The sequence below is a fragment of the Mobula birostris genome, chromosome 12 (genome assembly GCF_030028105.1).
Source record: "Mobula birostris isolate sMobBir1 chromosome 12, sMobBir1.hap1, whole genome shotgun sequence".
Lineage (NCBI taxonomy): Eukaryota > Metazoa > Chordata > Chondrichthyes > Myliobatiformes > Myliobatidae > Mobula > Mobula birostris.
This window is the reverse complement of record NC_092381.1, coordinates 50,537,433-50,681,611: the sequence shown is the minus strand read 5'-3', so window position 1 is coordinate 50,681,611 and position 144,179 is coordinate 50,537,433. Positions and strand designations below refer to the sequence as shown.

The window sequence follows — 144,179 nt, the reverse complement described above, 5'->3', positions numbered from 1 at the left end:
TGCACATTGTCAAAAGCCCACCATGTGACATAGATGCAAAATCCAATAGACCACCATGAAAATGAATGTTTGAGCAGCAAATGATGTGGGAAATGAACCCAGAACCCAAAAAAGTATCGCAAAGCGAACACATTCTCTTTGAATCTGTGTTGGTTGTACCCAGGCAGAGATTTAAATCTGGAACATTTTCAGTCTCTTAAGCATATAAATCAGGATAAAATTTATGAATATGTGAGTACGTCCATTACAATTTAATAACTTGATCAGGTTTTCAATTTATTTAATTAATAGTGATGCCCACTTCCGTATCCAACCCTTAACTAACACAGAGATCAGATAAGCAATGTGTGCGTCATCTTTCCCAAAAACATATAAATGAAGACGTGTATTTGTTCACAAAGGGAATGTAATCCTTTTTTGGGCTAAAGTGGCTACTTACCACAGTCAGCACGAGATCGGTGCCGCTCAGCTCTGCAAAGGAGTGCCTTCTGCACAAATGTTTAGGTTATAAATGAATAGGGAAACTGATAATTAAACTGCAGTTAATGGATGTTGCAGACTTTTGAATTTGGAGTTTGTTTTTTGATGCGTAGATAGCCTCATGCAAGTAATATAAATTTGCAGATATTTCCATAGAAGGTTTTGCTGTTAGAATGTACATAAATGTAACAAGTGGGTATGTTGAGCCGATGTAATTCAACAACCAGTCACCCTGGTACAAATATAAATTAAAGACATATATAGACCAATTAAAATAAAACAAGAAGTACTATTTTACATATTGTATTTCACAAATTTAGGATATCTTAAAATATATTGTAGTCAATGTAGTCGTTAGGTGTAGGAGCCATTGTGATGTTGAAAGTACAGTAGTCAGTTTGCTTCATAATAAACTCGTGTGAATAGTAATCCTTTAATGATAGATGATTTTAAGATATTCTGTTTTAGTGACTTTGATTAAAGGATAAGAATTGATTAGAACTCATTCACATTCATATCTAATTCAGAGACAGTTGTTACCCACAAAGCCTCTACTGTTGTCTCATGCTCATAGAGCTGCAATGACTTGGTTCAACTCTTTTACCCTTTCACACTTTTTAAAGCCACTCTCTCCACCAGACACCCACCACCAAAACTACGTATGTAATCTCTTGGCAGAGGAGAAAAATGTGGCCATAAACCCCGTTTCAAGAATCATAGAATCATTTGTCATAGAAACAAGGCCTTCAATACATCAAGTCCATGATAACCACCAAATACACATTATCTGAATTATTATCTGAATGGTGGCCGATTAGGAAAAGGGGAGGTGCAACAAGACCTGGGTGTCATTATACACCAGTCATTGAAAGTGGGCATGCAGGTACAGCAGGCAGTGAAAAAGGCGAATGGTATGCTGGCATTTATAGCGAGAGGATTCGAGTACAGGAGCAGGGAGGTATTACTGCAGTTGTACAAGGCCTTGGTGAGACCACACCTGGAGTATTGTGTGCAGTTTTGGTCCCCTAATCTGAGGAAAGACATCCTTGCCATAGAGGGAGTACAAAGGAGGTTCACCAGATTGATTCCTGGGATGGCAGGACTTTCATATGAAGAAAGACTGGATGAACTGGGCTTGTACTCGTTGGAATTTAGAAGATTGAGGGGGGATCTGATTGAAACATATAAGATCCTAAAGGGATTGGACAGGCTAGATGCAGGAAGATTGTTCCCAATGTTGGGGAAGTCCAGAATGAGGGGCCACAGTTTGAGGATAGAGGGGAAGCCTTTTAGGACCGAGATTAGGAAAAACTTCTTCACACAGAGAGTGGTGAATCTGTGGAATTCTCTGCCACAGGAAACAGTTGAGGCCAGTTCATTGGCTATATTTAAGAGGGAGTTAGATATGGCCCTTGTGGCTACGGGGGTCAGGGGGTATGGAGGGAAGGCTGGGGCGGGGTTCTGAGTTGGATGATCAGCCATGATCATTATAAATGGCGGTGCAGGCTCGAAGGGCCGAATGGCCTACTCCTGCACCTATTTTCTATGTTTCTATGTTTCTATGTTTATACTAATTCCATTTTCTGGCACTTTGCCAAGAGCCTTCTGCGCCTTTTTTGCTTACACCTGTTGTAAGAATCTATGAATTCTCCACGCCATTAGCCAGTGTGTTTCCAACTCCAACCATTTTCTGAGAGAAGAACATTATTTAGATTCTTCTTCTTCCCCTCTGCCATCCGATTCCTAAATGGACATTGAAGCTTTGGACACCACCTCACTTTTTTTAATATACAGTATTTCTGTTTTTGCACATTTTAAAATCTATTCAATATACATAACTGGTTTACTTGTTTGTTTATTATTGTTTTATTTTATTTATTATTTTTTTTCTCTTTCTGCTAGATTATGTATTGCATTGAACTGCTACTGTTAAGTTAACAAATTTCACGTCACATGCCGGTGGTAATAAACCTGATTCTGATTCTGATTCTAATAGCTGGGAAGGCAAACTTTTCTGAGAACATATGTCCAAAGAGGTGATCATTTTCTAAAAGATTCTCTCACATGCCATGAGAATTTCCAGCTGAGATTATCAGTGATTAATAAATTAGTGACAGTAATTATGGACTTTCATGAAAAGAGGCTGAATCCTGTTCCTTATTTACATGTATACATTGTTTTATTATTAAAAATATAACCGAGACAAATTGAATTAAATGAAGTATTTTAGAAATCCTGTTAAAATGATTAATATTATTTTTAAAAGGAAGTAGAAAAATAACATCATTTATAAATAGTATTGTTAATGCTTACTATCCAAACACTGATGTGTTCTCCAGTTCTGTGATGACTTCAAAATATAACATCCAATATCTTGTGCTTTCATAAACATCTAGTTGGTATCAAGCTGGCGTTCTTGGTTTGTAAAATACTATTCTTTGCTTCTTTTGGCAGGAAAAATAATCATTCTGTATTTTTTTATTACGATTGGGGTTTAAAGAATCGAGGGGCATCACTGCATTGTGCATGCCAACTAATTTTTTTCCATGCCATCTTGGGCACACATGCCATAGATTTTGTCACTATGTTCGGATATGGCCCAAGTGCAGAGTGAGGGACACTGAAGTGGGTCGATAGTTAACAGACTTTAATGCCAACGGAGTTAGAGGGAAAAGAAAACAAAAAACGCTAGGCCAAGCAGGGCCATTAACTAAAACTCTCAAATGAAAAAACGAAGCCAACATTACAGCTGAAAGGAATAACTAAATATAAAACGAATACTGCTAGTCTTCAGAGTCAGTTGACTCAACCGTCAAATTTCTCAGGCAAGGCTGAATGCAAGCAGGCAGTGAAACGTTGCTGTGCTTTGCTCAAGTCTCAACAAGCACTAAGGTGAAAAGAATGGAGTTAAATACCATCACAATGAAATAATAATTAGCTGACATGTGCATATTCACGAGCGCAATTGCCAAATCCGTGTTTGTGACAGATTCACCACACCTGCCTAATATAACATTTTAACATAATAAAATGCCTAGATAACCTGGTTTAGAAAAATGCTGGGCTCCTGATGACAGTGTATTCATGCTGTTTGTGACATAAATTTTTGTTTTATTTGATACTGCAAAGGGTATTAAATCAAAAAAGTCACATATTGAGGAAGAGATTAACACACAACGGAGCTAAAGGAACAAGATGGGTCAGGCAGCATCTAGGAGAGATGGACAGTTGACATTTCAGGTTGAGATTCTTCATCAGGACTGGAAAGAAAGAGGGGAGACAGCCATAATAAAAAAAAGTAGGGAGGGGGTGGAGCAAGAGTTGGCAGGTGATAAGTGGATCCAGATGAGGGAGGAGATAAGGGGGTGAGGGGGATGGACTATAGGAATGATCTGTGGACCATGAAATAAAGGGAAGGAGATGCAGAGGGGAACTGGAGGGAACAATGTGTGTGTGAGGGACAGATCAATAGGGTAGGGGAGTGGAAAAAGACGGAGTGATGGGGCCAGTGGAATAAGGACAAGAAAAGAGGGACAAAATTAGTGAAATTGATGTTCATGGTGAAAAGGCAGAAGTTTATTAAGGTATTAAGGCAGAATATAAGGTGCTGTTGTAGTACCTGTGAAAAAGGGAGGTGGTGAATGAAACATACACGTTATGCTGTTCATGCATCAGTAACTCTATGGTGAATGAGGAACACAGGATGTACATCTCCCCCCCCACCCCCCCCAACCAAGCATTCTGGCAATCAATTGCATGCTGAAGTTTGAATGCAAGACTTTACAAGTCAATGGCAGACTCAATGCTCACTACTACAAAAGTATACCTTGCACACAGATTCACAAAACTTTCAATTAAATACATTTGCACATTTTTTAAAGTAATGTCCCTTTTTCTCTCAACGTGAAATGATATTCACCTTAGATAAATTATTTGAACTCTTTTTAAAAAATATTTGAACAATTATTTATAACCAAATTGAACAGATTTCAGCTTTGTCACTCAAAGGTAGATGCCGTCCCGCCATTTCCTCCCAGTGTTAGATTTGCAATCACTACTTCTTTTATTTCATTCTCAAGGCTGTCACCCTGTAGTAATTTGGACAGAGAAGTTGTTCACAGACACTTATTTCCCGATACTTAGCTATGAACCACAGTCATTCAATACTAGAAATTGCTTGACAATGAGAGCAGATCACAATCACAATTGCACTTAAACAGACCATGGCTGCCACGTCCTGGTTTCTAACAGGAATCTGTGATTACTAGGGCATTTCTGGGCTCCAATGAGGAAAGGTTTATATGATTTTCTCTCTGAAGTTCTCTATGATAGTAACAGCCTTTGAGCACCTGGAGCATACCTGCCAATTAGCATAAGGTACAGTAAGTATAACAGCAGTCCACAAGCACTTCCTCGTAGCAGCAGTCCACGAGCACTTCCTTATGCCAAATTGTTGGTTGCTTTATAGTGCAACATTCACTTTTTCAGGGCATAAACAGTCCTCTCAATCAACAGTCCCTATACTACTTTCCTTATACAAAACATTCCTTTGGTTTCTGCTATGCACATGGTAGTTGATGTGGGAGTGGGGGTACAGGTAGCCATAGAGTCATTGACATTACGCAATTATAAGGGAAGGCCTGATTCTGATGCAGTCTACAGTCTGTATGGTGTAACATATGGGGGTTCCAAACCTATCGTAAGTAAAGTGTTTTGGTGGTCATCATTCTCTCTGAGGAAACTTTGAGTTCCCTTGTCTTTGCTCCATCTGGTTGTCTGGCTTATCATTCACTGGAGTAAATACAGGAACTGGAATCGGTTGACGTACTGGAAAATCATGTGGGTCTCTTGGTTTGGATGAACGTATAGAGACTGGCAGTGATTCACAATCGGTTAAGTCATCTCGATTACATGGTACGGATACAGGGACTGGTACTGGCTCACATGCAGGTAAGCTCAACAACTGCTCCTTCTTAGACATTTGTCACTGAAGTATTGTGAATCCTCAGCCCTCATTTGCTACTCAGCAAGTTGTGTAGGCTCTACTTCAAAACTCTTGCATTTCTTGCTACTGTGAGGTTGGCTTTGTAGTAATATTCACCCTCACTGTCACTGGTTGGTTCACTCACTTCCCATGCTTTAAGTGGGCAAGCCCCGGTGCCCTGTTTTGGCAGACACCCTTGTTTTGTTGCTGTATCTATTTGTGGTTCAACATCCAAAGGCAGGTGTCCACGTGGCCTGAGAAGATTGCGCTGGATCTTCCCTTTCCTTGTTCAGGTATCACTTCATAGATTGGCACATCCTCCCCAACTTCTCATACAATATAGATGCAGTCCTCGCAATAGTTTCAAAGCTTTCCTGGGCCTCTGTGAGGAGTCAGATTCTTTACTAGGACATGATTCCCAGGTTGTAGCTCTGTAAATCTCACTTTGCTGTCATAATTTCTCTTATTTCTCTCTGAGACCTTTTGCATGTACTCCTTGGCAATCAGATGGGCTTCTTGCATGCCTCTTTTCCATCTTTCCAGGTATTCACTGTGGGTTGCAGAACTTTTCAACCTTGTAGAGTTGTAAGCATAGACTATTTTATTCAATGACTCATTCCAATTTTTTTTGGTCTTTCTGTTAGTGTTTTCAGCATTTGCAGAAGGGTCTGGTTGAATTTCTCAACTCGTCCATTTCCCTGGGGGTGGTACAGTGTAGTTCTTGTCCAGTTCCCTGGGGATGGTACGGTGTAGTACTTGGTCCTGCCAATCCACTATGTTTTCTCAGTTACGTGAAGAGTTATTTTCAAATTCGTCCCCTCGGTCATGGTGTATTTGTGATGGGAACCCAAAACTTCAGGCCAAAGTCATTGAAAAAACGGTCAGCGACAGTTTTTCCTGACCTTGAGGTTGTGGCATATGCCTGTGCAAACCATGTAAAATGGTTAATAATCACCAGAATGTACTGGTATCTACCCTTACACTTGTCTAGGTGAAGAAAGTCAACTGACACAAGTTCAAATGGTTGTGATGCTCTTGAGCGGTGCCCTTGTTTCCCGACACGGATTTTTTTGCATGAGATAGGTACAGACTCTTAGCATATGGTGCTCAATGTCTCTCTGCATGTGAGGCCAGAAAAATCATGTAGCTCTTTCAGGACTGCACATTTGAACTTCTCAGGTAGCACCAGCTGTGTTCATTGGGTAGTTTTGCAATGAAGGATACTATCCTCATCCAATGCTAATTTATCCCACTCTCACAAAAAGCACCTGACTTGCTTGTTTAATGTCGGTATTTGTGGAAAAATAGGTTTCGAACCTGAGCTTACGAAGTCGATTAGTATTTTGGTGTCACCATTGCCTTCCTGGATCTCTCTCCTGCACAGCGATGGAACTGATGTGTTCACCAAATCGACATTTACTGCGTCTAACTGTACAGATACTGCCATGGACCAGGGTATGTCTGCACTTTGCTACATTTAACTGGCCTGGATAGTTGACTCTTACTGAATTAGATGAGGTTTCTTCCACTCATAGTCATTTCCATGGCTACTGGCACTTCAGACAAAGAGTTAGCATCAACATCTTCTTTTCCTGGTCGACAACAGATAGTGAAGCAGAAATTGGCCTGTCTGTAACCCATCTATATCCAGTTGCATTCAACTTTGCTGAAGACAGAACATACCTGAGGAGGTTGTTGTCACTGTAAACTGTGAATGTTGTGGTGTAGTACAGGTAATTCCTAGACTTTTCAGTAATTTCCCACTTCAAGTCAAGGAATTCCAATTTCCTGCTGTGTAGGTGGTAGTTTTCTTCTACATTTGGCAATGTTCATGAACCATAGGCTATTACTCCCAATTTGTCATCTTGCTTTCGATACAGGACTGCTCCCAAACCCTGATTGGAGGCATCAATGTGGAGAATGAATGGTTGCGCAAAATCTGAGGATCCCAGCATAGGTGGCTGTATTAGGCAGTTAATCAGCTTCTCCAAAGTTTTTCAATACGTCTCTGTCCAACTGATCAGTTTGCAAAAGGACACACACTTTCTCTGCTTATTTGTCTTTCTGATGCTACCCTGTCAGTACCTCCAGTTGAACAAGCAACACACATCAAAGTTGCTGGTGAACGCAGCAGACCAGGCAGCATCTCTAGGAAGAGGTACAGTCGACGTTTCAGGCCGAGACCCTTCGTCAGGACTAACTGAAGGGTGAGTGAATAAGAGATTTGAAAGTTGGAGGAGGAGGGGGAGATCCAAAATGATAGGAGAAGACAGGAGGGGGAGGGATGGAGCCAAGAGCTGAACAGGTGATTGGCAAAGGGAATAGGAGAGGATCATGGGACAGGAAGTCCGGGAAGAAAGACAAAGGGAAGGGGGGGGAAAACCCAGAGGATGGGCAAGGGGTATAGTCAGAGAGACAGAGGGAGAAAAAGTAGAGTGAGAGAAAGAATGTGTGTATAAAAATAAATAACGGATGGGGTATGAGGGGGAGGTGGGGCATTAGTGGAAGTCAGAGAAGTCGATGTTCATGCCATCAGGTTGGAAGCTACCCAGACGGAATATAAGGTGTTGTTCCTCCAACCTGAGTGTGGCTTCATCTTTACAGTAGAGGAGGCCGTGGATAGACATGTCAGAATGGGAATGGGATGTGGAATTAAAATGTGTGGCCACTGGGAGATCCTGCTTTCTCTGGCGGACAGAGCGTAGGTGTTCAGCAAAGCGGTCTCCCAGTCTGCGTCGGGTCTCACCAATATATAGAAGGCCACATCCGGAGCACCGGACACAGTATATCACCCCAGCCGACTCACAGGTGAAGTGTCGCCTCACCTGGAAGGACTGTCTGGGGCCCTGAATGGTGGTAAGAGAGGAAGTGTAAGGGCATGTGTAGCACTTGTTCCGCTTACAAGGATATATTACGCCAGATTACAACAGCACCTCCCTTATCGGTGGGTTTAATAATAAGGTTAGGATAAGTGCGGAGGGAGTGGAGAGCAGAGTGTTCCGAAGGAGTGAGGTTGGAATGGGAACAAGGTGCGGTGAAGTCGAGACGGTTGATGTCCCATCGGCAGTTAGCGATAAAGAAATCCAGAGCAGGCAGAAGACCAGAGCGGGGTGTCCATGAAGAAGAGGAGGGTTGAAGACGGGAGAAGGGGTCATCGGTGGGGGTGGAAGAGTCCTTGCCGAAGAAGTAGGCTCAGATTAAACGTGCCTCCAGTTGAACTCTGTCTTTTTGTGTGTTTTCCCCCAGCTGTCAGTCCATAGTTTTGTATTGCCATGTTCTCCTGTCCCTGCTCCTGCTATTCTCCGGCCCCTGTATTACTGAGTATTCTGTCTCTCATTATTACCTGTTTTGCTGCCACCTGTGTCTCATTGTGCTCCACCTATCATCTGCCTCTCTGTTTATTGCTCAGTGTATTTCAGTCCTGTGTTTTCACCTTTTTGTTGCAAGATTGTGCCAGTGAATTTTTCTGAGTCTTTCTAGCATTTATATCTGTATTTTATCTGTTGAAATATTGACTCTGCCTGTTTCTGGTTTTTGGATTTTTCTGGTTTTTGGATTTCTCTGGATGTTTTGATCTCTGCCTGAACTTTAATGCTGACTTTGTTTGCACCTCAGGATTTGTTACTCAATTAATATCACTGTGTGCACAGTACTGGGTCTGCGATTGGATCCCTGCTCCAGCATCTTGACGGTATAATCTGGTCAGAATGGACCCAGCCGACCCTGGTTGTCTGTGAGCTGCCCTAGAACAACAGGGAGTGATGCTGGGGAAACACCAGAACCAACTGGGCTCCATATTCAGGGCAATAGAGTTGCTTTCTGCCAATATAGCTGATCTTGTGGCCCAGACTCAGTCACTCCTGCTGTCCCAGAGTGCCCATCAACATTCAGTGACTGCATCTTCTGTCCTGCCCTCCATGTCCTCCTGTGCTCCTTCTGTCCAAGAGCCTCGTCTGCCTCCTCCAGAAAAGTTCTCGGGTGAGTCCGATACCCGCCGCTCTTTCCCAGTGCACTCTCATTTTTGAATTACAACCAACAACATTTCCAACTGATCGAGCCAAGCAGCCTACACCGTTACCAAACTGTCTGGTTGGGTGAGAAAATGGGGAACAGCCAACTGGGAGGCAGTCTCCCTTTTCTACAGTTTACATTTGTTTTCTGAAGAGGTGAGAAAAGTGTTTGATCACTCCAAACATGGGAGAGAGGCTGCCCGTGAAATGCTGCACATGCATCAGGGGTGCAGATCTGTGTCAGATTATGCCATAGAGTTCCGGACACTAGCCACCTCCAGCGGCTGGAACTCAGAGGCACAGTACAACACCTTCCTGAACGGCCTCTCCAAAGACATCAAAGATGAGCTGGTCGCCCAGGACCTTCCTACCACCTTTGAAGCCCTGGTGGATTTGGCCATCTGCATTGATGTTTGCCTTCAGCAGTGCTGCAGAGGGAGAGGTTCCAGAGGGTCCCTGGGGGCACTGGATGAGTTCCAAGCTCCTCATCAGTCTACATTGCCCTGCTGTTTGCCTCCATCTACAATTCCTGTTCCAGAGTGAGCCTGTGGCTTTGCATGTTGATCGTACCTGCCTGATGCCAACTGAAAGACAAAGGAAAATCAGCACCCACTCCTGTCTGCACTGTGGTCAACCAGGCCATTTCATCTCCACCTGCCCAGAAAAAAAACTAGTGCTCACCAGTAGGATGAGGAGTACTGGTGAGCGTGATCCTTGTCCTGCCCTCCTCAACATCACTCACTTTCATACCTGCTTCTTTGGAGTGGGGCATCCAACACCGAGCAGTCTCTGTCTTGGTCGATTCTGGTGCGGAGGGGTGTTGTAATGATTGCGGCTTGGCTGCCCAGTGGGAACTATCCACGTCTGCTCTCCAGTCACTATTAATGGCCAATGCCTTGAACAGTCAGAGACTGGCTAACATCACCCATGCCACGGCCCCAGTGAGTCTCAGTTTATCCATCCACCATCATGAACAATTAATCCTTTATTTTATTGACTCTCCCTTATCTCCCATTATCTTGGGCCATCCCTGGTTAGTCAGACACAGCAGCCACATTGACTGGCTTAGTCACAAGATTGTCGGCTGGAGCCCATTCTGTCACTCCCACTGCCTCCGCCATGCTCAGGCCCCCTTGTCTCCAAGCCCAGATCCCCCTGAGGAATTTCTGAACCTTAGTGCCAAATACATGAATACGTGGACCTCAAGGCTGTGTTCAGCAAGTCCCGGGCCACTTCCCTGCTGCCTTATTCTCCATTTGATTGCGCCATTGACCTCTTGCTTGCCACATCCCCCCCCCCCCCCCCAAGGGGCCGCCTGTATTCCCTGTCCATACCTGAAACAGAAGCCATGAATAAGTACATTCGAGAGTCTCTGGCTGCAGGTATCATCCGGCTGTCTTCCTCCCCTGCTGGTGCCGTGTTTTTTTTTCCTCCTTGAAAAAAAGAATAGCTCCTTGCGTCTATGCATTGATTAGCTGGGACCGAATGAAGAACCGTTACCCTTTTCTGCTCATGACCTTGGCATTTGAATTGCTACAAGGAGCCTCAGTTTTCACCAAGCTTGATCTCGGTAATGCCTACCATCTTGTCCACATCTACGAAGGGAATGAGTGAAAGATGGCCTTCAACACCACCTCAGGCCATTACGAGTATCTGGTCATACCATTTGGTCTCACCAATGCCCCCGCCATCTTCCAAGCCCTGGTAAATGACATTCTCAGGGACATGCTGAACCAATTTGTTTTTGTGTATCTCGACGACATTTTGATTTTTTTTTTCTAAGTCCCTTGCTGAATACACAGGTCACACTTGCAGAGTTCTCCAGCATCTTCTGGAGAACCAGCTTTTTGTAAAGGCTGAGAAATGTAAGTTTCATTGCAAAAGTCTCCTTCCTGAAGTATGTAATTTCAGGCAGTTCCATTCAGATGGACCAACAGAAGGTCAAGGTGGTGGTCAAATGGCCCCAGCCCATGACTCATTGGGAGGTGCAACACCTCTTGGGCTTAATTAACTTCTATCACCGCTTCATCAGAAATTACAGTACACTGCCTGCATCACTCACTGCTCTTACCTCATCAACTGTCAGGTTCTCCTGGTCCCCTGCTGCTGGAAAAGCATTCTCTGACCTGAAGGAACATTTCACCTCTGCCTCCATCCTGATTCAACATGACACTGACCGGCAGTTCATTGTGGAAGTGGATGCATCTGACATTGGTGTAGGAGCTGTTCTGTCTCTCTCTCAGCGCAGGGCCAAGGTTGAGAAGGTACACCCCTGTGCTTTCTTCTCTCACCGCCTCACTCCCACAGAGTGGAATTATGATATCGGAAACCAGAAGCAGCTGGCTGAGAAGCTAGCTCTGGAGGAGCAGAGGCATTGGCTGGAGGGAGACAAGGTGCCTTTCTTAGTCTGGACTGATCACAAGAATCTGGAAAATATCTGTATGGCTAAGTGTCTCAACTCCTGTCAAGCTCGTTGGTCCCTGTTTTTCTCAAGATTCAACTTAACTCTGTCCTTCTGCCCCGGTTTCAAGAATGGAAAACCTGATGCCCTCTCCTGAAGATTTCCTTCCTCTGAGACCCCTGAGGTACCCAATGTCATCCTCCCTGCTCACTGTCTCGTGGATGCAGTGCAATGGGATATTGAAGCCATGGTGCAAGCTGCTCAACAGAGCGAGGCAGCCCTTAGTCAATGCCCCACTAACCGTGTTTATGTTCCCGGTTCTGTCCACTCACAGGTATTGCAGTGGGGTCATGCTTCCTGTTTATCCTGTCACCCTGGATCCAAGCGTACTCAGGCCTTCATAAGTTGGTGGTTCTGGCAGCCCTCCATGGGAGATGACATCCGCAACATTGTTTCAGCCTGCTTGGTCTGTGCTCAAGGTAAGAATGCTAACCGGTCACCCGCTGGTCTGTTACAACCTCTGTCTATCCCCAAGAAGCCCTGGTCCCACATTGCCCTGAATTTTGTCACCGGTCTTCCCCCATCAGATGGTGATACCACCATTCTCACAGTAGTTGATCGTTTCTCCAAGTCTGTACACTTCATTCCTTTACCTAAACTCCCCTCAGCCAAAGAAACAGCCAAATTACTAGTACTGCATGTTTTTAAGTTACATTGTTTACCTGTAGATATTGTGTCAGACAGGGGCTCTCAATTCACACCCAACTTCTGGAGAGCATTCTATAATCTTCTGGGTGCCTCTGTCTGGATTCCACCCACAGACCAATGGCTGGACTGAACGGGCCAACCAACGGCTGGAGACTGTACTGCGGTGTCTATTCTCCCAGAAACCCTCTACTGGAGTCAGCGGATACCCTGGGCCGAGTACGCCATAAACTCTAATCTGTTCTCATCCACCAGTCTGTCCCCTTTCGAGTACTGCCTTGGCTACCAACCTCCACTGTTTCCTGCCCAGGAGGAGGATGTTGGCATTCCATCTGCCGAGGCATTCAACCGCTGTTGTCAGCGCATGTGGAGGTGCACTTGCTCTGCCCTTCTCCGTGCCTCTGCTAGGATCAAGGATCAAGCGTCAAGCTGACCGCCATTGCTCCAAGGCCTCACGTTACTGCCAAGGTCTGTGTGTGGCTTTCAACCTGACACCTGCCCCTCAAGGTGGATTACCACAAGCTCGCCCGTCACTTCATTGGCCCCTTTCCCATTGCTAAAGTCATCAGCCCTGCTGCTGTCCATTTCAAGCTCCCCTCCACTCTCTGCTGCATTCATCCCACCTTCTATGTGTCCCGCATCAACCCTTTCATTAGCCATCCCCTGTGTCCTGTCCCCAAATCCTCCCCTCCCCCACGACTCAATGGGTCAGAGGCCTTCACAGTGCCTTGACTGCTGGATGTTCATCGCCGGGGCCATGGCCTCCAGTACTTTGTGGACTGGGAGGCTTACAGTCCTGAGGAGAGGTGCTGGGTCTCTGCCCATAACATCCTGGACCCCTCTCTCATCAGGGACTTTCATCGCCAGTACCCAACTCTACCTGCCGTGACGCCAGGAGGTGTCCGTAGGTTGGGGGAGGGGGTACTATCAGTACCTCCAGCTGAACTGTCTTTTTGTGTGTTTTCCCCTAACAGTCAGTGGTTTTGTATTGCCACATGTTCCTGTCCCTGTTCCTGCTCTACTCCGGCCCCTGTATTACGGAGTACTCTGTCTCTCATCTTTTTCTCATTATTACTTGTATTTCTGCCACCGGTGTCTCATTGTGCTCCACCCATCACCTGCCCCCCTGTTTATTGCTCAGTGTATTTCAGTACTGTGTTTTCTTTCACCTGTTTGTTGCCAGATTGTGCCAGTAAGTTTTCCTGAGCCTTTCCAGCATTTGTGTCTGTACTCTATCCGTCTGAATATCAACTCTGCCTGTTTCCTGAATCTGGTTTTTTGGATTTCTCCGGATGTTTTGATCTCTGCCTGAACTTTGACACCAACTTTCTTTGCACCTCAGGACTTGTTACTCAATTAATATCACTGTGTGCACAGTACTGGGTCTGTGATTGGATCCCTGCTCCAGCGTCCTGGCTCTACCCCTACTGAGCTGATTTTGGTCACTGCCATCTCAGCCTTGTAACAGGCCCTAGAGGGGGGTCGCAATTTGAGAGAAATCTTTAATGTACTGCCAATAGTAGCTTAATAGACCCAGAATTTTTCTCAGTTCTCCCACTGTGCCTGGTCTCTTCTCTTTCGTAGGCTCCCTCTGAGGCCAATTCTCCCCAGGTAGCGAATCTCTGCCTTCATAAAAAAAACAAACTCACACTTACTGGGTTTAACTCCATGTGCTCGCATTCGCTGTAGCATTCTTCTCACTGCATCAACGTGCTCATTGAAGGTCCTTGATGGTATACTTTCCCCTGGTCAAGTAACAAGAACCAAGCATTACCCCCTAAGCTGTCCATAATGTCTTGCACTCATGAAATGGGCTGGCAGTGAGGAATAGTTTTCTTATTCGGGTCCCTATTCTCAAAACAGAGACAAAGGCTTCCATCTTTCTCCCTTACACATACGATTGAAGGGGTGTAAGGCAGGTTAGATTTATCAATCCACCTGTGGACAATTAAGTCACGCAAAAAATCCTTCATTTTGCTGTAGAGGGAATTTGGAACTGAAATGTAAGATTGGGCAATCATTCCATCATCTCTGAGAGATGCTCAGCTGCAAACCTCTGATACATCCAAAATCATTGTCTGATTTTGAAAAGAAGTGGTATTCTTCTTGTAGCATCTGCCTCGCGATCTGTTGCTGTTATATATGCAGCTGGCTCACATCGACTGAGGGATCCCATAAATTAGAGTTGAGCTCACCATTATCATCCTCTATTTGGTGTCCAGTACCTGGGTTGATAACGGCATCTTTGCGTGCAGTCACAGGGAGCACAGACTTAACTGGTTACAACGTCCGGAGCACTGTTTCTCAGCAAGAATGATGTCACGGCCTGCTCTGCTGCACACATCATCAACAATGCATGGATGTGCACCCCTCTGGAGTGTTACGAGCATTTCACATAGTTCAAGGCCTTCTGCCCACTGTGGGTTTATTTCTGGTTCAAGGAGCATTATTTTGTCTTCTCTCACAAATGGAGACTGTACATAGCATTGAACTTGTTGTGTGTTCTGGTATGCAAATTACAGGAGCTGGGGGAATAGGGGAAAACTTTGTTGCTGTGGGGCTGGGTTTGAACAAGGCAGAGTTAATTCAATTAGCTATTTTTGCTTTTTCCACCACTGTTTTTGTTCAGTGCTTGGCTCTCTCTGGAGCTCAGACCTGACAATGTTTTGCCCCATGGACTGCTCAGGCCTCTTTGTATCCCACTCTGGTTGTAGCCGGTAACTCTGTGCTAGGTCCTGCGGCTGAGAAGGGTTGCTCCCACCTCTTTTTTTTTTTAGTTGAAACTGAAAAGCACTGTTGACACTGTCCAGCTCTTGGCTCCATCCCTCCCCCTCCTGTCTTCTCCTATCATTTCGGATCTCCCGCTCCCCCTCCCACTTTCAAATCTCTTACTAGCCCTTCTTTCAGTTAGTCCTGACAAAGGGTCTCGAACCGAAACGTCGACTGTACCTCTTCCTAGAGACGCTGTCTGGCCGGCTGCATTCACCAGCAACTTTGATGTGTGTTGGTTGACACACAAGTATAGGCTGTTGAAGTTGCTCCTCGACCTGTGCAATGCCTTCACTAAGTCTTTAACTGTGACACCAGGTCTATGTGAGTCCTTTCCCTCTGACATTGATGTTCCTCTGACTGTGCAGAGTTAACAGTGGCAGTGTGGGCTGACCTAGCTGGCTTCTGTTTATTCTTTTCCTCCGTTTCATTTGCACATGCAATGTTTAGCTTCTCTAATAGTTCCTCACCTCAGGTTTTGGGGAATAAAAGGTATGGCTGGAGGTAACTTTGAATGCAATCAGTGTAAACTGTTGAGTACAATATGTGAAAGCATACTCTGCGCTAAGGCTGGATCATATTTCTGACCAGGCTCCCCTTCCTGTGAGGCAAACTGTACTTTCTGCTTCAGATCAAGAATGCATATTAGGAAACTTTGTGGCGTCTTTGTACTGTGTTGGGCTTCTGCTGTCAGTGTCCGGTGCTCCTGATGTGGCCTTCTATATATTGGCGAGACCCGACGCAGGCTGGGAGATCGTTTTGCTGAACACCTACGCTCTGTGCCCCAGAGAAAGCAGGATCTCCCAGTGGCCACACATTTTAATTTCACGTCCCATTCCCATTTTGATATGTCTATCCACAGCCTCCTCTACTGTAAAGATGAAGCCACACTCAGGTTGGAGGAACAAAACCTGATATTCCGTCTGAGTAACCAACCTAATGGCATGAACATTGACTTCTCTAACTTCTGTTAATGCCCCACCTCCCCCTCATACCCCATCCATTATTGCCCATCCTCTGGGTTTTCCCTCTCCCCCTTTCTTTCTCCCTAGGCCTCCCATTCCATGATTCTCTCCTATCCCTTTTGCCAATCAACTGTCCGGCTCTTGATTCCATTCCTCCCCCCTCCTGTCTTCTCCTATTATTTCAGATCTCCCCCTCCCCCTCCCACTTTCAAATTTCTTACTAGCTCTTCTTTCAGTTAGTCCTGACGAAGGGTCTCGGTCAAAACGTTGATTGTGCCTCTCCCTATAGATGCTGCGCCTGCTGCGTTCACCAGCAACTTTTATGTGTTGCTTGAAATTCCAGCATCTGCAGATTTCCTCATGTAGCTGCTTGTACTGTTCAGTTGCCCCTTTTTCCTGATAATGTGAGCAAAGGATCTGTCTAAGGGTAGGTAATTTCAACTCTGACTTGCCCTCAAGATAACTGAGCAACTGGAGCCCAGGCAGAATCGCTCTGATCACTGCGTTGATGATCTCCTCCTCCAGATAGCCTCTATTTAGCGCGCTTCCTATCTGGGGAACAAGGCTAGAAAATGACGACAACTTGTCTTTCTGACCAGGCTCACCAAAATCTTTCCACCATGCTGGTGGGACAATTTCCCTCTGAACTAACCACTGCGGATCGCTCGAGTTCTTCCTGCTAGGAGCTGACCTTTTTATTGAACTGCGGGTTACTGTAATTTCCCTGTTTTCTTCCTCTGTTTCATCAGCCATAGCAGTTGTTGTAGCCACCAACTCATTAACTTGTCTCTAGCCAGCAGAAATTCAGACATGCCACTGTCCTCCAGATATCTCAGCTCCTCTCTTCCCAGATGGTCACTTATGAGGAACACGAGAGGCAAACAGGTTTTCTTAGTGATGTCCTCGCCTGGGAGTTGAAGGAAGCTATTGAGCTTACCAACTTGTCTTTAGGTAATTCACATACTTTATCACTAATTTCTTCTTGGCGATTCCTAAGCACACCCACTTTCTTTCCCCCTTGGCGGTGGTGCGAGTTATTGTGGTGGCTGTAAGACTACATCCTGCTGACTGGATTCTGCAGCCTCTAGCATTCACTGTGCCGCAAGTGCATATACTACTTCATCAGATCTCAGCCTCACCTACCTCCAACTGCCTCACTCTTCAGCTGTTCTGAGTCTCGGTGATTAAGAAGAGGCTGAGAGCGGCTTAGATGAACTCATCTGGTAAGGAGGTGGTCTACCTGCACACCTATCTCAGTGGTGCCTCCAACATTTTGTAGTACCACTGAAAAGGGGAGGTGGCGAATGAAACATACCTGCTGCACTGTTCATGTATCAATAACTCTGTGCTGAAGGAGAAATACAGTATGTACTTCAACTACCCTCCCCAAAACAGCCCCCTCCCCACCCCTGGCATTCTAGCAGGCGTAAACAATCAATCGCATGCTGAAGATTGAATGCAAGACTTTACGAGTCAATGTCAGATTCAGTGCTCACTGCTATAAAAGAATACCTTGCACACAGATTCTCAGAATTTTCAACTCAATACATTTCATTTGCATGTTTTAAAGTAATATCTCTTTTTTAATCTGAACATGAAATGATCTTCACATGAAATCAGTCACTTTAACTCTTAATAAATTATTTGAACGATTATTTATAACTGAATTGAACAGATTTCCATCTTGCCACGTTATTCCTCTAAGGGGGGAAAAGTGATCTAGAGATTTCTGATATATATTCAAAGTTTATTGATAGCATGATTCTTTATGACAAATTGGTAAGAAAACTGCAAAATCATTTACAAACTGGAGATGCATACCCTGGTTTATTTGGAAAAGATGAATATTTTGGGTGTAATAAACTCAACAATTATAAGATTGAATTTAATTCCTGACTGTTATTCAGAACATGTAATAAAATATTATGCAATTGGTGCTCTGAGACAGGATCACACTTCAACTTTCTCCATATGTTGAATGAGACTCATGACTGAAACTATACACGACCCCTTAAGTACACTCAAACACTTTAGATTTGTGGCTGGAAAACAAGTTTTGTACATCTATAATTATATATGCCTAACACTCTCAGCTGCTGATAAGAATTCTGTTGTGAACCAAGCTGTAGCAGCAAGATACTGTCTGACTATGACCAGAACTGCAGTATTGCTAGCCAAGGTTGCTAAGCTAATAAGCCAATATTGACAGCAGCATGTATTTACTAATTTATGCTTCAATGTTTCAAATCAAAAACGTTAAAAGGCAATGCAAACAAGTATGTTATTACACTTATAATCCTCGGCCTTGGATTCATGATATAGTGGCAAAACTGTGCCACTGCAGCTGGAAAAAAATTATTGTAGCCAACTAAAATAAAGCCCGAGTTAAAACTAGTAGTAATGTTAAATGCAAGATTAATGGACTGTTATAAATATCCATTTGATTCATTCACTAATATCTTTGGAGAAGGAAATCATTCTGTTTGCCCTTGTGTCTCTCAATCATTTCTCATATGAGCTAATAAGCTACTGGGTTGTACCAAATAGCTATGAACAATCTAATATGAGATGGCCTATAAATCTTGCCATTTATATCAGGACCCAGGGTTATGAATGAATCAAAAACTTTAAAAAGATCAGAAAATCATGCGATGAAGCTGAGTTTCTGGTTTCAAGTCCCACCCCAGTGATAATCACAAAAAGAAGATTCTGCAGTCAGAGCTACTGTTGTCTTATGGTCTTTATTACTGGAGTTGTCTGGGGTGCCGCTCTCAGATCCTTTCCCATTAATGTGAGGTGGAAGGAAGAAATCAGATATCCTGATTTATATTTATTCCTAAATTAATATTGCTAAAACATAAGAGAGTAACACATTATTATTGCGCTACTGTTCCTGAGAGCTTGCTGTTCACAAGTTTGCCGTCATGTTTTATACTTTAAAAGAGTGATCACATATCAAAAGTTCTTATTTACAAAGGGTATATTTTCACTTCAAAAATCACCAGATCTTTTTATAATCTTTTGTCAAGATCAGTGGAAAACACCAGTTTGCAGACTGCCAAATTGTCAACGATTACTTACATTTAAAATGTGCTCATTTATGGAATGTTTCAGTACTGACATTTTTAAATCTTATTAAATTAACTAGAATGTTTAAACTAGAATGGTTGGGGGGTGGGAATCAAATTAAAGAGGCTAGGTGTGAGGAGGTTAGTTCACTACAGGGGGATGGGAACCAGTGCAGAGAGGCAGAGGGGTGTAAAGTGAGGGTAGAAACAAAAAGTAAAAGTGGCAGGCCGACAAATCCAGGGCAAGCATTAAAAAGGGCCACTTTTCAGCATAATTGTATAAGGGCTAAGAGAGTTGTAAAAGAGCGCCTGAAGGCTTTGTGTGTCAATGCAAGGAGCATTCGTAATAAGGTGGATGAATTGAAAGTGCAGATTGTTATTAATGATTATGATATAGTTGGGATCACAGAGACATGGCTCCAGGGTGACCAGGGATGGGAGCTCAACGTTCAGGGATATTCAATATTCAGGAGGGATAGACATGAAGGAAGGGGAGGTGGGGTGGTGTTGCTGGTTAAAGAAGAGATTAACGCAATAGAAAGGAAGGACATAAACCGGGAAGATGTGGAATCGATATGGGTAGAGCTGCGTAACACTAAGGGGCAGAAGGCGCTGGTGGGAGTTGTGTACAGGCCACCTAACAGTAGTAGTGAGGTCGGAGATGGTATTAAACAGGAAATTAGAAATGTGTGCAATAAAGGAACAGCAGTTATAATGGGTGACTTCAATCTACATGTAGATTGGGTGAACCAAATTCGTAAAGGTGCTGAGGAAGAGGATTTCTTGGAATGTATGCGGGATGGTTTTTTGAACCAACATGTCGAGGAACCGACTAGAGAGCAGGCTATTCTAGACTGGGTTTTGAGCAATGAGGAAGGGTTAATTAGCAATCTTGTCGTGAGAGGCCCCTTGGGTAAGAGTGACCATAATATGGTGGAATTCTTCATTAAGATGGAGAGTGACATAGTTAATTCAGAAACAAAGGTTCTGAACTTAAAGAGGGGTAACTTTGAAGGTATGAGACGTGAATTAGCTAAGATAGACTGGCAAATGACACTTAAAGGATTGACGGTGGATATGCAATGGCAAGCATTTAAAGGTTGCATGGATGAACTGCAACAAATGTTCATCCCAGTTTGGCAAAAGAATAAATCAAGGAAGGTAGTGCACCCGTGGCTGACAAGAGAAATTAGGGATAGTATCAATTCCAAAGAAGCAGCATACAAATTAGCCAGAGAAAGTGGCTCACCTGAGGACTGGGAGAAATTCAGAGTTCAGCAGAGGAGGACAAAGGGCTTAATTAGGAAGGGGAAAAAAGATTATGAGAGGAAACTGGCAGGCAATATAAAAACGGACTGTAAAAGCTTTTATAGATATGTAAAAAGGAAAAGACTGGTAAAGACAAATGTAGGTCCCCTGCAGGCAGAAACAGGTGAATTGATTATGGGGAGCAAGGACATGGCAGACCAATTGAATAATTACTTTGGTTCTGTCTTCACTAAGGAGGACATAAATAATCTTCCAGAAATAGTAGGTGACAGAGGGTCCAGTGAGATGGAGGAACTGAGCGAAATACATGTTAGTAGGGAAGTGGTGTTAGGTAAATTGAAGGGATTGAGGGCAGATAAATCCCCAGGGCCAGATGGTCTGCATCCCAGGGTGCTTAAGGAAGTAGCCCAAGAAATAGTGGATGCATTAGTGATAATTTTTCAAAACTCGTTAGATTCTGGACTAGTTCCTGAGGATTGGAGGGTGGCTAATGTAACTCCACTTTTTAAAAAAGGAGGGAGAGAGAAACCGGGGAATTATAGACTGGTTAGCCTAACGTCGGTGGTGGGGAAACTGCTGGAGTCAGTTATCAAGGATGTGATAACAGCACATTTGGAAAGTGGTGAAATGATCGGACAAAGTCAGCATGGATTTGTAAAAGGAAAATCATGTCTGACGAATCTCATAGAATTTTTTGAGGATGTAACTAGTAGAGTGGATAGGGGAGAACCAGTGGATGTGGTATATTTGGATTTTCAGAAGGCTTTTGACAAGGTCCCACACAGGAGATTAGTGTGCAAACTTAAAGCACACGGTATTGGGGGTAAGGTATTGGTGTGGGTGGAGAGTTGGTTAGCAGACAGGAAGCCAAGAGTGGGAATAAACGGGACCTTTTCAGAATGGCAGGCGGTGACTAGTGGGGTACCGCAAGGCTCAGTGCTGGGACCCCAGTTATTTACAATATATATTAATGACTTGGATGAGGGAATTAAATGCAGCATCTCCAAGTTTGCAGATGACACGAAGCTGGGTGGCAGTGTTAGCTGTGAGGGGGATGCTAAGAGGATGCAGGGTGACTTGGATAGGTTGGGTGAGTGGGCAAATTCATGGCAGATGCAATTTAATGTGGATAAATGTGAAGTTATCCACTTTGGTGGCAAAGATAGGAAAACAGATTATTATCTGAATGGTGGCCGATTAGGAAAAGGGGAGGTGCAACGTGACCTGGGTGTCATTATACACCAGTCATTGAAAGTGGGCATGCAGGTACAGCAGGCGGTGAAAAAGGCGAATGGTATGCTGGTATTTATAGCGAGAGGATTTGAGTACAGGAGCAGGGAGGTACTACTGCAGTTGTACAAGGCCTTGGTGAGACCGCACCTGGAGTATTGTGTGCAGTTTTGGTCCCCTAATCTGAGGAAAGACATCCTTGCCATAGAGGGAGTACAGAGAAGGTTCACCAGATTGATTCCTGGGATGGCAGGACTTTCATATGAAGAAAGAATGGATGAACTGGGCTTGTACTCATTGGAATTTAGAAGATTGAGGGGGGATCTGATTGAAATGTGTAAGATCCTAAAGGGATTGGACAGGCTAGATGCAGGAAGATTGTTCCCAATGTTGGGGAAGTCCAGAACGAGGGGTCACAGTTTGAGGATAGAGGGGAAGCCTTTTAGGACTGAGATTAGGAAAAACTTCTTCATACAGAGAGTGGTGAATCTGTGGAATTCTCTGCCACAGGAAACAGTTGAGGCCAGTTCATTGGCTATATTTAAGAGGGAGTTAGATATGGCCCTTGTGGCTACGGGGGTCAGGGGGTATGGAGGGAAGGCTGGGGCGGTGTTCTGAGTTGGATGATCAGCCATGATCATAATAAATGGCGGTGCAGGCTCGAAGGGCCGAATGGCCTACTCCTGCACCTATTTTCTATGTTTCTATGTAATCTCAAGACAAAAAGCTTTAGAAAAGTGGCTTTGAGATCTGCCATATGCTGCAGTCATGACTGCTGTCAAAGTCCTGTAAAACAGTCCAGAGGCTAAGAAGTTGCGGCCACAGTCATTTTTGTGCAAGTTGAGATGATTCCTATCAGGAAAAGTACGCTGACATTGAAATGTCATCAGAAAATCAGTGTGAACCCATGGGCTAGCCTGCACCAAGTTTGCCTTACATTTTATTCCAGAGTAGGTCTCATGAGTTGTCATTACTTGCAGCATCCTGGTAATCGTATGGACTCAGTCCTTACCCGTAGCTATGGAGAAAAGTCAGAATGGAGAAGGGGAGAGGAAGAAGGTGTGTTGAGAGACACTTTTTGGTGTGGAGTCCAAAAGTGACCGTTAACATTGTGCTTAAAATGAGTTAATGCTGCAAGAGAGAAGCTGGGGCCTACACCCAGACAATATTCGTTTGGACTGCTATAAGTAATATTTATACCATACAGGTGCCAGACATCAACCACTTCTATAAAGGTAAAGTTTAACACATTCCCTTGTCAGTCAATGGAATAATCTTGGCAATATCCACACTATGATTATAATGTTGGCCAGAAATATAGCTGGACCTTCACTCAACCCAGCAGCTCACACTGCTGGCCTGATTATTTGGACAGCTAATTGAGAGTCCCATGAGGAATGGCAAGTCAGCATGTGTCAATACATTTGGGGTACTTAGATCTGTACTTTGTAGTAGAGATCCAAGCACCCCAACATGTTGGAAATTTGACCATGCCCTTCAGGATTGGACTTCAGTCTATGGGCGTTCTTTGAGGTGCCCTGAGTTGAGCAACCAGATACAAAGAGTAGCTAGCCCTGCAGCCGTATGCTGCCCACTGGTGCTGGTGTAACCAATCTATAGACACACACATTTCAGTATGGCTGACCTTCAATAAAAAGGTAAGGTAAAATGTAACAGAGGTGGTTGCCAGTCTGGTTTGAACCAGGGTTGTATGGTAAAATTCCGTGTTTTTAACCCTTAGGACTACCAGGAGTGACTTAGACCAGGTGGACTCAAGTGCACAGGAGACCAGGCACGAGAGTAAAGTTGAACAAAGATTCTTTACTGAGGATTGGTTAGTAGAGAACATAGACTAGGACTCGAGAATCAATGCACACATGGTAGGTACACTCAAAACCGAGCAAAGGCAAGCAAAACAGGGGGAATTTAAATTGAGAAACAAAATGCGGCGTGAGTGCACTAGAACAAGATGCCCGTGATCAAGTAATAATTAGGGGAGGAAGAGTGTCAGAGAGTGGAGGACTCGGGTATTCTCTGGTGAACAGACAGGATACGTCCACCCACCCCCACCCACGGATAGCCCCTGTTGGTCCCAGGCGATCCAGGTGGCGCCGGTGGAAATCCCTGATCAGATCCAGAACCTTGGACGGTCTGACGTAGTGTGATGCCAATTTCAGAGACTCAATCTGATAGCCAGGTAATTTGGATGGAATGAAGGTTCCATCCACCGTTGATGGTTAGCAGACCTCTGTTGTTGCAGAGATGCCTTCAGCAGGGCTGCCTGAGCATTCTTCCACTACTGCTGGCAACGACAGACCAGCTCTCCAGTCATCAGGACTCCACCTCGGGAAGCAGAGGGGTTGAATAATCAAGCTGACACTCAATAGGAGATATACCCTTAGAAGAGTAGTGCCAAGTATCATGAGCAAACTCTACACAGAGCAGATGATCACTCGAAGTGGATGGGTTGCCCAAAACAAGCCACCTCAGGGTCTTCGCCAGGTCCTGGTTCGTCATCTTCGTCTGCTCGCTGGGGTGAAATCCCAGTAAGAGTCTGACCGTAGTTCCAATGAGCCAACAAAAGGCCTTCCAGAACCAGGGGGAAGGGTAAACTGAGGGAGAGCATTGGTCAGAAACAATGTCCTGGGGAAAACTATGAAATCTAAACATGTGTTGCAGCATAAGGTTGGCTGTTTCCTGAGCGGAGGGAAGCTTGCATAGGGGCACAAAGTGTCAGGCATTAGAGAACTGGTCCACGACCACCAGAATCACAGTGTTACCTTGTGGTGCTCGCAGACCAGTAATGAAATCTACAGAGATATGGAACCAGGGACAGAAAGGAATGGGGATTGCGTGCAGCAGCCCCTGGGTGTGTGTTCTGTGCACAAATATGACAGGCTGCCATGTATGATTTAACATCCTCATCCATGCCCGATCACCAGAACTGCCTCTGGATGAACTCTGCTGTCCAAGCAGTCCCTAGATGTCCTGTGATACATTGCAAAACTGTAACACAGCTGAATGGACAGAGTTAGGAATAAAAGGTGACCTAGTGGGCTGATTCCTGGGTCTTCCTGCTGCTGTTATGCTCTCCTGATGATGGTCTTGACCTTCCACTGGACTTATACCACCTGCCAGGACCATGAGAGGATTGGTCCTAGGATAGGTGACCAGGTCTGGTTGTTCAGACTGCCTGGAGAGGGGGTGCAGCTTCTCATTCTTCAAAGCTGGATGGTAGGTGCTAATAAAATCAAAATGGTTTTAAAAAAAAGTGAAACCATTGAGCCTGGCACAAATTTAACCACTTCATCTCTTGAATGTAGGGCAGGTTCTTGTGGTCGGTGCAGAGCACAAATGGATGTTTGGCACCCTCTAGCCAATATCTCCAGTTCTCCAGGGTTAATTTGACCACCAACAGCTCTCTGCTCCCTTTGTCATAACTCCTCTTTGCAGGAGAGAACCACCAGAAGAAGAAAGCACAGAGATGGAGTTTCTGGTCAGACAGGGGGACTGTGAGAAAACCGCCCCAACCCCACCATCCTCAGCATCCACTGAATGGCAGCTCTGGGTCACGGAGAGCAAGCATAGGAGCTGTTGTGAAATGATACTTGAATTCTTGTAAAGCTACCTTGGGTTCTGGGCCCCAGTAAAATGGGTTAGAGGCTCCTATAGTCAGAGCAATAAAGGGAGCTTTGATGGAATTGAAGTTGTGGATGAATCTCCAATAAAAAATTGCAACCACCAGAAACATCTGCAGCTGCTTGATCGTGGTGGGTTGTGACCAATCACTGACAGCCTGAGCCTTGCTAGGATCTGTCTGCAGATTCCTTTTAGAGACAGTAAATCTGAGGAAGGAGACTGTGGAGACATGGAACTCATTCTTCTCCAGATGAAAGAATAGTTGGTTCCAGAGTAAACATTGAAGGAGTGGTCAAACATGTTGGATGTGTTTATCATCCTGGTACACAAAGGCAAAGTGATTTAGCAAGGAGAACCTGAAAGACCACTAGGATATTGACTAAACTGAACTTTACAAGATATTCATAGTGTGCAGTGGGGATGTTAAAAGTGATTTTCTATTCATGACCCTCCTAAATGTAGACTGGGTTGCATGCATTTTGGAGGTCCAGTTTAGTAAAGACGGCTGACCCTTGCAGCAACGTGAACGCCATGGTCATCAGTGACAAGGAGTACCGGTTCTTCACTGTGATCTTATTGAGTCCTTGATAATCTATACATGTTTGGAGTCCACCATCCTTTTTCACCTTGAAGTGGAAGCCCACACTAGCAGGGCATGTGAAGAAGCAGACGAAAGCAGATGCGCAGGCATCACAGCTCATCACAGAATCTCACCCTTTTTGGAGCTGACAGGGACTAGCCTTGCGTGAGGTGGACAGGTTCCAGACAGAGTTCAATTGCGTGTTCATAGGTTCAACACTGACTGGAGATGCTCACACTCTGCCATGTTTTGGCTGACTCTTGCTGTAACTGAGGTGATGGCCAGGCTGCATTGAACCAGAGTTGGTATAGTGAAGTTCAATATCTTTAGCCGTGGACTACTGGGAGAGATGAAGACAATGTGGACCCAAATGCAGAAGAGACCAGAGAGAAGGACGGTGTTGAATGAAGAACTTTTACTTGAGGATTGGTTAGAAGCGAACACAGCTAGGACTCGAGAATCACTACACACAGGGTAGGTAAACTCAAGGCTGAGTAAAGACAAACAAATAGAGGGAAATTAACCCTTACATACTGTTTGGGTAAAATTTGACCCCTTTTGAAATTTGACAGCAGTAAAAACACCATAAATGCCATTTTTTGCCAAAATTTGATGACTTTTCGTAAAGTGACCAAAAATGTGCAAAAATGAAAATATTTAAAAATTTTATACTTTCATACAGGTGCTACAAATTTTTGTACATTGAGGCTGTTCTGGGTCAAATTTGACCTGTATCTATTGAAATAGATTTTAGATCTCTGAAACATTAATTAAGGATTAATGTACATTTATTAATGTCAGACAGGCTATTTATACATTCTAATTAGATCTGTGGTTCAAAATTTGGTATGGACACTTGTTACGAGGCGATTCTTGGGCTGGGTCAAAATTGACCCTGACCATACTGTGAAGGTATGGAATATGAACAGGTTGCCTGGGTTAAGTAAACAAACAAAATAAGGGGCAGGTGCACTAAAGAAAGACACAGGTGAACATAATCAACTAATAGTCTGAGGAGGAGGAGCATCAGTGGCTGGAGGACTCTCACACCCCCTGGTGATCAGACTGAAGCATGACAGCAATTTGTCAGGAGATCATCAAGACTATTAGGATTTCCATTGCCTTTGGTTTCGTTACCACTTTAAATAGGACATTAAATTACTAGGAGTTGCAAGGTATGTTCTAGAATGGGAGGCAAACATGAGGTGTGGTTTCACCCAGAGATTCACTACCCTATTACTGTGTTACAACAGCAAATGAGAAGATAGACATTCTGTGCCTCGTTACTCAACTCCTTACACCCAAATATTTAACTAACTCTTAAGTGCCTGAGTCAAGCTGCTGCTTGAATCCAAGTCACACACCATCTAGATTTCCCTGTCTGTCTCCACTGACACAAAGAATACAACTGGTGGTAAATGGGACTTGCTATTGTTTTCACTGAACTTTGATCACTACTATGAGATCATTAAACCTTTTGCAGCCATGCCCTTAATATGTTACTTACTAAGTTTCGACCTTGTCTGTGTTCTCCTCCACTATTGCTTGATTATGAACTTGGATGTCTTAGGGCATATATCATAGAACAGTATTGCACAATACAGTCCCTTTGGCACATGAGTCTCTTAAAATCTAATGTACAGGCCTCTAGCACCATCTCCAGCAGTGCGCTACAGGCTCCTGCCACTTCATGTATACAAAAAACTACCTCTTACACCTACCGGAAATCTTGCTCCACTCACCTTAAATAGATTTCCTCTAGTATTGCTTATTAATGCCTTGGGGAAAAAAAAACATTTGTTGCCCACTCTATCTATGCACCTCTAATCTTCCAATGAGGAAAGTGCTAGCTTGCTCAATCTTTAATCAAAAGGCACGTTCTCTGATCCAGGCAGCATCCTCGTAAATCTCATCTGCACCCTCTCAAAAGCTTTCACATCCTTCATATAATGAGGCAACTAGAACTGAACACAGTATTTCAAGAATTGTATATCCTCCTATTGAAGAGAACTTATCTCCTTCAATTCATCTTTAGGATGAAGGCCTCCACGACAGTGCTGGAAATTCATGACTACCATCCCCAACCATGAAACATTGTTTCCAAAACCGGTTGGAAAGTTTCCACCTCCCTATACTGAGTGCAGGCCCACTTTAATCAATGCTAGATGTTAAGGAATTAAATGAGACCACATCAGGTGACTTTTTCCTCCTTCTTCGAAGAAGAGTGTTCTTTCTACGAAAAGAATTCAACAAGGGTTATCTGGGCCTATTTTTACAATGGCTGGCATAGAGAGCGATTGGGTCAATTATGGGAGTATTGAAGGAAATGGGGGTATTTCATAGAGACTTAATCTGATATGGGTATCTATTCTGGACTGAGAATGGGAAGGAGGCAGGAAGAGGGCTGGGAAAGGGGAAAGGAAGAGGGGAAAGGGGAAAGAGCGGGAAGCACCAGGGAATGAAATGATCTTGCCTGGTGTCTCAGGGTTAGGCGTGTCTGCAGCTGCAGTACATTCGCGCCCCCCTCCCCCACTCCTGGCTCTCCTTCTCTGCCAGCTGTCCCACACCTCTACCGCAGCGCTTCGCCCTCACCATTCTCAACATCTTTGCTCCCGCCAGGTTACAAACTCGATCTCCTCTCCACGTTGACAAATAATGCAGTACCGTGCAGAAGTATTGGGTACCCTAGCTATACATGTGTGCCTAAGACTTTGGCAAGTGGGTAGGCATTATTTCTTCATGCTAAGGGAATGAAGAGATATGAGGGGGCAGATGAATTAATATACCGATGGAAATGTTCTGTCATGTCCATATTAAACAAAGGTTCAAATGCACAATTTATACTCCTATTTTCAATGTTTCCATATTACTCCCTCTACATGTTACCCCATATTGGTGTGAAACACGTTGTGACAAGTAGCCAGATTTGGAATTCAACACTGCTCTGTGATTGGTCAAATATAAATTACAAGCGGTCGTCAGCAACCAGGTCTTGCTTTATCTCACTGAACTAATGAAGTATACCATAAGAAAACTGGTTTGAGATTTTGTGTTTGTATTTATTAGGGATAGCAAGGTAATTTTGACTTTGTCTAAAGTTGTATTCTGCTCGTTGCTTGTAGAAGATTTTGGGGCAGGGTAAGTTAGTGATGTTTGGTTAGCGACACCCTACCAACAATGAATAAGCTAACGGAGAGGGGAGAATGCGTTCCGTTCTCCGTCGTTGAAGATGATAGTTGACTTTCCATTTCTACAACAGACAGCAGGTGGCGCTTTTGACACTTGTTTATTAATACGGACAGGTTCGCTATAAATGGACCCACACGGAGTTTTAGAAAATTACGATCAGTGCCTTCAATATGGGGATGAGATTGCAGTAGTTAGCCGTGTTGTATTGCAGCCACAGAACGTGATCTACAGCGCCAAGGGGAAGCAGGCAGCAGAAAGTAACCAAGATTTCCAAACCACAGGGAGCCCCTGCTGGATGTTAACGGTGAAAAGAAATAACAGTGTCGTTTGAACCGTTCCAACTAAACTTGGTGAAATAGATCCAGGTAAAAATGTTTGATTTCTTAATAAAGCTGATGCAAATCAAATCTATTTTTAGCAGAAAACTACATTCATTTTTTTTCTAAAAGTAGTCAAGGTTGATGCGAGAGCCACTGTTCACACTTCTAAAATGACCTTTGCTCCTTTGATGTGATCGAACACTGGGACACCGTGAAAATCTGCACAGAATCACACCCAGATTCCTCGTTACCTATTTCAATAAAAACACCAGGATTAGTGTCGCTTCTGGTGTGGTTTAAAGGCCATTGGATTTAATAAATGGATCTAAGTTTAAAAGAGTAAGAGGATTTTTAAATGTTTATATAGTTTTCCCCAAAATTAAGTATTTTAAGAGCCGTGTTTTACTGCTCACCATGTAAGTGACTAGCTGAGGTGTCCGCTTCCATTCTTGCAAGTATTGAATGCTGGTCAAAGTATAATTAATTAGACCCAAATTTAATATTTTGTGGTACAGTATTAATCCTTTTTTTTTCGTTTTTCACGAGATTTCATTTTCTTTAGGGAACCTGTGCTCGGGCCTCTGCTGAGTTTAAGTCAGATTGTACATAGTCCTCTGTGCTTATAGAGCACACATTGGACAGGAGATGACCATTTAGGAAGTGCAAACCGTTGGGCATTTGAACACCGTGTGGCATTTGAAACCGACAGCTGTTTGACCATGCTGGCTACCGTCCTACTAGAAAACTCTTGGAGTAAAAGTCAGCCCGCACCTGTTGTGAAGTAGCAGAGCTTCGAGGCGACAATTGAAGTACTTAGCTGCCCTTTAATGCTCACCCCCTCCCCCCCTTTCACATTCGCACAACTGGCTATTTTCTTCTTCTCAAGTCCAACACCCCTATTGGGACATAGACCGCCGACAGCAGCTCACCAGAATCCTCAGTCCCGGGCAGATAGAAGGCGTTTTACCATGCGTCTTTTAGGCAAAGGTCCAGTCCCAGGGATGAGCTGTTTCGGCCTTTTTGTTGGCGTTTCTATGGATCTCTGTTTTTACCAGATGGGGGTTGATAGCCCCATACCCGACCTTCCTCCTTTCGACAGGCTTGGGACTGTCGATGGCGGAGTTAATTATTCTTGTAACGAGCATCTTAAACAGTGCAGTTCTACGATCTTCTTTCAGGGTAATCGGTTGTTAAATTAATTAGTTATTTTAACCAAATATTCAAAACTGCAAAAAATCCTAAATATAATAAACAGATCAAAAATATCCATCCAGTGGGAAATTATTAACCAGAGTCCTTACAGCTAAAACACAAGTAATGATTTTTCTTTAATGTAGTCAGTCTGTACAACTGAAGTTCATAACTGATTTGCTACTTGAAAAGGGAATCGTCTAAATGCGGAACATCTTGCTTTAATCGTGAAATATTTTCGGGTAACATATATTTGAAAGATGCATGCTGCTTTGTTAAACAACTTCGACACTTAGCAAGCATCACCTCGTAGCTGCTTACCTTCCTATAATAATCCAGGCACCTATCGGATAAATTATAACTGCATATAATATCTAATAAAGTTTGGAACGAACCGCATTATTGATTAATGGGAGAAGGGAAAATTATCAGGTTCAGTGTTCTTGATGGTAAAGGAAACATTGTCCTTGATGCATAATATGCTCTTGAAATTTGGCCAGCGAAAAGAAGCGTTTAGGTGATATTGCAAAATTCAGAATTGAGACTTGGATGTAGGAAGGATACAACAGACGCACAGCAACAGTTATATGTGCATCTCTGTTGATGTAGTATTAAATACACACTTCAAGTGACCTTTCGAAAATAGTCGATGTTTGAAATTGGGTGCGGGATTTTTCCTTGCAGTTTTGGAATGGGGATCATGAAAAAGAATAAGTTATATTTCTATATCCGGTCATTTGCTCTGCGTTTAAATCTGTATGCAACTATCATTCACAAGATCAAATCTGTGTTTGCGCGAATACAAACGATCTCGAGATGAAAAGTGGTGTATGGTTTACTCATGTCTTTCTCTCTTTCTCTGCCTCCCGCCCCTCTAAAAAAATGAAGTCGGTTTATGTTATGAGCACTTTAAGAATGGATATGGTGAAAAGCTCAAAGTGACCAGAGATGGTCAATTTCCTTTAGTACGCTTGAACTTCTTGCTTCGTGTTATTTCGCTATTACGCTGCTTCTATTTTCTTGCGTTCTTGTATTCTGCTGCCTCGAGAATCGAGAAGTTTGAAGAACTTTTAGTCGTGGAATCCTGAAGAGGTACAATTTGGAAGCAAATCCTCGGCGCACTGTGGGCGTGCGCGTCGACCCATTTCCACCTTCTGTCCGCTGCCAACTCGAGCTATCGCAGCGTTTGCTCCGATAGGTGGATTATTCTTTATTTGTTAACACACTGGCACTACACACCTTCATCAGTTAAAAAGCGAATAATTGATGAAAAAAATTGTAGAGGCTAGTTGAATACTCGTTACCGGAGCTACTTTAGACAAAACAAAGTTTCATATATTCTCTAGCGAATGAAAGGTATGTTACCGAATTGTCGGCTTTGGTTGAGAAAAAAAAAGGCAATCTTCGCTTCTTAAAATTACTACCACTCCGGTGGGTCGAGAAGAGCTTTTAAACTTAAAAAAAACATGGATGTTTCAACAAAATTGCCTGTTGAGTCTCGACCACCCGGCCAGTTTGTGCATACGGTGTCATAACGTGCAGAACAGAGAGGAAATGATGATGGAACAAGTGCTGCGTACGGGCGTTCTGGAAAACGCTACCTTAACACAACCATACTTAAAGAAATACAGAAAATTACAGATCTTAAATTACAAACTTAAGTGACAATCAAAATCACAGATTCATACTGAACCGTTGGCTGCTTTGGGTAGTATTAGGTAGGAAGGCTGAATGTCCCTCTGTATTTCACTGGTGACCCCTGTCAGGCCACCCTTTAAGAAGAGCCCGCGGCTGATCTCCGAGAGGGAACCCAACTCACCCCTTACGTCACGGACACGTGACGCCCCCTGTCGGATAAATGTCTATTGACAGCAGATTGAGGAGCAGAAGAGGCTTCCGCTGCCTGGCTCAGCTTTGCCAACTTTTCCTTTTTATAAAAAAACAAACTTTGCTCCTAGCGTCGAGCGTCGAGCGGCCGGGCAGCCGTCTACAAACTATGTGCACTTGTCTGAGTTTGGGAGCCGCGAGATTACAGTAAAAAAGGGGCAATATCTGCAAAGTTGTCGATGAGGAAACAAGAGAATAAGGATCCATTGGAAAGGAGTGCGGGTTCTCTGACTTCTTTTCCCCTTGGCCATTCTGAGCCACTCCACTAGGGGGTCTGAGAGACTGGAGAGTTGCTACCGACACAAGGATTGAAGACACTGGGCCGATCACTTCAACAATGACTCTAGGTGCCGACATGTCTGATCATTCACTGCTCTCCGAGGATACAGATATTGATGTGGTCGGTGATATGAACGGCAAAGAAGGGAAATATGGTCATTTTCTTTCTGACAACGATTCAGACGATATCTTAAGCAGGAACGTTTCCGAGAATATTGAGTCCCCGGACTTGTCCGGCGTGTCTGACCCAGGTACGACCAGGGCAAGTGAGAAATCATGCAAAAGTACTTTGGTCAAACCTCCCTACTCTTACATCGCTCTGATCACTATGGCCATTCTGCAGAGTCCAAAGAAGAGACTAACATTGAGTGAGATCTGCGAGTTTATCAGTAATCGTTTCCCTTACTACAGGGAAAAGTTCCCTGCCTGGCAGAACTCCATCCGGCACAATTTGTCTCTCAACGACTGCTTTGTGAAAATACCCCGGGAGCCCGGGAATCCTGGCAAGGGCAACTACTGGACTCTCGACCCCGATTCTGCAGACATGTTTGACAACGGGAGCTTCCTTCGGAGGAGGAAACGGTTCAAAAGGCAGCAGCCGTCCGAAATCTTGAGAGATCACGGCAGCTTCATGCCAAGTTTTGGATATGGACCTTATGGCTGCGGTTATGGCATCCAGCTGCAAAATTTCCACCACCCTCATCACCATGCCTCCCCGAGTACGTTCCCATTCCAGCCTCCGCACTGTACGGTGCCATCACCAGCGTCAATGTTCCCAGCTGCAGCTATCCCCTCGCTTTTACACAGCAACGACTTAACCAGGAAATCCTTCTACCCGCAGCTGAGTCCCACTCTACCCAACCTACAAGGATTGAAAGCAGACCCGAGTCAGTCCAGGCCTTCCTTCTCTATAGACAATATCATAGGGGCTGCTCCGTCAAATACCCCCGGGTCTCCCTACTCAGCTCCGCCTGGAAGCCAAGCACAGGTCCTGGCAATGTTAACTCCAGCACTCACGCAGTCCCAGAACCCTCTAAACTTAACGCACGATAATGTTCTACAGACTGGACAGACCTTTTCAAGTAAACTCACAAATCTTAACACCTGTCACTATTAAAATTTCTCGTCCCGTGTAAGGTAGGAATTATACCTTTTGAATATTTGGAACCACAAAAGTATGCTTCTGCTCTTGAAGAAAAGACAAGATATATTTATCGTATGTATATATGTAAAGATACCTGGGGAATATTGAATTCTTAATGTCATTCTTTCTCGTGCTGTCTGTACCGAATGTTACCTTTTCCAATAATTTGATCCACTATACTGTTTAAGCACTGTTAAAGGACGGTTAGGGACCCTCAGGATTATTAAAAAAATGATTTTGATGTAAAATACGCGATTTAGAAGGAAAATGGTGAAGAGAATTAATAAACGGATCTTCTAAAATTTCTGTTGCCTTCAGTCCCTAACTGTCTAGTTTTATGGGTTTTCGGTAATTATTTGTATAAAGATAGAGGAAAGATGTACAACTTTCCCACCTCCTGCCTGCTGTCTCATTGGTTGTACATCGATCTATTTTACGAGGAAAGTCTGTGAACAATACAGTGCTCTATGTTTAAAATGTCCATCAGGTCGTTTGGTGTAAATTAATAAATGGTTTTAACTCTGAAAAATATGCCTTCCCATGTATTTGTACATAATATTTGCTCATAAAACTTAAATCAGAGTTTTAAGTAACTATTTGGGGCCTAAGATTTATAACAATTTCACAGGATTAAAGTTTGGCAATAATACAACGCCCTGTTATTTTATATTATATATATATATATATATATATATATATATATATATTACATTCTAGTAATACCTCACTCTATCTAAATTAACATATTCTGTTTAACTCGAATAGTTCATAATTATTTATTATGTAAATTACATTGTTGTATTCAATGGTCCAGTAAAAACTCAGGCCTCAATTTTGTTCGACGAAGAGATGAGTGAGCATGATATCAAGGACAGAATCGTAATATTTCAAATATACCTAAAATATATGGACAATGCAATTGTTTATAGCTTCATTTGTTCCCTATTTTAAAAAAATACTATACTCCAATTTAGAAGTGAAACCAAAAGAAGGGTGCCCATTAAAAAGGCAGTGTTAAGAGTTGGTTATTTTATTTTTCTTCTTGTATGATTATTTTATCAGGTGAGCTGAATACGCTTCAAAAGAGATTTGTGCAGTTTCTTTTATTTTAAAGTAGCTTAGCAATAAGGAGTCAGAGGAAAGTTTCATACAATTTGCAAAACATTTTACTCACTCCACACATAAAGACTAACTGGAATTTTCAATTCACCTGTGCATATGGCTATTATGTTCTTAGAAGCTGGAAATAGTTTTGAAGTCTTACTGGTACTTGTTAATCCAATGTATTGTCTGGAACAGCTTCTTCCCAGCTCCTCATAAATAGTCTTGCTGGTGGCTCTCGCTTTGGATATAATTTTCTCGACACCACTAATTTGCAGAAGCGTTGTATCTGCTGTAATCCACACAAAGGCCGTCTAGTTTGTTTATGTTGCTGATAATGCCTCGTCCTGAATAAATGACTCCCAGCGAGCGGTCTCAGGCCCAACTCACGCATTCGCTTTTGAAAAGCGATCTTCTCTCAGACAGTTGGTTGTCTTTTATCTTTGTGTTTCTTTGCCTGTACAAAGGTTGTTTAAGACTCGAAGATCCGCTCCACGGGATAAAACAGACGGGCAATCTATCTATTTTAAAGGTTTGCCAACTACCATGTTTTACTTAGCATAGTAAAGCTCTTTCATTTGCTGTGATTGTGTTCAAGTTGCAATTTTACCACATAGGGCTTTTTCTGACACGCTCATTAGCCGAAGGTACCCCTTTTTGAAGCATGTGATAACGATAAAAATGTGGTTCAGTTCTCAAGATGTCAATGGAACTGTCTTTAATTGTTGACATTAGCCTGTACATTGAGGTCGCATAATTTGGACTAATTGGCAAAGGAATGAAGACAGTCTTCAAGGCTCAACCACGGGATAAAAGGAACACGTCTAATGAAAGTGGGCTATCCATCTGTTGGGCCTGTCTAGGATGAAATTCCAAATCAAAATCAAACCTGTATGATTTTTTTTAGTTTTCCTACTGCCACGGCTATTGTTTGTATTGAGCTAAAATGGGATGAAATACATAGCAAATAAATAAAGCTTGAATTTTGTTCCGTAAAGTTTCCCTTTTAAGCGAAGCGTCGACTGGAAGTGTTCTGGTAGTTAAGTTTTCTTCATCAAAAATTGATCGATTGTAGTTTTTTTTTAGAGTGAAACTGACCTGGCGTGACATTTTGCAGAAAATACTGTAAAAACGATATCTTAATGAGGCATGGAAAAATTATCACCAGCAACTTTGATGTGTGTTGCATGGAAAAAATTATGTTTATTTTCAGATTTACGGCATCTACACTATGTTGGTTTTATAATAGGAGTTCAAGGGATAGCTGGTTTGTGTCATTCGGAGTTGGCCACTTAAGATGTACATCGACCATTATGAAACTCCGTGGCTCTTCACAGGTAAAGTGTCGCAGCCTAGTTTCTTTTGTTGCTATGTGAATATTGCCTACAAGTAATCTACTTCAAGAGCCGTCCTTACTGATTTGCATAACAACTGAAATAGGACATTTGCGGTTTGACCAGCAAGAAGCCTCACGCTCGAAATGGGGGCTTTTATCTTCAACGTAAATCTTTTAAAGGGCAAGTTAATATAGGATTATTTGCAACAACTGCAATAAACCCGTCCAGAACTAGTACCTGTTTGTAATAGGCTGCATAAATCTCCAAGTTATTGTTGAATGGGTCATAGCTGACGTTGAACGTCGGACAATTCAACCGAAGTAATTGTAGTTAAATGTACCGTTTGTCGTCTGCTTAATAGAGTTAGGAGTTTCCTACCCTTGCTATTCCATTTCGATCACTTTGCAATTTATTTAATTCACGGGATTCTTTAAGTATATGCAGCAGTGATTAGTCCCATCTCTTTTAGTTAAGAACTACCAGTTTTATACTGATGCGTAAAACAGTAGAAGCATGTTCAAACTGATTATTGTGATAATTCTGGTTGGCATTTTGTGAGCCCCGCTGCCCACGTTGGGTCAATGAGCAGGGAACAGACCTATTAACCTACGTTTTAGTGACACCTATAACGGATACGTGCCAGCTTCTTCATTACAGCGTTAAGTTTCGAACATAGCTGAGAGTAATGATTAGATTTAAAGAAGAGTATAAAACGCGTGTAATTTATATTTAGATAAAACGCAATATACTTTAGGTAGCAAATTGTAGAATTGTCATTTATGTCCTTTCCAATATCAGATAAATATTTTCAGGGCTTTTAGTAAATGTCTTTGAAGACATATTTTTAGAATCAATGATCAATACTGTATCACTTTCGCGAATCGTTATACGATTGTATTCAAAACCAAAAATAAAACCTGTCCCACGTTCAAAGTGATCTGAAATTGTTAAATAACTTGCAGCGTGAAAGGGATATCATATGTACCATCAGGATTAGCTAACACCAACCAACTCTTAAATGGTTTGTATGAACTAACATTAAGATAGTGTTACAATGTGTAATGCTATATCATCTCTATCTCCAGGTCTTAGCACCCAGCGATTTAGAATATAAGGGAGAAATGTGGATGTTTGGTGTCCACATATCCAGGAACAGCTTTAAAGTTGCATTCTGAAAATGCTTTTTGTTTTCTAAAATATACAGTCTGTTTTAACAGAATACGAATTTCGTTTTTCATTTCAAGAATATAGTCAATACACTTGCATGAAATGGGATGGGTTGGTGTGTGTGTGGAGGTGGGGGCGGGAGTCAGTGGGAATCCTGCAAGAGCCGCTGCTTGCCAAAGAATAATTTGGATCTTGTTCATCTGTAAACTGGCCAAAATTATTAATGAAGACAAATCATGTTAATTAATAGGAAAGAGAACACGGATAAATGAACGGAATGAAATCCACAGTTACATTACTTCGTTAGAAAACATTTGGTAAACAAATCCCACACGGGGAATGTTGTGCTGCGTTTAGATGACAGTGTGCTATCCATAACCCGATAGGATATCAACACAAGTACTTCTATACCAAGTGTTAGGTTTCCTCCTAACGAGACTTTTTTTTAAATTCTGGGATTATTCGCTTTGTCTACGTGAATTTGAAAGAGATTTCAAATGTCATGGGTTCGGTTCCTGCTCAGATAGCGAAGAGTGATCCAAGTACTCCGATTGTTGTGGGGTTGGAGCTTGTGATGCGTAAACGCCTTACATGGTGGGTTATACGCCATTGGATTCTCTCTATGATTGTCAGCAAATGTGTGGGTTGGTAAAAATGAACAGAGAAAATATTTCTAGGAGAAAGTTACTCTTATGAAAAAGGAGCAGAGGGTCAGTCAGATAGGAAATGTTCAATCGTTTATATGTTGTTTGTTCTTTTATTTGAGAGTCATAAATATTGCAGTCTGAATGTTCATTAGTACGGCCTGCTTCATTTTTCAGAAATTTTCTTTGGATGAATATTTCATTTGTGATACCATGACAGAGATAATTGTCATGTTGTCTCTGACGATTCTTTCCATGTATAACCTGTAATGGGAATATGAAACAGATGTCAGCATGTGAGTTATTAAACTTTCATGCAAATAAAATGAGTTTATCTTTTTTTTCATAAAACCGAGACGCCACATTCTCAAAACAAATTATTAAATTCCTTATGTTTACAAATCAGATTAGTGACTTTCTATTAAGATTACTCTTAATAACAACTAAGTATTTATTTCAGCAACGGATTGTTCATCTCACAAATATGCTAATATTCAATGGGTTCACAATTCCAATTCACGTAATTGCATTCAACCTCCTAATATTTTAATTTTTTTGAAATAAACTGGTAGTGTGACAAATCATTTAAAGCAGATTTCAACTTGGCGTTGTTTTTAATATGTTTTCAACTTGCTCAGACAAATTGTCAGATATCTTCCTGAGTTTTCTAACCATTTCGAATGAGCATTGCTTAGAAATGTGTTAAAGGTTCACACAACAGGGCTATTCTCGTAACATACTTTCTTCCGGCACATTTATTCTATTACCAACTGATTAAACAGATTTATTTGTGTTTTTAAATGCATTCAATGATTACCCCAACAGTTGTTGTCATTTTAGGTTTGAGTTGGACAAAACCGATGCTTTAGTTTATAAAGCATGCATGAGGTGTGCGGCCTATAGTTTCAAAAACCTTGCACGCGATTGAAGTTTTGTATATCATTTTTTGTAGAAGATCATTAATTTCGAAATGACAAATGAATGATTTGGTCTTGTTGAAGATGTGTCAAATAACATCAGAAGGTCGCAGAGTATTGATACCTATATTTTCTCCTTATTCACCTGGATTACAAAATTTGAGCAGGAGAATGCAATCCAATTATCTTTAAATGATACCAAAAAGGGCAACGTTTGATAATCGCATTAAATAAAAAACAAAACGGGAAAATAATTTTTTGTTTGCCTTAGCTCAAGAGCCAATGGCCTCGATTGGTTTAATAATCGGAATGAAAACCAGTTCGATAGAAGACAAGTTGTACACCAAATTATTTATTATCTGTGATGGTGTTTGACGAAAAATATAATTAAATATACTTTTCCTAAAATGTAAAGAATATTACAAGATAATTGACCATATATTGTTGAAGATAAATAAGTTCTAAGTTTCTAACTTGTGTTCAGCTCCGGGTCTATTTTGAAATGGAAGCATACAGGACGGAAGTAGGCCATTCGACCTATAGTGTCTGCGCTGATCAGCAAGATCATTAATCCGCTTTTATTTTTCTCACATTCCCATGAATTTCCTCCAGATTCTACAACACACACTAAGCGAAACTTGTAATAGCCATCCCTCGGGTCTTTTTTTTTGCCGGAGCACCCAGGGGAAACCCACGCAGTCACGGGGAGAAAGTGCAAACTTCACACACAGAGCAGCGTAGGTCAGTCAAGATTGAATGCAGGTCGCTGGAGCAGGCAGCAGCTTACCAGATGCGACATTTATGCCTCCCTGTTTTTGGGATACAGTATTTAGAACCCTGCTGATCATTCTGAGATCTGAGATTGACTTAACCTTTCAACCCACAAAGAGATTCTTCCGACTGTAATTCCTACCAGTCCTTTGGGCGAAACCTTCATCCTGGTTTTGTTTGGTTCAATATAACGACTTCACCTGCAAAGTAAGCACAGGCCCATTACTACCAGAATTGTACGGACCCACGTTCCTTTCCTCTTCTTCGGAAAGGCAACGGCACTTTCCGTGTGTTTTCCCATGTGCTCAACGAGGAAAGAGCAGCTTATCGTATTTTAGAAAAAAAGTGTGTTTAAAACAAAAGAAAATGCATGATATAAGTTGAATTTCATCAAACATGGTAAGAATAAAAACAATGTTCTTACATTTTCTGCCAAATGGACCTAATAAGTTTAGCGGACTCTTTTTGTAAATATGAACAGACTGTTTATACAGCAACATAACACTTGAATGTATAGTTTTAGTAAAAACAACTTCTGCGGGGGGGGGAGGGGGGCGGGGAGATCCTGCCATCGAAATCCTAGGACTGCTGAGGTGCAGCTGCTGCACAGAAAAGAGATGCTTGCTGATTATATTAAGAAAATTATTTCCAAAAGAAAGACGATTCCAATTTTTTTTTAGGTTTCATTTTAACCCTTCGCATAAATTAATTTCGCCCACTTGCATTGTATCATCGAACGGGCTTTATTCTTGAATTTCTCATCTTCTGGATTTAAGTCTGGAATAAGTTCAAGGAGCTATTAATGTTTTGATTAAAAATACTCATGATAACGGAGATTGAGATTTTACGCAAGCCTCATATCCCGGGTTGTTGTCACGCAAACACAACATAATATGTTTAAACTCGAATATTCAAACTTACAGTGTACAACTGCAATTACACATACAGTAAGCTTACATAGGTTCACATAGACAAACCGGCAGCTCTTACACGTCTCATTTTTAAGGACCTTTTATTTTGAATATAGTAATTGTTTATTTAACAGTGTACTTCAACCCCATCACCAACTTAACTTTTATATATACTTTAATAAACATTAAATGACACATTATCCGAAAGTGATTCTCTACTCCATTTGCAGTGTTAAGGAGAAATGTTTTCTTACTGACTTTTATTTATATCTCTGATCATCCTTTACTAGCTACCAAAAGGCGCTATTAAAATCTCATCATTTCCATCTGACCAACCAGGATCACACATGGCGAAATTATGTTTTTTTTCCAGAAACTTTTCAACGCCTAGTAAATATAGCCTCATTTCAGATGTCCTATACAATTTTCAGAGGTACCGCACGATAACAGGTCCTTCCGGCCTAACGAGCCTTATGTCGAATCCGTTATTATTAATTGCATGGAAAATGTCTTTTTAGCAGCATATGGTACCCTTTTCGGAAAAGTGATCCAGAGAATCGGGAAATAGGTGAGCTGTGCTTTTATCTTGTACTTCTTTTCGTCTCCTTTTCTGTGGATCCAAAGTTTAGACATAGTCGCAGTGAAATAATAGCTCGACTTCTGGAGCCAGGTTGTCCGCCGCTAATGTTACCTCTGCCTTTCTTTCCTTACTGATCTGTATTTACTGTTCTATATTATTTTCCCACACCCCCACGCCTCCCCGTGAATTTTATGTGCTTCTTGTAACGCCCAATCATGGATAGTTAATGCATATGATAATTAATCGCTAATATATCCGACCATTGGAAATATATGCGCGTTAATTTCTTCTGCTGAAGAGTCTCGCGTGGAATATTCCCCTTTCCATCCTTGTCTTTTCCCTGACAGATGTTGAGTTACCTGCTACACAGTTCGTGCAATTCAGCTCTCAATTCTCATTTCACTCTTCTACGCATTTTTAATAAAATTAAATCCCAAAGATCCCTCCCTATACTAATACAAACACGTCAGAAGATGCTGAGGCAATTAAATACATTCTTCGGTGCTGCTGGAGTTATGGACTTTTTGTTTACTTAAATAGTCTTCTATGTATTCTTATCCTGATAGTTGTAAAGCGCCCGAAAATGGAAACTCGTGCAGTACTACACTTCTGCTACACTGACAAATATGTCAACTCTTGGATGTGATGACAAACCTTCGGTTTACCCACGTGGAAGTAAGAAAAGCACTACTTGGGAGCCGGGCAAGGAAATCATTCGTAACACTCAATCAACGTCGCTAAAAGGATTATCTAGTTATTCCGACAAAGCTGTTGGCGGAAGCTTGTTGCGTGTAACTTGACTGTCGCAAACCAAATGGTTCACTAGGATTTCACGTCAAAGATATTTTATTGGCCATTTGGTCGTACATCACTCCCGAATGTCTCGAAGTCACCAAATGGTGGTATTCTAATACACTGTTTTGCTTACATCCACCAGGATAATGGGACCAAAAGACTTCCAAACATACGCATCGAGTCAGAGTACAAATTTTCTCAAACCCGTGCTTTTGTAAAGATTGTGCAACGGAAGGCGATCAAACTACATAGTAACATGCACAACGTGTAACTCAAAATCCGCCCTTTTTATCCAAAAGTCTAAATCAATTGTTGGAATTCATAAGGCGAATATAGTCCTTGTTTTTTTTATTACGGTTATTAGACGTCAAGAACTAGTTGATAAAAGTATACGCCAATTTCTAGGGCATCAATAAATATTTCAGCTAATATTGAGTTCCCCAGCAACACTGAGATGACAAATAAGCTGTCGATAGTTTGAAACCTTACCCACTTTCCCCAAAGGACGCCGTGTCTTATTGAAGTTTCTAGCGAATCATATTTTTCATTTAAAATGAAAAATGCTGGAAGTGTTCAGCAATTCAGCCCGTTACCGCCGAGAAGAGAGATATTTGCGGTCAGAATTGAAAGGATAACCCAGTTTCTTTATCCACAAATGCTGTCTGATTTGCTGAATATTCCCAGGATTTTCTTTTTTGCGTTATCCAAGTTTTCCAGCATTTTCCTTTCTAGTTGCTGTATTTATTGAAAATAAATCTTTGTTTAGGCAACGCAATCTTATTTAATCGTCCTGAGTTAAAGTGGAAGAATGGTATGCAATGCGCATTGTGAGTGTTCATAAAGACCACGTGTCCATGGAACTCTTTCGAACACCTACCGGGGTATATACCAGCGTAAAAAACGTAGCTCTATTCTTATCTGTGCGTTTGCTCATATTTGTATTTATGTGGCAAACGTCAATATATGTGCCTACAAGGCTGTGGACAAAAATGCTTCAGATCTGTGATATAGCGATGGAATAACTTCCACTGTTCAGGCAGCATAACCCATGGCATTCTGTTAGAAAGAGTATATCACGAACTGAGTATTTTAACTTTGCCTTCGCCAATAGCCGTCGGGCGGCCGAATGTTTCCAGCGCTTTTTTTAAACCCAAAATTTCGATCTAACTTCTAAAATATCCGTTCCCCCGCGCCTTTTACAAATTTGTGAATTTGCGCATTTCCGTAGGTATAATTGAAGATATCGTGTGCCTGTTAATATGTGTAAATGTCTCTGGAGTGGACGGTTGGTTTTCTATCCTCTACTTGTTTATAACAGTTTTCAAGCTTTCTCATGAACGATTGTATAAAAGAGCTGTCTTTTGTGATTCTGAAGGCAAGTCTCCGTGTCGTTGGTATATTTCTACATTTCCAGCTATCAGCTTCTCACCGTTGCGAAATTAAAAAAAAGATCCCAATCGGGATCTGTGTCAGGAGGTCAGACAGTTGTGTTTTAGTATCAGTTCCAGTAACCGGAGGAATGGATTAGGCTATACGAGCTCTAATCCATTCTTGGAAACGGCTGACTGTGTGTGGTTCATGCTTGAAAAAAGTCAGCAAACGTGCAGTGTAAGGGCATAGATATTAACTAAATGACTGAAAGGGTTTAACATGTGACCTTCGCAATTACGGTAATTCAACCTGATCGCAGCTGCGGCCGTCTCTTTGAGTAACTGTAGTGATCTTACGACAAAATCTTTCTCAAATAAATTAGATACGTTTCACTTATTAAAGCGGCCCTATCGGGCTTTACCAATCTGTTCGACAGTTTTAAGTCAGCTAGACCATTAACTGAAACGAACCGACTAACCAATCAGCTTTGCAATAAACTTCGGATACAGTGTTACAATTTTAGTTTCATTGAAAACAAGACTATATCGATTTTTTTATTATTATTCTTCGCGTTTTGCCTTTTGTCTCTTGTCTGATTCGCCGATGTTTGAAAGAAAATAAGTCTTGGTGATAAAAAACGAAGTGTGCTCTTAAATGACAATCTAAGTCCAGGACTTCCCTTCATCAAACTGACATTGCGGCTGTTAGTTTCCAAGACGATCAGTAAAGTAGATCCTTTGCAGAGGCAGAGTCGAACGGATTTCGCTTTCCAGCGACCACACCATATTGTTTAAGTTTCTGTAAGAGGAGAAGCGATTTAACTCCGAATACTTTTCTGAAGCCCCATACTTCCTTCTGCATTAATTTCATCTGAACATATTATCCGTCAGCTGTCAGGTTTCTAAACTATCATGCGTTCGAACAAAATAAAACAATTATTTTTGGAATTTAGTGGTCACTAATCAGAAATTCACAAAACCATTTGAGAAGACTATATGGCCAATGCATTGATATTACCCGTACGCAAATAAGATAGATAATATGATGTATACACGTATTCTTAATACAATACGGGAAATAGCAACATATATAGTAGTTGGTTTTCTCGCCTGAACTACATCTTAACAGCAAGCGGGTGCAGCAAATCAAACATCGCGGAACACATTCCAGACAGCAAGAAATAACACGTGGCCTAGTTGTGATATATTGCGGAAATGATGCTACATTCAAAATTGTGCTGATCAGTTGTCGCTTTGTCAAAAACATCGGACACCGCAACAGAAATGATTCGAGGTATTTTTTGGTTAACTATCAGCACTCGATGCATCTTCCCTTTCCCAGTTAATAGTCTTTGGTTCTCAGTTCACGAGATTATCTTTTAAAAGCAAGACAAAATGAAACAAACCTTACCTTAAAGTAACGAGCGAAACTTATTTTTAATCATCGCACGGCGCGGCGTGTAACGTTGCCACTACTTACATTACGAAATTGCATCACCACTTCAAAATGACCCGTGTCTACTTCTTCACCAATATTAATGATTCTATCGGAGAATAGACCGGAGTGGTTACTTTTAATAGCGTCAATATCACTTAAATGAAATGCTTGCCCAGGTTACAAAAGTTGATAGTACCTAATACTCAAATCCCCGAATAGACACCTTCGTGCGTCCTCATTAGGCCGAGGTTCAACATCTGACAAACGCCAAATGTCACCTCGTGTTTTTCGTTGAGGAGTGTAGTTGCCATCCCGCTCCGTGAACCTAAAACCCTTAATGAGTTTTTTTTTCTCTCCACAGGCCCGGGCTGTAATTCACAACACGTTTCAGGCAAATGAACACCGTTCGAGCTTGTTGCAGACCCGACCCCGTATTTTGATTTATTGCCACCCCCATTCACTTCTAAAGGGGCCAGCACATAGACATACTTTCGCCGTATTTAAAATATAACATTCACTGAGTGGGTAGCTGGGAAGGGCAGAGGGACTGCGGTTATATAATTAAACTTTTTCTGTTGCACAGACCCCGACGTGGAGCAGATAGGGGTGAAGTGGGGAGCAGAACCAGAAAGGGTTAAATTCAGAAAATTCAGAAATTCAGAAACATTGAGTTGCACTGCCAAAGAAAACTATTTAAGCTGCGCAGGGGAAAAAACGACGTGGTTTTACAGAAATAAACGCAATCCAATGACTGAGGTCAATAGTGCAAACTTTTTAAGACTAATGTTTATTTAGAAGAGTGATTGGTGTCTGCCTCGCTTTACTTGTGCCCCTGTGCCTGGATTCTAATAACTTTTCCAGATGCGCGCACAACAGCCAATGCAATAGCACGGCCTGCCAAAGCTAGCGTAAACTCCTATCAACATCTATCACTAACCAGTTGTAGCACTCAAAAACGCATGTATCATTCTGCTCGTTACTCCCTTCCCTGAGAAATAGTGGTTGAGATTAATTCCCTTGTGAAGAAAACAACTGAGTGATTTCTTAAAAAGAAAACATCCGCATTTTATTTTTCCTGTGATATTTTATTGCCTGAAAATTATAAGGTATTAATCAACGCTTTTGCAAGAATATAAAAAAAACCAAATAAGAACTGAACCGTTGAATTCCCCCAATCCGGGCAATACGGAGGCTCGATGAATTCTTTCGAGCCAGAAAAAACAAAGAGAACAATTTCTAACCAAATGCCTTCGAATGTTATTGAATATAAAGCCAGGGGAGCATAAATCGCCATTACCGCCAGTAAAAAAAAAAGTCGCTCCTTATTAAGTGAAATGGAATCCCGGTGCTTCGACAGGCGAAAAGTTCAAAGTAAACTAATAACTCATATCATTCAAATACTCTATGAAGCATCTCCGACTAGTAAGCATATACACTCTGTGATTTTTTATTCCATTTCTTGATGCTATGTTGTTGAATACTTTTGCCTTTTCTCCCAGATGCCAACCGGCTGTGCCTGTTTTTAACCTGCCCATATTGAGGTTTACAGTCTTACCTCTCTACATTAACTGTGCTTTCAATCCACAACGGCTGCCCGGCCTGGGGTGATTCAATGATTCATTTCTCTCCTGTCATTCTGCGCCAGCGGTGCGAGTACATTTTCGTTCCATGTTTTGTTTCTTTATAATTCCTGGTGGAGACATTTATTTTTGTTTGTACAACTGGAAAAACCATCGGAATCTTTCTTTTCTTTAAAAAAATGGCCACGGGGTCGGGGGTGTCCAGTTCTCTTTAACTCAACTACGATTTACAATCTTACTTTAAAAAAAACAAACCGCTCATTACCTTTCTGCGGTTTCATTCTTTAGTGGTCCGAGAATGAGAACTCGCTGAAAATATGAACGTTAGGCCGATGTTTGTGGGGTCTCCCAAAGGGTAGAGGGCAATCTTTCGGGTCCACGCTCTATTGGCGACCTTCCTCCTGCATTGGCGAACGCTTGGCCTATGCTACAGTTTGATGTTAAGATAAAAATCCCTTTTCAGTACTAGACTGGGGGGGGGGGGGGGGGAAATAAGCGTGTAGCTATGAGTCAAATGCTTTTCATTCAATTAAACGTTTGCTGGAGGTAATTCTTCCTAACAAAAATATTACATCATGGCTTTGGGTTGTTTTCCTTTCATGGGAAATAACATTGCAACATTCTCCTAAATAAGTAAGATCAAAATGTTCATGAAGCATTCGTTTTGACAAAATTATATTCACAACACATTCGCGTTGGCTTTAATTTATCCAAAAAATTCAAGGGTTAAATTTTAAATGAGAATGTAAACAGCCATCGCCAGTCTGAACTTTTGGAAAACAAAATTTACAGAGCTGGTAGTGGCCTGAGGACCTGGTGTAGAATTAAAGCTCCAGCAAAAGAAACACTTCCCGCTGCCATTTTAAAAGGAATCAGCTGCTGTGTAATCCAAACACCAAAGCTTTTCAGGCAAAAACCTATGTAAATAAAAGTAAATGGTGCTTGAATTTTAGTTCAGGATGGTAATGGTGGAGTGTTACCAGGTCTTCTCGAATTACAATGGTGGCCTGCAAACCATGATCATCACCAATGCACCCCACCACCATGGGGTTCCCAACCATTCTTATGTGATATTCCTCCTCATGCCTTACGGCACATCGGCCAACACCCTTGCCACTTTTTTTGGCATTTTATCTGTTTTTACAAGGCTATGCTGCTAGATCGATGCTCAACCAAGCACGGATGGAAAGTGTGCAAGGAGCTGGCAGGATTTGAACCCAGGACCGCTCGCCTTGAAGTGTGGCACTGATGCCACTACACCACTGGCTGGCCAACCATTCTTATGCCATGGACCAAGCTTGGGGTTCGTGACCTCCAGGTTGGGAACCCCTGACATTGTAAACAGGCAAGGCTGAGTTATTGTCCCTGGACTAATTTTTCCATGCCACAATATTTCAACTAATCTCCAATAAACTTCCTGCTGGGGTGGAGCTAATTGACAAGACAAATGAGAAACTATTCCAATATATATAGCTCCGCTCAGATTCAAGGTGTCTGCAACCTCAGGACATGAGTTGTTCTGTGCTGATGAAGCTTCATTAAGTATGTGCTCAAACGTGGGGCTACAGTCACATGAACTCATTCACTGATACTTATGGGAATACCAAACTTGCAAAACAAAGATCTTCTCTCAGCCTCTCCCCACTATGTAACTCTGACTCCATACCTTCAGTGCACTAGCACAGCCTTTGGCTGTCTGGCAAAAAGCAGTTTCTGAGAACAATAACTCAAATTTGGTACTAAGATCATAATCTACCTGATGACATTGATACCGCTCGTACGCTTCAGAGAAAGGCCTACCTGGAACAGATGCCTCAAAGTCCCAGAAAGATGTCACATTTCGAACCCTCCTTTCATCCCAAACCCTCCTTTCAAAATTGTAACCTTGCTACCGATTCCTGGAAATTCCTGGCCCATGACATAAATGGTGAATGCGTACTCAGCATGGCAATGGGGCCGGCAGTCTCATTGTCAGAAGTACACAGATGCTCGGCAGAAAGGATCCATACTTTCAAAGCTACCCAGCCTCCATTCCATCAGGCTGCTTCTGCCCCACCTGTGGATAGCTCATCTTACTCCTCAGAATCCACTGTAAGCAGTAAAAAACAATGTCATTATCAGCTCTGAAAACAAAAAAAAAACTTTAGAAAAAGAAGGAGACAAAAACTGAACAGGAGAACTGCAGAAATTCAGGATAGGTAAGATCCTTTTAACTTTTTTGTCACTCCACTCAGGCTCTCCTTGAGGCCATTAGGTGTCTGAATCCAATGAACTTCATCAGGATGTTAATTTGCTATCACTAGCTTTTTGCTTCCAGATTGGCTGATGTGTTGGAATACCCTGTAGGATGGTCTCCAAACAATTAAAAAGCAACACTGTCGTAGTGCTGACTTTGGTGGGATGAAAAATCGATGAAATTTGAAAGATAGCTAATCAAATACCCTCCAAATTTTCTCTCTATATTAAGTGAATGGGAAAGTTGGGTGAGAAGCAAATGGATAATGAATTCATATAATCACCCATACTTCAAAAAGGTTGGAATTTCTACCAACCAGGAATTTCTATTAAACGGGAATCAGGCCACAATATCCTGTCTATTGCAAAGAATCCTATAGTGTGCATAGGACCTAGCTGGTGCTTTTTATAGAATGTAACTCTCTCCCACTTGCACAGAAGAAGATTTGACATTAACATTATTAAATAGTTAATGGCCCACCATTCCACACACATATATTAGGTACATTCTGCTCAAAGTAAAATGAAACATTGAAACAAAATGTTCACATTTTGATATTGTCTTTACACTAATTAATGAAAAAGAACAGTAATTGTCACCTAAGGCAATTGAAAATAGGAATTAAGTCACTACTTCAGGCTTCTGAAAAAAAAATTGTCCTGATTTGATACTTAATATTACTTTTTAGAATGTGTTTATTATAGCTGAGGTGGCCTGAACTTCTTGTAGGTATAGACATAATCTACAAATAAAATAAGGGGCAACCTATCCTGCTTAAGCTCTGTTTAATTTTAAACAGTGTCCCAAACTAATCAATAGAAACCCAGGAATTAAAGTCGAAAATCTATTTCTTTGTTGCTAGATCATATTCCACGTGCAAGTAATGACAGCGAAATGTTGTTCTTCTACAAGTCTATGTTTGAACTTAGAATAAAATGAAACTCTAAAGATCTGCTTATCCCGCAATGATTGGCAAGGTGTATTGTATGGCACTTGATGAGAAGGCTTAAGCTTTCTTTTGTCCAAGAACATTTAAAGAGTATAATGTGAGAGAATCCAGGCTGCACAATTCGTATTTAGTTTGCTCCAACGATGATACAACCTCTTGAAATTCGGCAGATTTAAGGACCTATAGGAACCATTCAAGTGCACGTTCTTTTATTTTGTAGTTAATAACAGGGTGAAGTAATTGAAAACCTGAATTGGGACAACACATGCTAGACAGAGCTGCTGTGCATTATTAGCCTAATAGCACATGAGTCTCCACATTATATTTGAAATGTGTGAAATCTGCAGGATTTCAGATTGGAGAAGAGTATAATTATACACCAAAGACCAATCAGTCAAATAAAACATTCAATCTAGTAAATATAAAACACTCTCCTTTGTGCCTTTGAAGTACTTAAAAAATTACAGAGGCAAAATCCCAGGTTAGAAAGGTTATTGAAACTGGAATACATGGTGATAAAATACAAAAATCAATCACTAACCCTAAAATATTGTTGATGCTTCAATCAAAAGCAATTTTCCTAATACTAGAGTCCAATTTGATTATTAGTATAGGTACTGTGCAAAAATAATGACTAATATGTGGACCTAAAACTTTTCTGTTAATTTTCTCCTCACTTTCACTTTGACTCATTGCTGATAATCTAACAATTGTTCTCCAGCTTTTGACTGATATCATTCATGTTCAGTTATTACTTGCATGTTTTGACAGACAGAAAGTTCTCCCATGTTAAGGAAGGGCTAGAAGTAGAGAAGATTGGGAGTGGTGGGATGCTGTTGTAGTTAACGTCTGTCACCTTTTCTTTCACCTTTTCTACATTAGCCAATATTTTCATGGGGATCATAGGTTATCAAAAATTCAGGGCAAAACAGTGTCCAACAGACAGTCACCAAATACAATTATATTATCCAACTACAAGCCAAGCTAAGATCAGCCTTTTCAATATTGACTGCAATTTAAAACCAGTCTATATGACTGTATACTGTAACTAGGGTAACACGTATAAAATGCTGGCGGGAACTCAGCAGGTCAGGTAGCCTCTACGGAAATGAAAAAGCAGTTGATGTCTCGGGCTGAGACCCTTCATCAGGACTGGAAAGGAAAGGGGAAGAAGCTGGAATAAGAAGGTTGGGGGAGGGAAGGGGAGATGAAATAAGAAGCTGGGAGGTGATAAATAGAAAAAGCAAAGGGCTGGAGATGAAGGAAAATGATAGGAGAGGAGAGTGGATCATGGGAGAAAGGGAAGCTGCAGGGACAACAAGGGGGAGGTGATAGGCAGCTGAGGAGAAGAGGTAAGAGGCCAGAGTGGGGAAATGAAGAATAGGGAAGGGAGAAGGGAAAAAAATTACCATATGTTGGAGAAATTGATATTCATGCCTTCAGGTTGGTGGCTTCGTGGATGAAATATGAGGTGCTGCCTCTCCAGACTGAGAGTGGTCTCATCATGACAGAGGAGGATGTCATGAGCTGACAAGCCGGAATAAGAATGGGGATTGGAATTAAAATAGTTTGCCATTGGGAAATTCTGCTTTTTGTAGATACTGCTGAGGTGCTCGACAAAGTGGTCCTCCATTCTACGTTGGATCTCATCAGTGTAAAGCAGGCCACAAACTGAGCCCTGGATACAGTAGTAGACCCTAACATCTCAGCAATACCTGTCTGTCCACCTATCTTTGTACTGTCTGCAAACTTGGCCACAAACCCATCAACTCTGCCATCCAAATCAGTGACATAGAATGTGAAAAGAGGTGGTCCTAACACCAGTCACGGTGGAACACCACTAGTCACTGGAAGCTAAACATAAAGTCCCCCTTCATTCGCACACTTTGCCTCCTACCAATCAGCCAATTTTCTATCCATCCTTGTATCATTCCTGTAATACTATGAGCTCTTGTTATGCAGCCTCGTGTGTGGTACCTTGTCAAAAAGGCCTTCTGAAAAACCAACTAAACAACATCCATCAACTCTCCTTTGTCTATCTTGCCTGTTATTTCCTCAAAGAATTCCTACAGATTCGTCAGGCAAGATTTTTCCTGATTTTTCCCATGCTGACTTGGGCCTATTTTATTATGTGCCTCCAAGTACTCTGAAATCTCATCCTTAATAATGGACTCCAACATCTTCCCAACCACCGAGGTCAGGCTAACTGGCCTATAATTTTCTTTCTTCTGTCTCCCTTCCTTCTTCAAAAGTGGAGTGACATATGCAATTTTCCAGTCCTCTGGAGAAATTCCAGAATCTAGCGGTTCTTGAAAGATCATTACTAATTCCTCCACAATCTCTTCAGCTACCTCTTTCAGAATCATGGGGTGCAGTCTATCTGGTCCAGGTGATTTCAAAATTCAAAGTAAATTTATTATAAAATTACATACATGTCGCCATATACAACCCTGAGATTCATTTTCTTGCGGTCATACTCAATAAGTCCACAATAGAGTAATAACTATAATAGAATCATTGAAAAAGCACACCAGCTGGGCATTCAGCCAGTGTACCAAAGACAACAAACTGTGCAAGTACAAAAATAAACAAAGAATAATACTAAACAAATAAGCAATACATTTTGAGAACATGAGATGAAGAGCCATTGAAAGTGAGTCCATGGTTTTCGGGAACATTTCAGTGATGGTGCAAGTGAGGTTGAGTGAGGTTATTCCATTTGGTCCAAGAGGCTGATGGTTGAGGGGTAATAACTGTTCCTGAACCTGGTACTGTGAATCCTGTGGCTCATGAAAGCACACACTCAGCGATTCAGGAACAGCTTCTTACCCTCTGCCATACCATTCCTAATTAGACATTGGACTCATAACACTACCACATGTTTTCTTTTGTATATGATTCCCGTTTTGCACCATTTCTACTCTAACTATTTAATATACATATATATACTTACTGCAAATGAATTACTTACTTATTTTTTTCTTTCTTCATTATCATGTATTGCATTGATTTGCTGCTGCTAAGTTAACAAAATTCACAACATATGCTGATGAAAATAAACCTGATTCTGTTTCTGAACCTTCTTCTTGAAGGCAGCACCAAGAAGAGAGCATGGCCTGGGTGCTGGGGGTCCCTGATGATGGATGCTGCTTTCCTGCAACAACAATTTATGTAGATATGCTCAGTGATGGGGAGGGCTTTACCTGTGATGGACTGGGCTGTATCCTTGACTTTTTGTAGGGTTTTCTATTCAAGGACATTTGAGTTTCCATACCAGGCTGTCAATATACTCTCCACAACGCATCTATAGAGGTTTGTCAAAGTTTTAGATATCTTCACAAAAATTCCAAGGAAGTAGAAGTGCTGCCATGGTTTCTTCATAATTGTACTTTTGTGCTGGGCCCAGCAGAGGTCCTCTGAAATGATAACACCAAGGACTTTAAAGTTGCTGAACCTGTCCGTTTTTGATCCTCTGATGAGGACTGGCTCATGGACTGGTTTCCTTCCCATGAAGTCAATAATCAGCTCCTTATATGCTGATTCATCACTACATTTGATTCTGTCCGCAACAGTGTTGTCATCATGCAACTTGAATATGGCATTGGAGCTGTGCTTAGCCACACAGTTGTAAGTATAAAGTGAGTAGAACAGGGTCTAAGCACGCAGCCTGTGGTGCACCGGTGCTGATGGAGATTGTGGAGGAGATATTGTTGCCAATCCAAACTGACTGGGTCTTAAAGTGAGGAAATCAAGGACCCAATTGCCGAAGGAAGCAATGAGGTCTTGAAGCTTACTGATTAGTTTCGAGGGGATGATGGGATTGAATGCTGAGCTATAGTCGATAAAGAGCACCCTGATGTATGCAGCTTTGCTGTCCAGATGTTCCAGGGTTGAATGAAGAGCCAATGAGATGGCATCTGCTGTTGATCTGATGCGCTGGAAAGCAAATTGGAGAGAATCCAGTTTGCTTCTACATACCTTCAGACGTTTTATCTTCCCAAGCACATCTGCCTATCACCTCCCTTTCTCCCATGATGCACTCTCCTCTCCTGTCAGATTCTTTCTTCTCCAGACCTTGCTTCAACCCCCACCCCCACCCATCTGGCTTCCCCTATCACCTTCTAGCTTGTCCTCCTCCTCTTCCCCCACCTTCTTGTCCTGGCATATGTCCCCCTTCTTTTCCAGTTCTGATGAAGGGTCTTGCCCAGAAACGTCATCTGTTCATTTATTTCCATAGATTTTGTTGCTCTGAGTTTCTACCATCTGTGGCATGTCTTGTATTTGATTGTATGACCAGCCTATATCATTTGTAAATTGCCATTTAGTGAAATGTCTGTAGCAAATTGTTGAATTTGTCTGGAATTTGTTCATTCTGTGCCTCTGAATGAAAAGCAAAACCCACTGCTTTGAATAATAAAAAATTGTAAAATTCTATTAGGTTGATATTGAAAACTTCCTTTTAATGTCCTTCTCTAACTGCATTGTACTCAAAGGAACATAATATTGCTTTCAAGATGATATTATCTTTTACAAATTAGTGATAATAATAATACAGAATTCTTTTGCAGAGCGAGGAAGCAATTGCCCTATATTTTAATGAAAGTTTCAGTGGATCATTAACTGTTTCTCTCTTCACAAATGCTGCCTGAGTGCTGAGTATTTCTGTCATCAGATTTCAAATTTCAAACATCAGAAATACTTTGTAATTACAAGATTAGCAGCTACAGGGTGCATAGAATATTTGGCTAAATGGAGTAACACTATATCACAGGAGGAGCTTGGTATGGAGAGATGTGGAGCATTCTGCTGTCTCAGCAACACATTTTAATCTGGGGCAGAGATTAATTTAAAGAGTCGCTTATTGAAAAATGTTATAAGACTCAAATGCGTATGCAAAGTCATCTGAGGCACTTATGGAGCATTTGAGTTTTATTCTATTTGTTTTTTTGCCAGAAAGGATTCATCCAATACTTCCTTCTTTGAAATGACTTAACTACTTGCAAGGTCTCATAGATCTTGCTTATAGACTCCAGAAGTATAATAGGAAATCCAGAGTGTAAAGCAGCAATAACGAAATCACAGTATTACTGCTTTCTAAGTAACCAATACTGACTTAACAAAATATGCTAATTGACTTTGACTTATCTTCTCTCTAACAGTTTTGAACGTGAAACAGAAACAGAAACTGCTGGAAACACTCAGTAGTGCAGGCATCATCCGTGGGAGCAGATGTTTCAGGCTTTGATGAAAGGGTCTGGATCTCAGACATTAATTCTCTTTCTCTTTCCAAAGGTGCAACCTGACTTGTTGAGTGTTTCCAACATTTTCTGTTTCCAATTCAGGTTTCCAGCATCTTTGGCTTTGTTGATCTTCAGCTTTTGAGCAGGCTGTGCGCCTTGATTACGAACATTACTTATTTTAAAAAAAACTGTGAATTTTTTCTTTTGTTTGACTAATCACTGAACACTTGCTCTATTTTCATTAAGAACTTCAAAATCAATAACTTCACATGAATGAAGTATTCCCTGATTTCACCCCTTGATAAAATGACTATAAAATTAAGTTTGTGGGTGCTTGAAAGGATTCATCAGCAAGACGAAATTTGTCTTCCCTACCCTCTACACTGCGGAATCATTCCAACTTACAGTCTTCCAAGGGCAGTATATCTTTTATGTTTCATGCTCAAAACTAAATGTTAAAAAACTAGATAAAGTTTAACAAAGACCTTTAAACAACTAAAACATCAGTTCTCCAGTTTTAAATTTTGTAGCTGTGTACAAGTTTTTGACAATTTGTGTTAATAGAAAGTTATGTTCTCATTTTCTTAATCTTATTTATTTCTCTTACATCCAAAGTGATGAACATCACAGACTTCCATGTTGAAATTCATCTGCTACATTTTGGGACACATATTTGGTCTGTATCTGTCCCTGAACAATTTTCTGTTTCCATCCAAACAACTAATCATATTTCTAACTTAGTAATGTAGAGACTTAGAACATGACAGTACAGAAACAGGCCCTTCAGCCCATCTAGTCTGCTAAACTATTAAGCTGTCTAGTCTCATTGACCCCAGATCATAACCCTCCATTACCCCTCCCATCCATGTACCTATCCAAATTTCTCTTGTGTTGAAATTGAACCAACATCTACCACTTGCGCTGAAAATTTATTCTACACTCTTACCACTGAGTTATGAGTCATGTTTCCCTTAAACTTTTCATTTTTCACCCTAAATCCAATTGTAGCCTCACCTAACCTCAGTGGAAAAAACCTGTTTGCATTTACTCCATCTAAACCTCTCATAATTTTGTATGCGCACGATCTATAAAATCTTACCTCGATCTTCCACATTCTAGAGAATAAAGTCCTAACCTGTGTAACCTTGCCATATAACTTAGGTCCTTAAGTCCCAGCAATATCCTTGTAAATTTTCTCTGTACTCTTTCTATCTTACTTGCATCTTTTCTGTGGGTGGGTAACCAAAACTGCATACAATGCTCCAAATTAGGCCTCAGCAACAATTTCAACATAACATCTCCTGTACTCAATACATTGATCTATGAAGCTCAATATGCCAAAAGCATTCTTTATGATCACAACCCTATCATCTTTACTGATAACTTCCTCAAAAACACTGTAAGTTTGGTTAGATATGATTTAAGATTTCCTCCATCTCTTTCAGCTCCATGCATAGATGACCACTCTTATCCTCCAATTTTGTCCCTTGTTATCTTTTTGTACTTAATATATCTGTACTCTGAACTGGCAACTGAAGCTGCCCAGAATGGCTGGAAGACCAGGGTTTTCCCTGTAGAAGTGGGATGCAGGGGATTCATTGCTACATCTACGACCAGTCTATTGAAGAAGATAGGGGTGAGGGGTCACTCCCTCCAACAAGCAATCAAGTCCTTGTCAAATGCAGCAGAAGAAAGCAGCAGTTGGATTTGGATTAAAAGGAAAGACAACAACTGGGCTGCAAGATGAAGACAGGAGGGTATGGAACTGAGGGGGGTGTATCTGGGACACCAGGTAGCACCGTTGAGCCCTCTGGAGACGTCGTGGGCTTATCAACGAAATGTCAAAGAAGGAGGGTGCCCACCTGATGACCCCGATGATGTACTGACCCTCCCTCCTTGTCACCACTCCAAACCCACTGCCAACATTGAGAGTGCCAACTTACCATAGGGATTGAAACATCAAGTCCTAGTAGCTCTACTGCAGAAGCCCTTAGGATTCTCATTCACCATGTCTGCTAGGGAAATCTCAAGTCTTCTTTTAAACCTCCTGATTTCCTTCGTAACTGTTCTCTTGCAATTCTTACACTCCTCAAGTACTTCATTTGTTCCTGCCTGCCTGTACTTGCAATGCACCTTCTTTTTCCTAACTAGGGCCTCAAAATCTCTTGAAAGCCAAGGTTCCCTAAACCTGTTATACTTGCCTTTTATTCTGACAGGAACATACAAACTCTGTACTCTCAAAATTTCACTTTTGAAGGCTTCCCACTTACCAAGTACACCCTGCCACAATCCACACTTACCAGATCTTTTTTGATACCATCAAAATTGGCCTTTCTCCAGTTTAGAATCTTAACTCTAGGACCAGTCCTATCCTTTTTCCATAATTACCTTGAAACTAATGGCATTATGATCACTAGATGCAAAGTTCATCACACAATCTTCTGTCACCTACCCTGTCTCATTTCAAAATAAGAGATCTAGTTCACACTCTCTCTAGTTGGAAATTCTATATACTGATTAAGGAAACTTCCATGAACATACTTGACAGACTTTTTCCTATCCAGCCCTTTTACAGTATGGGGGTGCCAGTCAACATGTGGAAAGTTAAAATCACCCACTGTGACAATCTTACTTTCTTGCAACAGTCTGGGATCACTCTGCAATTTGCTCCTCTAAATCCCATGGACTGTTATATTATAGACTGTACGGGGGGAGGGTGGGGGGATTTAAACTAGAGTTGCAGGGGAATGGGAACCAAGGCTTCAGAACAGAGAGTGGAGTGGCTGTGGAGAAAGCCTACATACAAATTCAGAAATTGAAAGGTTGAGTAAGGTGGGACTAATCCTGCTAGGATATTAGACCTCATCCAGCTCAGGTGCAAACTATCACTTCTGTACAGATCCCACCTTTCCTAGAAGAGAGCATAAAGATCCCAAATTCTTAAGCCCTCCCTCCTGCTGCATCTCCTTAGCTATGTGTTAAACCATATAATCTTCCTATTTCTGGCCTCATTAACACATGGCATGGGTAGCAATCCTGAGTTTATAACCCTGGAAGTCCTTTTCTTTAACTTAGCACCTAACTCCATGAATTCACTTTGCAGAACCTCATCACGCTTCCTACCTATATCATTGGTACCGACGTGGACCACAACTTCTGGCCGCTCATCTTTCCTCTTAAGGTTGCTATGGACTCGATCCAAGATATTCTTGACATTGTCACCTGGGAGGCAACACACCATCTGAGAATCCCATTCTCATCCAGAGAACCTCTTCCCTGTTCCCCTAACCATTGAATCCTCTGTCACTACAGCTCGCCTCTTCTCCCCCTTCCTTTCAGAGCCACAGAGCCAGACTCAGTGCCAGAGACCTAAATGCTGTGGCTCTCCTCTGCTAGGTCATTCCTCCCAATAGTATTCAAAGTCTTATACAAAGCCACATGGATACTCTACACTGGCTGCCTATGCCCTTTCCCCCTCCTGGTGGCCACTCAGTTACCTATGCACTGCACCTTGGGTGTAGCTACATCCCTGTATGTCCTGCCTATCAGCTCTTTAGCCTTTCAAATGATCTGGAGTCCATCCAATTCCAGCTTCAACTGCTTAACGTAGTCCATTAGAAGCTGCAGCTGAATGCACTTCTTGCAAGAGTATCCATCAAGGATACTGGAGTTTTCTTTGCCTTCCCACATCCTGCAAGAGGAGCATTTCACTACTCTGCCTGGCAACCCCTCTGCTTTAAATGTGCAATAAGAAAGAGAGAATAAATAACAAACATGAAATCCACCTACAGTCTACACCTCATCTCACCAAAGCCTCAACTCCCCACTCACATAATGACCACTTCACTTAAATCTAACTTCTTTTTGTTGGATCTTGCCAAGTGCCTAATTATGCGCAACCTAGGTCTCTTCAGGAACTGTGGCTGTGGCGTGCAAAATGTGCCTTCTGCCGCTGCTTGCTTCTTTTAAGCTCTTTCTTCCTCACAATGCAATATGGATATTCAATTCTCTATTATTTTTATTTGTCAATAATATATACATATGAAACATTAAGGATTCAGTACTGTTTTCTGAAGGTCTCCACATTATATCTCAGCATTTAGAGAACATAAGTATAGTCCCTATTCTTATTGTTTTTAAATCTTTTTATTTCCCTTTCCTCCTCTAGCCCTATAACAGACCAAATAATAGTCCTCCACTTCTGCTCTCTTGAGTACACAAATATGTAAGGTGCAAACTCAGCTGCCAACAACTTACTGCCTTCCTCTAAATTCATATGCTCTGGATGTGGCCTTTGAAACTAAATTGCCACCCTTTTAACATTGCTGGGTCAAAGTCCTACAATGCCCTGCCCAAGTACATTGAACCTCTGCTGTTCAAAAAGGTGGCTCACCCAACAGGCTGTCTTCTTGATCATCTGCAGTTCTTCTGGTGAAAAGGGGGAGGGGAAACCGTAGTTCTGGAAGTCCATGTGTTTACTCTCCTGTTCTTCCTGGTGGTAAAAGTTACAGCTCTGGGAGGGGTTGATGGAGCTTCTTGTTGTGTAACTACAGTAAAATTTTTAGATGATGCACATTTCATGCAAGGTGAGCCAATGGAGGATTGATTGACTACTTTGGGTGGTGGTGGGGTTGCCAATTCAGTTGACCTGCTTTGTCATGGATGATAAGATGGTTCTTGGATATTGCTGGAGTCACGCTCATTCAAGCAGTTGGAAAACATTCCATTACACTCCAGTTCTGTGCCTTAAATATGACAGAAATACTTTAGAATGTCAGAAAATGAGTGATATGTAATAGGGTACCACATAATTTATGCAGCCCCAAAATATATGTGTTGATGTAGTTGACTTCATGGTCAATGTATCCCTCAAGTTGGTGAGGGAACTTGTAATAGTAATGGCATGGAATTGTCAAATGTGCATAGTTAGATTTTCTCTTATTGGAGGTAGACTTTGCTTAATGTTACCTTGCTACATATCAGCTATTGCCTATTTGCTATCAAGATCTTTGTCATAAATGCAAGGATTGCTTTTTTTTACAAGCAGCTGTGAATTAAGTTGAACATTCTGGAACCATTATTGTATAACTACCTTATGACCATAGGACGGACGGAAGGTCATTGATGTACTAGCTGAAGATGACTGGGCCAAGCATGTTGCCCTAAGGAACTCCTGCAATGATGTCGTGTGACTGGATAATTAACCTCCAATGAAAATAAGCATTTTCCTTTATGAAAGATATGTTCCAGCAATTAGAGAGTTTTCTTCAATGCCAATTGATGAGATTAATCAAGGTTCCTGTAACTATATAAATGAATTTATTGTTCTCCTGGTATCTCCCATCTTTCAACTAATTAGTAATCCACCGCACAAAGTTACGGGCAATTCCATTCTTCTTAATTCTAATATTCCTTTGCAAAAACCTGATAAAAGCCTCTTAGACATATTTTTCCCCACTGTGAGAAGTGGGATTTTTCTGCACCATTTCGAGTGCTTCAATGTCTATCTTGCATTTCAAATGCATAACTTCAGTTATGTTAATTGACATGGCAATGTCAGATCAATAACTTTAATGTGGTTTATATAAAAGGAAGTCATGGCATATAAAACTTCAGTCAGACCACACTTGGAGTATTGTGTGTAGTTCTGGTTGTCCCATAATAGGAAAGTTATGGAGATTGCTGAGAGAGTGCAGATGAGGTTTACCAGGATGCTGTCTAGACTAGAGGGTGTGAGCTATAATAAAGGATAATATGTATACTGGGCACCACAGTAGCTGAGCAGTTAGCGCGACGCTATTACAGCTTGGGGCATCAGAGTTCGGAGTTCAATTCTGATGTCCTCTGCACCTCCTCCCCACGGAATGCATGGTTTTTTTCCCAGTACACCGGTTCCTCCCACAAACCAATGGCGTACCGGTTAGTAGGTTAAATTGTCCTGTGATTAGGCTAAGATTAAGTCGGGGGTTGCTGGTTGGCAAGGCTCGAAAGTCTGGAAAGGTCTATTCCATGCTGCATCCCGAAATAAAAAACAAATCAAAATAAATACATGTTCTCCCTAGAGTGTCAGCGGCTAAGGTGAAACCTGATATCGGCTTTTAAAATTATAAGTGGTAGTGAGTCAGAATCTTTTCCCCAGGGTAGAACTGTCAAACACCAGAGGACATAATTTTGCTCTGGGTCCCCCCAACCCCCTCCCAGTCTGTCAAAAGGTTTGTTTAATTTTAAGTTGGTGGGTGGGGTTTAAAGGTGTCGTGAAGGGCAATTTGCTTACACAGAGAGTGGCAGGTTACAAGGGCTAATAGTAGAATCCCACAGTTTGCTAGAGTTTAGGAGGCTTTTAGATAGACACATGAATATGGATGATCTACAGGAGTATGATAAGTATTATAAATTGGCTTCAGTATTGTCACAATAGTATGAATCAAAAAGCCTGTCCAGTGCTGTACTGTTCTATGTTCTATGCTCGAAATGTCTTTCTGAGTTTAAATCAAAATTTCTTTCAGTTGTTTGTTTTTCATCTTTCGTCCAATGACAAATAAAGCATCAAATGTTTAGCCATTTATAGAGGTCAAGTGTGTAAAATTATTGGATACTGATCATTATGACTCAAAATGGTTGTAATATTAATAAATAGGATTTTAAAGCTATTCATATTGGAGCAATAGAGCTACACAGTATCAAAATCATTTAGCCCATCACATCCATGCTGACTTCCTTGTCCATCTGCACTATTTCCGTTTGCCCACTGTCTCCTAAACCTCTTGACTGTATCTGAGTCCACCATCTCCTTTGGCAGTGAGTTCCAGAAATCAACCACTCTCTTATGAAAAAGGTTCCCCTCAAATTCCCTTTAAAATTCTTTCCTCTCATTTCAAACCTATGCCTTCTTTTTTTGCCAATCCTACCATGGGAAAAATTCTGATCACCCATCTTATTTATGCACCTTATAGTTTTATGTATCTCTATCAAGTCACTCTCTCAGTCTTTTTCTAACTGGTGAAAACCTGCTTAGCCTACCCCATCTCTCCCCATGACTGAAGTGCTCTAATCAAAGCAGCTTCCTAGTGAGTCTCCTCTGCACACTCTCTATTACAACCCGTCTTTCAATAAGTAGTGATCAAAACTCAAAGGTTTCAAAGGTACATTTAATGTCAGAGAAATGCATACAATATACATCTTGAAATACTTTTTCTTTGCAGATGTCCACGAAAATAGAGGAGTGCCCCCAAAGAATCAATGACAGTTAAATGTTAGAAACCCAAAGCCCCCCTCAGCTCCCCGCTCCCATGCATAAGCAGCAACAAAGCAACAATCCCCCCTCCCCCACAAACAAAATAAAAGCATCAGCACCTACCACAGAATGCTCAAGCGTGCAGCAAAGCATCAGCAAAGACTTGCAGTACCCCAAAGACTACTCGTTCACCCGGCATTCAACATACCACAGGCTCTCTCTCCCTAATAAGGGAAAAAGAGGTGTCTCCATTTCACAGCAAAAGGGGAGACATAGCAAACAACTCGCTGATTTATGGTGTTAAAAGTCTGTTGCGTCACTTTTTCCGGGCTCTGTGCCCAAAGAAATCGGGTCTCTAGGCACACAGCCAGCAGCTAGCTCGCTGCTTTCGATCTTCCATCTCCCACGACACATTGAATTCCTGCAGAGGCACCGACCTTCAGTCCACCTTTCTCCAGAGCCATGAGATCCCGGAATTCTGAAGGTGAGTTAATCTTCTAGGCCGCATCCTTGGTATATCACAAAACGACCAGTCATGAAACCCCGAGAGCAGGTCCCATTCCCACAAAGAACAAAAGTCAGGGTGTAACTCCAGGTCAGGGTCTTCACAAGAACCCTGAATGACAAAAATAGAGATATTAAAGATAGAAATAGAGCTGTTTCCGAAGATGCAAGCAGAGGAGTCGCCGTTAGGCACCATTGTCTCTCCTAAGCTCCTCCAGTACTCCAATACTGCACACAATACTCCAAATACAGGTTAATTATGTTTTTTTAATGTTGCAACATAATATGCTAACTTCTATATTATGTGCCACAAAATATTAACACAACCATGCCCTAGGCCTTTCCTTATTACTCGATTACTTGTGCTACCATTTTCTGTGAACTGTGGGCTTTGAAACTCCAGTGTTCTTCTGATCAACATTTCTTAGCATCCTATCAATTACTGCACATTCCCTTGCTTATTGGACTTCTAAAAATACATCACCTTGCACTTATCAGGATTATATTTCATCTTCCAGTTCTGTGCCCAAGTTTCCATCTGATCTATAATGGTTGTAACCTTAGACAACCTTCTTTACTGTCTACAACACCAACATTTATGACATCCACATATGTTATTGTTAAATTTACATCACTTGCCTTATATTTCGGCATTCTATTCAGCAGGCATGGTTGTAATTTCCTTCAGTAAATGAACACAAATATTGCAGTTACCAACAAATTCCCAGAATCATTTCAACCCTGTTAATCTTTTGATCTAACTTGGCAGTTAAATTACTGGTTGAGGAATTAATTCCTCCTTTCCAAGGGGATAAGTTTTTAACTTGCCATTTGGTATAACCTGATGCCATGGGTCATTTGCCTATTCTAGAAAAGCCTACTATTGACTTCATTTCTTTTGAAGTCAGTAGAAATGAAGACTAGAAGATTAAGAGATTAATGTAGAACAGTTAACCTGATAAAAAGTGGCCAACTTTATGTACCATTCAACACAGGAACCCTACGGCATCATAAAGGCAACACTCATGTTTGTTCAAAGCAGTACCATTCATGTTTTCATTGACTATACAAATTTACAAAGCATGCAATATATTTATGCATTGAGGCATAAGTATGCTCTATATGATTTGTTCTCTGAGAGTGGGGAGAACACTTACATAGTGTAAATGGCATACAAAATTTGAACTTTGGAAACAGAAGCTCTGTAACCTAAGTAACCATATGATTCCTGACCTTTGAGTCTTGAGTGATGAGGATTAGAACATTGGGATAAGTTTTTTAAAATTTTTAGTTAGAGATGCAACAAGGACTAGGCCCTTACACCCCAATGAGCTGCACTGCCCAGAAGCCCACCTATTTAACCCTAGCCTAAGCAGAGGTCAATTTATAATGACCAATTAACCTAGTAACCGGGGCGTCTTTGGTATGGGAACTGTATTTCCCTCAATCGCAGGACTCTGCAGAGAGTGGTGCAGACAGCCCAACACATTTATAGATGTGAACTTCCCACTATTCAGGGCACTTACAAAGACAGGTATGTAAAAAGTGCCCGAAGGATCATTGGAGACCCAAGTCACCCCAACCACAAACTGTTCCAGCTGCTACCATCCGGGAGAAGGTACCGCAGCATAAAAGCCAGGACGAACAGGCTTTGGGACAGCTTCTTCCATCAGGCCATCAGACTGATTAATTCATGCTGATACAATTGTATTCCTATGTTATATTGACTGTATTGTTGCACATACTATTTATTATAAATTACTATAAATTGCACATTGCACATTTAGACGAAGAAATAAATTAAAGGTTTTTACTCCTCATGAATATGAAGGATGCAAGTGATAAAGTCAATTCAGTTCAATTCAATTCATGGGAGGAAACCAGAGCACCTGGAGGAAACCCATGTGTTTTATGGGTAAAAACATGCAAGGTCCTTCCAGACGGCGCCAGAATTGAATTCCGAGCTCCGGAACAGCCGGAGGTGTAATAGTGTCATGCTAATTGTGATGCTATCATGGATGAATGAAATTACATGAATTTTATCGGTATTAGCAAAATTTCACCAGTAGTTTCTGTTAAGAAATAACACAATCTTGTTATTGGAGCTGCATCCAGGTTACGTGTGAGAAAGATTGCAGAATTTGGGAGAAGATGGCAAAAGATGATGGTTAGTAATAATTTTAGTACCATTTGACTGCAGAAGCCTCCTCAGAAACAGACCACACAAGAACGCATCCACTAAAATGAATAATACTCCAACACTGACATAGTTCATTGACAATTGAGAAGCTGGGTGGTTTGATTTTTTTCAGAAAACATGAATAGTGTAATTAAAAAAATCATTACCTGCTGTGTTTTTCCAGTGTTTCCTTTTGCACATAAGGTTAGTTCTTTTCCCTGGATACAGTTCTTCACTGATGTTATGGCTTTGTACAGCCCGTGCTCAGAAAAATCTGGCTATTGCCATCTGTACAAATATCTAATTAACACAGCAGTTGATATACAGTATGTCGAAACAGATAGAAGTTATTGTATACACCACATCTTTATATAAAAGCACTTGGATTTACCTCCCATCCTGAATTGAAAATATATTCCAGTCCCTGCATTATTTCTGGGCCCACATTTCCTGGAACTCTCTACCCAAATGCAACATGACAATGCCTTCACTAGAAAGACTATAATGGCTCAAGAAAGGCAAGCACAGATAAGCAATAAATGGTGGGTTGGATTGATGTCCACATTCCATAAATTAATATATAAAAAAACGCCTTTCATAAGCTAGAGCAGCCCGTAGAGGATTATACCCAATGTACTTTTGAAATGCTGGTAATGTAATGTCAAAATGAAAGTAAAATTTATTATCAAAGTATGTATATATATATCTATATACTACATTGAGATCCTTTCTCTTGCAGTCATTTACAGAAAGATAAAGAAATACAATAACCATATAACCATATGACAATTACAGCACGGAAACAGGCCATCTCAACCCTTTTAGTCCATGCTGAACTCTTACTCTCATCTAGTTCCACCGACCTGCACTCAGCCCATAACTCTCCATTCCTTCCTGTCCATATAGTTGTCCAATTTAACTTTAAATGACAACATCAAACCTGCCTCAACCACTTCTGCTGGAAGCTCGTTCCACACAGCCACCATTCTCTGAGTGAAGAAGTTCACCCTCATGTTACCCCTAAACTTTTGCCCTTTAACTCTCAACTCATGTCCTCTTGTTTGAATCTCCCCCACTCTCAATGGAAAAAGCCTATCCACATCAATTCTATCAATCCCCCTTATAATTTCAAACACCTCTATCAAGTTCCCCCTCAACCTTCTATGCTCCAAAGAATAAAGACCTAACTTGTTCAACCTTTCTCTGTAACTTAGGAGATGAAACCCAGGCAACATTTTAGTAAACCTCCTCTGTACTCTCTCAATTTTATTGACATCCTTCCCATAATTTGGTGACCAGAACTGTACACAATACTCCAAATTTGGCCTTACCAATGCCTTAGACAATTTCAACATTACATCCCAACTCCTATACTCAATGTTCTGATTAATAAAGGCCAGTAGGCCGAAAGCTTTCTTCACCACCCTATCCACATGAGATTCCACCTTCAGGGAACTATGCACCATTATTCCTAGATCCCTCTGTTCTACAGCATTCTTCAATGCCCTACCATTTACCATGTATGTCCTATTTTGATTAGTCCTGCCAAAATGTAGCACCTCACATTTTTCAGCATTAAACTCCATCTGCCATCTTTCAGCCCACTCTTCTAACTGGCTTAAATCTCTCTGCAAGTTTTGAAAACCTACTTCATTATCCACAACGCCACCTATCTTAGTGTCATCTGCATATTTACTAATCCAATTTACCACCCCATCATTCAGATCATTAATATATATGACAAACAACATTGGACCCAGTACAGATCCCTGAGGCACACCACTACACACCGTCCTCCAATCTGACACACAATTATCCACCACTACTCTCTGGTGTCTCCCATCTAGCCACTGCTGAATCCATTTTACTACTTCGGTATTAATGCCTAACGATTGAACCTTCCTAACTAAGCTTCCGTGTGGAACCTTGTCAAAGGCTTTACTGAAGTCCATATAGACAACATCCACAGGTTTACCTTCGTCAACTTTTTTAGTAACCTCATCAAAAAATTCAATAAGATTTGTCAAACATGACCTTCCACGCACAAATCCATGTTGACTGTTCTTAATCAGACCCTGTCTATCCAGATAATTATATATACCATATGATTTATGAAAATCTATAATTAAACAACCAATTTGCAAGAGCAGAAAAATAATGCAAATAAAAAATATACTGATAACATGAGTTTCAGAGTCCTTGAAAGTGAGTCTATAGGTTGTAGAATCAATTCAAAACTATGATGAGCAAAGTTATCCACACCTGTTTCTGGTGCTAGTGGTGTTTGAATTGAATTGAATTTGACTTTATTACTTACATCCTTCACATACATGAGGAGTAAAATTCTTTACATCTCTGTCTAAATGTACAATGTGCAATTTATAGTAATTTATAATAAGTAGTATGTACAACAGGACAGACAATATAACATAGAAATACAATAGTGTCAGAATGAGATAAGTAGTCTGATGGCCTGGTGGAAGAAGCTGTCCCGGAGCCTGTTGGTCCTGGCTTTCATGCTGCGGTACTGTTTCCCAGATGGCAGCAGCTGGAACAGTTTGTGGTTGGGATGACTCAGGTCCCCAATGTTCCTTTGGCCCCTTTTTACACACCTGTCTTCGTAAATGTCCTGAATAGTGGAAAGTTCACATCTACAGATGTGCTGGGCCGTCCGCACCACTCTCTGCAGAGTCCTGCGGTTGAGGGAAGTACAGTCCCCATACCAGGCAGTAATACTGCCAGTCAGGATGTTCTCAATTGTGCCCATGTAGAAAGCTCTTAGGATTTTGGGGCCCATGCCAAACTTCTTCAACTGTCTGGGGTGAAAGAGGCACTGTTGTGCTTTTCTCACCACCTAGCCGGTTTGTACAGACCATGTGAGATCCTCGGTGATGTATATGCTGAGGAACTTACAGCTGTTCACCCCCTCAACTTCAGATCCATTGATGCCAATAGGGGTTAGCCTGTCTCCATTCCTCCTGCAGTCCACAACCAGCTCCTTTGTTTTTGCGACATTGGGGGAGAGGTTTTCTTAACACCACTGAGTCAGGGTGATGACTTCTTCCTGCAGGCTGCCTGAGGACCGAGGGCTTCTGTACCCCTTGCCTGATGGTAGTAGTAAGGAGAGAGCATGGCCTGGATGGTGGGGATCCTTGATAGTGGATGCTGCTTTGTTGTGGCAGTGCTCCAGGTAGATGTGCTCAATGCTTTGCCTGTGATGGACAGGGCTGTATCCTTCATGTAAGGTAAGAAACATGGCAGCGAATTCATAGTTTAACAATAAAACATTAAACAACAAACGATAATGGCTAACTGACATTGTCTGATGGTATAAGTTGAAGTTTAAGTATTAACTGTGATACAAATTTGCCACTTTTTTTTGAATCAGACTCAGGTTTATTATCACCGGCAGTTGATGTGAAATTTGTTAACTTGGCAGCAACAGTTCAAAGCAATACATAATCTAGCAGAGAGAAGAAATAATAAAAACAAATAAACAAGTAAATCAATTACAGTATACGTATATTGAATCAATTAAAAAAATGTGCAAAAACAGAAATACTGTATATTAAAAAAGTGAGGTAGTGTCCAAAAATTCAATGTCCATTTAGGAATCAGGTGGCAGAGGGGAAGAATCTGTTCTTGAATTGCTGAGTGTGTGCCTTCAGGCTTATGTACCTCCTGATGGTAACAGTGAGAAAAAGGCATGCCCTGGGTGCTGGAGGTCCTTCATAATGGACGCTGCCTTTCTGTGAGAATTTCTGTGGGTTATTGTTGGCAATACCCAAGCAGGCAGGTGCAGAGTCAAATTTATCACTAATTTGACAGATGGTACCTCTGACTGTACAACACATTTTCAGAAAAGCACTAGAACATTGGACTAAATTTAATAGAAATCCTCCCACCATATTTTGCCATGTAGTGATTTACAATGAGCCTGAACCTAACTAAATTGATGTAGAAATGAAAGTTAAAGAAAAAAACATTGATGTTAATTAACTACCGTAACTTCAATTATGAAAAAGTAAAATTACCATGGTGACCATGGAGTTATTCTTTATCCAGTAACAGGATGTGTGCGTCCTCAGAAAGACCTGCATCTTTTCTCAATCATTAAACAGCCTTTAGGCTATTTTTGAGGTCAGTTAACAGCCAACCACATTGATGAGTTTGGAGTTACTGACAGTTCAGACAGGGTAAGGATAACATATTTCTTTGCTTGATAGACATTTGTGAACCAGATGGGTTCTTATAACAATACCACAGTTTCATTGTCACTATCACCGATACTAGCTTTCTACGCCTGATTTTGCTTAATTACTTAAATTTAAGTTTGGTGATACCATAATGAGATTCAATCTCATGTTGAATAATGCAGGTTTCAGGAGACCAGTCAATAATATACCTGAGATGATACCGTACTGTATAATACCAGAAATAAGAAGTAAGCTATCATTAATATCACATCCTGGAGTTTGTCAGTCCTAAAGTTGGTCCTGAGGGAGTTGTTGAAACACAGTGACAATTGGCTCTCATTTAAAGAACATATGCAGGAACTGTAACAGTTATACATTTCTGTCTGATGTTAACATGAAAAGAAGTGGTCAATAAAATAAATGAAGGAAACTGTTAGACCTATAGAGGAGTTAGATGAAATGTCAAACTTAAGGACTGTCAGTGTTTCAGATTTCAACAAAAAAGAACAAGCTATTGATGAAATCTAAAATACTGATTCTGGTAGGACTAGCCAGACAATACTTCCCTTGACTCCATTATGATAGGTCACAGTTGTCAGTGAGAGAGAGAGAGAGAGAGGGAGGGAGAGGGAGAGGGGGAGGGGGGGAGAGGGAGAAGTTTCTGACAGAAATTGCAGATTTTAAGTTTCAACTTTGCATTCAGAAATTTAAGATAATCAAAATTTCTCACATTTCTATTTCTACTTTCAGCATCTACTGTACATACCTTTGGTAATTTCAGTTAATTATTTGGCATTCACAATTGTACATTCCGTAACCCGTTACACATCCTTGTGCTTTCAGTCCTTTTGTTATTTTATATATTCTGGCTTTCACCCTTTTACAAATTTCTCCATTTGTTCCATTCTCCCACCTTATCCTTTCTCTGCAGCTTAGAACTTGTTTTATTTCTAGTTCTTATTAAATGATCAGAAATACTAATTCCATTTCCCTTTCCACAGGTAATACCTGGCCTGCATGACCTCATATTTCCAGTCTACAATTATTTTGCCCTGGTATTAATAACCAATATTTGGATCACCTGAGTGTGAATAGGGCAACAATGGAAGCAGTCATTCTGAATCTACCCAATGAGCAAGAAGTGGACACAGATAGTCCTTGATTTGGTATGTTCATTGGGAACTACAGCACTGTAGTTATGCCATTAACTGGTATAGTTACCAAATCTCAGTCAAGTGCTGTGGTCCATTTATTTTGAAAATGTTGTTAAGTGGAAAGTTATTGAAAATCCCTGAAGGTTTTTGCTTGGTTGAAAACTATTGCTATAATTATTCAGCAAATGAAAAACAACTTTGAAGTGTCATCTGGATGCTGCCTGATTTACAGTTATGTTTTTCTGGGAACACGTTTAGTGTTTATTCTGACCACAGTTAGTCTGCTTGCATTTGAATTGTGTTAGAAACAACCAGGTCATGTTACCTAAAAGAAAATTATGACAGGTTTTAGCAGACAAGTATAACAGTATGTTGCAATCACAAGAAATGAGTAAAAATGAGAGCACTATAATGACAAACATAAAACATTATCACTGAAGGGTTAGCCTGATATTGGCTTCTTTTATCTCAATCTGAGTATGTTGTGGATTATAACCTACCTCGCTCAATTATGGGACTTTTCCAGGATTTTCCTTACTAAAAATGGAAAATTTTGGTAAAGTGATTTATTATTGTCACGGCCTCCTCTACTGTAAAGATGAAACCCCACTCAGGTTGGAGGAACAACACCTTATATTCCGTCTGGGTAGCCTCTAACCTGATGGCATGAACATTGACTTCTCTAACTTCCGCTAATGCCCCACCTCCCCCTCGTACCCCATCCATTATTTATTTATATACACACATTCTTTTTCTCTCTCTCCTTTTTCTCCCTCTGTCCCTCTCACTATACCCCTTGCCCATCTTCTGGGTTCCCCCCCTCTCCCTTTTCTTTCTCCCTGGGCCTCCTGTCCCATGATCCTCTCATACCCCTTTTGCCAATCACCTGTCCAGCTCTTGGCTCCATCCCTCCCCCTCCTGTCTTCTCCTATAATTTTGGATACCCCCTCTCCTTCCCACTTTCAAATCTCTTACTAACTCTTCCTTCAGATAATCCTGACGAAGGGTCTCAGCCTGAAACGTTGACTGTACCTCTTCCTAGAGATGCTTCCTGGCCTGCTGCGTTCACCAGCAACTTTGATGTGTGTTGCTATTATTGTCACACGTTCTGAGGTACAGTGAGAAAATGGTCCTGTATACCATCCATATAGATCAATTCATTACAAATGTGTGCTGAGGTAGTGCAGAATAAAGTGTTACAGTACAAAGTGCAGCACAGGTAGACAGTATAATGCAAGGTCACAGTGATGTTAAGTCCATCTTATCATGCTAGGGAAACATTCAAAAGTGTTATAATAGCAGGATAGAAGGTGCCATTGAGGCTGGTGGTACAGGCTTTCAGGCTTTTGTATCTGCTGCCCATTGGGAGAGGGGGAAGAGAGAATATATGGGGAGGGTGAGATCTTTGATTATGCTTAGTGCTTTACTGAGGCAGTGAGAAGTGCACACAGAGTCCATACTGGGGAGGGTGATTCCTGTGATGTGCAGAGCTTTGTCCACACCATTCCTGCAAGCATGGACAGAGCAATTGCCATACCAAGTCATGATGCATCTGGTTCATGATGCAACTGGGGCTCCACAGGGGACTGTCTTGTCTCTCTTTCTCTTCACCATTTACACATCGGACTTCAACTACTGCAGAGTCTTGTCATCTTCAGAAGTTTTCGGATGACTCTGCCATAGTTGGATGCATCAGCAAGGGAGATGAGGCTGAGTACAGGGCTACGGTAGAAAACTTCGTCACATGGTGTGAGCAGAATTATCTGCAGCTTAATGTGAAAAAGACTAAGGAGCTGGTGGTAGACCTGAGGAGAGCTAAGGTACCGGTGACCCCTGTTCCCATCCAGGGGGTCAGTGTGGACATGGTGGATGATTACAAATACCTGGGGGTATGAACTGACAATAAACTGGACTGGTCAAAGAACACTGAAGCTGTCTACAAGAAGAGATAGAGCCGTCTCTATTTCCTGAGGAGACTGAGGTCCTTTAACATCTGCCGGACGATGCTGAGGATGTTCTATGAGTCTGTGGTGGCCACTGCTATCATATTTGCTGTTGCGTGCTGGGGCAGCAGGCTGAGGGTAGCAGACATCAACAGAATCAACAAACTCATTCGTAAGGCCAGTGATGTTGTGGGGATGGAACTGGACTCTCTCACAGTGATGTCTGAAAAGAGGATGCTGTCTAAATTGCATGCCATCTTGGTCAATGTGTCCCATCCACTACATAATGTACTGGGTGGGCACAGGAGTACATTCAGTCGGAGACTCATTCCACCGAGGTGCAGCACAGAGCGTCATAGGAAGTCATTCCTGCCTGTGGCCATCAAACTTTACAACTCCTCCCTTGGAGGGCCAGACACCCTGAGCCAATAGGCTGGTCCTGGACTTATTTCATAATTTACTGGCATAATTTACATATTACTATTTAACTATTTATGGTTCTATTACTATTTATTATTTGTGGTGCAACTGTAACAAAAAACAATTTTCCCCGGTATCAATAAAGTATGACTATGACTATGACTATGAATATGTTACCATGCTGTCTATGGTGCATCAATAAAAATTGGTGAGGATTAAAGGGTGCATGCCAAACTGTTATACAGTCTCCTGAGGAAGTAGAAGCACTAAAGGGCTTTCTTGGCCAGGGTGTCAATGTGATTGGACCAGAACAGGCTATTGGTGTTGTTCTCTCCTATGATCTTGAAAAGCTCAGGCCTCTTTACATCAGCACTGTTGATGTAAGTAGGAGCATGTGCATCACCCCCATTCTTGCAGTCAATGACCAGCCCTTTTGCTGACATTGAGGGAAATGTTGACTCGACAAAATGCCACTCGGGACTCTATCTCCTTCCTTTACTCTTGACTCACCAGTATTTGTGATACGGCTCACTATGATGGTGTCACCTGCAAATTGATTTATGGAACCTTGTGAGCGAGTGTTGAGAAAAGTCTTGGCAGAGATGTTATTGCATATCCTTACTGCTTGCAGTTTGTTGGTCATGAAATCAAGAACCCAGTTGCAAAGGGACAGGATGTTTCTCAGGTTTAGGAGTTTGGAGATGAATTTACTTGGAATTATTTTAGTGGAGGCAGAGCTGTAGTCAGTAAGCAATAGTTTAACATAGGCTGCTTTACTTCAGAGATGAGTGTAGGGCTAGTGGCCTCTACTGTAGTCCTGTTTTGGCAGTAGATGAATTGTGCTGGGTCAAGGTTATATTGTACGCAGGAATTAATGTGTGCCATGATCTGCCTCTTGAAGTATTTCATGATGGCAATTGTCAGAGCCAACAGGCTGTAAGTAATAAGGCACGCTACCTTGTTTATCTTAGGTACTGGGGTAATAGTAGTCTTCTTAAAGCAAGTGGGAACCTTAGATTGAAGCAGAGAGAGGTTAAAAATGTCTGCAAATACCCTCATCAGCTGATCTGTGGAGAATCTAAGGACAGGGCCAAGGACAACATAAATACTATAACCAGTCCTGCCCTGAGCCAGTGTTCTGACATAGAAACAAAATCCACTCAATTCATTTTATGGACTGGTCTAGAATATTTATTAAATTGGCTGGGATTTGAGAATTTAAAAGATAGTAACAAAGTTGTTTAGCCAAGGCTTTTTTTAAAAGTGCTGTAGTTCTTATCTTAAAGGGAGTGTCTCTGAAGCTTTTAGAGAGAACATTAGGCCAACAGTGTTATGTGGATAGTGGGGAAAAATACAGTTACATGCAAGGATGTTATTTTCATCATAGTTCATGCATCATGCATCAGCCTTTCTTATGTGTTGTTTTCTTATTTTCAGATAGAGAAGCAAAAGCAACTACTGAAAAGTTCAGAAGCAAATTACAGCAGAAGCTAAAAATCTGACAGAAAGAAAATGCTGAAGAACATAAGAAAACGATAAAATAGAAGCAGATGAAGGCCATTTGGCCCCTTGTGCTGCCTCTCGTAAGGTCATGTACCTCGGCATCATTTTCCTGCAGCTGTCCTTTGATTCCCTTAGTATCCTAAGATCTATCAACCACTATCTTGAATACACCCAGCAAGTTGGTTTCCACAGCCCCTTGGGTGGTGAATTCCAAAGATGCCTTGGGCAAACAATTTTCTGCATCTCTGAAGTTAAAGGTTGGCCACTAATATTGTGAATGTGAAGGGCACTCAATCGATTAGGCAGTGTCTGATAAAGAGAAGCAAAATCAACGTTGCTCAGGACTGTAAAATCAAAATTGCTGGCATTTTGTGATTGAAAAAATCCAACAGTTAACAACAGTTAAAGTTTAGTCGAAGTTTTATGCTGCCATTCTCTAAATTGAAAGACATAATGACAAGTAATAAAGCAGAAAGAAGAATTTACTCTGCTCAACCTTTGGACATACTTTGAAGTTACCTCATATTTTGAACTATGAAGCAAATATTGTCTGTGGCAAGAAATTGAAATGTTCATACTGTAGTGAAGTACAAAGAAAGCATAATTTTGAACTAATGTATGGCTTGGTTTAATTCTTATACATGGAATGACAAGCTACTTTTATGAATGTAGTGTTTTAATTCAACATTTGCAATTCATTGATATCTGAACTAAGTGCTTGATTGAAGAAGGGAAAATTATGAAAATCAAATATACCATCTCAGTGGGATTAGCTTGAGTAAATTTGTTCTTCCTAAGTTATTGTTCATTCAGGTGATGATTTTATCTTGCTGTCATTTGAAAAAATCGAGCAAAGTGACAAAAACAATAATAAACATGCCAATGTTAAAGGAAAAGAAAGCATTTTTTAAAATTTCTGATCAATGGCATAGCCTATGATGATATCCTCCAAAAATTATTGAAACTATAGAAGAGTAATCTGTCAAATTCCAAATTCACAATCACATATTTTTCACTTACTTTAAATTCTATGTTCTATTCATTCTGTTTACTCACGTCATATACCAACAATGTCTTGTGCATTGTGTTAATTCATCCCATTTCTTTATTGTTCATTGATCTAACAATGCTAACAAAGTACCCATCTGAAACTGCTCTGAGAAATTACCAGTAGGACTTCTTCTACTGCCTGTACTTATTGTGATGACATATTAGGTAAAGAAAACAGGAAATTGGACTAAAGAATAATGAAAAAATGGCTATAAACATTTAACTAGAGATAGTTTGTGAATTGTGAGAGGTTGGGAAATCATGTGCTCCCTTCAGAACCAGAATCAGGTTTAATGTCACTGGCATATTTTGTGAAATTTGTTGTTTTGCAGCAGCAATGCATTACAATATACAATAATAATAATAATAAAAGCTATAAGTTACAATAAGAAGTATATATTAAAAATTAAATTCAGTTAGTGCAAAAAGAGAGCAAAAATAAAATAGTGAAGTAGTGTTCATGAGTTCATAATCCATTCAGAAATCTGATGGTGGAGGGGACAAAGCTGTTCCTGAAACACTGAGTGTGTGTCTTCAGGCTTCTGTACCTCCTCCTTGATGGTAGCAATGAGAAGAGGACATGTGCTACATGATGGAGGTGCTTAATGATGGATGCCAGCTTTTTGAGGGATCACCATTTGAAGGAGTCTTCAATACCAGGGAGGCTAGAGTCCATGTTGGAGCTGGCTGATTTTACAACTTTCTGCAGCTTTTTCTGATACTGTGTAGTGGTCCTTCCACACCAAACGGTGATGCAACTGGTTACAATGCTCCCCATGATGCATCTGTAGAAATTTGCGAGTGTCTTGGGTGACATACCAAGATGCTATCATGCCTTTTTTGTATTTGCATCAGTATGTTGTGTTCAGTATAGATCTTCAGAGATGCTGACACTGAGGAACTTGAAACTGCTCACCATTTCCACTACTCATCCCTCAATGAGGGTTGGTGTGGTTCCTTTGACTTCCCCTTCCTGATATCCACAATCAATTCCTTCATCTTAATGACACTGAGTGCAAGGTTGTTGCTGTGACTTCACTCAACCAGCTGATCTATCTCACTCCTGTACACCTCCATGTCACCATCTGAAATTCTACCAACAACAGTTGAGGCTTCGGTAAATTTATAGATGGCACTTGAGCTGTGCCTGGCCACACAGTCGTGGGTGTTGAGAAAGTAGAACAGTAGGCTAAGCACATATCCTTGAGGTGTGCCAGTGTTGATTGTCAGTGAGGAGGAGTGTTAATTCCGATCCACACAGACCATGGTCTCCCGGTGAGGAAGTGAAGGACCCAGTTGTAGAGGAAGCGCCCAGGTTTTGGAGCGTGTTGACTAGAACTGAGGATAAGATTGTGTTGAACACTGAACTATAATCAATACACAGCAGCCTGATGTAGGTACTACTATTGTCCCTTGATGTTGCTGCTCATGTCCTCCACAGTAATAATAAAGTAAAGGTTGCATGATGCTGTCAAAGTATGAGTTACTACATTGTATTCTAGATAGTACAAAAGCCCAATATGTAAGCTTCTATAACAACTGTTTGTGGGGAAAAGGAGGTGTAAGTCTTAGGAGGGATGAAAAATCATTGGGGGTAGCGTTTCAAGGCAGATAGAAAAGTTTTGAAGGGAGTTAGAGACCTTTGAGTGTAAATGATGAAACATCCACCTCAGAGATCTCATCCTTTGCTTTCATCATCACATTAGCTTCTGATCAGTGATGACTTCAAATGAATAGATGGTGCACCTGATAGGGAATGATAGTTGGTGCATGGTGTATGATGATCATTGCATGAAACTTAAGTGGAACAAACATCGCTCTCTTTAATCAGACCAAATGTAGATTTATTCATATCCCATTGAACACCAATTTAAGCAATTCATAATCTGCCCCATTTGCATTGTTTCTACCATAGTCTATCATTTACTTATATACACTATATTTTCTGTTATGAAAAAAATCTGCATGTTTTTTCTTTATTGTCTTCTGGAGATTATAAATTCACTGAAAATTCTCTTGAACATGCAACTTATCGAAAATTGAACTGAGAAAATTTGTTTGAGAAGGGGTATGAAAATTTTGATCATCCCACATCTGATATACATTGGGTTTCTTTCAACACACCTACAATTATTTATGGCACATGCATAGTGTATGAACAACAGAGGACGTGTTTCCAGCAGGAAATTCCTGTCCACAATAATTACTTTACCACACATGAAGAAGCCAATGTGGCTACACCACAGCTTTCCAAATCCCTGGTGGTCCCCATGCAGTTTCTGGTGCCAATATCATTAAGCAGCCCCACACAAATAAAGTTGCATTTTAATTAAGACTGAGCCTTTTCCCCAAGTCATTTCTGTTGCACATGTGTGTAACTTGTGATAATATGACATCAATACTCTGATGGCAAAGTATATTTCAACAAGCTGAATATATTGCTTAAATGCCTTGATATAAGCAAAGACAAAATAAAGAATATTTTTTCGCTCAAAACATGCTGAGTTAGTTTTTTTTCTGCACGTATCTGAATCAAGATTCATTTCTTAACTACTACCCATACTCTATTTTCCCTTCAAAGAATAAATATTTTAATTGCCTTATTTATTTTGATTGAGCACTAATAAAATATTGTATACTCATGTTCCTTTAAAATTAAAAAGTCACTTCCCAAAGAAGAAAAACATTTACTCACCGGCTCCTAACTTAAAGCTGGCCTCATGTAAGATTAGGAAGATTTCCTCATGGGGGCATTTGTTTAAGTAATGGAAATTTAGCTTTACAATTAAAACAGTGTTTGTTAAGGAACAGCTTTAAATAGAATTGTTCTAAGGAAAGAAAACATTTATATTGGAGATGTTTTTTTTCCTTCAGAAGTTAGTACCATTCTGTCACTGAGTATTGTCAGTAAAGGAGAAACATTGTGAGTAAGGCATGAACTGCTGGTTGCAAAAGAGGAAAATGAAGCTCAGAGTTCAAAATTATAAACAAATGAAATGCTTTCTCGATAAAGGAGCACAGAAAGTCCTAAAGAAGAACCTCTGTTAAAATTTTTTGAAGTTGATAGGAAAATCTCAGTCTGATCCAAAGTAGGGTGGCTTTGTAAAGGAGAGGGACTTTTTGACCCAGTCATTTTGCTTATCTCCTCACCTCTGGAACTTTCATTTGAACTTAGCCTTGTTTGGGCTACAGATTCTGTTCTCTTCTGTCACATGTGCTGCCCTTCCTGAAATTCTACCCTAAACTCCTGTGTTCAGATTTTTCAAAGCCTTATTTTTTACAAAATCTAGTTCAGATAAAGTTCACTGCAGTTAATATTCTTCCTTTGGGTTCACCATCCATAGTTCTCATCTCAATAAAGTGCTATATTAAAGGCACTATGTACAGTAAAATTAAGCAGTTTTTGGTACATTAAACAGCATGAAAAAAGAGAAGCAAGAATAGACCCCCTGAGCCTGCTCCACCATTCAATAAACATTTGTATTGATGCTAATTCTACCATTGCATGGTCCTGGGTTGTTGATTTGTTTAAAATTTGAAAATCTATGGAAGCAAATCTAGGTATACAGTATTGGGATAGAGCAGAGTTAGATAACACACATTCTTGTTGGGCTCAGAGGGATGCCCTACACCTCTTATTTTATACATTCCTTTATAAAAGAACTCACTCAAATTTGTCAGTCTTCAATAATTTGAATGAAAGATATTTTGCAGCCCTAATGTACTAAGAGCCAAGTTACAAAACTGAAGTACCAAACTGTGCATAAATTTAATAACAATTGACATTAAAGTTACATCAGCAAGGATAACTAATGAGAAGCCAAGTTTACAGCTAACAAGGTAGAGCAAACAACTTCCTGCAATCTTGGGCCGATTGGATGAGTAAGTAAAAATTCAGATTAGGTGGATTTCAATGATGTATTACTGACAAATGCAGAATAACCTGTTTAGGTCCTGATATTTAATTAAAGCAGTAATTCTGCCTTGGTACACCATTAAATTTTCATGTACACCTCTTGCAGTAAAATGCAATATTTAATAATATAAGAAATAAGAGTAAGATATATGATGTCACTCTTTGAGACTGCTCTGCTGTTTATTAAGATCTTGACTGTTCGTGTCTTGGCCACAGTTCCACTTTGCTGCCCAATTGCCATGATTCCTGGCTACTTTAGTGAATAAAATTGTACTTACCTCATCTCTGAAGATATCTAATGACTCAGCCTCCACACAGGTCTCATGGGCAGTGAAATCTAGAGACTCAAAAGTGTGTGAGGAAAGAAGTTCCTTCTCATCTCCACCTTAAATTGGTTACTGCTTATTCAGACAATGTGTTGAGTTTCTTTCTAACATCCTTCCAGTCTCTACCTTGTCAAGTCATCCAGTTTACCTTTCATTCTTCTGAAATCCAATGAGAATAGACTCAACTTGCTCAACCTTTTCTTATACACCAATCTTTTCATCCCTCCAGGAGACAATCTAGTGAAAGGCTTGAAGACTCCCACTCAAGTTACATTTTGATCCCCTGTTACTTTTAATGTTTTTTCCAAGTGTTCAATATAAGAAGTGCTGATTCATTGGCTGAGAAAGGATGGTAGGTGGTAATCATCAGGAAATTTTTTAGCCTGCATTTGGTTTGATGCCATGAAACTTCAAGGAGTCTGAAATGAATGTTGCAAAGTCCCAGGACCATTTCTTCCTGACTTTATACCACTGAGAACTGTGGTCTGGTGAGTCTGTTTTAGTGAAGGGACAGAATAATTGTAAGGATATTGCTGGAGATGTGTGGCGCTTCTGTAAGATGTAATTCTGTGAGGATGACTATATCAGGATGTAGCCAGTGGGACAGCTCTCTCAGTTTAGATGCCAGTTCCAAAATCTTTATGAAGTAAAAACAGTAAAGAAAAACTCAGCAGGGCAGGTAGTGTACTTAAAAAGAGAAAGGGAGTTAAAGTTTTGGGTCAAAGACCCTTTGTCGGAACTGGGGAGAGAAAACACGCTAGTGTTAAGCTATGGGGGAGATGGCAGTGTGAGATATTGGGCAAAGTGAACATCTCTAAAAGAGTGAGGTCAATGTTGCCCTGGGGTTAAACTGTGAACAAGATCATCTGGTCAATGGGTTAATGGGGTCAATTAGCGAGAAAGAACATGGTTCTTTGTTCATAAAAGGTATGAACTGAGGCCAGCTGGAGAGTGAGAGCATAGTCAAAGGAATGTTAAAGTTGCAAAATGCAGGATTACAGAACATGTCCATCAGGTCAGGCTGTGTACAGAAGAAAGAAAAACAGCCAATTTAACAGATGGGTGACCTGGACTGTTCTGTTACAGACAGTGAAAACTAATTACCTAATATTGGCTCCATATTGGTGTGCAAGACTGCAATGTGCTCACATGGAAGATGAGGTGTTGAGGTTAATTTTGGGCCTCATTATAACAGTGCAGGAAACCACAGAAAGACAACTCAGAGTGAGAGTGAAGGAAGTTCAGGATTGTACTGAAATGTAACTCTGTTGCTCCTTCCACAGATGTTGCATGACCTGCTGTGTGCTTCCAGAATTTTCAGGTTTATTTCAGATTTCTTGAAGCTGCAGATTATTAATTTCAAACATTTGTGAGTTGGACTTGGAAGTTTGACTGGACCGGGTGCAACTGTACTATGTCAGAATTTGGTGTCAAAGTTAATGCTAGATAGTCCATCTGGACTTATCTTGTGTTTCAAGATAAGTTGTGTTTTGATACAACTGAGTGGCTTGCAAAATAGTAATGGAGAAAGCAGTTAGGATTCAGCAGTATTGTTATACTTTTGGATAAGACTTAGGGATCCATATTTCTTTTCCTGAACCAAAAAGGGCTTTATTATCATTTGATTGTTTCATAGGTACCATGATTGAGATTAGGTAATTAAAAGCAAAAATCAATTCCCACATTTAGATTCCTAAATATTTATGAATTGAAGTATTGTGATATTGGCCTGTATCTTAAAACCACTATACAGTATAAATAGACATTGCTGTTAAAAAATCCTGAGCTTCTTTCAAGAAAGTAATTAAATTATTTTGCAGTTTGAAAGATTATATGGTTTTGCTATCCAAATACTACATTTATAATCTTTTTTCTGTGTTAGCCATTAATTATATTCTGGAATATATTTTGTTTCTGTGGCCCATTTGGACAGAGATTATCAGGGAGGAAGGTAAAGAATTCTTCAGTTTGACAAGATGAGTACAGCATTGCTACTTCCAAGTGTGGAAAAACTGCAGCAGTACTGAACCCTGTGTTAAGCAAAACAATTTCAAAATAACAGCTGGAAGCTGCTGAAAGCAGGAGAGCCAAATTCCAGTGGTTCAATCAAATGCAGGTGGACATGACACTGGAAGGAATTCTCTAACCCCAAAAGATAGAGCAGATGATGGCCTTGCAATGCACCAAGAGGTGAAAATTCAGCTCACCTTGGTGTGGCCTGTCCATCGCAATTTCTATTGTTTCCTCACTAATGCTTATAACGTAAATGTGACCATTGGTACTGCCATTTTAGGACCCCTTCTGGTGACTATTTCATCTGTGTCAGAACCTGCTCGTAGCTTGTTAGTTATTTGCAGTATCTGTCACCACCAGCAATCTCCTTATTTTACAATGCAAGTAAAAGTGAATAATGTAGCCTTGTTTGATGAGCTGTTGATAAAATAATGGTTTTATTTTTGAAATTCACTCAGTCTGAGGTTAGGCTGATGTGATAAGATTGGTTGGTTTATGCCATGCCATGATTTACTTTAGTCTCTAAAAGCACAGCTGGGTTCACATCTTTAAGATTATATTAAGAACCTCACCATAAGGATTGCTCGGAGGCTATCCCTAATTTATTTGCTAGCATTGCAAATTCAGCGCAGTTAGATCTCTGTAAGTCTATGACAGTTTCATGTCAATGTCTACTGCAGTTACAGTATATCCCATTTCACAAAATTATGGGCAGAGTATCGGTGATAAAACTTCCACTTTGTAGTGAGTCTATAATTCTGGTGATGAAATAAAGGAGCCAGATTTAGCGATACAAACCCCAGGAGCTGATCTCCAGATACAGACTACATCAGTGTAAAAGCAGCTGGAGCTAATCATCAGTTACAGAGTATTTCTCCGTTTTATGGGAAATCTGTGACCTGGCATTCTAATAGAATTTTTCCAGATCTCTCCTTACTCCCTGTAATCATTGAGGTTAGGTATTTGAGGTATCTGCCTTCAGATACTCTTATCATTTTATCAAATATATTAAAATATGTTGAAAATATTTCCTTCATAACATTCCAAAGAACTTCATATTTCATTTTTATACTTCATTGTATGTCCTTATAGAGTTCCCAGTCTCACAAAGAATTGACTGCAGGGAATTAAAGGGGAAACAATGACATTTCCTCCAAGTGAGTGTCAGCCAATAAGTTGAAGGCAGGGCAGAGGACAGTGTATATCTGCGTTCACTGCAAACATTTATGCAGAAAACAGAGCTAATTTACTTAGAAAGCAGACTCTTCAAAGAACAGATATAGAACTCATTACAAAAACTACAACAACAATAAAAGTAGGTTTATTTCATAGTGCAATGAGTGGATGATGGGCACTTACAATTTATGTGTGTAAAATCAATCTCATTAGTATCAACAATACACTCACTGTCTAGATTGATATAGTGAAACATCAGTCAGGTCTAGCTGGGAATAGAGATCTCACTGAAAGAAGGCAAGAAAAAATTAAAGGTAGAAAATTAGACTTCATACCCATTAGCTCATGTTCACTTTGTATTTAAATAGGACTGTCCTCAATATTTTGTAGTTAAGAGCATAAATAGAGGTGGCACAAGCAGATCAAAAGATCCTGAGTTCAGTTCTTGGTCTATGTTGAGTTAGCTGATTTTGATTAAAGCTTCACAGTTGGCCTCAGCGCCCAGGGGCTAGGCAGGAAATAGTCAGGTAGGGTTCCTGGCTGTGATTGTTATGCAATGACTCCTGTACTTATATAGAATTACAGGGACTTTGGGTCAGAATTGGGTTCTATTCGATGTTTTCCTTTATTTAGTTGCATATTAACACTTTGAGTCTAGACACACATAAGTGAAAAAAAGAGATACCCATGCAAGCAAATTCCAGCAAAATTAAAACCTTCAGAAGACCAAATCCAAATATGGAATTATAAATAAATACATGAACCATTTTAGCTCTGAGTATGACTAATTTTGAATCAGTGCTAATAGTCTTAAAACCATGTTATTCTAAACAGCTGACCAGCTATAAAGAACAAACTCACAAATATTCGTCAACATTAGCGGTAACTAGCTTTCTGTTAGCAGATTATTACAATTTTATACTGAGATGAAAAATATTTTGGGAAAAATAATTGTGGCTTCTCAATATTTTGATCTATTTTTGTTTTGGTTTTTAAAATATGTGAAATGCCAAAAAAATGCCTGCTGTGGAAAGTTACTTGTAAAATCAAACACCAATTAAGCAGAGTAGAACAGGCATTTCTGGGCCTGTATCTTGACAGAGTGAAATAGACTTGAAATGACAGAATACAGTCATTAGCAAAGCAGCTGGATTGGACATGATTTCACACCTTGGGGCACCTTTCATTTTGCTAAGGCCTATGTGACTAGCAAGCTGCAGATGACAGCCTGCAAGAGTCTCGCAATGTTGCCAAGCCACACTGACAGAAACAGGATGTGCACATTGGAAGAGCCTGGGGGATTTCCTTTGTTGCTGGACTGTAACCAGCTTATAAGTACAGTATTGTATAACAAATTAGCAATGACTTTAATGAATAATGAGAGTTGGTCAGTGAAGTAGCAGTAATTATATGTTTATTATTTTGACATTGTCTTGGCATTTTAATTTTTTTTCTATTTCACATCCTGATTTCCTTTAATGTCTTGTAATTTTTTGACCTCTTTTAAAATTTTACTGTAGTTAACACTTACTTTTTTTTCTAAATTGCTTGCTGTGATCCTGCTTTCCTTTAGCCTGCCTAGATTACTCACACTGCATACATCCACACACACACACACACACACACACACACACGCTCACTCATAAACATACTTCGCTCTCTGGTGCTGCAGTCTTTCTGAAATTAGTTCTAATGTCCCAAAAATATGGGAGTCAGGAAGTACAGAGTAACAAAGGAATGCTATTAGTATGATATAGTGCCTTCTTTTCTGAAAGCATACAAAGATTGGAGAAGTGGCCCACTCTTGAAGGGACCAGGCACTGCCATGCAAAATGTCATTGTACATCCCAGAAAATCCCGAGCCCAGAGTATATCAGAGGAAGCAGGTGGAATCATTAACATATCTATTTTCTGATTAGTGAATAATATCTTTGGATAGTTTCCTTGGATGCTGCAAAATGCAACCATCTTGTTAGTGTGCAAAAAAAAGGTAAAGGGCAAAACAATTAATATGCATCCAAACTGAAATATAGTGACTGAGACAAAAGTATGCATTGCAGCCACATGTCGTATATTAGACTTTTGACCACATGCAGTGCAGAGATAATACAACTAAAATAAACTAAAAATAAAATCAAAAATCAGTTGTGTCTGTAGCATTCAATGAAATGAAAATATTGCAATAAATGTACTAAGTACATCGTTCTTTAAATCAGACATCACGTGAAATAAATAGGTGAAGATATTAAAATTGCGATACATGTAAATCTTATGGCAATAGAATAAAAATAATATAGTTGCCTGTCCAAACTGTTCAACTACCCGAAAATTTATTGTGAAATATATAAAAATATTGATGAACTGAATTCAGAATAAATTTATAGTGCACTGTAACAGAAAATTGATCAAATTCTTTCAAGTAATACTCCCACTGCAGTAGAGCATAGGAAGATGTTAAAAGTCAGCTTGTCAAATCCCATATCCAGCACTTGAGTTAAAACATTTGTGCAATGAACAATTTAGTCTTACATCAGTCTTTTGTAAATGTGACCCTTGCTCTCCAAATATTCGATCCCCTATGGTATGTACAATCTGCCTGGGCCTGTTTCACTGGAGTGCCATTTGCTTCGAAGCCACAACTGTGTCTGGTACTTCTTCTCGGTTCTTTGATGGACCCAATGCGGCAACCCAAACACATGCATTATTTTTAATATAAAAGCTGTATTACCAACACAGAGTATGCTGCAGGGCAGATTCATTTTTTCCTAATAGGCTATGAAAAGAAGGAGTTACTTTTTAACAGAACATTTGTTGTTTCTGGACACTAAACTTGGCTGCAGTAACCGCTGTCTCAGCCTCTTCCTACCACAGGCTTTCTGCTAAAGACAGTAGAAATGTCTTCCTTCCATCAATGGGAATGGTGGATTGTACATCCACATTGTCTCTGTAAGGAAAAGGTTCCCAGTTTCTGTTTCCAACCATCTTTCAGGTGCCTACTTCTACTGGTTTGTTTTTACTCTTAATTTCAAACATGTTTAGACTGTGCATCTTCTTCTTACCTTTAATTTTCTTTAAATTGTGCTGAGAGAAACTTTACATTCAGTTCCTTAGCCAGTTACAATATTTACGTTGAATCCATAAACACAAGAGATTCTGCAGACGTTGGAAATACAGGGTAACACATTACAATGCTGGAGGAACTTAGTAGGTTAGGCAGCATCTATGGAAAAAAATAAAGAGTCAACATTTTGGTCCGAAACCACCCTGATGAATGGCCTTGGCCTAAAATATTTACTCCTTATTCTTTTCCATAGATGCTACCTGACTTGCTGAATTCCTCCAGCATTTTGTGTTTGCTACTTTGAGTCCATGTTGAGTTTCTGTTTAGAAAATAGAAGCTATTCTTATAGCCTTTTCTCAGTGACTATACTGTAGTTTTAGAAAAGGTTAACATTAATCCTAATATAACACAGCATTTGTTCTGAAAAGTAAACTCCATTTCACCTTTTGTTCCTCTTCATTGTTCTTATTTTCTCCCTCTTGCTTACTTTCAATTCATTATTTTATCAATTATTATTGTTTTGCTGTTCCTATACATTTCTTTTTTCTTAGGACTCCCAATTTATCTGTCTTATATGCTTTATCTCATTATGTTGAAAACACGATTAATGCTGCGATAGTTCAAATTTTCCTGGGAAATTCTCCAACTTCCTGCAGTTCATCAGCAGGATGCTGGGAAATCTGCCTAGTGAGCTGCATCAGGTCACGCTTGTTGTAGTTCAGTGACTTCCTTCACTTCAATGCAAAGGAACAGCTGTAAGAAACAAATGTATGTATATAGAATTTATTAGAATAAGACGATACTTTCCTAGAGTTGTATTGGATTTGGATTATAAATGTTATGCTTGAGTTTAGTAGTGGAGCATAGACCAGAGTATGATACAGCTAGTAGACTAGATCTGTTCTTGCTGTTTGAGAAGACAATGATACAATTCCTGTGCAATCAACACAAATAGAAATTAAAAATTGCAGATATGTGCAAGGAGAATTTGGGAGGACAATGATCTAGGCCAGACCACTAGATGGAGCACAATGTAGAAGCAACATGTAAGATTCAGATTCCACCTTCTGACCAGGTATGAGTGGACATGATAATATTGGCAGGTAAACTCAAATTCTGAGATACGGGGAATAAGTGTTCTTGAAGAACGAAGAATAAAACCATTCTTAAAGGAGGAATGAGCTTGCATATATGCCCTGAATAACAATATTGAATGCATTTTTTTGCCTGTTTTGTTCAATGAACCTTTAAAATTACCCATTGGTCTATCCAACCAACACACATCAAAGTTGCTGGTGAATGCAGCAGGCCAGGCAGCATCTCTAGGAAGAGGTGCAGTCGACGTTTCAGGCCGAGACCCATGTGTTGCTTGAATTTCCAGCATCTGCAGAATTCCTGTTGTTTCCATTGGTCTATCCCCTTTGTTTCATTTCCAAGTATAGCAACCAATGACTGTACACATCTTCAGACATATGAGATTTCACAATGAATTCAAAAGTGGTGTGGTTTCATGAGAGGACGGGCAGCGTGCTGCTCTAGATCTCATTATCTGTAGTTGAACTTCCAAAATAGTAACCAGGTATGATGTAGGAATAACAGAGACATGGCTGCAAGAGGACCTGGGCTGGGAAATGAATATTCAAGGGTATACATCCTGTCGAAAGGACAGACAGGTGGGCAGAGGGGGTGGGGTGGCTCTGTTGGTGAGGAATGAAATTCAGTCCCTTGCGAGGGCGACATAGAATCAGGAGATGTAGAGTCAGTATGGATAGAACTGAGAAATTGTAAGGGCAAAAAGACCCTAATGGGAGTTATCTACAGGCCCCCAAACAGTAGCCTGGATATAGGGTGCAAGTTAAATCAAGAGTTAAAACTGGCATGTTGCAAAGGTAATGCTACGGTTGTTATGGGGGATTTCAACACGCAGGTAGACTGGGAAAATCAGGTTGGTACTGGACCCCAAGAAAGGGAGTTTGTGGAGTGCCTCCAAAATGGATTCTTAGAGCAGCTTGTATTGGAACCTACCAGGGAGAAGGCAATTCTGGATTTAGTGTTGTGTACGGAACCAACTTTGATAAGGGAACTCGAGGTAAAGGAGCCATTAGGAGGTAGTGACCATAATATGATGTTTTAATCTACAATTTGAGAGGGAGAAGGGAAAATCGGAAGTATCTGTGTTACAGTTGAACAAAGGGGACTATGGAGCCATGAGGGAGGAGCTGGCCAAAGTTGACTGGAAAGATACCCTAGCAGGGATGACAGTGGAACAACAATGGCAGGTAATTCTGCAAATAATACAGAAGGTGCAGGATCAGTTCATTCCAAAGAGGAAGAAAGATTCTAAGGGGAGTAAGGGGCGACCGTGCTGATGAGGGAAGTCAAGGACAGTATAGAAATAAAAGAGAAGAAGTATAACATAGCAAAGATAAGTGGGAAGCCAGAGAATTAGGAAACTTTTAAAGAGCAACAGAGGATACTTAAAAAGGCATTACAGGGAGAAAAGATGAGATACGAAGGCAAACTACCCAAGAATATAAAGGAGGATAGTAAAAGCTTCTTTAGGTATGTGAAGAGGAAAAAATTAGTTAAGGCCAACGTTGGGCCCTTGAAGACAGAAACGGGTGAATTTTTTATGGGGAGCAAGGAAATGGCAGATGAGTTGAACAGATACTTTGGATCTGTCTTTGCTAGGGAAGACACAAACAATCTCCCAGATGTAATTGTGGCTGGAGAACCTAGGGTAACGGAGGAACTGAAGGAGATTCACATTAGGCAGAAAATGGTGTTGGATAGACTGATGGGACTGGAGGCTGATAAATCCCCAGGGCCTGATGGTCTGCACCCCAGGGTACTTAAGGAGGTGGCTCTAGAAACCGTGGACGCATTGGTAATCATTTTTCAGTGTTCTATAGATTCAGGATCAGTTCCTGAGGACTGGAGGGTGGCTAATGTTATCCCATTCTTTAAGAAAGGAGGGAGAGAGAAAACAGGGAATTATAGACCAGTTAGCCTGACATCAATGGTAGGGAAGATGCTGGAGTCAATTATAAAGGATGAAATAGCGACACATCTGGATAGCAGTAACAGGATTGGTCTGAGTCAGCATGGATTTACGAAGGGGAAATCATGCTTGACTAATCTTCTGGAATTTTTTGAGGATGTAACTATGAAAATGGACAAGGGAGAGCCAGTGGATGTAGTGTACCTGGACTTTCAGAAAGCCTTTGATAAGGTCCCACATAGGAGATTAGTGGGCAAAATTAGAGTACATGGTATTGGGGGTAGGGTACTGACATGGATAGAAAATTGGTTGGCAGACAGAAAACAAAGAGTAGGGATTAACGGGTCCCTTTCACTAATTGGATACTGCAGGGGTCGGTGCTGGGACCGCAGCTATTTACAATCTACATTAATGATTTAGATGAAGGGATTAAAAGTAACATTACCAAATTTGCAGACGACACAAAGCTGGGTGGCAGTGTGAAATGTGTGGAGGATGTTGTGATAATGCAGGATGACTTGGACATGTTGGGTGAGTGGACAGATGCAGTTTAATGTGGATAAATGTGAGGTTATCCACTTTGGTGGCAAGAACAGGGAGGCAGATTACTATTTGAATGGTGTCAAGTTAGGAAAAGGGGAAGTACAACAAGATCTAGGTGTCCTTGTTCATCAGTCACTGAAAGTAAGCATGCAGATACAGCAGGCATTGAAGAAAGCTAATGGTATATTGGCCTTCATAACAAGGGGAGTTGAGTATAGGAAGAAAGAAGTCCTTCTGCAGTTGTACAGGGCCCTGGTGAGACCACACCTGGAGTATTGTGTACAGTTTTCATCTCCAAATGTGAGGAAGGACATTCTTGCTATTGAGGGAGTACAGCGTAGGTTCACGAGGTTAATTCCTGGGATGGCGGGACTGTCACATGTTGAAAGATTGGAGCGACTGGACTTGTATACACGGGAATTCAGAAGGATGAGAGGGGATCTGATTGAAACATATAAAATTATTAAGGGATTGGACACGCTAGAGGCAGGAAACATATTCCCGATGTTGGGAGAGTCCAGAAGTCCAGAACCAGAGGCCACAATTTGTGAATAAGGGGTAGGCCATTTAGAACAGAGTTGAGGAAAAACTTTTTCACCAGAGAGTTGTGGATCTGTGGAATACTCTGCCTCAGAAGGCAGTGGAGGCCAATTCTCTGGATGCTTTCAAGAAAGAGTTAGATAGAGCTGTTAATGATAGCGGAGTCAAGGGATATGGAGAGAAGGCAGGAACGGGGTACTGATTGTGGATGATCACCCATGATCACAGTGAATGGTGGTGCTGGCTCGAAGGGCTGAATGGCCTACTCCTGCATCTATTGTCTATTGTCTCACCAGTCATTAATAACCATGTGTTAAGGTCGGTCTTCAAAGGGATTCTGGAATGCCAGAATATATACAGATGAATCCTTTGAGTTGTGAAAGTGAGGACTGAAGTTGACATAGCCTTTGAGTTCTGATCTGCCTCCTTGAAGTTCCACATATAAAGAGATTCAACATTCTTCAAAGTAAGATTGTTTTACCACTGACCCTGTAAGATCTAAAATGAAAATAGCTAAGAATATGAACTATGATACATTTAGACCTCTGTAAAGGAGAATTTAAAGTAAAATCATGGCTGATCCAACGTTTCAAAACCAATTTTCCAATTAATCTTTTGGTCCAAAAAATTCTATTGTCTCACTTTAGAATCACTGAGCATCTGCAGATACCCAGTGCAAAGAATTTCAAAGACTTAATGCCCTATGCAAAAAGAAATTTCCCTGAATTTCAGTTCTCAGAATGTGACCTCTTTCGAGGATCAAATTATGCAGTGCCAGGTTCACGAGTCTGAGAAAACACTCTCTCAACTTCCATTTCCTCTTAGGTACTTGTTGGTCTCAACAAAACCACATTTCACCTATCATTTTACTTTAAAGTTTAATTTCTGCTCTCCTTCCTGTTATTATTAATGTTTTTGATTGAACACTGAAACTAGCCACTGTACATATAAAATAAAATTTATTCTTAATTTTGAGCTTCCCAAAAAATGTTAAATATAGGATATCAGAATGGGTGAACCTTTTATCTGCCACCATTCTCTCTGCAGTTCTGCTACAAATGGATTAACTATTGCATGAAGGAACAAGGGTGGGGCAAGATGGTGGTGGGTTGAGGTCTAGCCAAAGAGAAATAAATGATTTATAATAGCTGAGGGGCACAAATGTGATGTCTTATCAATAATTTTACTTGGAAGTGAGTGGGGACAGAATAGAGTTTATCAACTATGTTCAGGCAAGTTTCTTGAATCAATATATAGAGGTCCCAACTACAGAGAGTATGATACTGAATCTCCTGTTAGGGAATGAGATAGGGCAGGTGACAGGTGATCATAATTCCATTAGCTTCAAGATAGTTATGGAGATGGATAGGACTGTTCCTCAGATTGAGAGTCTAAGTTTGAGTTTAGTTAACTTTGATGGCATCAGAAAGGGTCTGACGGGGGGTGGATTGGGACAGGTTGTTTTCTGGCAAAGAGACATTTGCTAAGTGAAATATTGAGAACACAGAGTAGTGTAGTCCTGTTAGAATAAAAGAAAAGCTTTTTAAACACTTTCAGGGAATTTAGCTTTTAAGGGATATTGAGGCCCTAATTAAGAAGAAGGAGGTGCATAGCAGGTACAGAACATTGAATGGAGAGCATTACAGCACCGTACAGGCCCTTCAGCCTTCAATGTTGTTCCAACCCTTTAACCCACTCCAAAATCAATCTATCTTTTTCCTCTCACATAGACCTCCATTTGTCTATCTAAGAGTCTCATAAATGTCCCTAACTCATCTGCCTCTTCCATTATCGCTGTCAGAGTTTTCCATGCACCTACATAAAAACCTATCTTTTACACCCCCACCATACTCCCCTCCAAACATCTCAAAATTATGTCCCCTCATGTTAGGAAAAAGCCCCTGACTGTCCATTGTATCTTTGCTTCTTGTCATGTATACCTCTATCAAGTCACTTCTCATTCTCCTCCTCTTGAAAGGGGCTGACTCAACCTCATAAAACTTGTTCTGTTGTCCAACCAGAGCTTTGTATAGCAGCAATGTAGCCATGCAGTTTTTGAACTCAGTCACCTGATTAATGTAGGCCAACCCACCATATACCTTCTTAACCACCTGATCAGCTTGCGCAGCAACTTTGCGGGATCTATGGATGTGCTATGAGCTGCCAGTAAAAGTGGAGGATACAGCTTCAATTGTAACATTTAAGAGAAGCTTGGATAGGAGCATGGATGGGAGGGGTAAGGTGTGAGGGTCAATAGTACTCGGCAGAATAACAATTCAGCATGGACTAGGTGGGCTGAAGGCCTGTTGCTGTGCTGTGGTTGTTAATGAATCGGTGAGTCTTTAAAGCAGAATTTTAGCAAAGGGTACCTTTTCAATTAATAAGGTCAATATATGAAAATCTATATACAGTAATTCATCCTTTAAGGAAATTCATTGTTATACAGTATACTGCCACTAACTTTTGTTATTTCTTATATTTTGAAGTTGTACTCTTATGATGCTTTCTTGAAATTAAAAGTGCTATATGATTTTATAATTAGAACATAGAACAGTACAGCACAGTACAGGCCCTTTGGCCCACAATGTTGTGCTGACCCTCAACCCCTGCCTCCCATATAACCCCCCACCTTAAATTCCACCATATACCTGTCTAGTAGTCTCTTAAATTTCACTAGTGTATCTGCCTCCACCACTGACTCAGGCAGTGGATTCCACGCACCAACCACTCTCTGAGTAAAAAACCTTCCTCTAATATCCCCTTTGAACTTCCCACCCCTTACCTTAAAGCCATGTCGTCTTGTATTGAGCAGTGGTGCCCTGGGGAAGAGGCGCTGGCTATCCACTCTATCTATTCCTCTTAATATCTTGTATATAATATCTTCTATAATTCTAGATTGTGCAGTTGTAATTTTAAATAAATTGTTGGTGTTCATCATTGTGTTACGCAATTGGTAGTAATATCTGCTGCAAACATAGCTTAACACCAAAATTCCAGCTACTGTCTGCAACTTGGCCCTCTCTCACAGGTAGCACTAATTTGCAGCTTTCTCCACTGTAATCAAGGGTAACCGATAATTTCCTGAAAACTTCAGTTCTTCAAAATCTTTTCAGTTCCTGTATTGGTGCACTGATCAAGTGCTAGAGGTGCTAAATCAGACTGGAAATACGGGCTTATATTACAAGCTCCATGCAAAACCAGTTGGCTAATGCTATCATATAAACCAAATAGCATGGGTCGAGGCATTGTCTGATTTGATTGACAGATTGCAAGGTCTAGACAATGTACAAGAATGAATTTGTCTCTAACTTCATGTGCAAGATAGTGCTGAATCAGAAGTGCATCACTTCCACCCTGTACAAATTTTCCCAGCAATATTCTATGTAAACTTTGTAAAATGATTAACTTCTCTCTGTACACGTCCAAGGTGGCATATGGATGATGTTTCGTGAATATGCATTGTAATAGGAAATGCCTGATCTAATGTCCAGGCTAACATATTTCAGAACTATAAGCTGCACTATCATAATTCATCTAGAAAAATATAATTTTCAATTGCATAGAGTTAAAAAAGCAGTATTTGAATAATTAATTGCTAGGCACAGGAATTTAAGAATTAATCTCACTGTAAAATATCTTAAAAATATTGCTTGCCTATGATGAAAGAGAACCTAATGGTGCATAATGTTATTAATGTTCCTTGGCCCTAAGACACTAGTCAAATGTACTGTAAACCACTTGGAAAAACACTTAAAATTTACAACATTATGATATATATTTCTGTTTTATTTTAGCAAAGTTTATTTAGGGTATTTTAGCTTCTAACTTAATAATATATTAATGTTTCAATATTTATCTCATACTCTTCAAATTATTTAGAGTGTTAGCTACAATCTCTTCATGTTCCCACCTGCATCTGTGAGAATTCTTCAAAATAATTGGCTGGTCAGTCAGCTCTATGACATCATGGTTTGTGTGATGGCCAAAAGCAAATGGCACTGTGAAAGGGAAAGACCTTGGCATAAAATATTACTAGACTTATGTAAGTACACTCATGTTACCACTAACTGTAAAATCCAAAACATTATTTTGTTTTTTTTAATTGTAGGAATGAGTATTGCATTGAATTGAAAGTTCTGGTATGATGAAGTTACTAGATTTTTTTAATAGGAAACAACAAAAGTTGTTTTGGTAAAGTCACAGGAGTCATTTATTTCAGAATAAGTGTCAAAGTTGTAGGAGACTGAATTGTTTCAACATAGCATCAAGAGGTTACTGAACCACAAATCAACACATGGGTGTTTCCTTGAACATAACGAGAGAAAAAAAAACTCAAAAAAGACTAATACTGTTATTCAAAGGTCACATTCTCAACAAAGCTATTTTTTGTTTGAAAGTAAATGTTGCTAGGGTGGGACTGGGAATGTGTGGGGTGCACGAGAGCAGTTGTTAGATGAAGTAGTGGCAGAAATGGCATGGAAGCACAATGTAACAAGAAAAATGAAAAAAAAAACCCACAAAAGATTCAATATAGTGGATCACTGCATTTCCATCTTGACGATCCCCATTCATTAACTTCCACTGAATGCATTCTTTGTTTTTGTATGGGATGTAAAGGGGGAGGGGGAATGGGGATGCAGGAATCCTAAATTGCATACGTCTACCTTCTAACAGCCAATCATGGTTTGGCATTGCCTGTAGTTATAGAAAAAGTTACATGCTGTTGAAAGAATATTTCAGCCTACATCTAGAAACCAAGTCTTGCAGCAGACAATAGATGCCACTGAAATCACTTGCTGGAATTCATAGAACTCCAATGATTTAATTTATCCTTAAAAGAATATTGAAGCAGCCAAATTTTCAACTGTAATCAATTATTATTGATCTATCAGTTGACAATTTTAAAATTATCTTTTTGATACGTGCAATATGAAAACAGTAATGCATCAGCATGTATTGTTGTATAAGAAGGTTTTGGGTAAAGTCAAGATTGTACTTACTGGTTAGACAGTGATTGATGCTGTGAATTTTTCTCCCTGCATCTAAAATGAATTAAGATGTTAAATGGTTTATTCCCAAGTAAAGGAGAACAGTGTAGAGGCAGAAGGTTTTCCATTGTGGTGATAATGCATTATTAAGACCATCATAATATAAGACCATAAGATATAGAAGCAGAAATAGGCAATTTGGCCCATTGAGTCTGCTCTGCCATTTCATCGTGGCAGCTCCAATTTTCCTCGTAGCTTTCTCCCCATATCTCTTCATGCCCTGACCAATCAAGAATCAACCTCTGCCTTAAATATACATAAAAACTTGGCTTCTGCAGCTGCCTGTGGCAAAGAATTCCATAGATTCACCATTGTCAGGCTGAAGAAATTCCTCCTCATCTTCCTTGTAAAAGGACACTCCTCTATTCTGAGGCTGGTCTTATGCCCTCCACCATCCACTCTATCAAGGCCTTTCACCATTGATAGGTTTCAATGAGGTCAACTCTCATTTTTCTGAAATCTAGTAAATATAGGCCCAGAGCCATGAAATGCTCTTCATATGACAAGCCATATTGTGGAATCATTTTCATGAACCTCCTTTGAACCCTTTCCAAATTTAGCACATCCTTTCTAAAATAAGGGGCCCAAGACTGCTCACAATACTCCAAGTGAGGTCTCATCAATGCTCTATAAAGTCTCAACATTACATCCTTGCATTTATATTCCAGTTCTCTTGAAATGAATGCTAACATTGCATTTACCTTCCTCCCACTGTAATATTGATGCATCTACCTTCAGCTTCTTGTTCTCAAATTTCAGGGTGAATTTGATAATATTATGATCATTTTCCCCTAAGGGCTCTTTTATCTTAAGCTCTCTCATCAAGCCTGGTTCACTGCACAACACCCAATCCAGAATTGATGATGTCCTAGTGAGCTCAACCATGATCTGCTCTAAAAAGCCATCTTGTATACACTCTAGAAATTCCTCCTTGTGGAATCCAGCACAAACTAGATTTTCCCAATTTACCTGCATATTGAACTTCCCCTTCCCCATGACTATTGTAATATTGCCCCTTTGGCATGCATTTTCTCTCCTGTTGTAATTTATAGACCACATCCTTACTACTATTTGGGGGTCTATATACAACTCCCGCCAGGGTATTTTTACCCCTGCAGTTCCTTAGCTCTATCCACAATGATTCAACACCTTCACCTTTTTCTAATGATGTTATTTCAATTTTACCAACAGAGCAATGCCATCCGCTCTGCCTTCCTGCCTATCCTTTGATACAATGTGTATCCTTGGACATTAAGCTCCCAGCTATAATTTTCTTTCAGCCATGATTCAGTGATGCCTACAACATCATACATGACAATCTACAACTGTGCGACATGTACATCTACCTTATTCCATATACAATGTGCATTAAAGTATAATACCTTCAGTCTTGTATTCACTCTTTTCAATTTTGTCTGCCTTTTTTGTTGCACTTCATCCAGTTGCTTGCAATTTTGCCTTATCAACAACCTCTCCTCATTACACATTGCCTATGTTTGTAAACCAGCTACCTCATCGTCAGCAATATCATCCACTTTCCTACGATACTTCTTGCATTGGAATATATGCAGCTCTGGACACTGGTTGGACCCTGCTCAACCTTTTTACTTCTAACTTTGTCTGAGGTCTTACCAACATCTGCTTCCACAACCTCTCCACTAACTGTTTTAGCGCTCTGGTTCCCTTCCCCTTGCAACTCTAGTTTAAACCCTACCGTGCAGCACTAACAAACCTTCCCACTAGGTTAATAGTCCTCCTCCAGTTCTGGTGCAAACTGTCCCATCTGTACAGTCACATAGTCCCTGGAGGAGTGCCCAGTGACTCAAAAATCTTATGCCCTCCTCCTACACCAATTCCTTTGCCATGTATTAATTAGTGTAATCTTCCTAGTTCTGGCCTTACTAGCATGTAGCATAGGTAGCAATCCTGAGATCGCAACCCTGGAGGTCCTGCCCTTTAACTTAGCACCTAACTCCCTGAACACCCTGTGCAGAACCTTCTTACTTGTCCTACCCATGTCATTGGTATCTCCATGGACCACCACTTCTGGCTGTTCACCCTCCCACTTAAGAATGCTGAGAATTCGATCCGAGATATCTGGGAATCTCGTTCTCATCCACAGAACCTCCTGTCTGGTTCCCTAATTAACAAATCCCCTATCACCACAGGTACCGTTTTCTCCCCCTTTCCCCTCTGAGTCACAGAGTCAGACTCAGTGCCAGAGACCCAACCACTGGGAATTTCCTCTGACAGTAACCCCCCCCCCCCCAACAGTATCCAAAGTGATGTTGTATGTATTGCATGTTTTGTATGTACACTATGTTCCGGAAAAATGTTGTTTTGTTTGATTGTACATATGTACAGTCAGACGGCGATAAATTTGAACTTGAACTTTATGCCTATATTGTACAGCTAAGTACTGCTCCGTTGTTGTATTTAAGTTCGCTACTGATATCACTGTTGTTGGCCAAATCCAATGTGGTAATAAATTGGCAAATAGGAAGGAGACCGAATATCTGGTTGAGTGGTACCATAACAGCAATCTTTCACTCAATCTTAGCAAAACCGAAGAGCTGATTATCGACTACAGCAAAAAGAAACTGCAGGTCAATGAACCAGTCCTTATTTGGGGATCAGATGTGGAGAGTGTCAGTAGCTCTATATATCTGGGCATTGACAATCAGAGGATCTGTCACAAAGAAGGCATGACAGCACCTGTACTTTCTTAGAAATCTGCACAGATTTGGCATGTCACCAAAACCTTTGACATACTTCTAAAGATGTACAATGGAAAGTATCCTAACTGATTTCATCATGGACTGTTATGGAAATACCAGTGCCCAAGAATGGAAAATTCTACAGCAAATGATAGATACTGACAAGTCCCTCACAGGCAATTTCCCCTCCACCATAGAGTACACTTACAAGGAGCAGTGACATAAGAAAGCAGCATCCATCATCAAAAACTCCCACCATCTAGGCCATGCTCTCTTCTTGCTACTACTTACCAAACAGGGGCACAGAAGCCTTAGGCCCCACACCACCAGGTTCAGGAACAGTTATTACCTTACAACCATCATGCTTCTGAACCGATGTAGATAACTTCACTGACCACAACTCCAAACTTATTCCGCAACCTAAGAGGATTCTTTTACAAATCATGTTCTCAGTATTATTATTATATTTTTATTTTGCACAATTTATCTTCTTTTTTACATTGGTTGTTTGCCAGTCTTTGTTTATGTATGGTTTTTCATAGATTCTATTGCATTTCTTTATTTTTCCAGCAAGGGAAAAAGAATCTCAAGGTAGCATATGGCGACATATACGTTGTACTTTGACAATAAATTTACTTTGAAATTATACCAAGTGCAAAGATTTCCTGCAGTCTAGTAACATGAGAATCATATAGGCATTTTCTTTGCTACTCTGAAGCAAAGGCAAAATCAATATCCTATTGTTTTACTGTAAAATCCATTTGAATTTCAAATAATGTTCATCTCACAATTTTGAGCAGAAATACTGAAAATCACAACAAAATATCAATATATCTGTCACCAGATAATGTTATTTGGGAAAATCAAATGGCTCTACACTGCTCTCATGAGGCGGGAGAAGGCCCAGTAAAAGCAAAAATGAACTGGAGCTCTTTGACTCCCAAGAAATTATCATTGCTGTTAGACACTTTGAAAGGGGAGTGCGGAGACCCACAGCATAGCATATACAGCACAGAAGCTGCCCTATTGGTCCTACAAGAATAAACCAGAACTTATCATTGATGGCTTTCCTCTCACCATTTTGTCTCAGCATAACCATCTATATATTCTCTTTCATTTAGTTACCTATAAACACATCTATTTATCTCTAACACTCTCTATTTTCTTGAGTTGCAATGTTTCATATTCACTTCTTATTTAATTTCTTAGTAAATCTATTGTATTGATAGTCTTTAGCTTTGATCTTCCCCACCAGGTTATTTATAGTAGGCGGCATGGCATTGGTGAAGGTGCAGAGATTTAAAAGGATGTGCCATGAGTTACGAGTACAAACTGTAAACATTAGGATTGTTTCTGTTGGAGACTTGATATTTAATTAGGGTGTACAGAATAATAAGAGGCCTATACAGGTTCGCAAGCAAAACATACAGTATTTCTGTTGGCAGACTGGTTGATAACAAGAGGACTTGGAATTATGTTAAGTGAAGATTAGAAAACATGCGACGAACAATGTTTTTATGTAAAAAGGATGTGAGTGCTTGGAGCTCACTGAATAAAGGATAATAGAGGAAGAAATCCTCAGCACATTTAAAAGGTATCACGAAAAGCACTGGGAAAAGTGTAATAGAAGAAGAAAATGCTTAGAATACTTAGAAGTCAGGCAGCATCGATGCTGAGAGAAAAAGTTAATTTTCAGGTTAAATCTCTTCATCAGGACTGTAAAAGTTTAAAAAAAAGGAGTTTAAATTGCAGAGATTTGGAAGAATCAAAGGGAATTATCTGTGATAGCGTAAAGATTATGATTGTTCATGTGATGGGGTTTAACCCAGATAGATGTTAGATGTTGCACCTTAGTAGGGTGAATGCAAGGAGGCAGTACACTGTTAAAGGTAAAACCAAGTTCATAACTCTACAAAAGTGACCTTACAGGTCAATAGGTGGTTTAGTAGGATTATGAAATGTTTGCTTTTATTAGTCGAGGCACTGAGTTCAAAAGTCATGAGGTTATGTTGCAACTTTATAAAACTCTGGTTAGACCACAGCTGGTGTATTCAACACAGTTCTGGTCACCCTGCTATAGGGAGGATGTTGAGGCTTTGGAGAGGATGCAGAAGAGGTTTACCAGGATGCTGCCTGGTTTAGAAGGCATGTACATTCATGAGAGGCTGGACAAACTGGAGTTGTTTTCTTTTCCCAGGGTAAAAATGTCTAATACCAGAGGGCATGCATTGAAGGTAAGAGGGGGTAGGTTCAAAGGCGATGTCAGGGGTAAATTTTTACTCAGAGAGTGGTGGATGCCTGGAATGCATTGCCTGGTATTGCGAGGTAAATACGTTAGAGGCTTTCAAGAGATGTTTAGATAGGCACATGAATGTGAGGAAGATGGAGGGATATGGACATTGTATATGTAGAAAGGATTAGTCTTTGTCTTTTTAAAATTTACTTTTTAGCTGGTTTGGCAAAACACTGTGGGCCAAAGGACTTGTTCCTATGCTGTACTGGTCTATGTTCTGTGATATATTTACATATGACACCAGCAAATGCTTGTCAGTCATTGCTGGTCTGAATGGCGGAGTACAAGCAGAGTGAAATGAATGAGATTAATATTAATGCAGAGAGAGAGAAAGAAACAACCAACATGCTGCAACGGTGGACTGTGGAGCACTGATGGTGTGGGAGATCTGAAAGACAGTGTTGGACATACACAACAGCTCAAGGCACAGGCTGCTGCCTCAAAGACATACCTAGGATCAAGGATAACAATCAGGAACAGGTACTTGGCTGATTCCCTAATAGAAAACCAGGGCCTCTTGCAATGTCACATTTTATTCTCTTGTCTTTCTTGTGATACAGCAAGCCTCCCTCATGTCAGCTGTCAGATCAATCCTATTTCCTCACATATTTCATCTACCCTAGATGTAGTCCTCTCTAAATCCCCTACACATTGTCTCAGAAAGGCACCTAAACTGATGGAGGCAATTTATCTTACCTTTGGTTTGTGGCATCTTTTGAATATTATGGACCGATCTCAAAAAATATTTAAATAATCATTCCAATGATTGAGCTCATGGGCTTCTCTCTCCGGTGGTTTGCCATCAGATATATCAAGCTGATGCACAAGCAGGGCTGGCAGACATCAAGAAGTTATTTGGGCAACCATTACATAGTGAAAAGCTGCCACATCTGCTCTGATGGAGTACTGCTGAAATCTGCTAAGTGTCACCAGTATCTATGGAACAGCTCTTAGAATAAGACTGAAAGCCACATCATCATGCTTAGCGAATGCTAAATTAGTACACCCCAGGGACTAAAGCTTGGGTCTGCCAGTTACATATTTCTCAGTATCACCATCTCTATTACTGTTACCATATTAACCACTAGGAAATTGTCCTGAAGTGCTTCAAGCTCCTAATTTTTATTTGCTGATGCCACATGCTGAATCCAGCATCTCCTATTGTACACATTCAAATTATCTCCCATATTTGCTACAAATATTTAAAAATACAAAACAAAACATTTTAGTGTTTGACATCAACATTAAATATGCATTCAAAGTAGTGGTATATGATTTACAACCAAAGTGATAATTCAACATTTTTACTGAAATTATTCTCTTAACTTATTTATTATATATTGTATGTTCTTTATGACATTCAGTACTGCTGCAGCTGTAAGTCTTCTGTCACCAACAATTTCTACATTCATTCTATTTTTCATCATGGAAGACACTGAGGTTTGCTTAGAAGGAGTTAGGTAACATTTATCAGGCAATGACAAGTGCTTAAAATTGTTTCCATGGCAGAAATCCAAGCACTCCACTGGGTTAAATCTTCACAGCTTTCATTGTATGTGCTGACTAGCACTAGGCAAGAGAATATGAATGAATGGATAAAGTGAGTGATGACAATAGAAAGAAGCGGACAGTGCACAAATCAGCTACTTGACCCTGAGCAACAGGAGAGAGAGAGAGAGAGAGAGAGAAAGAGAGAGAGAAGAGAAGAGAAGAGAAGAGAAGAGAAGAGAGGAGAGAGACTGTCATGATAAATAACTTCAGCCAAGTATCCCTTTTCCTTTTTGTAACACCCTTGGAAGGATCACTTTTTCCAGATCAGGGCCGGCAGCTCCACATATTGACATAGCAATAATTTCTAATGAGATTTTCTTGCATTTGTGTGGGAGACGTGAACATTGTGTACACAGATGCAGCATGGGCCACCATGCTGGGGGCTGAAGCACTCAGTGCCTCTTCTTGGCCTGAACTGTCAGGTCCCCAGACAGATTCCTTCCAACCTGGGGGGAAGCAGGCAAGCCTTCTCACCTCTGAACTTTATGCGAAGCTGTTTACCTTGGCAAGGAGAAGTGGCAGATTTACAGATGTTAAATACAGTCCTGAGGGGTCTGGAGGCATTCCTAAATTTTAATCACCTAATTTAAAAATTGCACAGCAAAGACCAGAGGTGACCTGTTGCATCTCGTTGAGTGTGAACTGACTAAAAAATAAAAAATGAATTGTGAAAGCAAAAGAGAAAAAAATGGAACTACTTTTTATTTTAATATTATAATGAAAGAAAGTGTGATTTAATAAATTAATCCATAGCACCTCATGCACCAGATGGTTTCTCCTCAGGCATTTCCTGCTGGCGTGTAATACCCCTGGTAACCCCAACTCCCCCAGTCTCCACATGCTTCATGAGCCATTCATCTTCTGGTTTGATTTTACCTGTCAGGGAATATTGTTCCAAACCAATTTTTTGCACATATTGAATTGAGGACACTTGTGACCAATGTTCGATGTCATGTCCAGGTCACAACACAAGGAAAAAAAAATGGTTGTATCTTTATTGATTCTCCTCCTCAAAAGCATTAAGCTGATAACAGAGAGTAAATGCTGAAGTCCGTAAAACATGGATTTAGTAGTTATGCCTCCGCTGGCTTGTCATAGTTCCTTAAAAGACACAACTCATATTTTATTTTACAGATAATGTTGTTAACAATGTTTCACAGAGGATTTATTAACTTTTAATTAGATTCTTATGGCAGACTAAGATAGAACAACCCCACCCCCCACTGCCCTTGCATTTTGATGTGAGTGTGTGCATGTACACATAAGATGACAGCATTCCCTTACAAGCATAACCAAGGGAAAGTGGAGCTTACTGTGACCACACAGGCTTAGGAACATTTTAACCAACTGCTGAGTCCAGTTGTTGACCACCTGCAATGTTTGTTTAATATTTGTCAAATTTATGAAGACCATAGCTAATGTGGAATAATAACATGTGTGTTCCAGATTAAACGACTCTGGCTCGAGGCCATTTCTGATATGGTCACTTAGAGTCAGACCTAATCCTTTCAATTTCTCAACAACTTCTTAAATTCTGAGAAGAGTCATTAAAGAGCTGGACAGCAAAATGATTAAATGAGAGGCAGGGCTGTAAAAACATAAATGTAAGGATTTTCAGTGCAGAAATTAGTGATCCTGACAACATCTGCAAAATGCATTAGTTGTTTGATTGGCCCCTGTTAAACAAAGATGGGATTAGATTTCATACATTTGCTGTGGGAGGCAATCTAAAGTTTCAGTTTGATGATTTAGTCAGGTGTAAGCATGAAGTTTCCAATTTAGACAAATAAATCTGAGTGATTTTATTATCTTCATTTTTTCCCTGACACTCCACTAACCCCTTCTCCCTATCATGCTTACATGATCTATTTACTAGAATTGGAGTTTGATTGATAAGCTCACAGCCCCTGTTCTACTCCCCTTTTTTAAACTATTTCCATATTTTTTCATCCTTTTACACAACCTAGGTGAACTCTTTACTGTATCATCTTCTCCTATTAATTTTCTTCTGCTATTCTCTATTTTATTTTTTCTTTCTAGATAATATTTGGAGATTGTGCCCAGGTAGAAGTTACTACTGTAACATTTTTGTCTTGTTACTGCAAAACACAACTGACGAATAAACACAATGGCTTGTAAGAAATTGTATTTCCCCTGAATTCTTAGCTTGTGCTCCTTATTAATTTAATATAAACACTCTAATGAAGATTTGCTGCATTTGATACTTTAGAAGATTTATTCATTTAAATTTATTAATATATTTATTCATTTAATACTTTTTGAAACTGTCAAAGTCAGAGGATGTATTCAGTTTCATTAAGACATCACTGATAAGCAGGCTTAATTTCTTTTTGTTTTTATATTTCCTATTGTTCTCATCTCAGAAACAAAAAATACTTTCTTTCTCTAATGCTTCCTTCAGTGTTTACTGTCTTGCTCTTACTGCATTTCACTGTTTGTGGGTCTGTACCTCTCTCCTTGACTGTTCTGTCTTATTCCAGTACTATGCTCATCCATGCCATTTTTCATCCTTCCGTCTCTCAATCTCTTCAATTGCCTGGCAAACTCTAGCTCAGATAATTTGAAATGATTGAAACCCAAGAGGGCTAACAGGCATCACATACTGTTGATGTGTTTCTGAGTAAGTGAGATTAGCAAATCTGTAGATAGACTACAATTTCTACTGCAGTCACTTAAAGCTGTACTTAAGACATTTCAACACCAGCATAAACTGTCAGTTGTGAGATCATTAAAATGAACATACAAAATTAAAATTCAGCCACATATGTCTATCTGATTAGCTCTTCTGCAAAGTAGGAAAGAAAACATTTTAAATCATCTTTATTGTGCTTTAGTGAAACTGTCAATAGACATCAAGCTACCCTTTAAAATAAGTCAAAATGATTTACCCTATAAATTAGCTTGCTGTTTTCTTTGACCAAAAGAATTGCCCATGTGGTGAGACTTCCTATGGGAGGGGATGTGGCTAGTCTCTAAATTTATCTGCTGTGTTTGTCTTTTCGAAAGGCAACACTGAAAGATTAACAAATCTGTCAGTGAGGGAACTGAATGATGTGTCAAAGCTGTGGGACAATGTGTACTATTCATTCCTGGCATTTCTTAATGAGAGTGTCGATGTATACTGAATTCTGTGGCTTCAGGCCTCCAGTAAAATGCACTGCATGCAAAAATCCACTTAAAAACTTACCCTTGCTCACAACCGAGCTCTCTAAGTATATTTGCCCTTTCCTGAAGGTTAAGTTGTCCTAACAGGTGCTAATTTTTGTTTTCTCATGGAGCCTTGTCCACATTAGAAGCAACTGTGAACAAACAAAAAAGCCAATTAGAGCGCAAGGGCACTGCTTGCTACACCCTTCTCCCTGCAGTGACCAGCTGAACCCCAATCAGCCACCTTAAGCTATCGTCTGATCCCCTCAGCTAGTTTGAGAAGTGTCAGACCCCTGTCCTCTTTGGGGAAATGCTGTCATAATGGCATGGGAAAATACTGTCATGGACAAAGGGCTTTTCCCCTGCTAAAATGAATTTGTCATCAGCTAACATGCATACTGTATGAGGGGTGACTGATAAGTTTGTGGCCTAAAGGAGGAGTCAATTTTAGAAAACCTAGCACATTTATTTTTCCTACATTTACACTCTTAGTCCAGCAGTCGTGGAGCAAACGGATCCCTTCTTTGTAGAAGTCGGCATCTTGGACCTCCAGAGTGGTCCACAGCAGGGGTGATTGATAAGTTCGTGGCCTAAGGTAGAAGGAGATAAGTTATCAACTTCAAACTTTCTGCATTTTCACTCAAAGAGTTGAACTGCACATGCATGTAACTAGAGCTGTATAACTCATCTCCTACCTTAGGCCACAAACTTATCAATCACCCCTGCTGTGGACCACTTCTACAAAGAAGGGATCCGTATGCTCCACAACCGCTGAATTAAGTGTGTACATGTAGCAAAAAATAAATGTGCTAGGTTTTCTAAAATTGACTCCTTCTAACTTAGGTCACAAACTTATCAATCACCCCTCCTATATTGCTCCAGAGATTCAATGAGCCATAATAGTTGGGTTAGAGCAAAAATTGTTGGCATGCAACCAATCAGAGCTAAAATCAAATTTAAAATATTGATGAGATGGCTTACAAAAAATTGAAAACAAATATTTTTCCTTCCATACATTGTGTTCTTTGATATACAAAAGCAGTGACAATACACATTTAGCAGGTGATAGCATAAATATTAAGGCAAATAAGTAGTGAAATGAAGTCTCTGGAGAAAAATTTATGTACAGTACAGCACAGTGCAACACACAGGTTTCAGCCTGAAATGTTGACTGTACTCTTTTCCGAGATGCTGCCTGGCTTGCTGAATTCATCCAGCATTTTGTGTGTGTTGCTTGGATTTCCAGCATCTGCAGATTTTAGCAACACACATCAAAGTTGCTGGTGAACGCAGCAGGCCAGGCAACATCTCTAGGAAGAGGTGTAGTCGACGTTTCAGGCCGAGACCCTTCATCAGGACTAACTGAAGGAAGAGGGAGTAAGGGATATGCAAGTTGGAGTGGGAGGGGGAGATCCAAAATGATAGGAGAAGACAGGAGGGGGAGGGATGGAGCCAAGAGCTGGACAGGTGATTGGCAAAAGGGGATACGAGAGGATCATGGGACAGGAGGTCCGGGAAGAAAGACAAGGGGGGGGGGACTCAGAGGATGGGCAAGAGGTATATTCAGAGGGACAGAGGGAGAAAAAGGAGAGTGAGAAAGAATGTGTGCATAAAAATAAGTAACAGATGGGGTACAAGGGGGAGGTGGGGCCTAGCGGAAGTTAGAGAAGTCGATGTTCATGCCATCAGGTTGGAGGCTACCCAGACGGAATATAAGGTGTTGTTCCTCCAACCTGAGTGTGGCTTCATCTTTACAGTAGAGGAGGCCGTGGATAGACATGTCAGAATAGAAATGGGATGTGGAATTAAAATGTGTGGCCACTGGGAGATCCTGCTTTCTCTGGCGGACAGAGCATAGATGTTCAGCAAAGCGGTCTCCCAGTCTGCGTCGGGTCTCGCCAATATATAAAAGGCCACATCGGGAGCACCGGACGCAGTATATCACCCCAGTCGACTCACAGGTGAAGTGTTGCCTCACCTGGAAGGACTGTTTGGGGCCCTGAATGGTGGTAAGGGAGGAAGTGTAAGGGCATGTGTAGCACTTGTTCCGCTTACACGGATAAGTGCCAGGAGGGAGATCAGTGGGGAGGGATGGGGGGGACGAATGGACAAGGGAGTTGTGTAGGGAGCAATCCCTGCGGAATGCAGAGAGAGGGGGGAGGGAAAGATGTGCTTAGTGGTGGGATCCCGTTGGAGGTGGCGGAAGTTACGGAGAATGATATGTTGGACCCGGAGGCTGGTGGGGTGGTAGGTGAGAACCAGGGGAACCCTATTCCTAGTGGGGTGGCGGGAGATGGAGTGAGAGCAGATGTACGTGAAATGGGGGAGATGCTTTTAAGAGCAGAGTTGATAGTGGAGGAAAGGAAGCCCCTTTCTTTAAAAAAATGAAGGCATCTCCCTCGTCCTAGAATGAAAAGCCTCATCCTGAGAGCAGATGCGGCGGAGATGGAGGAATTGCAAGAAGGGGATGGCGTTTTTGCAAGAGACAGGGTGAGAAGAGGAATAGTCCAGATAGCTGAGAGAGTCAGTAGGCTTATAGTAGACATCAGTGGATAAGCTGTCTCCAGAGACAGAAAGATCTAGAAAGGGGAGGGAGGTGTCAGAAATGGACCAGGTAAACTTGAGGGCAGGGTGAAAGTTGGAGGCAAAGTTAATAAAGTCAATGAGCTCTGCATGCGTGCAGGAAGCAGCGCCAATGCAGTCGTTGATGTAGCGAAGGAAAAGTGGGGGACAGATACCAGAATAGGCACGGAACATAGATTGTTCCACAAACCCAACAAAAAGGCAGGCATAGCTAGGACCCATACGGGTGCCCATAGCTACACCTTTAGTTTGGAGGAAGTGGGAGGAGCCAAAGGAGAAATTATTAAGAGTAAGGACTAATTCCGCTAGACGGAGCAGAGTGGTGGTAGAGGGGAACTGATTAGGTCTGGAATCCAAAAAGCGTAGAGCTTTGAGACCTTCCTGATGGGGGATGGAAGTATATAAGGACTGGACATCCATGGTGAAAATAAAGCGGTGAGGGCCAGGGAACTTAAAAATCATCGAAAAGTTTAAGAGCATGAGAAGTGTCACGAACATAGGTCGGAAGGGATTGTTGAACAATTGTTATCTGCAGATTTTCTCTTGTTTGTGATTGGAGCCTCCAAGCAGATCTACAACCACCTTATGTGGGTAAGCTAAATCAGAATCCATGCAGCCAAGTTCCCCTGGATCCTATACCTTCTGACTTTCTGAATGAGCCTACCAAGGGGAACTTGTCAAATGCCTTACTAAATTCCTTATACATTGCATCCACTGCACTAACTTCAACAATTTGTATAGTCACTTCCTCAAGGAATTCAATCAGGCTCATGAGACATGATCTGCCCTTCACAAAGCCATAATGACTATCCCTATTCAGATGATGCCTGTAAATCCTGTTACTAAGAATTCTTTTGGATAATTTGCCCATCGCTGAAGTAGGATTCATTGGTCAATAATTCCTAGTGTTATCCCTACTTCCTTTCTTGAACAAAGGAATAACATTTGTCACTCTTCTGTCTTTTGGTTACTAGTCCTGTGGCCAGTGATGATGCAAAGATCATTGCCAAAGGTGCAGTAATATCTTTCCTTGCTTTCTGTTGTACCCTGGGGTGTGTTCTATTCAGTCCCAGTGACTTATCTATCCTAATGTTATTCAAAAGTTCCAGCACATCTTCTTTCTCAACATTGACAGGTTCCAGTATATCAGCCTGTTCTACACTGTTCTCACATTCGTCAATGTCCTTCTAACTGGTGAATTTTGAAGCAAAGTATTCATTAAGGACGTCCCCTTCCTCCAGCTCCTGACAAATGTTTCCTCTTTTATTCTTGATCAGTCCTATCCTCATTCTGGTCATCCTCCTGTTCTTCATGTACAATACATGTAGAGCAGCTCGGTGTTTTCCTTAATCCTACTCGGGGCCAAGGCCCCTTCTAGCTCTCCCATGTCCATTTTTAAGCTCCTTTCTGATACCTTGAAACTCTCTAGAGCCCTGAATCTTCTTTGCTTCCTAAACTGTAAGTAGGCTTCTTTCCCAGATATTCCATATACCTTTTAACAAACCATGGTTCCTTTACCCTACCATGCTCCCCCCCCCCGCCCCCCTCAATAGGACAGAGCTACAGTATCCAGAACTCCATGCAAGAGCTTCATAAATCACGCCACATATAGAAACATAGAAAATAGGTGCAGGAGTAGGCCATTTGGCCCTTCGAGCCTGCACCGCCATTCAGTATGATTATGGCTGATCATCAAACTCAGAACGCTATAACTGCATTCTCTCCTGTCTGCCAACCAATTTTCTATCCACATCAATACTATAGCCCCAATACCGTGTGCTTTAAGTTTGCACACTAATCTCCTGTGTGGGACCTTGTCAAAAGCCTTTTGAAAATCCAAATATACCACATCCACTGGTTCTCCCCGACCCACCCTACTAGTTACATCCTCAAAAAATTCTGAGAGATTCATCAGACGTGATTTTCCTTTCACAAATCCATGCTGACTTTGTCCGATGATTTCACCGCTTTCCAAATGTGCTGTTATCACACCTTGCTAACTGACTCTAGCATTTTCCCCACCACCGATGTCAGGCTTACCGGTCTATAATTCCCCGGTTTCTCTCTCCTTCCTTTTTTAAAAAGCGGGGTTATATTAGCCACCCTCCAATCCTCAGGTACTAATCTAGAATCTAAAGTGTTTTGAAAAATTATCACTAATGCATCGACTAATGTATCTGTTTTTTATTTCCCTGGGCACATCAGTTCCCAAATTAAGCTCCCATGTTTTTGCCTAATATCCATGAAGTTAGTACTGTAAACTCCCAATTAAATATTTTCCGATGCCATCTGCTTCTATTCCCGTCCAGGGCTATGGTGAAGATCAGGGAGTTGTGATCACTGTCTCTGAAACGCTTACCCACCGAGAGGTCCATCAACTGAACAGGTTCATTACCTAGTGCCAGATCCAGTATGGCCTCTCCTCTAGTCAGCCTGTCTCCATATTGTGTCAGGAATCATTCCAGGACACACTTGACTAATTCTGCCCCATCTATGCCTTTTGAACTAAGGAATTGCTAATCAATATTAGAGAAGTTGAAGTCCTCCATGACTCCAACACTATTAATTTTGAATCTTCCCAAAATCTACTCTGGATCTGTTCCCCAATATCTTTGATGCTGTTGGGTGGTGTATAGAATAATTGCAGGGAGTTGATTGCTCCATTTCTGGTTTTGACTTCCATCCACATTGACTCAGTAGACGACACGTCCACAACATCCTCCCTTTCGGCAGCTGTGATACTATCCCTGATTAGCAATGTCACTCCACCTCTTTTACCTCTCTCCCTGTGAAATACATTGAAAAACATTGTTCATTATCAGGCTTTTAATGATTCTAATGATACCTTCTCCCTATGGAAATGGAAAAAAAAAACTTTTGATGCTGTAGCTCCATAGAAAAACAATGAAATTCTGGAAAGACTCAGCAGGTCAGGCAGTATCTGTGGGAAGGAACAGAGACAATGCTTCAGATCAAAAATTTGATCTTTGTTAGAATTTTGATCTGAAGTGTTGACTGTTTATCTTTCCATGAATATTGCCTGGCCTGTTGGGTGTTCCAGCATTTCCTGGTTTGCCTTTTCATTGTAACTTTTAATTATCACATTAAGAGATACAAAAATACCAGAAGAACAATGCCAGATATTTTGCTATTCCCTTATCATTGCTGTTTGTGACCAACAGTAATGCATTGATGTCCACAACTGATTGTGAAGAATGCTGGCCACAAAGACCAAGTGATATCACTTTCATGGCTTCTCTTCTTAACTTAATTATTTTATTCTTAAATCCATTATATTTTGAAATATTAATCGCAGTGTTACAACCCATAGAAGTACTGTATATGAAATACAGTAACATCCTTCTGAATCTTTCAAACATTCTTTCCAGTTTATCTACATCCTTCCTATAACTAGGTGACCAGAATACTATAAGTGTGCTCTCACCAATATCTAGTACAGTTGTAACATTATGTCCCAACTTGAGTGCTATACACATGTATGTTGTGTCTCTTATGAAATTTTTCTCTACTAGGTCCACAGAAGGAAAATTTGGACCTCCAAAACTTAATTTGCAGCTAATAGGAACTAGTTAGCAAGAGAATGTGGTCTTGACCCAAAATATTGAGCATCACTTTACTTCCATAGAATCTGTTTGACTATGAGTTCCTCCAGCAGTTTATTTCTTGCTGCTAGTGGCTGTTGAATGAAAAGCAAAATTAAAATTCAACTTAATTCATTGACAACATGAAGAGATTGTTTACTTGGAATATAGAAAAAAGTCAAGTTTATTGTCATATACAGAAGTGCATGTATGCACAATGCACGTGCAGAGTAAAAAATACCCTTGCAGCAGCATCAGAGGCACATCATATTGGAGGAGCACCATTCAAAAGAAAAAAACAAAGAATGCATAAATCATACAAGAATTGTACAAGAACGCAATCTGAAGTATAAAAACCCGGTTCCTTGTAGTGCAAAGTGGTTATAATGTTGTTTTACTGAGGTAGTGATTAGGATTGTGCAAGTTTGTTCAGTAAATGACTGATTGAAAGGAAGCAACTTTTGCTGAATCTGGTATTGTTGGACTACAGGTATCTCTTGCCCAATAGTAACTGAAAGAAGATCCATAGCCCAGATGACGGAGGTCTTTGATGATAATGCTTTTTTGAGGTAGCGCTTGATTAGACACTTTTGATGGCATGGGGGGGGGGGGATGTGTCCATGCTCTACTTAGCTGAGTCCATTACTTTCTGCAACTGGAATTTTAACATGCATCATATTTAATTCATAGTCATACTTCTTTCCAACAAAGTAGGGGCGGGGCATTCAACCATCAACACGATGCCAGTTCTCAGATTAATCCTCCCAATTTCATTGCCACACTAACTGCCCTATTTCTTCCCAGATGCACAACACACTCCTCCCACACAACTAATTCTCCTTCCACCCTCCTACACAAGAGGTAGTTTACAACAGCCAACAAGTCTAACAACAAGATGTTGCTATGATCCTGAGTAAAATCTGAAGAACCAAAGGGAAAGCCATGTGGTCTCAAGGAGAACAAATAAGTTCAGCACACAGGTCTGGAGATCAGGATCAAATCCAGATCTCCGGAGCAGTGAGGCAGGGGGATGAACTAATACACTATCGTGCAACATGATGGACAATTCATCTAAACCAACAAGTTATTCCTACAGAGATATTTTATAAGATTAATAGGGTTACAAAATACACATGGACTAAGATGTTAACTGTCCTGTGCTATCACCAGTGGGATCATCAGTTGATCTGCCACCTGTCCTCAGGAGTTTCGGCCTGCTTATGATCAAGACTCCCTCGAGGTGGTGGGCCAGCAGTGCTAAAGCACCACCTCCCACTGGTGAGCTTAAAAACTTGGCATCTGCCTCTATCAGAGTTGTTGGTCACTTCCATCCAACAGATAGTCTGCTCTTCAGGTGTCTATGCAACTACTGAAGGGTTTGCAAAAGATGTATACACTGTCTGACTATCTGCCCCTCTGGACATACTTAGTCCATACCCATGCTGATCCTTTTTCTGCTGCTTCAGCTACAGCCCTGCTGGTTGACTTGATCTCTCTTCTAATGAAGCCAAGGTCACGCAGCCACTTCTGGAGAGTGAACGCAATAAACCCACGGCAGCCTGCTTCGAATGGATAGCATGAGACCATCCATCCTCTGTCTCTGCACTCTGATCTTAATTCTGCATACTTGGATAATTTGCGCTCATGGGCTTCATCGATGTTGTCTTCCCAGGGGACTGTGAGTTCACCAATAACCACTTCTCTACTGGTTTCAGACCATACGATTATGTCTGGAAGCAATGTTGTGAAAGCTATTTGCTCCAGGAAACTGCCTTTCCCGTCCAGGTAAGCCTTGACATACCAATCATTGGCTGAAGAAAGTATGCTTGATTGTGAGCCTGTGCTGTACACCCGTGACCTGGAGCCTTCTTTCACAAATGATATACGATGTTTTGTGCAGCATGGGGCATGAGATAAGTTGTGCTGCAGTACTCTCCGCTCAACCGCTTCTGATACAACTTTGAGAATGTTGTTATGTCTCCAAGTATACATGCCGCTGGAAAGATTGACTCTGCATGCACTCAAGATATGTTGAAGTGTTCCCTTCTCACCACAAGCAGCACACCTGTCTGTCTTATCTTCATACCAGGTGCTAGGGTTGGCAGCGGATCGTACGCTGCTCTGCATAGAAAAGAAATGTGGAGCGGTTCCATCTGCCACAGAACATTCCAAGATAGATGTTGTTGTTTGATACTTAACCACCAGGTCCAAGCCCCTTGTTTGGCCAGGCCAGCTGTTTTAGCTAACCTCTTCTCCCTCTCGTATTTCTTGTGTTACAAGCTCACGGCGCTCCTTACCTGTAGAAGATGACCACCACTTGTGGGTTGTCCATCCAATATATTAATGTTAGTTAGATTAAAGTATGCATTGAATGTAAATGAAAGATTACAACTTTTTAAGCCTTTAAACTGTGCTTATTATGACCACATTTGAAAGACCTATATGCCTTAAGATAGGCCTGAAATGATCCAGAAAAATATCAATTCTGCTTTCAGTACCAGGCTTAATATAGAATGACTAATTAACAAAGAATTGTGATCTCATAGTGATCCGCGTAATTTAAATAGCAAAGTCAACTCTGCAGATGGTCAACTGGAATACTTGAGGATCATATGAAATAACAATCATCCATTGGAGATTGATGGAAATAAGTAAACAATATTGAGTTGCTGTGTGATCATAAATGGATCCTAGATGGAAATAGTATATGAGTAAACCATCTATCATTTTATTTGAAATGTAGGACTGCTATCAGTTTTCATTTTGTTGCACACTCAATGCTAATTAAAGCAGTCATTCCATACAAATGTATAACCTTATCATTAGGAGAGAGGATGCTGACATGTTTAATGACCATATGGAATTTATCACCATTCAAAATCAGCAAGGCAATGTGAATCCAAGACGCGATACTAAAAAAAAAGTACATCAGCAGAGAATTTGATACATGTTCCTGCCCCAATCATTGAATGAAACACGGAAAATGAAATAGCCAATTCATCCTCTGGAGACTGAGAGATCAATCTTAAAACAGTGTGTGGAGAGTCCAACTAAGGAGAGAACATACTGGACCTAGTTTTGGGAGATGAGCCTGGCCAGATAATGGATGAACATATTATGACAAGAAAAGATAGGAGTTAAGGAGCACCGATTGGAAGCAGATGCTGTTGGACACGTCCATATCTCACATATGCAAGTTGTTTAAAAAACAGCTGATCAGAGTTCAGGATCAGCATATTCTGGTAAGGAATAAGGAGAAGGATGGTAAAGTAAGGGTACATTGGCTGACCCAAGATATCTTAAATTTAGTCAAGAAAACAAAAGCATACTTAAGGTTTAGAAAGCTAAAATCCGACTGGGCGCTTGTGAAATATAAATATAGGGGAAAACTGCTTAAGCAGAAAGCAGGAAGACCAAAAGAGACCATGAAAAATCATTTAGGAAAAGAAGATAATTAAGGAGGGGGTAGGTCTACTCAAAGACAACAGAGGGAATTTGTGCTTAGAATCAGTGGATGAGCAAGTGGCTGAGGTACTAAATGAGTACTTTACATTGGTGAATAACTTGTGTTCTCCTGATCAACAAAGTCCCAGAGGACCAGATAGTAGCAACTGTTGTGCCTTTGTTCAAGCAGCAAAATAGGAATAATCCAGGTATTTATAGGTCAGTGAGCCTCATGTCAGTGGTAAGAAAGCTACTGGAGAAGATACTGAGGGTTAGGATTTATGTGTATTTGGAAAGGCATGATCTGCTTAGGGGAAGTCATCATGACTTTGTGTGGAGCAATTCATGTCTTGCAAACTTTCTTTGAAGAGTTGACAAAGGTGCTTGATAAGGGTTTGGCAGTGGACATTACTTACATCGACTTTAGTAAGGCAATTGACAAGGTTGCTCATGCTAGCTTGATTTTGAAGATAATGATGCATTGGATCTAGTGAAAATAGCAAGTTTGGGTTCGGAAATGGCTTACCCATTGAAGACAGAGTAAGGGTGGAAGGCTTTTTTTTTTAATATATATATTACACACACACACACATATACACACTGGAGATCATGACCAGTTGTGTTCCAGAAGGATCTGAGCTGAGACCTCTCTTGTTTGTGCCATACACTATATCAATTATTTGAATGAAAAAGTAAATGTATGGATTAGCAAATTTGCAGATGACATCATGATGGTGGAGTTATAAACAGTGTTAGGAACTATCAATAAATAAAAAGAAATAAAGATTATTTACAGATATTGGCAAAGAAGTGGCAGATGGGAGTTTAATTCAGGCATATGTGAGGTGTTGCCCTTTGGGAGGTCATGTACCAGGATAAAGTATACAAATAATTGTAGTCCCCTGAATAACAATGAGATAAAGAGGGATCTTTTGGTCCAAATCTATAATTCACTGGAAGTGGCTAAGCAAGTGGATAAGGTGGTAAAGGCGGCATACGAAATCCTAGCCTTCATTGGTAGGGGTGTTGAGTATAGGAGTAACAATGTCATGTTGTAGCTGTATAAAGTTTTAGTCAGACCACACAGGGTCTCATGTGCACTTCTGAATACCTCATATGGTTGGGGGGGGGATTTAAGTGAGACATGAGTGGTAAGTATTTTATGGGGAGAATGGCAAATGATCTGAATGAGTTACTGGGGTAGTAGTGGAATCAAGCAGTTTGGTGGAGTTTATGAGTTTTTTAGGTAGACACATGACTATGAAGGGAATGGAGGAATAAGGATGATAAACAGGAGGAGGACATTAGGAACAAATCAGATTGATGGTCAGCATATCATAGAACAGTAGAGCACAGGAACAAGTCCTTTGACCCACAATGTTGAGCCAAGCCAAATAAATTAATACTCAGATGGCCAACTAATCTAAACCCTTTGCCTACACAATGCCCATATCCTTCCATAATCCTTGTGGTCCTGTACCTATCTCAATGTCCCTAATGTATCTACCTCTACCACCATACTAAGCAGCACTTTCCAGGCAGCCACCACTCTGTTAATAAAAAAAAAATATATGCTCCTCACATCGCCTTTGAATTTAACCCCTCTCATCTGAAATGCATGCCCGCTGGTATTAGACATTTCAACCTTGGATAAAAGATACTGCCTGCCTGCTCTATCTATACCTCTCATAATCATACAAACCTCTATCAGATCTCCTCTCAGCCTCCATGGCTCTAGAAATCAATCCAAGCTCGTCCAGCTTCTTGTTATAGCACATGCCCTCTATTCCAGGCTGCATTCTGGTAAAACTCTTCGGCTCCCTCTCCAAGGCGTCGACAGCCTTCCTGTAATCGGTGACCAGAACTGTATGTAATAATCAATATGCGACCTAACTAGAGCTTTATAAAAGCTGCAAAATAATTTCCTGATTTTGAACTCAATGTCTTGACTAATAAAGGCAAGCATGCTACATGCCTTCTTAACTATCCTATCAACCTATGCAGCCACTTTCAGGGAGCTATGAACTTGGACCCTAAGATCCCTCTGCTCATCAACACTGTTAAGGGTCTTGCCTTTAACAGTGTGTTGTTTCTTAGCATTTGATCTTTGAAGGTGCAACACTTCACAGTTAGCCAGGTTAAACTCCATCTGCTATTTCTCCATATTTGCAACTGATCTGTATCCTGCTATATTCTTTTCCGATCATCCAGGCTATCCACAACAGCACCACTCTTTCTGTCATCTGCAGACTTACTAACCCACCTATCCACGTTTTCATCCAGGTCATTTATATACATCACAAACAGCAGAGGTGCCAGTACAGATCCCTGCAGAACACCACTAATCACACACCTTCAGCTAGAATAAGTCTCTTTGGTCACTACCCTCTGTCTTCTATGAGCAAGCCAGTTCTGAATTCAAATGGTCAATTCTCCATGGATTCCATGCATCTTCATCTTTTGGATGAGCCTCCTATGTGGGACCTTGTTGAATGCCTTACTAAAATCCATGAATAACAGCCACAGCTCTACCTTCATCAATCTCATCACCTCAGTAAAAAACTCGATGAAATTATTAAGACGCTATTTACCCCACATAAAGCCATGCTGGCCCTTCCTAATTAGGCCATGGTTTTCCAAATGCTCATAAAGCCTATCCCTAAGAATTCTCTCGAGTAAGTTCACGACCACAGATGTGAGACTAACCAGTCTATAATTTCCAGAATTAGATACTTCAGGATTTTGCTTCTTTTTTGTGAAGAATTATTTCCTAAAAGACAACACTTTATTTCATAGAACAAGGCATTGTTGAATTAGTGATAATTGCAGTCCCATGTCAACTTAAGCTGATAATGTAGGTGGCTGATTTTCCAACATGCTTAATTGGCAATGCTTTGTATGTGTTAGAATTATAAACACATGGCCTTGTGTTTGGAATTATGTATAAGATAGATGGTTAATCTTAAATTGTGTGAGAAGAGCAAACACAGCTTTGTGATCACAGCATGGTAGGAACTCTTAATGGGTTCCAAATAGGAAAATGCTACTTGAACTAGGGGCATATTTGAGACATATATGCTTTGAGTGGTGGGCGAGTTATTTGTATGTTCACCATGCTCTGCCAACAACTGATGGAGCTGTTGCTGTAAGTGGTTCCTATTGCAGATGTTGGTGAGAGAATTTGTGTGGTTTTGGGGTATGGGAGAGAGAGTGTAGGTTACAGGAACACACCGGGAGGGGTAGGGGGATGAAGTAAGGAGCTGGGAAGTTGATTGGTGAAAGAGATACAGGGCTGGAAAAGGGAGACAGGAAAATAAGTATGGGAAGAGATTGATTGGGTTACCCTTCCTTGATACAGACCTGATGGATTCAAAGATTTCCTATGTTATAAGAGAATATAAACCTGGGCTAAATGTAAATTGAAATTGGTTTCTGGGCCACAATGAGGTTAATTACACATTGTAAATTCTTTTGTGATTAGGCTAGTGTTAAATAGGAGGGTTGCTCACCAGAGTGGCTTTTAGGCAGAAGACCCCATTCCATGCTGTATCTCTAAGTAAATATGAAAAAAAATAATTCCAGAACACTATTGGAGAGAACTCAAACTTACTTTGAAAAAGGCTAACTTCAGGATTACCTTGAAATAAAAGGTATACACTATTAGACTCCTTAGCAGTGACCCAGGTGAAAAGACAGGAGAATTGCTCCTGCAGTCAAAGTCAGATCCATTCATAAAGCACTTTTTCAAATTAGAAAACTGAGATGTGCAGGCCTGCCATAGGTTGGGGTCAACCGTGGATGTTGCATCCTCGCTGTCTGCATCAATATGCAAACCAGGGCAGTATGAAATACAGAGTAAATTGTTGCCCATGTAGAAGTCTCCCCCCTCCATGCAGTTGATGAATCCTAAGGAACGGCAGAGACTGATACATTTGGCACCAGCAGCATTGCAGGAGTTGCCAGTTAGCATTGAACTCAACGTAGGAGTGCATTAGGGACTCCAGCCTCTGAGTTTTCCTTGGGATTTACTCCTGAAGCCTTGAGATCAGAGTTTTCATTCTCCTAAATGAGCTGCCAACCATAGCTGATGAGCCCCATTTGCCCGAAGCAAATGGTTTTAAGGTTATTTGAGACAAACACCATTGGGAGCATTTTCTATGTAGTGGGAGCTTATTTCTACTGTTATCCCTCACCCCTTACCCCACCTTTCCCTCGCTATGACAACCTTATGGAACCAGAAAACTAAGGTTGTCACAATGGGGACATTGATGGTGGACCCAAATGCAAGACACAGACACTGAAGTACAAGGAACAGGACTTGACTAGAGTAGAGACGTGACAGGATACAGACAAGGGGCAAGGACAAGAACACAGACTTGGGGCTAGGACATGGACAAGACAGGGAACCCGGGCAAGGAACTATGCACAAGGAGCCTGGGCTTGGGCTGCGAGCCAGAGACTGGACAAGGACCCAGAACCTGGGTCTTGCCTCGGGCCCCAGAACGAGGGAAGAATATGACATGAATACAGGACAGTACGTGGCTGGGGTCTTGAGGCTTGGGGCTGCAGGCTGGGGTCTTGGTCTTGAGGCTTGAGCTTGGAGGCAGGCCGGGGTCTTGGCTCTTCAGGCCTGCAGGCCGGGGTCTTGGCTCTTCAGGCCTGCAGAGGCTGATAACTCGGAGTCTGGAGCTCGGAGACAGACTGGGAACTGTACATCAACATAGAGCCGTGACTATCCTTAGGAAAGCCGGGACTCATCTTTAACACGACACCAACATGAGACTGGACAGAACATAGACATAGAGCCGGGACTTATCCTTAGACAGGCCGGTCCTCAACCTTATCTCCACACCAAGGTGGGACAGGACCATCCATCGCATAACGGCAGAATGGCAAGACTTACCCAACAGAGGCAAAGACAAGACAACACAGGTCCCCCCACCCCACAGGGCAACAGCAGAACGGACTGACTTACCCCACGGAGGCGAGGACAGGACAAGACAGGACAGATCCCCCCCACAGGACAACGGCAGAACAGCCTGACTTACCCCATGGAGGCGAGGACAGGACAAGACAGATCCCCCCCACAGGGCAACAGCAGAATGGCCTGACTTACCCCACGGAGACCAGGATAGGACAAGACAAATCCCCCCCGCAGGGCAATGGTAGAACAGCCTGACATCCCATGTAGGTGAGGACAAGAGACAAACACCAAAGAACAACTGACAGTTCCACCTCTGCATCGGAGTTGCTCCGAGTCACAGTTCGGCCAGCAACCGTAGCTGGCTACAGAAACAACCGGATCCCTACTTAGCTTGGAGTGGCTGGTAGCCACTCAGATGGCCCAGGAAACAGCCGAATCCATACCACAAAGACAGCTCTGACTACCGACAGCAAGGCTCCATGAAGCAATGGTTCTCCAACAAGGCCTAAAGATGGCAAGTGGCCGCTCTAGCCTTCCACCGGCAGGTTACTCCCAGGAAATCTTGACAAGACAAACCAGCCACCCACACTCAACCCCAAGGCTACTTATATTCCAAGCCCCAAGATGGGAATCAGGTGCCTATGATTAACTCAATTAAAACAAGGGACAGCTGGAAGACCCGGAGTCCTGAGTCCATGGACCGGACCGTGAACCGGAATGCGGACTTCACGGACCAGACCATGACAGAGGTAATCATCTTGTTTATCACAGTTACCCTGTATAATGTATTACTAGTAGTGTGAAAGTATAGTGGTGATTAATAGACTTTTGTGAGGCAAGTATATGAAAGGATAAGGAAAAAACATTGACAAGCAGAGTTGTTCTACAGATACTTTCTGATGCAATTGATCTCTTAAGCAAGAGAGCTGATTTGTCTGCTGCAATTTCATGTATTATGATGATTCGATTTGAGAAAACTCAGTTGCTTAGTGCTGAAAACCTGGGACTATGAGGTTTCATTTCTATAATTTTGCTTCCTTGTTTTGGGTTATTTCTACATTTATCCTATATAAACCCTCTTCTGGTTAAACTACAAACAATTATACTAAATCACTCCTCCATCTCCTAAATTCAAAGAACATTAAGCCAAAGTTATGCAATTTGTCTTCAGAATTTAAGTCCTGGTGTTTTGGTGAGTTTGCACTGTATTGTCTTAAGATCATCCAACAAAAGGCACAGTTCAACACAAAATGCTGGAGGAACTCAGTAGGCCAGGCAGCATTTGTGGTACGGTCAACTATACTTTTTTCCATAGATGCTGCCTGGCCTGCTGAGTTCCTCCAGCATTTTGTGTGTGTTACTCAGATTTCCAGCATCTGCAGTGTTTCTCTTATTTGTGAAAAGCACAGTTCAGATGGAATCAGTCATAATTTCTGTGTCTTCTACCTTTGATATTTCAGCTCCCTAAAACTATGACCAATCATACATTTGCCTTGGGATTTCTTGCATGAGTTTTTAGCTATTTGTATTTATGGACATCTTATAGGCTCTCTGCAATCAAAAATGTGTCTACTTATGTTGCACGATCCAAAATAGATACATTTGTGATTCCCCACATTGGATCTTACACACCAGTCTTTATGACTCACAATATCCTTTTTTGAATTCCTGCTCCACTGTCACAATAGGGGTGTTGAGAACGGACCCAAATGCGAGACACAGACACTGAAGTACAAGGAACAGGACCTGACTAGAGTAGGGGGACATGACAGGATGCAGGCAAGGAGCAGGGACAAGAACGCAGACTTGGGCTAGGGAAAGCAGGATCAGAACTAGGGATCATGGACTAGGAGACAAGGCTTGGACTCCGAGCCCAAGACTGGACAAGGACCCAGAACCTGGGTCTTGCCTCAGGCTTGGACCCTGGAACCAGGCAAGGACATGACATGGCTTCAGTACAGGATGTAGCTAGGGTCTAGAGGCCTGAGCTTGGAGACAAGACAAGGCTCAGACTCAGAGCCCGAGACTAGACAAGGACCCAGAACCTGGGTCTTGCCTTGGGCTCGGACCCCAGAACCAGGCAAGGACATGACATGCCTTGAGGCTGGGGTCTTGAGCTTGGCTTGGGATCCTCGAGGCTTGGGATCTTGCATCTTGAGCATGGCTTGGGATCCTCAAGGCTTGGAGTCTTGGGTCTTGAGCTTGGCTGCAGGCTGGGGTCAGAACCTGGGTCTTGCCTCACGCGTGGGCCCCAAAACCAGGCAAGGATATGATATGGCTTGAGGCTGGGGGCTTGGGTCTTGAGCTTGGCTTGGGATCCTCAAGGCTTGGGGTCTCAGAGCTCAGCTTGAGGCCGGGGTCTTGGGTCTTGAGGCTCGGCTTGAGGCTTACAACACGCTGGAGGAACTCAGCAGGTCATGCAGCATCCGTGGAAAAGATCGGTTGACGTTTCGGGCCAGAACCCTTCATCAAGACTGAAGAGGGAAGGGGCAGAGGCTCTATAAAGAAGGTGGGGGGAGGGTGGGAAGGAGAAGGCTGGTAGGTTCCAGGTGAAAAAACCAGTAAGGGGAAAGATAAAGGGGTGGGGGAAGGGAGGCAGGGAGGTGATAGGCAGGAAAGGTGAAGAAAGAATACAGGAAAACACAATGGGTAGTAGAAGGAGGGGGAACCAAGAGGGAGGTAGTAGGCAGCTGGGGGAGGGGGCAGAGTGACATAGGGATGGGGGAAGGGAGGGGGAGGGAATTACCAGCAGTCAGAGAATTCTATGTTCACACCAAGGGGCTGGAGACTAGATTATTTTGTGTTTGGATCTTGAGGCTTGGCTTGAGGCTAGGGTCTTGGGTCTTGAGGCTTGGGTCTTGGGTCAGGATCCTCAAGGGTTGGGTTCTTGGAGCTTGGCTGCGGGATCATTGAGGCTTGGGTTCTTGGAGCTCAGAGACAGACTGGGAACTAAACATCAACACAGAGCTGGGGCTTATCCTTCAACAAGCCAGGACTCATCTTTAACATGACACTAACATGAGACAGGACAGAACATCAACACAGAGCCGGGACTTATCCTAAGACAAGCCGGGACTCAACTTCTCCACACCAAGGTGGGACAGGTCCATCTGTAGGGCAATAGCAAGACAGCCTGACTTACCCCACAGAGGCAAGGACAGGAAGAGACAAACACCAAAGAACAACTGACAGTTCCATCTCTGCTCCAGGGTAGCTCCAAGTCTCAGTTCAGCCAGCAACCTCAGCTGGCTACAGAAACAGCCAGATCCCTACCTAGCTCAGAGTGGCTAGCAGCCACTCAGCTGGCCCAGGAAACAGCCAAATCCATACCGCAAAGAACACTTCAATGAGTGGCAACAAGGCTCCATGAGGCAGTGGTCCTCCAACCAGGCCAAGAGATCATGAATGGTTTCATTAGCCTTCCATCAATAGATTGCTCCAAGGGGAACTGACAAGACAAACCAGCAACCTACACATAATCCCAAGGCTACTTATATTGTAAGCTCAAAGATGGGAATCAGGTGCCAATGATTAACTCAAACAGGGGACAGCTGGAAGACCTGGAGTCCTGACTGCACGGACCAGACCGTGAACCGGAATGCGGACTTTACGGACTGGACCATGACATCCACATAACTTATTAAGGTTTGTAACTTAGTCTCATTTGTAGTGTTGGATATAGGACTCTCTACTCATTGATTAATCTAGTTGATTGATATGTGTGTTGTACAATTCAATATTGTAAACAATCTATATTACATGCTAACTTCACGTTTTGTGAGCTCTTGTTTTTGTTAATCTTATTTTCTTGTATAACCTACTGTACAGCTTTTGATAGTGGATATAAACAGTATACATCTGCATTCCTCTGCAATAGTTGATAATGCAAATCAATGCTGACTCTTGCAAGGGTTTATAATTTCATAATTTCATAATTCCATAACAGGAGGTACAAGTTTTGAGATACCTTCATTAATGTAGATGTTGGACATGACTGCTTCGATAGCAACAGACTTGAGGGAGGTCAAGGTTACTCAGGTGACCATGCACGTTGGAAACGTCTTATACTGCCCAGAAGGTTTTGCTGGTCATTGGACAAACTGCTAGTTTGTAGTATACATGGGTGTCAAATACATTCAAAAGTAGCTAATGATTTTATTGCACTGATATGTTGAATTGAACAGTTGATTGGCAGTTAGGAGTGCATCTTCATTCAGATTTATTGTTCTTTGCTAAGTTGAATATTGAAGCAGAATCTAAAATTTGCTTTTAATAACTTCTACCTTTGGTGTTGTGCCTTTTTCAGTAATGGAAATGGTAAGATTGGTACACATTAATATTTAAGGAAATACAGGGAGAACCACAGAGAACCAAGGCAATAGTTTTTGAACTCATTATTCAAAGTGGAAAGCAGAAAAAATAGCTGAGGTTATTTCATTTTTTTCAAATGTCAAAAATACAATCCTGGGAAATGTAATCTGTTAGGATGACATTTATAGTAGAATAAATATTGACATTTATTATTGGGGAAGTAGTTTCAGGGAATTATCAAAAGAAAAAGCAATAATTTAAAACTATACTATGGTAATGAAGTGCAGGAGAAGCCTAGCAGACTTAATTCGAACTCCTTATGGATGGAACAAAATTGGTGATTAACAGTCACACTGTGGACTATTCCTGGCACATTTTATTGTAATCTTAGATTTAAAATATGAACAGAACATTACAATATGCTACGTTTAAAATGATTACAATTAAAGTCATTAATTATCAGACCTTCTCAGCCCAACATTTAAATGACTAACAACACTCAGTAGATCATGTGATGACTAATAGAAAATCTATTAGTCATTTTCTTGAAGTTACTCAGTGACTGACTCTTCATAACCCTCTTGTGTAGAGAATTCTAAATGAAGAAATTAATATGTATTTCTGTTCTGAATGGCTGACTATGATTATGATTCCTGCTCATCAGACATGTCGTAAGGGAAATATTACCCGTGCATCTACTCTGAGAAGCCCCATAGAATTTTGCGCATCGCAATAAAATCACCCTGTATTCTTCAAAACTGGAGAGAGCATAGACATGGGCTCCTTAATGTTTATTCATACAAGAAAACTCATTCCAGGAATCAAATGACAAGCCTTCACTTCACTCCCTACAGAGCCTTTCTTTCACAGGACACCAGATATTCAAATATGATACATGCAGTTTTCTTTTTTTTTCCTCTTTGAAGGTGTCAGTATTACAAATGACAGCTTATGATGGCACAAAATAGACAAAAAAGTGATATGCCAATTGCAACCTCTGGCTAATATTTGGAGATTTTAAACAACCTATGTTGAAATGTTATTTCCATCTTCAATGTACTTTTTGAAATATTGATAGTGGCCAGGAAGCAAAGTTCAAAGTTAAAAGTCAATTTATTATCTCAGTATGTATGTATATGTCACCATATGGACAGGACAGGAAAGGAATGGAGGGTTATGGGCTGAGTGCAGGTCGGTGGGATGAGGTGAGAGTAAGAGTTCGGCATGGACTAGAAGGGCCAAGATGGCCTGTTTCCGTGCTGTAATTGTTATATGGTTATATACTACTTCGAGATTAATTTTTAAAGCATTCACAGTAGAACAGAGAAATACACTAGAATCAATAAAAGTTTATGCACAAAATCTGACAAACAACCAATGTGCAGAAGAAGACAAATTGGACAAATAAAATAATAAAATAAGTAAATAAATAATACTGAAAACAATCCTTCAAATTGAGTCCATTGATTAGGGAATCATTTCAGAGTTGACATGGATGAAATTATCCACACTGGTTCAGGGGCCTGATGGTTGAAGGGAAATAATATTGCTGAACCTAGTGGTATGGGACCTTGTAAGTGTGCTCAGTGGTGGAGAGGGATTTGCCTTTGATGAACTGGGCTGCATCAAATTATTAAGAATCTCCTAATGAATAGCACTTATATGATACGGGTTTCTTGCGTCTTGATTGTTTTTTGAAGAGTCATACAAATACTTTTCACCCATAGTGTCTCTTTCCAAAATCCTTGTAATTTGTACCCTTCAAGTATTGCACCAATTTGTTATCGAAGATTATTATGGAATCTGCTTCCAGCACCTTTTCTGCCAGTTATAACAAATAGCTCACTGAAAAAAATATCCTATGCTTTGCTTTCAGACTGCTAATTGTGTGGCCTATAGCTGCGGTTCCAACCCGGACCTTGACTGCAAGCATCCCCAGGCTGAGACTTTCCTTGCTGCCGCAGAACCCCAGGCTCCCCTTCCCCCAGTACCACTGTCTGATCCCGGGTCTCTCAGGCTGCACAGAGGCTCTTGGGACCTCAGAGCCACCACATCAATCCCAATACTCAGACACATCCTCATACCTACCCATTGAAGAGGACCCACTCCGGACCACAAGAAAACTGTCTCTGACACCATCACTGATCTCATCAACTCTGGAGAACTCCAATCCTCTGCTATCAAACTCACACCCCACACTGCTTGTTTCTATCTCCCACTCAAGCTCCACAAACCTGAATGTCCAGGTAGGCCCATTGTCTGCCTGCCACAGGCAGCTGTGAAGGTCAAGTCTGAATGTATATTTAAGGCAGAAATTGATAGATTCTTGATTGGTCAGGATGTGAAGGGATACAAGGAGAAAGAAGGAGATTGCAGCTGAAAGGAAAATTGGATCAGCCATGATAAAATGGCAGAGCAGGCTAGATGGGCCGAATGGTGTAATTCTGCTCCTATGTCTTATGGTCTTATGATCTAATTTCCACCTTGTCCTGAAGTTCACTTAGTCCATTTCTGACTCCTCCCTTACCTTTCTTGATCTCTGTCTCCATCTCTGGGGAAAATGGTTGAACTCATGTCCTTATAGAATACTGAACTCGTGTCCTCCTACCTTGTCTCCTTTCTATTCCCCTTGGTTCAGTCCCTTCCCTCCTACATCCTTGACAATTCTCATGCTCTCGATCACCTCACTAACTTTTAATTCCCTGGCTCTGACTGCCAATACACTTCTATCCCTTACCAGGAAGGCCTTAAATTTCTCAATAAAAGAACCAAACAGTTCCCCTCCACAACCACCCTCCTCTTCCATCTGGCAAAACTAGTCCTACCCCACCCCCCCCCGACAATTTTTACTTTGAGGTGTAGCCATGGGCATCCACATGCGTTCCAGCTATGCCTACCTCTCAGGGGTGCAATGCTAGCCAAGCGCACTGGAGTGCGTCTGTCACATCTTTAAGAAAAAAGCCGAAATAAACAAGCTAATTAATTAGGTGCCACCCAGGGTGATTTGAGTATCTCAGGAACTGCTGATCTCCTGGGATTTTTACGCATAACAGACTCTGGAGTTTACAAAGAATGGTGCCAAAAACAAAAAAAATCCATCGAGTGGCTGTTCTATGAACGAAAACATCTTGTTAAATCTATTTGCTGGATGATTTTTTTGTTCTTGGAACCTTTGTTTGTAAACTCCAGAGTCTGTTGTGTGTAAAAATCCCAGGAGATCAGCAGTTTCTGAGATACTCAAATCACCCTGGGCGGCACCTAATTAATTAGCTAGTTTATTTCGGCTTTTTTCTTAAAGATGTGCCGAACGCACTCCGGTGCGCTCCGGCTAGCGCTGCACCACTGCCACCTCTTCGTTGGGGATGTAGAACAATCTATGGTCCAAGCCTTCACCACTCATGCTCTCCAACTCATCCTCCGCCTCATTGATAACTGCGTTGGTGCTGCTTTGTGCACCCATGTTGATATCATCAATTTCATCAACTTTGCCTGTAATTTACCTCACTTGGATGATGAAATTGATGGCTTTGTTGCAAAGTTTGTAGACAATGCAATGATAGGTGGAGGGGCAGGTAGTTTTGAGGAAGTCGAGAAGCTACAGAAGGATTTAGGCAGATTGGGAGAAGGGGCAAAGAAGTGACAAGTAGATTACAGTGTTGGGAAGTGTATGGTCATGCACTTTGGTAGAGGAAATGAAAGAATTGACTATCTTCTAAATGGAGAAAAAGTACAAAAAAAAACTGAGGTGCAATCGGACTTGGGAGTCCTTGTGCAGGATTCCCTAAAGGTTAATTTGAGTCTACGGGAAGGCAAGTGCAATGTTAGCTTTCACTTCAAGAGGACTAGAATATAAAAACAAGGATGTAATGTTGAGACTTCATAAAGCCCAGGTGTGGCCTCACTTGGAGCATTGTGAGCAGTTTTGGGCCCCTTATCTTACAAAGGGTGTGCTGAAAATTAAAAGAATTCAATGGAGGTTCACAAAAATGATTCTGGGTTGAACAGCTTGTCATATGAAAAGTGTTTGATGGCTCTGGGCCTGTATTCACTGAAATTCAGAAGAATGAGGGGTGACCTCATTGAAACCTATCGAATGGTGAAAGGCCTTGATAGAGTGGATGTGGAGAGGATGTTTCCTATGTGGGAGAGGCTAAAACTAGAGGACACAGAATAGAGGGGCATCCTTTTAGAATGGAGATAAGGAGGAATTTCTTTACCCAGAGAGTGGTGAATCTGTGGAATTCCTTGCCACAAGCATCTGTGGAGGTCAAATCTGAATGTATATTTCAGGGAGAGGTTGATAGATTCTTGACTGGTCAGGGCATGAAGTGATACAGGGAGAAGGAAGCGGATTGAGGCTGAGAGGAAAATTGGATCAGCCATGATAAAATGGTGGAGCAGATTCGAAGGGCCAAATGGCCTAATTCTGCTCCTATGTCTGATGGTCTTAAGGTTTAATTTCCACCCTGTCCTAAAATTCACTTAGCCCATTTGTGACACCTCCCTCTCCTTTCTTGATCTCTGTCTTCATCTCTGGGGACAAAAAGTTGACCTACATCTTTTATAAACCTACCGATTCCCATGGTTACGTTGACTATGTCTCATCCCACCTTAATTCCTGTAAAAAAACTATCCCTTTTTCTCCACTGCATCTGTTCCCAGGATGCGGCTTTCCTATCCTGGACATCAGAGACGTGGCATCCATTTGCCCTTACCCCCATCTCCTCTACTTCCTGAATATCTGTGCTCACCCCATCTTCCCAATCAGCTCAACAGTGATAGAATTCCTGTTGTATCACCTACCATCCCATGAGCCTCCGCATCTAACACATGATTCTCCACAACTTCTGCCATTTCCAAAGGGATCTTACCACCAAACATATCTTTACCTCACCCATCTCTCTGCTTTCTGCAGGAATAACTCCCTCTGTGACTGCCTTGTACATTTGCCCCTCTCTACTAACTTCCCTCCCCGCGCTTACCCTTCAAGCGGCCAAAGTGCTACACGTGCTAATTCACCCCCTCCCTCACCTTCATTCATGCCCCCATATAGTCCTTCCAGATGAGACAGCACTTCACCTGCGAGCAACACACACAAAATGCTGGTGGAAAGCAGCAGGCCAGGCAGCATCCATAGGAAGAAGCACAGTCAATGTTTCAGGCTGAGACTCTTCATCAGGACACCTGCGAATCTGCTGGGGTTGTCTATTGCGTCTGGTGCTCTCAATGTGCCTCCCTCTACATTGGTGAGACCCGACATAAATTGGGGGCCACCTCGTTGAGCACCTCTTCTCAATCCGCCCGAAGCAGAACTTCCTAGTGGCCAAACATTTTAATTCCAATTCCTATTCCTGTTCTGACATGTTGGTGTATGGTCTTCAATTGTGCCACAATGGGGCCACCCTTAGGGTGGAGGACCAACGCCTTATATTCCGTTTGGGTAGTCTCCAACCTGATGACATGAATATCGATTTCTTCTTTTATTAAAAAAATTCTCTCCCCCTCCCCTCTATTTTCCACTCTGGCCTCTTATCTCTTCTCACCTGCCTAGCTACCTCCTCCTTCCCTTTCTGGTCCACTCTCCTCTCCTATTAGATTCATTCCTTTCCTACCCACCTGGCTTTGCCTATCACCTTCTAGCTATCCTCCATCCTCTCCCCCAACTTTTTATTCTGGCATCTTCCCCCTTTGTTTCCAGTCCTAAAGAAATGTCTTGGCCTAATCAGCCACTGTTTATTCCCCTCCATAGATATTGCTTGACCTGTTGAGTTGCTCCAGCTTTTTGCATGTGGGCTGCTTTGGATTTTCAGCATCTGCAGTATTTCTCATGTATGCCTTCGCTGCTTCTTTTGCTAATCACCTAAATTTGCATTCACCATATACTGACCTCCCTGCCACGGAAACAGCTTCCTCTTGGTTACTCCATCAAAACCCGACTCTTGATTTCAAATATCCCTGCAAGGTATTCCTTAAGCATTCTCTATGGAGAATGAAAGCTATCCACTATCTCCACAAACTGCTGTCTCATTTCCTAGGAACCTGTCTCTACATTCTTTAAAGAAAGGTCCTGACATCATTCACAAATCCCAGGAAGAAGCACAATTCTCCACATGAGCATAACCAGTTATTTATAAAGATGCTTGGCTTCTGTAGTCAATTTACTATTGCATGCATATTTTAAGTCTTCTCAAGCTGTTCAACCACTTTTAAGTATTTGTGTACACCCACCCCAACCGTTCTCTGCTTCGGCATTTTATATCTTTTCTTCATCTGGGCTGACTCTCAGGATGATGTGTATTGGGTCATATGCTGAAAGCTGACACCAGTGGTTCTGAATGGAAACACCGGTGTTTAACGTATTCAATGGCAGTGCATCCGAAAGTCAGCTATACGCTGTCCTGTCAATCATGGACATCCCCAGATGTGCAGCGCTAAACCTCTAAGTGCCTGGGATCCTCCAGCATCTGCCCTGAGGTTTCTGCCTCTCAGATACTGAGCCAGTTTAGACTTGGAGCAGGACCCGAGATACCATTGATTTTGGAGAGGATTATAGTCAGACTGTGGATTAGGAGGCAAAGGAAGAGTAACTTACTGTTTTCCAAGTTATTTAGCTTAATGACTTTAATTTTCCATAAATGATTTCAGGTGTTTGTCATTTTTCTTATTATTCATATATTAAAATATTAGCCTCAATAGTAATTGATTTTAAGTGCTCCAGAATGTCAGAAACATGTAAGAGCTACCAGGAATTATGATCGCTGTGCTCCTGTACCCATTCTGATAATAGGTTCCTGGAAGGTTTTGAAGAATGAAATGGGTTCTCTGGACTTAGCCCAGTACGCATTCACAAGTGTATCTGGGGGTAAACCCAGGGCAGCCATATCCTGCTCATTTCCTTTCACAAAATTTATTCTATTTATACACAAATATGTTTTAGGGAATATCAAGGCTTTAGCTGCATCCTGAAATGTGCACATATATTTATTTTCTGTCTCAATTCAAGAATTAAGCACCAGGAGTTGAAAGGTTTCTTCTATTGATAGATTCTTGAACCAAACTTTAGCCAGACCATGAACCACTAATTTTGATTTCAGATTTAAAATGGGTCATTTTTATTTTTATTGCCAAATTCAGCAATTTTCAAAGAATATTTTTTAAATTCTTTGAGCATTTTAGTGCCAGTGGTAATAAGCCCCAAGAAAAATGCCTTGACTTTTTTGGCAATGGGCCTAATGTATGTTTGGAAAGGAATAAAAAAGGGTAGAATGATAAACAAAGAAACCTCAAACTTTATATATATAACCTGCAAAATTTTAATATTCTTTCTCAACATCTATTGAAAAGATATCACTGGAACAATTCCTGTAGCAGATATTCCTCACCTCAGAACAATTGTATCCAGTAGCTAATAATCTCTAACCTGAAATTAATTCTCCTGTGCTGTACCATGCATTTGCTGTGAACCAAGTTCTAACAGATCAATTTTATTCTGTTAATTTATGGCAATAGGAAGAGTGTGCCTATTCTTTTCTTCAGTCTAAGATTACACTGTTTTATCCCACAGCTGCCAATTGACATTGGTTGTGAATCTGATGTACAAGCAGTGCTAGTGTTATATACAATGACAGGAGCTCAGGTAACAACGGTTTCCTTCCTCTTGACAGAAAAATTGGCTTGGAAAATGAAGTAGGAAACTCAGAGCAACATAACCTGCTACAAATTTTGAATTCATTTTCCAGTGGGGAAGAAACATTTGGTGCATACATTTGACTGATAACTTAATATTATCCTCCCCAAGAGCAGAACCAGGCCAGGCTTCAGTATATTCCCAGAGAGAGTTCTTTTAGTTCAGACTACGATGATCCAAATGAAATGCAAACCCAAAAGAAATATGATGTAAACTCAGCATTATAGCACTTTAAGGGATTGTATCCTTCTTTTCCAACCGATTGGAATTTGGGTTCAATTTGACTCCGGTTCTCTGGTGCTAAATTTGAAGGTGATTAAGTTAAACATTACAATAACAATAGAAATTTATGGATGGTATTATATATATATTTAAATCTTTCTGGATTAATCTCAAATCATAAGACACGGAAAAAAAAAGATTTATCACAGTATCACTCTGCACAAGGCATAGCAAAGAAGAAAGTGCATAAAAATATTTTGGTCAACAGTAAAATAAACATCTCTTTAACTGTTAATTAAGGTGTTATTCAGTTCACTTATATGGTGCATTTAATGCAGCAAAATGCCCCAAAGCATTTCACAGGATCTTTATTTTACCAGTCATCATTGTTGAAACATAATAAACTAAGCTTGAATCTGAAGTGAAGCTTGCTAATATTTAAGAGTATAAACAGAACTTTAAATGACATTCAATAATATTATGGTGAGTTTTGTGAGTTAACATTTTTTTTATTGAACTTTCTACATACAAATATGAAAGTGCTCTTGCCTGTAACTGTAATGTTTGTTTTGGATGGCAGACCAAAGTTAAACAAAGAAATACAGTCTTCCCAGGAACTCTAAGCAGCCCCAGAAAGGAACTTTGAAAAGAACTTTTGCTTTCTCTGTTTTCTCTGGTGTAAAATCTCCACTTGCAAACATTACTCACCGGCAGTGTTGTACATATAGGTAAGTTATGCATTGTTGGACCGTTAGTCACTCAAAGTTCTTACTTAGTTCATGGTATCAAGACTCAACTACAGTTAGAGATTTATGATAAATAACTACTTCCAGCAGATGTAAAGCATTTAGTGATAATAAACTAGGAAACTTGAAGTAGTTCACTGTTTCTTAAAAGTCTAGATACCTATTTTTAACATGTTCCTCTTGCACTACTTAGTTTTATGCAGAGCCACACAGACTCAGAGAAATCCAACCTCGATTAACTCATAAAGACAAGAGATTTTGCAGATACTGGAAATCCAGAGTAACACCAAAATATGCTGGAGGAACTCAGCAGGTCAGACAGCATTAATCGAGAGGAATAAACAGTCAATGTTTCCGGCCTAGTCCTAATGAAGTGTCTTGGCCTGAAATGTCGATTGTTTATTTCTCTCCATAGATGGTACCAGGCTTGCTGACTTCCTCCAGCGTTTTGTGTGCGCTGACCTCGATTAGCTCCTGTCATTTAAGGTATGGAAGTATTATTTCAGTTGGCCAAGTGAACGTAAATCTGGGCAAAAGATCTGTTTGGATTTCATTCAAGATAGTTATACACAAATCCTTACTGGAAGATAGACAAGCACGTGCTGGGTGAAAGCAATAAGTAGTTGAGTTATTATGCCTCTGATAATGGCTATGCTTGCTAATATTCACTGTCTATGCTGATGCATTTGAATGAGTAGTGATCTGAGTGAAAAAGCTATTAATGCTTTGATAGCCTCAGTCAAATATTAGACGCTACTTTTATCATGGGAACGTAGGAAATATCGGATATAAAAATAACCAGAAAAATAAAATCGTTCTCTTTTGCATGACTAGAATATCTCTTTTATGTAAAAAAAACTGGAAATTCTCCTCTTGAATCTATACCAGTGTAAACAGTCTCAGGTAGCTGCAAATACTACTTGCAACTGTTGTTCTTCATCCACATATGATCCTGCTGAATTGACACTGCTTATTTTTAGTGATTTTCATGTCTTTTTCTATAAAGACCTACCTGAAATTATAGATAGTACTTTGGAATAATCATTGCCATCAAAGCTGAACAATTTTTTACACTTGTACTCTTACGGCCTCTTCGCAAAAACCACAATAACTTCCATGTGTTGAGAAAATCTATAGATTTAAAATAACAATTATTAGTTATGACTAACTCAGTTAAAGTAGGAGACAAAAGAATTCCATAAAAACATGTTAACATTTACATCAGTCTGGTTTCATGGCAAAGACTACTATAATCTGATTCAGACTCTTTTATTTGCATGTGTTTATTCTTAAATGAGCAAACTTTAAATGAGGTTACATAACCTCATTTTCTTTTATGCAAGTATAGATGAATGTTATTTTTTTACATTTGCATAATAATACACTTCATTCCCTTTGATATGTAGTATTCCATTCCATTTGTAGTGATTGCTGCCAATAGCTTTGCTCAAATAGAAGCAGAACTAATATTTGTCTCAAAAGTAAAGTGTCATTTTCCTGTTAGTTTGCTCTATTTTTCTCCATTCTTGTCACAAAGTCCATGACTGCTGTATGGATTTAGAGAGCTGGTTGAAAACAAATTAGCTATATGGGGTAATACAGATAAGCTCCACCTTTTCCTTGTTTGATTTTCACAGAAATAGGATTTGAGCAGCTTTCTATTCTTGTTGAATCATTTCTATTGTGCTAAAAGTTTAAACAAGGAGTCTTCTCCAAAATATTGCAGGGTTATTTGATCGGCCATTATGTACTGAAAAGTTCTGACTGCTGGAGTGCTTACCAATGAAATTGCAACTCTTACCTGCCATTGATATTCTTGGTGTTTCAGGCTATAAACACAGAGCATCAGACAGTTCAGAAAGTGAGTTAAATTGCTTGGAGGATGGTGTAGCTGCTCTTTGTAGACCAAATTACAAAATTTGCATCACTGAACTATTCTTCCTGACCACAATGGGAAGCCAATTATCGTCTTCCTATCAGTGGTTAACTGATCAATTACCTCAGCACAGGGATTAATTTTTATTTTTATTTTTATTTATTTAGAGATACTGCATTGAACAGGCTTTTCTGGCCCAATGACCACACCACTCAGGACAATTCACAATGAGTAATTAACGTACTAACTGGTGCATCTTTAGACTGTGGGAGAAAACCAGAGCACCTGGAGGAAACCCACTCAGTTCACGGGGAGAACATACAAACTCCTTAAGGACGGCGCTGGAATTGAACTCATAACTCTGGAATGCCTGAGCAGAAATAACGCTGTGTTAACTGGTACACTACTGTGGCGCCCCAAATTTAAAACATGACAATTGCTAAGGGAGCTTCTGTGCAACATCATTAGTTACTTTTCACTACATTGAGAATTGTGTATAGTAGTCACTTGAAAACAGATTGGTGCATTATAAAATTTCAGAAATAAATAAGAATTCCAAAGGATTTTAAATATTGGGTTGCTTTAATAATTGCATCACTGTGGTTTACATACTAGAGAATCACTCTGGAGTAATATTCATTGTTTTTCATGGTAATTATCAAATCAATAACATCAGTTTGAAAGAATAATCTAAACTATTCATATTCTATTAATTTTCTGCTAAGAAAACAAGAGATTAGGTTGTGTACATTAGAACTTGGAGAGGTCTGAGTATTTATTTTGGAAGGGAAAATCTTGCTTAACCACAACAGGAATGCTCATGAGAAAGCAAATATCCCCCAAAGCAACTCCAGCAGCAGTTCTCTCTCCAATTCACTGGATAAATGTCAAAACAAACCTACCCTTGGCCATTTCTAAAGATGCAAAGCTTTTTTTTGGAGAATGACAATTTTAGATTGATTCTGTACATTCAGTATCTGTTTACTAATATCTAGAGGTGCCAGGTTAAAAGCAGAATTTACTCCCAGGTGTGTATTGGTTTGGCTACAAAATGTAGTAATGGAGTGAAAAATTCCCTTCTCTGCCAAATTTTGGGAAACAGATCCACTTTAGCATTGGTCAATTGCAAATAAAAAGATCTCTCTATAATTTTACCCAGCTACTAATCTCAATTTAAGACACACCTGGAATGATCGCTCTGGGAAATTGCAAAGTACTCAGACTGATAGACAGATAGACAGACTGATAGATTCATGGTTGATAGACATGGAAAGAGTACTCCAGTCTCTGGCACTTACCTCTGAATTGTTTCAGATTAATGAGCTCAAAAAAGAAAAAAAAAAGATGAATGAAATAGAGTCATAGAATAGAGCCATAGGACAGTACAGCACAAAAACTGGCCCTTTGGCCCATCTAGTCCATACTAAACAATTACTTTGCCTAGTCTCATTGATCTGCATCTGGACCATATCCAAACTTCTCTTAAGTTTTGTAGTCAAACCCGAATACACCACTTTAGCTGGCAACTCATTCCACATTTTCACAACCCTCTGAGTGAAAAAATTCTGCCTCAGGTTCCCTCTAAATATTTCACCTTTCACCTTTAACCTATGCCTTCTAGTTCTAGTTCCACCCAACTTCCGTAGAAAATGCCTGCTTGATTTACCCAATCTATACCCCTCATAATCTTAGTTTTGGACATCCCAAATCTAGAGGAAAAGACAGTTGCCACCCACTATGCCTCTCATTTTTTTTAAACATTTCTGTAAAGCTTCACACTCTTCTTCATTGTTCCAAGAAAGAAAGATCTAGCCTGGCCAGCCTCTCCCGATAATTCAGGACCTCTAGTCCTGGCAACATCCTTGCAAATGTTTTCTGTAATTTTATACTTCATACTTTATTGTCACCAAACAATTGATACTAGAACATACAATCATCATGGCGATATTTGATTCTGCGCTACCTGCTCTCTGGATTACAAAACGATAGTAAATATTAAAAATTTAAATTATAAATCATAAATAGGAAAATGGAAAGTAAGGTTGTGCAAAAAAAAACCGAGATGCAGGTCCGGATATTTGGAGGGTACGGCCCAGATCTGGGTCAGGATCCGTTCAGCAGTCTTATCACAGTTGGAAAGAAGCTGTTCCCAAATCTTGCCAAATTTTTTCAGTTTAATCAACTTTTGTATAACAAGGTGATGAAAACGTTACACAGCACTCCAAGAGCAGCCTCACCAATGACTAATACAACTGCAACAGCCAATAAAAATGGCCAAACGCAGTTCCATAACTGTTCTGATATCCTTTATCTTTGAGCTCATACCACTTTCAAATGCACACTGACAATTTTTCTGACTCCATTCTCTCTCATTGATAACATCATGGCTGCGTTATATGGTGACTTTTTCCTGCTTACTATCACCAATTTAGAGGCCACACTGTTAAGAGTCCAACTTGAAGCTCCGTGTCCTATTGTTTGGTTCTATGTCTCCCTTCCCAAAAGGTCAGTAAAGCTGAAACCAATAATAATTAACACTGGAGACACAAGAGACTGCAGATGTTGGGAAGAATATTTTCTGGCATGAAAAAAAACAAAGTTGGAGGAATTCAGCAGGTCAAGCAGCATTTGTGAAGACAAAATGTTCTGATGCGGGATCTGACATCAAACATCAACTATCTCTTTTTGTCTCCACAGATGCTTGACCCACAGCATTCTTCCCGCAGTTTGTTTCTGCTCCAGAATATGTAATGTTGTCATTTCTAAATCTTATCCATTGTAAGACCTGCCCACTTCTAATATTGTAACATTAAAACCATAATCAGGTTTATTATCACTGGCATATATTTTAGAACTTATTGTTTTGTGTCATTGTACAGTGCAGGACAGAGTGTTTACAATAAGTTACAATAAATAAACAAACAAACAAATAAATAAATTGTGCAAAGGAAAAATAGTGAGGAAGTATTCAAGGGTTCTTGAACCATTCAGAAAACTGCTGGCAGAGGGGAATATGCTGTTTCTAACATGTTGAGTGTGTATCTTCGAACCCTGTACTCCCTTTCATGAGAAGAGGGCATATCCCAGATGGTGAGGGTCCTTAATGATGAACACAGCCTTGTTGAAGACACCGTTTTTTGAAGATGTCCTTGATGGTGGAGAGAGTTGTGCCGGTGATGTAGCTGGTTGGTCTATAGCCACTTTCAATTCTATGCATGGGAGCCTCCATATCAGGCGGTGAAACAACCAGTCAGAATGCATGGTATATCTGTAAAAATTTGCTACAATCTTTAGTGATATACCAAATTTCATCAAAGTCCTAATGAAGAATAGCTGCCGGCATGCCTTCTTCATGATTGCATCAATGTGTTGGGCCCAGGATAGATCCTCTGAGATGCTGCCACCCAGAAAATCACTGGATTCAAGTGAAACCTTTCTCTATGCCTCCAAGCATGTCTGGACATGTTGTCTTCTCATAAGCCTCCTGAACTCTGTCCTAAGTAATCTCCAGTCTACATATTGATTTACTGGCTACATCCTAACCTGAACTAGGTTTTCACATCAATCTCCTGTTTGCTAACTTACACTAATTCTGAATACCCATGAATCTTAAGGGTTGTTTGTCGTGTCTAACAACGACAGGAAACCTGTGCGGGAGAGGTTTTAACTTCTGGTTAAGATTCTGCTACCAAATGCATGTGACAACTCACTAGCAGTTAAAAAGGCAAGAAATTTGACTAAAAACATCACTAAAAGCAACTTTTCTGAGGTAAATTGTGTTAAGTTATTGCCACAAACAGAGAGGGGGGGTGAGCGATGGTGAGGTGAGGTTAGGGTTGACAACTTTCTCACTCCCAAATAAGGGACAAAAGTAGCAGTCAAATACGGAACACTTGTGTTTACCCCGAGAAAGACTACGATGACCATGAAGCCTTGTGGGGGCATGTGTGTGCGCGCATGCGTGTCGTTCGCATACGTGACGGGCGCATGCGTGTACGTGCCGATTTTTTTCTACATATCGGTTTTGGCTGAATCTTCCTGTTTCTGTTAAGTGAAACTACACTGTACATACATTATTTCTACTTTATATAGGCTGTGTATTTATCATATCATTCCTGCTTTTACTATATGTTAGTGTTATTTTAGGTTTTATGTGTTATTTGGTATGATTTGGTAGGTTATTTTTTGGGTCTGGGAACGCTCAAAAAGTTTTCCCATATAAATTAATGATAATTGCTTCTTCGCTTTACGCCATTTCAGCTTCGAACAGTTTCATAGGAACGCTCTACCTTAGCGGGGGAAATACGGGACAAGTGTGGTCCCGTATGGGACAAACCAATTTAGCCCAATATATGGGATGTCCCGGCTAATATGGGACATTTGGCAACCCTAGATGAGGTCGAGGGATATGCCAAGATGGTGTGTTGCAGAATCGATGCAGATGGAGTGATCCATTCAGAGAGGAGAAGTTGCTGTGGAGTTCTGATGCCTGTTCAACATCCCCGGGTGCAAAGCTGAATCACTTTGGGTACCAAGCTGACTTGAAGAGCTTGAGAGTGGCTTCTTGCTGGGCAGTGTGGTCTAGGCCCAGGACCCTTTGCAGTAGCCAAGTCCTAGAGTGAGGAAAAATCCGCTGTGCTGGCTCAGATCAGAGGCGAGAGCAAATTTCACTCACTTTCCATGATGTTTATTCCTCTCCCCAGTGTGCTGAAACTTTTCGCTGTTCCGTTGCTTGGTCAATTTAAATCCTGAGCTAGATAGACTGAAAAGACAGGGTGTGGGGATCTGAGGCAAGAGCTGATTTTGCCTGCTCTCTGTGATGGTCAGTCCTCTCTTCATGGTGCTGAGACTATGAAGACTGCCCTGGCTGCTATGCTCCGTGCCCACTAATATGGTGAACTGATAAGTGAGACTTTGGGCCTACTCCAGGAGGCTCTGGGGTTCGGATCTGAGGACTCAATTGGCGGCCTGGCCTGCTGCGTTCACCAGCAATTTTTATGCGTGTTGCTTGAAATTCCAGCATCTGCAGATTTCCTCGTGTTTGGTTCGGAATGTTGTTGTTTGCTTCAATTGTTTGCATGATTTGTGTTTTTTTCATTTCTCTTGCGCATCAGGTGTTGGTCTTTCAATTTTTTTGGGGGGTTCTTTTGGGTTCCTTGTTTTGTGGCTACCAGTAAGCAAACAAATTTCATGGTTGTATAATTTATACATTCTTTGGTAATAAATGTACTTTGAATGATTAATTCTTTTCATCTTTGAAAGTGGAAAAGCTGTTACATTGGGGTAGTTTCACTGTCTTGATCTCAGAAGTCTGCTTCCAATGATACAATAAGTTACATAAACTAGGGTCTTGCATGGTTGCAGTGGATGACCATGATGTCTTCTGTACCTTGTCATGCCTTTCACTCTCCACAGAGCGTTGCAGTTTCACCTTTCTGGCTGTTGAATCTTACTGTAGATCTCATCCACCCAGTCCGCCAGAGCTGACTCCACATGTTGGGACAGGCGCATCCCTAACTCACCAGGTATGAGGCCCCTGGCTACTCTCAGCTGGTTTAGCCCATCTGTTAAAGCAGTGTACTGGGGTGTGGCTACTATAGCATGCAAACAGCTGCTTGGAGCCGCACGTGAGAGCCCTCTCTGAACACCCCACACACCTCTGAATACAGCCAAATGAAACAGCATTCCTCTGGGGCCAAGATGCAAAACACAGTACCAACAGTCATACACAGCACAAGGCACATGTAGCTCATATAGGATAGCAGTAAACATACAGACACACACAAAAAAAAATAAGCCAAGTCCTTGAGCGCCATGTTCTGTAAATTCTTGCTTTTCAAATCTTTTTATTGTTATATTATACAGAAAAAAATAACATGAGTATATTGAAGTAACAACGCTTACAATGTCTCAAAAAAGATATTATCTTAAAGGTTGAAAAAAAATTTTGTGATGACAAAAAAAACCTACTAAGCAGAAAAGTGAGAAAAAAAAGAACCCATTCTCTGGTGTACAACCCCAGAGTCATGCATCATACAAAACGTTTCTAAAAATAAACATCAAACCGCCAGCAAGAAAAGAAAATATTCCAATATAGAACAAGACCAAAAGACATATGTCAGTGTAGCTATTTCAGTTTTATGTCTATCACAATGACTATCAACATTAGAAAATATTTTAGAAAGTCTCTCCTTCATCAAATGATAATGATGTACAATTTCAAATTGAATCAATGAATGGCTAGCACAAATTGAAGAAGAGTTAACCAACTTCAAAATCCGCATCCAATCCTCCGTCATGAAAGTCAAATTAAGTTCCTTTTCCCAATCCTGTTTAATCTTCGATAAAGAACGCTTATCCCATTGTAATAATAAATTATTAATTCTTCCAATAGAACCCTTGATCCGAGGAGTCATACTCAAAATAGTATCTAACAGGTCAGCCTGTTAGATACTATTATGAGTTAGATAATATGTAAGAAAAATTACATAACTATTTTTGTAAAAAATGTCTAAATTGAAGGTATTGCAGAAAGTGTGAGTATGAAAGAGAATATTTATCAATTAATTGTTCTGTAAATTGATGGTGCATGGGTGTTACCAGCAAGGACAAACAGTTTTCAGTAATCTACAGACGAACATACACACACACACGATGCACGCATGTACACAATCCAGCTTGTCTTCCACTGAGGGAACACTGGAGGCAGCACTGATGGAAGGGGCCAGGCCCCAATCCAGTATGGATGCTGCACCACACCACCTCCTGGACTGATGCAACAGGCAAGTCCATGGCTTTAGCCCTAGTCCTCACTACAGCCCAGGACAAGCAGTTTTCACGCCGTCAGTCTCGCCAATAAACCAGTGAACTGGACTTGCAGTATTTTACATTACCAATGTCCAACAGGACCTTGCGATCACAAGAAAAGTGTCCAAGATTATCACTCACTGCTAGACTGTACACAGACTTTGTGCACTGATTCCCACAGCTTTCTGTAGCAGGTCGTAATGTCGTTTGCATCGTCCAGCTCTTCCAGTTCCTCTGTCAATGGGCAACTTGCTGATAGGGTAGATCTGCAGTCCTTGAAGTTCTTAATGTCCAGCATTGAATTGCAATTGTAAAACAGACAAAAACGCCTTTGGTTGGTCCTAGAGAGGGCGCTATGTCTGAGCACACCGCCATCTTACCGGAAATCTGACCCAACCTATTCTGCTTGCTTAGCAATATGTTCAAGTTCCCTTCTCCTACATCCTTGTCCATTTTCCCATTTATGGCACAGTCTTCAATGTGGCATCCTGCATCTTTTCCCTAACCTAATTATTCATTTACATCTTTTCAGTGTTAACATGCCTACCTTAAAGCCTATCTCTGCAAAATCCTGTTCGGTTCTGCACTGTTTCTCAGTATCTGTGCATATTATCTTCCATTAATGCCAAGTAGTGTCAAATACATGTTTCAATTTCACACTGTAATGCCAGAAATATCTCAGACTAATACATTGTCACTTAGATCATCCTGTAGCAAGTTTACTTGGCAAGGAATAACTGTGTATTTTGGATTACTTTGTTCTTTTGTACTTAAAACAATTGTAACTATTGATGAAAGACAAGTGAATAACATTGGCTCATACTTTAAACAGCTGTGTTACAGATGATTTCTATCTGGTATGCAAGAGAGCATACAAATGGAATCCTTTCATGCCAACTCGAACAAAGGCAATGAGAAGCAAGAAACAGAATGTATTTATACCACACTGGAATAATCCAATGATATATAAATTACATGCAAAGTATAATCTTTATTGTTGTACAGTCAATTGTGGCAATAAATTTGCTCATGGTCAGGTTCTTCAGGACCAATAAACTGAGTTACCTGTTAAGTAGTTTTTTTTGTGTGTTATTATTAAAGGAGTAATGTTGGCTGGAACAAAGCAACAGGGGTTGAATTACAAGTGACCTGAAAAGGTAGATCAAGTCCAAAATTTTATTTTATTGTCTCACAAGAAGTATAATAATAAAATGGGATTTGAAATAATTAAGTGCTCCTGAAGGATAGTGAAGATGGTCAATTGGTAGCACTACTATATTTTGAGTATTTAGTTCAAATTCTGAGGTTATTGCTTCAATTTCCACATTGGAAACAAAAGACCAATTTTATTTAATTCAGTGCAATTCTAAGGGTTAGCTGCATGGTTAAATTTGTCTTTAGGACAAAGCACCAAATCAGGTCCTCAGTATGTTTTCTGGTGGATGTAAGATATTCTGAAACACTTCAGAGAAGGGCAGAGGCTTTATATAGTGGACTGAAAAATGCAATTTATCCAAGCTTGTAAAGGAAATTGATAAAGTTCCTCATATGAGGATGTTAATTAAATCTGAAGTTAAAGGTATAGATTTCAGTTTATTGACCTGGCTGGGATATGGGCTGAGCAGAAGGAGATAGAGGGAGTTGGGATATTGGGCAGTTGCTTAAATCAGTAGGAGATAATGAATGGTATGATATAAAGACACATATTGGGGCTACAGCTATTTCCATATTCATAAAATTCTTAGATTATGAGATAAAAAGCCACATTTCTATGTTTGCTAATGGCATGAATGTGGTACTTGAAATTTAAAAATACAAAGGCATTTTAACGGACTAAATAGATCAAAAAGCATAAAATTCTTTTCAGTAAAGGCAAATTTGAAATCATACACATTGGATACAAAAAGAAAAGAAAAGCAATTATTTCTAAATGTTGAAAAGTAGAAGCAATGAATTCCCAAATCACAGTAAAGTGATTTAAAAGGGCTATGTCGTGCAGAAATGTTTTAAAAATGCTAATGGAAAGCAAGAGGAAGACAAAGACAAATGATGATGGCGACAGCAGCCAGAGAACTGGAAATGAATACCAATGAATTGATCCACTTGACCCGAAACAGGAGTGTGTGGGCCATGGCAGTCAAAGCTCAAACTGGGCACGGCACCTGATGATGATGATGAACGGAAAGCTGCAGTTTAGAGCCGTAGGACCAGATTACATACAGGCGGAAGGTATGCTACAACTACACAAAACCTAGTTTATATGGTATCTGAAATAACTCGAGCAGTCTCTGGACATCAATCCTCAGGAAAGTGTGATGCCAATATATCCCCAACATATTTTTCCTGGTAGTACAGAATGGGCTTCTGTAAATAGTAAAACGAGTATTCCCTGGAACAGAGAATATCATGGGTAATTTTCTTTTTGATTGAAGTTTTTGAAAGTTTTTTTTCATAGTGCAGGTAAGGAGAAACTGTTTCCAATCATAAAATATAGTGAATGATGGAGTAAAGACAGAGAATGTTGACAGTACTCAGCAGGTTAGGCAGCGTTGGCAGAGAGAGAAACAACATTAATAATTCAAGTTAACAAATTATTTCTGCTAGTTGAAGGAACCCTTCTTTGCACAGATAGAAAATTATAACTCTCTTCCCCAACTGGTAACTGATGTTAGATTGATAGTTAATTTTATTTGTGAGGCTGATGGATTTTTATAACTCATTGGATTAAATTATATTGGAAATTGGCAGGTGTACTGTATAGAATTGTCACTAATTGGCCATGAATCCGGTTTGAAGTTATTTCTATGTTCCCTATGCTTTTGTCTTCCTATGGAGTGGGTCATGCTGAACCCAACACACATGTGCCATATTTGCATCTTTTAGCCAGCAAGCTCCAGTGCACTTCTATGGCTATTGCTGCCACTGCAGTTATTCCATGAGATAGGTTTGGTGCATTTTAAGGCCCTGGTTATAAGCCAAAACGGTTACCTTTGGCAGGGTTTTTGGTCAAAGCACTCTTCACTATTTTGAAATGTGTCTGATGATGTCCAGAAGGCGTTGAATACTTTACATAAAAAATAAAGAAAATATACATTCGCAAAACCACATTTAATGAGCATAAATAAATTATAGGTGCTAAAAATAATTAAATTAAAATAAAAATGTATTTTCATTAATGAAATAAAGAGTAGTATGCCCACTGAAGTGAACGGAGCTGATGTAAGTGACCGATATAAAGATAAGGGGCCAGATGTAAGGTGAATCCTGCCTCCCACCCCCACCCACATCCCCAGCA

General features: G+C 40.8%; 1 protein-coding gene and 1 long non-coding RNA gene across 3 annotated transcripts; one reads left to right on the top strand and one right to left on the bottom strand.

Moving 5' to 3' along the window:
* Positions 1–32,680: 32,680 nt before the first annotated feature.
* foxd2 (forkhead box D2) lies at positions 32,681–74,938 on the top strand. The gene is made up of 2 exons (XM_072274664.1): positions 32,681–34,103; positions 74,214–74,938. Exon 1 carries the CDS (start codon positions 33,025–33,027, stop codon positions 34,081–34,083), a length of 1,059 nt encoding a protein of 352 aa, XP_072130765.1. The 5' UTR covers positions 32,681–33,024; the 3' UTR covers positions 34,084–34,103; positions 74,214–74,938.
* On the bottom strand, positions 38,475–47,154 carry LOC140206324 (uncharacterized). 2 transcript variants are annotated; one of them, XR_011888115.1, is made up of 4 exons: positions 46,987–47,154; positions 46,697–46,831; positions 40,064–40,247; positions 38,475–38,623 (listed from the first exon to the last, which is right to left on the bottom strand). It is a non-coding gene; the product is annotated as an uncharacterized lncRNA (long non-coding RNA). The 2 variants fall into 2 exon arrangements; XR_011888114.1 differs by lacking the exons at positions 38,475–38,623; positions 40,064–40,247 and adding exons at positions 41,726–44,502; positions 45,115–45,247.
* Positions 74,939–144,179: the final 69,241 nt, after the last annotated feature.

Coding starts and splice junctions, on each gene's coding strand:
- foxd2 (XM_072274664.1), top strand. CDS start 33,025: ATGACTCTAGGTGCCGACATGTCTGATCATTCACTGCTCTCCGAGGAT.